At 37.2% G+C, this 144,179-nt stretch overlaps 1 protein-coding gene, 5 long non-coding RNA genes and 2 pseudogenes across 8 annotated transcripts; 1 reads left to right on the plus strand and 7 right to left on the minus strand.

Moving 5' to 3' along the window:
- Window positions 1-22,732: 22,732 nt before the first annotated feature.
- On the minus strand, window positions 22,733-24,432 carry LOC147493884 (uncharacterized). The gene is made up of 3 exons (XR_015198924.1): window positions 24,310-24,432; window positions 23,412-23,446; window positions 22,733-23,203 (listed from the first exon to the last, which is right to left on the minus strand). It is a non-coding gene; the product is annotated as an uncharacterized LOC147493884 (long non-coding RNA).
- A 119-nt stretch (window positions 24,433-24,551) lies between these two features.
- Window positions 24,552-25,045, minus strand: LOC147493885 (uncharacterized). The gene is made up of 3 exons (XR_015198926.1): window positions 24,962-25,045; window positions 24,729-24,865; window positions 24,552-24,632 (listed from the first exon to the last, which is right to left on the minus strand). It is a non-coding gene; the product is annotated as an uncharacterized LOC147493885 (long non-coding RNA).
- Window positions 25,046-28,521: 3,476 nt separating this feature from the next.
- LOC147493886 (uncharacterized) lies at window positions 28,522-29,463 on the minus strand. The gene is made up of 4 exons (XR_015199649.1): window positions 29,382-29,463; window positions 29,135-29,300; window positions 28,622-28,676; window positions 28,522-28,536 (listed from the first exon to the last, which is right to left on the minus strand). It is a non-coding gene; the product is annotated as an uncharacterized LOC147493886 (long non-coding RNA).
- Window positions 29,464-29,604: 141 nt separating this feature from the next.
- LOC147493887 (uncharacterized) lies at window positions 29,605-30,072 on the minus strand. The gene is made up of 3 exons (XR_015198143.1): window positions 29,937-30,072; window positions 29,780-29,845; window positions 29,605-29,681 (listed from the first exon to the last, which is right to left on the minus strand). It is a non-coding gene; the product is annotated as an uncharacterized LOC147493887 (long non-coding RNA).
- Window positions 30,073-30,109: 37 nt separating this feature from the next.
- LOC147493888 (uncharacterized) lies at window positions 30,110-31,920 on the minus strand. Of its 2 annotated transcripts, none has more exons than XR_015198564.1 (3): window positions 31,697-31,920; window positions 30,977-31,317; window positions 30,110-30,138 (listed from the first exon to the last, which is right to left on the minus strand). It is a non-coding gene; the product is annotated as an uncharacterized LOC147493888 (long non-coding RNA). The 2 variants fall into 2 exon arrangements; XR_015198565.1 differs by having other exon boundaries at window positions 30,110-30,148.
- A 7,042-nt stretch (window positions 31,921-38,962) lies between these two features.
- On the plus strand, window positions 38,963-90,899 carry LOC147493889 (DNA-directed RNA polymerase III subunit 1-like). Its single transcript, XM_086565636.1, is given in 26 exon segments — window positions 38,963-39,260; window positions 39,352-39,505; window positions 41,594-41,718; window positions 41,853-41,965; window positions 42,440-42,539; window positions 48,012-48,227; window positions 48,313-48,394; window positions 48,397-48,460; window positions 48,551-48,692; window positions 48,771-48,911; window positions 52,478-52,666; window positions 58,258-58,453; window positions 62,309-62,402; window positions 65,343-65,577; window positions 66,202-66,393; window positions 68,718-68,816; window positions 70,944-71,147; window positions 71,238-71,507; window positions 74,680-74,827; window positions 77,026-77,177; window positions 85,239-85,391; window positions 85,480-85,596; window positions 85,758-85,825; window positions 87,169-87,373; window positions 87,486-87,688; window positions 90,477-90,899. Coding segments are annotated over 26 exon segments (3,975 nt in total). The 5' UTR covers window positions 38,963-38,999; the 3' UTR covers window positions 90,529-90,899.
- On the minus strand, window positions 53,573-56,134 carry LOC147493890 (uncharacterized; annotated as a pseudogene). The gene has a single exon (XR_015198450.1). The product of XR_015198450.1 is annotated as an uncharacterized LOC147493890 (transcript).
- Window positions 90,900-132,975: 42,076 nt separating the features above from the next.
- On the minus strand, window positions 132,976-133,070 carry LOC147493891 (small nucleolar RNA R71; annotated as a pseudogene).
- Between the last annotated feature and the right edge of the window lie 11,109 nt (window positions 133,071-144,179).

Genomic DNA, 144,179 nt, shown 5'->3' on the forward strand with positions numbered 1-144,179 from the left:
ATGAAACTTTGGAATAATATCCTTAAGTAGGTCCTCACAAATATGTCAAGACAAAAATACTTTGATTTTTCCACTCAAGTTTCGCTCACTCCAGTGTGCAGTGGGCACATTTTTCCTCACAATATCAATGACATATAAGGGAGCCAAGGTCGATCAAACACATCTGCCACTTACTATCACACCAACCTATTCCTAATTGAGCTAGAGGTATTTATTAGGTGTTGCGGGGATTAGGTGATGGTTTAAGAAGGAAGGAAATATATATTCAAAAGGACAAGTCTGAAAAAATAGGGTCTTCATATTATGTAACTAGAGAAAACCTTGTTCTTACTTTGCTTTTACACTTTGTTTCCATCCTTAGCCATTTTTTTCTTTTTCTTTTGGCTTTTGACTCCTTTGATTATGTTTTTGGAGTTCTAATTTTTTATTTTATTTATTTATTTATTTATTTTCTTTGGATGGAAACTTTCTTTTCTTTTCTTATTTGAAGCAACTAACAAATTTTTGGTTTTCCACAGGTCTTTCTCTTTTCTTTATTCCATTTCATCCTACTTCTCAGACTCATTCAAAAATAGGTAGGCTGATTTTATTTTTATTTTGTTTATATAAAAGAGTAAAGGATTTGTGGTTTGTGAAAGGGCTAAAGAAAGGCTCAGAGGGGCGACTAGCAGAAAATACTTTTATATAGGTTTGAATTTTTGGCTATATCAATCCAAAAAGGGCCTAAATTCTCGCTTAGGATATGGTACAATGATCAAGCAAGTGGACATGTGATTTCTCTATTTGGAATTTACTTTTCCTTGTGTCATTACTCAGATATTTCACTCATATAAGGCTTCTTGGCTATATTCTCACAGGATTTGTAGAATGAGTATTCTAGCCTAGATTTCATAAACTTATTGCCAATATAAACATAGATGCTCATACAATATATTTATGAAAAGATACAATGACTAACCTACATATTAACCTAAGTTTCTAAAAACTATTCTAATTTAAGAGCTAACGTGAAACTTCTAGACTACTATCATCATAGAAAAAAAAACAATACCAATATTCCTAAGTGCATAGTATAAATATTTTTTATTTTTATTTATATATATTTTTTATTTTTTTACTAGAAAACAAAGTGCATATTATACATATATATATCCTAATCCCTTAAATTACTCGTGTTTCTATGCCACCCCCAAACAAAAACATGCTTTGTCCTCAAAGTATAGAAATAAGAAGGATATAAAATACCATAGAACATACTAATATGAGTTCCACCTGTTATGGGAATAAACAAATTTTAGAACACCTGCAAAACAAATTTAGAACATACTAATATAGGTAAAGAAAAATAGACACAACTCCTATATGAGTTCTACCCGTTATGGGAATAACAAGAATTAAATTTCTTGGGACATAAGCAGACACTAACTGAAAGAAGAACTTACCTTATATCTAGCACTACGTGTTGTTCTCTCATTCAATAAATAAGTGAGGTTCCTTTGCATCCTGCCAAGCCATGATAATCTGCCAAGCCTCACGCAATTTATCGTCTACCTTTTATATCCTGTTAAGCGCCACTTGGTCGGATGGGGTGTAAGGGGCAACCCAATTAGGTTGTAACCACCACCCCGGTCAAATCATAATACGAAAAGAGCATACAATGCAATTGGTGGGTTGCATAATGTCAACCCCAACCCAATCCGTGAAACAGCTACAGAACTTAATTAGGAAAGAAACATAGCATTATGTGGCAAACCAAGACAAGCATAAGAAGGTACTTATGCTTCATACTATGGGCTCGTGCTAAACTAGACACTAACGTCTGGAGAAGGTCATATAACATATGTCCCTCAGTTAAGGAAGATGTCACAAGTGGCGTTATTCACAGATGAAAAACGCCATTCCCCTAAAATATTCAGCATAATAAATAACATAATAGTATTAAGATTCAGTACTTACAGCCACACACTCTAAAGAGAGGGTCCGGCTACCTTAATGGTGCACTCCCATAATATAAGATTGGAATGGAGTACACCGTAGAATAAAATGAGTCTTTTATAGTTAGATACTCGAGACTTTATCTAAAACATGTATTAACATGTATTTTACCATATATCAACAATCTAAAGAGTTGCGGGTCTGTCCATAAATAATTAACACAGACTGCAAACCTAAACAGAAATAGGCACCAAGATTTCCTATAACATGGCGTAGCGGAATGAGAGTGAATATTGACGGATCTAGAACCTAACCTAACATGCAATTTCTTCTTTTTTCTCCAACGAAAGGGTAGCCAAGTGAATGATCATGAAAAAATGGATGGTTGTGGAAGATATGTGGGATATGGATAAGTTTTAGAAGGAAAGAATGGAAAAAATGAGAATGTGGGTTTAGCACAAAACTCATTAGTGGCGTGGGTTGGTATAATCACACATCTGAAAATGAAAGGGTCGGGTGGCTTGCCCTTGGGTATTATTTTCTTACTAGGAGGGTTTAGAAAATCATGAAGTATAAGAGAAGCAAGAGGGTCAAGTGCAAACTCAAGGTTTCTTTGGAAAGGTGGAGGGCGGGGAACATTCATGATGGAAGGTGAATGAGTGACATGAGGATGTGAGGTGGGTGAATGGTGCACAGCTTGTGTCCTTATTTCTAAATTATTAAAGACCTTGAGATATGCAAGACATTCCTTAATAGGTGGGTCAAAAGAATCACTGGGATAGAGGGTGAAAAATTCATCTTCTGTCATAGTGTCAAGGGATGAATGGATATTGATTAGGGGGGACTTGCGAGGTGGCAAAGAAGATTTGCGAAAGAGTTGAAGGAAATCTTCCTCGATTTTATCTATATCCAGGGAGTCATCGTCGAAGTCAGAACTTCTAAAGGAAAGGAATTGGTGCATCTGATTCCCAGGAAATGTGTTGTTGAAATAATCTTGAGCTAAGCTCTCGATCATGCTAACTTCTCCTCGATAGTCGTATCTGGTAACTATTTCATCATTTTGAAAACATTCACCTCAACAGAAAGGTGTCCAAAGGACATGGACATCAAACCATCACGGTAGTTTATGAGTGCGTTGGCGGTTGGCAAGAAGGGACACCCTAAGATGATAGAAACAAAGTTGTTAACGACTTCTGTGTCGAGGATAATAAAGTCGGCTGGGTAGTAAAAATCTTGAACTTTAACAAGCACGTTTTCAACAACACTCTTAGGATACTAAATAGAATGGTCAGCCAATTGCAAAGTCATTTTAGTTTGTTGTATCTCTTGTAGACCTATTTGTTTATTTAGATAATAAGGGAGTAAATTAACACTCACCCCCAGGTCTAATAGAGCAATTGTCATGTGGGTATCCCTTAAGGTGGATTGTACAATAGGATGACCAGGGTCCTTTTACTTAACGATTCCATTATGTTCAGATAGAGTGGAAAACTGTTCAGTTAAAAAGACGTCTTTTGGAATGTTAATTTTCCGTCTAGTAGTGCACAATTCTTTTAGAAACTTAGCATGTTGTGGTAATTTTTTAATAGCTTCAAGAAAAGGTAGGTTTATCGTTTGATTTTTGAAAACTTCCCTAATCTCATCAAAATTTGTATCCTTATTTAACATGGCTAGTCTCTAAGGAAACGGTGGCTTCTCTCTATATTTAGCATATGGGTCAATAGGAATTTTAACCTTGGCCACATTTTTCTTGAGTTATGGTTTAACTGGTACCTCTACAGGGGTAGGATCTTCAGTTTCTATATCGGTATCTAGTAAATTTTCATTTTCAATGACCACTGGTGGTGTATCAATGGGCATAGTGACGGCGTTATCAACCACTTTGCCAGAACGGAGAGTGGTGATGACATTTAACTCACCTACGTTTAAATTTTCGTTACTAGTATTACCGGTTACTTCAAAGGCTGTGTTTGGTGTTTTAGGATTAGGTATAACTTGACCAGGAAATACATGTTTTGGTTGGGCCTTCTCTTGGGTAAACTGTTGTATGGATTGTTGAATGGATTGTAGAATCTGTTGTTGAGCTTGCATGTAGGCATCAAAATGATCCGGTTGTGAAGGTGTAGTGGCTACAGGTGGTGTGACAGAAACTATCTCACGTTGATTATTAATGGGTGGGTTGTGATAGTTGTTATTAACCGGGACGATACCTCTATTATTATTATTGTAATTATTATAATTACCCGGTCCTTGTCCTTGTTGTGGTAGAGCTGGGTTATAGTTGTTTGTTGGCCTAACATTTTGATTATCAAACCCCGGAGGTGTAACTGGTTGATTATTGCGCCAACTAAAGTTGGGGTTTTATCTCCAAGGTGCGTTAGGAATAGGAATGCTATTTAACGAGCAAACATTGTCTGACTGTGCGGGTGGTTGTTCATAGAAGAGAGGACAATAGGAGTCGGTATGCTCAATACTAAACCAGAGATTACATGGAAGAGAGTTGATGTTCATGACAGGACTGGGCTTATGTTGAATAGAAATGACTTCTACCTTTTTTGTGAGGGATTCGATTAGAGTTCTAAGCTTGGGATCATATTTAACCTCAAACATACTGACAGCCTTGGCTGTGGAAGAAGAAGAAGTAGCAGAGCGGGGGATGTTGTTACCCCCAGTTATTATTACGTTTGGATTGATCTTCTAAAAACCTATAAACCTATGAGGCTCCTTTACTAAGGAAACTACCCTCATTCATTATATCAAGAACCTCCTTATGATGATGTGAAATCCCCTTGAAAAAGGCACGAACAAGTGTGTCTTTCGCAAGGTTATAATGTGGACACTCTACAAGAAGATCAATGTACCGGTTCCAAGCCTCTGAAAAAGATTCATGAGGGTTTTGGAAGAAGAAATGAATCTTTTGAATTATTTCATCTATCTTCAGTAGTGGGTAAAACTGTTCCATGAACAATTGAACAAGTTTGGCCCATGAGTCCACGGAATTAGGCGTTTGGGCAGTTAACCAAGATACCGCCTTATCGGCTAGGGTGAAAGAAAATTAAAAACCCTCAGTTTAATTTGTCTAGAACCTACGTTAGGATGATGGAATGTAGTGAGAACTTGTTCTATCCTACGAATATGCTGATAAAGCTTTTCGTGGTCTAAACCAAGAAAAACAAGTAACAAATTAAAAACATTCGGGGGAATTTGAAAATCCCCCACTGGGTCTGCAAGAATGATGCATGACTTAGGGCCATCATTTAGGGCTTTGTAAAAATCAGAGAGAGGAGTCTCGGCTTCGTCAACCATTGATGCAGGTGTAGTGTGTGATATTCTAGATAGGTGTTTGCATTGACGTTTACAATAGATAACGTTAGATGGTTTTCTCTTACCAGACCTTAATCTCATGCAAGGCTAAGTCCAATATGAAAGAATACTAACAATAGTCAAACAACAACCTGATATACTAGAATTTAAACTCCTCTGACAGAAGAGATGAGGAGTGAAAGAAGGAGAACCTAAGTGCCTCCTTGTTACGCTTATGAATAATGTCTTTAATACGAACCTCAGTGTCCTGTGGAAGCTTGGAACACTAAATCAACAATTATTTCAAACGAAAAGATGTTCTAGAACTGACCTGTGTATATCGGGCTTTCTTCGGAGGGGCGCGAGCGCGCTCAATTATAAGGTAACAAGGGTGCGAGCGCCCTCTGTGAGTTTTTTTAGAAATAGAACTTCGCACGGTTCCTTAATGTGCAGGGCCTTAAAATTGGAAAGAAAACACAAAATTAGCTTACTGGAAGGAAGGGCATGTGGCCTTCGAGATATATAAATAAATAGGACGCGAATTAAGCTCGAAAGTACAATTTCAAAAAAGTTCTAGTAGACTTCCAGGAGCAAAAATCTTGTTTTTTCAAGAAACAGAACACACAGTTAGAAACAAACACTTTTGAACAATAGGGTGGGTGGGTGAATTGGGCTATTGTAGAATTGAAAATACTAAGGGAATTAAATTCTAAAGACAACTAAGATGGCAGTGACGCCATGTGATAATTGAAAAATAAACTTTTACTCTTACTTAACTAATTATGCTAGGAAGAAGTAAACGATAATTTATACTCTTTTATATAAAATTTCTACGCTCAATTATCATGCAATAAAACTATAGTAAGAATTCGTTCCACTCTTAGTTGCTTAGAAAATAATTAATTTACTTAATGATTAACAATTACACAATACGAGAGTAATGATTTTAAATATACCTAATATGGTGAAAACTACGATTTAGTGTATTCTAAATTGAACTTTGACAATTAAATAATAAGATGTGAATATAAAGAAGAAATTAGGGAGATTTGAAATCCACCTTGATTAATCCCTAACATGCTAGTATAGAGTTTGTTGCAATCCTAATATTTATGTTTTCACACAAGGTTCAACATAAATATTAGGTCTTTTTATCTCTAATTATTCATGGCATCTCTAACTAACTAATAATTAGCATGAGAGGAAGTTGAAACCCATTCTCATGGTGAATGAACTATTCTCTAGATTTGAAGCTCTTAAATGCAACTATTTTATACTAACACATCAAGTCTTCATCAAAGCTTCAATCAAACCCCTCTAATAGAGGTTTAGCTATGGATAATTAGGCTATCATTGAATAAATAATAATAATAAGAAGACATAATTGAAATACTACTTGATTAAAAATAACTTGAACTGTATTAATGGTGGCTAGGCTAATAAAACATAAACTATGTTTAGACTAAAGAGAAAAAGTAAAAGCTAAGAGATAGGAGTGTTCTAAATTATTCTAATTAATGGGAGATAGATCTTTAGAGTTTTGCCTTAGTCCTCTTTATATAGGAGAGGGCTAGATTTACAATTTCGTGCATCGTCTTTGGAGCTATGTTTTGGGCCACTAAGTCAAGCCCAAAACCAAATTACTTAAGTTTAAAAAGGGTTTCTATGCTAAAAATTATTGCAATAATATTTTTGTCCACTTTTACTCCTCTGATTAGATTATGGTAAAGATCATTAGAAAGCTCTTTTCGAGCTGGTCGTTTTGACATATAATAGCCCCAATTCCAAGGTCTGAGTCCAAAGATACGGCCTACGGAAGTTCTGTTGACTTTTATGCTCTATTTCTGCCCGCATTGACTTTGACTTTTCAGCTTTGACTGGGATTTAAAAAGGTTTTTTCTCCTTGAATCTTGGGCTTTAACCATAGAACTTCTTAGCAACCAACCTTTGCTCCTTTCTCTTGCAAAAGTGACATATTTCTTCACATAATTGACCCTAAGACCTGAAATACACAAAAGTATAGTACGTAAACAGTACTAACTCTTATTTATTATAAACATAATTGGTCTATATATAATATTATTAAGGGGTTAAAACTACAGTTTTTGGCTCTTATCAACCATGTTGTGGCTGGTTGGTGATAGGGCAGATCCAAAGTTATGGCAATCGTTGGCTCAGAGAAAATATGTTGTGTGTCCCCAACTGTGATTATGAACTCGTCTAGGAAGAAACCGTGTTCATGGGTGAATGCTCGGGTGTCTTCCATATTGGCATAAAAGTATGCAGCCAAACTTGGAGAATAAGTTTGGTTTGGGGAAAAAAGTAGGGAAGTCCACCCAATGTTGGTGATGTAGTCACAGAAGTGAGGGCCATAAGCTGGGGAGTCCATCATAGCCTGGAAGGATTGCTCAGTAATAATTTTTGGAGGTTCCATGCTTGATGAAGATGATCCTTGATGGAGTAGAGAGATATGTGATTTACAGCAGGGAATCCTGACAAACTATCAATCAGTGTGGTGATAAGTCCAAAAGTAAATAGTCACCTTGCGTGAAACAACGATAGGGGTCCACCGTAAGGGAATCGAATATGTTCTCCACACCTGCTGATAAAGTCGAATAAAATCTGTCGCGATGGATGGAAAAGTATGGAAGAATATAAGGCCCTTCTGCAAACAAATTTAAAACAATAGTTTAAAATTTGTCTTGAAATGATGGCTTATTGATAACAACATTTATTATTACAACCTAATGGTACCCTATCCTTAACCACTGTTGAACACTAAAAGATAAAAGAGGTGGACTAAGAGATAAACATAACCTAAAAATCTAATTTTTAAAGGCGGAACCAAATCCAGGGCTTTGTTGACAACGAGAATGGTTGAGTGGAAGTAGATCATTTACAAGACTATAGAGTTCATTAACTTTCTGGATGAGCTGATATTGAAGTTCAACCTTGTGTGTGGAAAAATCGCTTTGGTTCTGCATTATGAGAGTGTGATTTTCCATAAATTGTGAGTGGTTTTGCAAGAATTCTTCCTGTGCCACTTCGTGTATTGCCTGAACTTCCTGTAATTCCAACAGACTTGTAAATATGACTTCTTGACGGGCGAGTAGGGCTCGCAGGCCTTGGTGAAGAAAATGAATGCCTTCCATAGGATTAAAGATATTATGCATGACATTTTCATCAAAAAAATGTTCAGAGTATGGATTTTGGTCTTCTTGTTCCTCTGTCAGGTTCATTGGAGGATCTAGAGTCCAAAAACCAACGGTGCACTCTGCGTGAATTACAATAAGGCCAGCTATTTGAAGAGGTATTTCTGGATAAACAACTTGATAACCCCAATGCAACATAATTTTTGTGACTAGAGTAGGCAAAGGTGCTAACCGTTTTTTAGGCCTGGTGATTGAGTTCCAGAGATATTGGATTATGCAAAAGTCATCCCTTTGAGTTTGCATAACCCAGAGTAGGTGGAGAAGAGGTTTGGTCACTTCAGATGTTTGTGTTGTTCCCTCCACATTGTGTCCTAACCAATAGAGCACGGTTCATTGATTCTATTTTAAAGAGCACTGAAGAATAACGTGGTTCTGGTTTTTGAGCTTGCCATGAGATATAGTGGCCTTCAGTAAATGTTTGATGATATCAAATGGTGACTCTTGAAAATGCATCTTTGGGTTCATCATTGGAATTTGAAGGATGTCGGAGATGATTTCTATAGTCAATTCAAAACGTTAGCCATAGGCATGGAAATAGAATTTTCCATGGTCAAGTCCATTAAATTGGTAGAACATGAAAACCAATTCTCTGGAATAAACAGCTGCCGAATGATATAGAAGATGCATCCATCCTCGACGTACAATTTATGTATAAAAAATATGGAGTGAATAGGCCTTCATGAAAAAATTTCAAATAATTTTTCTTGGGCACTATTTTTATGGGTCGATCCATTTGAAAGTATATGTGAGGGAAGAATGAGTGAAATGAAGATGGCTGAAAGGAAGAGATTTATAGCCAAAATATGAACATTTACGGATCAGGATGACAAGTGCAGTTAGATCCAGAATTAATATGTGGAAAAACACAGATAAAACATGTGCGCCTGTCACATTACATTTATGTGGTAGTATGTTCAAATGAGAAATTCTTTGGTGGGCCTTTTAACGTCTGATTCCTGAGACGATTAAGAGGTGTTCAGAAATATTAGATAATACGGTGGAAGGTTTCACAGGGCAGTTGGACCAACATGTATTTTCTATCTTGAGTTGTCAAATAGGGCATTGAAAGTCATGTCCCTAAGACTGTTATCGAGGTATGCAAGGAGATAGAACATACGGAGGAAGGGACCACATGGTAGTTAGACCTACACGTAAAATCTGAATTTATGTAGCAAACCTTAATAATGGAAGCTGGTTAGAGCTTATAGGACATATTGAGTTGAGATTGTTTTGTTTTTGTGATTTTTTGTGATTTTTTTTTTTTTTTTTGAGGAAGTAAAAATACAAATTATACATACAAACATAACATAGGCAATTTCTCCATTTAATATGTAAACCGTACAAATGTGTGAGAATTATTTAACACACCACGTTAATGTAAGTACAAAAACATTAAAGAAAAGGAAAGATGTACGTTACATAGATCTAGATATTTTGAAGGATGTTATACATAATCAAAAGTATGACAACGATAAACACCCCTATCATGAAAACCTTGAATGCATAGTCACGTTGCTGCTTTTCAAATTTTTTGATTTGATTCATCATGCGATAAAAGAGTAGAGTGTGGAAGAATTAATTTTTGGAGAGGTAGAGAATGGGATGAGTGAAGTAATGGGAGGGGGGTCAATATTTATAGGGAGAGATAGGACCGTTGGTGAAAGCGTGCGGAATAGTAGAGATCGCATGGGCTAAAAAGCTCAAGGATTGGGTCGAAATTTTTGGTCCAATCTCGAAAAACGTGCTGAATAGTAGCGATCGCGTGGGCGAAAAACTCAAGTATGGGACTTGGATCTCGTTTTATTTTTCTTAGGAACTATATACAAAATGTACAAGGGGAGATTAACGTGTTAGCAACACTGGATGGCTAGAAGACACTCCACATAAAATCCTAGGCAACTGTCATGTCGGCTCTGGAGCGAACCCAATCCAGCCGACTTGTGGCTTAACATTTATGTTTTGGGGGCCTAGGGTGCATGACAGTACCATCCTTGGCCGTGCGAGGGTCGCAACGGTATAATAACATTACCCTTATTACATATGGTATAGCCTCAAACTGCTCTGAAAGGAAATCAAATGGCAAACAGCTAGGGGTTGGTCAGGTGAAATCCTTTGCCCATGTTTCGAGTAGGCAACATCCGATGTTGAACACGAATCTCTTTGTGCACAGTGCTAGTGCAAATGTGAATTGTAAAAGATACGAGTATATACATATTGAGTCTTTTAACGTCAGATCCTCAAGACGATTCACAACCCGTGAGAGAAACGGTGCTGTGACAAAGTTTATCGTGCTCAGCTAGTGTTAGACAAAAGTATACCTTATACCGGCTAGTATTGGATAGGAAGTCAAGACCTGGACAAAAAGGTATTTGACAATGTATACACCACCACATCTTTCGTGCACGTCGTTTACGAGCAAAAGTACTACGACCATTACCTATTCGTGATGAGTGAGACTTACACCAAATGATTAGCTGAAGTTTGAGAGATAGAGAGTAGAAAAGGGAAGAGAAGGAAGGAGGGGAAATTTTTGGTACCCATCGTTTACCAGACAACACGTTTGCTCGATTATCAGAAGACATTTATACTCAGTTCTAAAATAGAGTTGTTATGGACTACGGTTCTGGCGCTTGCAACCACACACTCCAAGTTATATGAGAGAAGAAAAGAAAAGAGGGCTTGGCTACCAACATGGTGTACTCCCTTTTAAAACACAAAAAATGAAGTACACCAAGCAAATCAATCAGTCGCCATAGACTAGATCTTGAAGAAGAGTCTTGTCGACATCAGGAGACCATAACTCGTGGTAATGTGTAAGATGTTAACCATTTACTTGAAATTTGTTGTTATCATTTAGATTTTTCAAAGAGATTGTCCCATAAGGGGTTACAACAGAGACAATGAAAGTACCAGACCATCGTGTTTTTAATTTTCTTGAAAAAATGTGTAATCTTGAGTTGTAAAGCAAAACTTTTTGACCAATTTTGAAATCTTTCCGCAAAATGTGTTTGTCGTGCACTCTTTTCATGTTGGCTTTATAGGATTTCGAGAGATCATAGGCATCACTCTGAATTTCCTCAAGCTTATTGATTTGCAATTTCCACTTTTCACCTACCGCATTGATATTATAATTGAGGCTTTTGATGGCCCATAGAGCACGATGCTCAAGTTCAACCGGCATATGATAATGTTTTCCAAAAATGAGATGGTAAGGAGACATCCCTATAGGTGTCTTAAAGGCCGTTCTATATGCCCATAAGGCATTGGATAATCAGAGAGACCAGTCTTTTCTAGATGGATTAACTATTTTCTCCATAATGGACTTTATCTCTCTACTAGATACTTCCACTTGGCCACTGGTCTAAGGATGATACAGAGTTGCCACCTTGTGGGTAACTCCATATTTCTTTACTAATGACTCAAAAATTTTATTACAAAAATGTTTTCCCCCATCACTGATAATAGCTCTAGGGATACCAAAATGAGAGAAAATATATTCTTTGACAAAAAATATGATAGTCTTATGGTCATTAGCATGACATGCTATTGCCTCAATCCATTTAGAAACGTAGTCAACAACTACCAGGATGTAGAGAAAACCATGAGAATTTGGGAAAGGACCCATGAAATTGATGTCCAAGATATCAAAAATTTCCACAATTAGAATTGGATTTAAGGGCATCATATTGCATTGAGTAATGCGGCTTAGCTGCTGGCAGCGAACGCATGCTTTGCAATGCTCATGTGTATTTCTAAAAAGTGTGGGCTAGTAAAACCCACATTGTAGAACCTTTGCCGTAGTTTTCTTACCACTAAAATGACCACCATAAGATTGTTCATGGCAGAAGGATAACACATCATTGTGTTCCCAGTCGGAAATGTAACGGTGTATGAGTTGGTCTGAATAATACTTGAAGTGGTAAGGGTCATCCCAAAAATAATATTTTATAGTGGAAATGAACTTTTTTCAGTCAGCACGAGACCAAGAGGAAGGGACTTCCTTGGTAACAATGTAGTTCACTATATCAGCATACCAAGGAGATGAAAAGATTGAGTACAAGTACTCATCAGGAAAGGAGTCGCAGATGGGGTCTGAATCGTTGTCAAAATCACTGACTACCCTTGATAAATGGTCGGCAACAACATTTTCGCAACCTTTTTTATCTCTAATTTCCAAAGTAAACTCTTGCAAGAGAAGGATCCATCAGATTAATTTCTGTTTCGCATCTTTTTTTGCGAGTAGGTAACGAAGTGCCGCATGGTCAGTGTAGACAATTGTCGAAGATCCAACTAGGTATGGACGAAACTTATCCAATGTATATACCTCAGCTAGGAACTCCTTCTCAGTGGTGGTATAGTTACGTTGAGCTTCATTAAGAGTTTTACTAGCGTAGTAAATGAGAATGTGTTTGTCGTCTCGGTGTTGACCTAGGACAACTCTAATAGCATAGTCGCTAGCATCACACATGAGTTCAAACGGTTTTGACCAATTAGGTGGTTGGATGATAGGAGCAGTAGTCAAGGTAATTTTTAGAGTCTCAAAAGCTTGTTTGCAATTGAAATTGAAATTGAATTTGGCATCCTTAATTAGGAGATTGGTTAAAGGTCGACCAACCTTTGAGAAATCTTGAATGAATCTCCTGTAGAATCCAGCGTGGCCTAAGAAGGCACGGATGTCACAAACTGTTCGTGGAATAGGAAGAGATGAAATTTTATCAATTTTTACTTTATCAACCTCTATTCCGTCTTTTGAAACAATATGTCCTAGAACAATTCCTTTGGTAATCATAAAATGGCATTTTCCCCAGTTAAGGACTAGATTTTTCTCTTCACAACGTGCAAAAACCTGGGAAAGATTTGATAGGCATTGATCGAATGAGTTACCATATATGGGGAAATCGTCCATGAAAACTTCCATAAAACGTTCAACCATATCACTGAAAATGTGAAGCATACAACGTTGGAACGTACCAGGGGCATTACAAAGGCCGAAAGGCATTTGTTTATATGTAAAGCTGCCAAAGGGACAAGTGAATGTTGTTTTTTCTTGATCAGCCAGATCGATGACAATTTGAAAATAGCCTGAATATCCATAAAGAAAATAGTAATATGCATGACCTGCTAAACGTTCAAGCATCTGGTCGATGAAGGGAAGAGGGAAGTGATCTTTACGTGTGACCGTATTAAGTTTGCGATAGTCAATGCAAATTCTCTATTTCACTGGGATACGAGTGGAGATCCATTCATCCTTTTCATTTCGCACAACTATATTGCCAGACTTTTTGGGGACAATGTGGATTGGACTCTTCCAAACACTATCAGAGATAGGATATATAATACCAGCATCAAGTAATCTTAAAATTTCCTCTCGCATCATATCCTTCATGGCGGGGTTCAGACGATGTTGTGGTTCACGCGATGTCTTTGCTCCTTCTTCAAGATGTATGCGATGGGTACACACACTAGGGTTAATGCTCATGATGTCATCTAAAGACCATCCAAGGGCAGAACGTTGTTCTTGAATGACATCAATTAAACGACCTTCCTGATCGGCAGTCAACTTGGATGAAATGATAATTGGGTAACTGCCATCTAGATCCAGATGTACGTACTTCAAATCCGAAGGAAGATGTTTTAAATCAAGAGTAGGAGGAGTGGGAATCAAAAATTCTTGTGGAAAGTTTTCTTCAATAGAGAAAACGGATTGAGGTTCTTCGAAATTGTTAGACAATGCTATAGTCGGGTCAAATAGTGGTATTGACTCTAATAATGTGGTGAAGTCCTTGGTGTATGAGTCAACATCAAATTCTAAAACACCAAAAGAAAGAAATTGGTGCACTTCATCGTTAGGAAAAAAGTTTGTTAAATAGCCTTACGCGAGACTATCAACCATGCTAATCTTACCATCAATGTTAGCATCTGGAATTTGTTTCATTAACTTGAAAACATTTACCTCGACAGAAAGATTTCCGAAGGACATGGTCATGGAACCATCTCGACAGTTTATGAGGGCATTTGCAGTTGCAAGGAAAGGACGTCCTGAGATGATAGGAATGGAGTCACATGCAACTTATGTATCTAGAATGACAAAATCGATGGGATAGTAAAAGTATTGGACTTTTACGAGGATGTTTTCCACAATGCCTTTGGGATACTTGATGGAGCAATTAGCTAACTGCAGAGTCATGGTGGTAGGTTTCAGCTCATGTAGATCGACCTACTTGTTTCAACAGGTAATATGGAAGTAAGTTTACACTTGCGCCTAGGTCTAGTAATGCAGTAGCAGTATATTTGTCTCCTAATGTGCATGGAATGGTGGGTCTACCTGGGTATTTGCATTTTACAATACCATTCGTTTCCATGATGGAAGGGAACTGTTCAGTAAGGAACGCTTGTTGGGGAACATTGGTTCTCCTTTTGGTGGTGCACATATCTTTCAAAAACTTTGCATGTTTTGGCAATTGTTTGAGGGCCTCAAGAAATGGTAAGTTGATGGTCAAATTCTTGAACATTTCTCGAATCTCATCAAAATTTTCATCAGGTTTGTTCTTTACCAAATGTGCAGAAAACGGTGCCTTTGGTTGGAATTTGGCATACATATCAGCTTGATTGTTACCCAGTGTTGTGGATGGTGACTTGGTTGGAAGTGCTGTGTCCCGTGTATGTTCAACATCAGCAACAGGTACATTATGAGATTCAGCAGTGTTTGGGTGATCCTCTGGCATACGTATTTGATTATCTACTATTTTGCTAGAATGAAGAGTAGTGCTGCATTCACCTCACCTTGGTTTGGATTACTTGTACCTGGGGCATTGTTAAGTTCAAAGGTAGTGTTTGCTGGCTTAGGGTTTGGAATTGCTTGTCCAGGAAACATGCCCTTTTGACTCTTATCTTGAGCTAAAAGTTGAAGAGGTTGCTGGATAGATGTAAAGATTTGAGATTGTTAATTCATGTATGCCAGGAAGGTCTCTGTCGTCATATTAGTAGAAGGTTGAACAGGTGGAGCAGCAGAACTAGTTCCACGATTATTGTTAGTGGTCGAGGATGATATCCATAATTTTGATTCAAGGGAACAAGTCTGCGGTTGTTTTGTTAGGTAGGATTTGAATTGCTCGGAACTTGATTTTGACCTTGTTGGTACTGTGGATTATTCCATTGGCGGTATGGAATATAGTTGGTGGATGGTCGAACAGGCGGATTGGTGAAACCTGGAGGAGCCATCTGCTGTGTATTTGGTCGCCAAGCGAGATTCAGATGTTGTCTCCATGGTGCATTAGGGATGTTAAATGCACAAACTTCTTCAGATGTTTAGGCAGTGGAGTCATATAACAAGGGACAATATGCATCCGGATGGTCAGGACTTAGGCAAAGAAAACATGGGGAAGTGTTAACGTTCATGACCTGTTTGGGTTTATGATCGTATACTTGAACTGCAAGAGCATCTACCGTCTTGGTTAGGGACTCAATCAGAGTTTTTAATTCTAGATTAGGTTTGACCTCAAACATAGATTTAACTTTAGAATTAGTATCTTGGGATGATCTTGAATGATCAGTTTACCCCAATGGGCACCTCTCGTTGCTTGTTTTTTCAAGAAAATTGTATGCCTCAGTAGCCCCTTTGTCCATGAAACTACCGCCGTTCATGATATCAAGAGTTTCTTTTTTGATGATCGGAAAGACCATTAAAGAATGAATGGACGAGGACAGCGGTGTCAAGTTGATGATGAGGACATTCCAAAAGAAGATCAGTAAATCGGTTCCATGCTTCGGTAAATGATTCCTAAGGATGTTGGCGAAAGAATTTGATTTTCTGAAGCATTTCAGTAGTTTTCTTCCGAGTGTAGAATTTGACCATGAAAGATTGCACAAGTTTGTTCCATGTGTTGAGGGATTGTGGCGGTTGACCTGCTAGCCAAACTGAAGCTTTATCAGCTAAGGTGAAAGGAAACAACCGTAGCAAGACTTGTTCGTTGGAGACGGATGGATGTTGGAAAGTGGTGGTGACTTGCTGAATCTGACGAAGGTGATTGTACGGTTTCTCATGGTCTAACCCATGATAAACAGGTAACAATCCAAAAACGTTGGGTGGGATTTGAAAACCACCCGCAATCTCCTCGAGTTTGATGCAGGAAGAAGGTCCTTCCTTCTTGTAAAGCAGTATATATAGAAGTCCGAAAGGGGCTTCTCCGCTGGAGGATTTGTTTCATTGGCCATAACGAATGGAGTTAATGGCGACATAGGATTTTGAAGATTACTATTAACAAATGAAGAACTTTGTTGATGTGAGAACTTACATAAATGCTTATCGTATTTTAAATCTCACGATAAGTATATTTAAATTCTTTATTATTACCATACCTTAATCTCATGCAAGCATAAAATTAAATCTGAGGCACAAAAAGAATTTATTTTTACATGAATTTTATCATTTACGTAAGCATTAGAAGTGAACAACGTAAGCCTACGCTGTTGCTAATGTAATAGTGAAGCGAGGAATACTTGTGCATAAACCAACAGCCGGGTCACATGAGAGATATGAAGGAGGTTTTCCGTGCAAGCACGTTTCTTAATTAGATAACATCAATCTTTCAAGTTTGCTAGACACCGTTGGAATATGATTATGATTTATGATTTATGATTTTATTTTATTTTTTATTTTTTATTTTTATTTTTTTTATGCATAAGATAAAAGCACAAAATATTAATTAGTATGATTATTATTATTAATATTAGTTTTTAATTTTTTTTTAGTGTAAGTTACTAAATATGCATATAAAATCTAATCATGCAAATATGGTTAATTCATACGTAGCTATACACAGTAGTATGGGAAGTGATTCTACTCATACGTATATATATACTAATAGGCAAGGATGTATTATCGATATATATTTCTATATTAACAGGCAAATATACATCAGTAATACGTATATGGATGCTAATAGGCAAATATATATTACGTATATGTATATCTACGCTAACAAGCAAATCGAAACTACTCATATATATATATATATATATATATACGGTTTGTCTAGAGTGCCATTCTTATAGTGACACTCTTATCTCACTCTTCTACTCAGCCGTCCGATCTCGCCCTCAAGATCTGAAGATCTAATTCACTATAAAAAACGAAATTTCGGAATTGAACCCATAAAATACGAAATTTCAGTTCTCACAAAATACGAAATTTTGAAATTTCCCACCATCAGACAAAAAAACTCACGATCACGAGGGTTTTGAATTCTCTAAATTCATACAAACTCAACAAAGGTGGGCTTCCTGTTCATTTTGTGATTCTGCTTGGGTTTGTTGTTTTCATTTACTTGCCCTAGATAATCTTCAAATGTTGTTTGTACTTCTATCTTAATTCAATGAATTTTTTTTTTTTAAAATTTGTTAGCTTCCTTGACTACCTACAAATTAGTTTCTTTGTGGTGAATGGTGCAAAGTTTGTCGATGAATTACATTAAGTAACATCTTGCCCTAGAATTTTTTCTATGGCCAACTCATATTCATCTTGCAACTAATGTATCTCAGTTTTTTATTATCGTATTAGTAAGAGACTTTGGCTGGTTAGGAAACATGTTGTGTTTGGGAAGTTGTTTATAATATGGATGTTGTTATGGCAATTAAAAGGTTGGTTCTCCATCCGGTAGATATGCTAAGCTTTGTTGGTTTTCTTGATTGTGGCCGACTTTCTTAAAGTGGTTTTTCAAGTAGCAAAAAGAAAAAAAAAAAGGTTTCATGAGATATATGTTCATTGAGTTGGAATGAATTTGGTTGATCCGGTTTTAGTGATCTAGGTTATTGTTGTGTCTCCTGTGGTTTTAGTCCTTAACTTTGTGGATTTGGTGGTGTTGTCTTGGTTTTGGTGTGATAAACATGAGATTCTACTACTAAATAAGGTAGGGAAATAGTTTGCAATTGCCTTTATAATTATCTGAATCTTTGTTTTAGTGAACTGAATGCTTCTGAGAAACTGAATATTGTTGATATTTTGGTCCTTTTGCAAATACAGAGAAGTTCATATCCTCGAGATTTTAGGAGGTAAAAGAAACTCAAAACAGAAAAAAAGTAGAATTGGGAAAAAGCGTGAACTTGGAACTCATACTGAACACCCGCTCTTGGTCCTCTATGATTAATCGAGTGTTAGATAGAATTTATTTTGCATTTAACTTGTCCTAAAATGATGCTTGCTTTGAACATTGAATTATTTATTTCTTGTAGAAGTTCAATCTGCAGCAGATACATTCTAAGTATGGTGGCTTGCCGAGGAGAGATTGAGGCGATAAGAGTATATAGTGAACTTTGTTAAAGGGAATTCCCGACAACTTTGAAGATTTGAAGATACATTCTGACGACTTTGTTAAAGTGTTTCGACAATTTCTAGAAGCAAATACATTTCTCGACGACTTTGAAGATTTTTGTTTGGCAATCAGCCAGTTCGCTGCTAGCTCAAAGAAAGTTTGAGACAAAATCCCGCAGAGAGAAGATCGGCACCAAGAGGCAACCCTGTTTTATGGTCGAGGGAGCCACCCTTGAAACTATTAAAGGTGGTTCTTGAAGCATCCCCTATGATGTGGTCAATGACCTTAAAGGTGGTTTCTTGAAGCATCTTTGTTTGGTAGCGTGAAAACATTTTGGACAAGTTCGATTGTCGCACACGCCGCCTAACGAAGTACTATTTTTCACGCTTTTTCAGCTGTAAAGATCTTGTTTTCATTAGTTTTGTGATAGTTTATGTGTAGTTGCTACATTGCATTGTGAAGCCGGTGAACTTGATTTTACATTAGAGAGAAATAGGATAGTGAAATTTGGTTTATATTTCAGTAGTTCGGACTTGTCGAAATGAGACTAGCTTTTCTCGACTATTTATAAACTTAAAGTTGATTGGGTTGTAGACTTGTCGAAATTAGTTCTTCTTAGGTTGATTGGGTTGTGGACAATAATGAAATATCCGGATACAAATATATAGTTGTTGTTTTAGTAGTTATTGAGTTTACTCGGCGGATAGCGATTCTGAAATTTTAGCCCTTGTTAATGATTGAAGGTCTAGTCATTTACAAAGTGAAAAATGAAGTTTGGTAGTTCTGATTACTTCTTCGTCATATTACAAGTAGGCATTAACAGCAAAACCAAATGTCTATATATCTAACAGTTGTTAGTTTGGGATGGATTGGACTTGCTTATTCAAATTCAGGCATGATAAGATGAGCTAATTTTAATAAGAGGAAAATGCTCAAGAGCTACGACTAAGGTACAAGATATATCACAATTTCAGTTCGGAATCTCTACATCTTGGTTTTAACATATTCAAAATCGAGGACTACCAAAAATGCTAAAAGTGTCATTACATGCAAAATCTATTACGCCTTACGCTTTTACTAGTTTTACAAGCAATAACATTTTGATAATCGCTGCAAGTTCAGATTCAGCTCCCTTGTGTAGACTGCTCTAGACTCCCCTTTATTACATTCTCGGTGCACAAAGACTTCCCTTACATTCTCGGTGCAACAACACTTCTCGGTGACAAACTCCGGTTTGATCAATGTTTCTTGAAAATTCCCAATGAACTACAAAAGATAGGCCAAGTGAGATCAAAATCTCATAATCCACAAGCTATTTATTTGTACTATTACAATTATCACATTAAAACACTTTTCTTGCAATGTGAAGTCATAGCAAGTATAGTTTATATTACAACAATACTTCCAAGTTAGGTGAAAGAAGACAGATATCAAGATAGATTGCAATAATTATGTGTATGAGCATATTTAATATCCCAAGGAGGTGTATCGAGAAAAGTCTCCTAGCTCATGAGAAATGATTGTAGCACCATGGTTTAGTCCCAAATCAGTTAAGAAACTATTATATGTTCATTAATTGAATTATCATTAAAATCCATAAATCAAATTATCATTAAAATCCTCACCAATTCCGCACCGGACTCGGACGATCGCACATCTGGAAAAAAACATAACTCAATCAATCAATATATAAAAATAAAACTTAAATATGTTAAAACTTGACCGACCTTTTTACGCCGGGGAAAGCCGGTGATCAAGTTTAGCTTTAGCATTCTCAGTAAAAGCGTAACCACCACCTGAATTCTTGATTTCGCGTAAATGAAGTAAATAATTATACCGATCATCTGGAAATCCAAGTTCTAAGATGAACTCAGAATGACTGCCATACAATGAAGGCAAGCCAGTGCAACAACATTCAAACCAGAAGCTACATCCAAAGCAACTGAAGTCGAGCACTCTTCCACAATTTGCATAATGTCCCATCATTCTGGTAAAGTTCCATCGTTCTTTGCTCTGCAAAGAAGGAAGCAACAGTTCGAATACTACCCACGGCATCGTTTGCAACTTGACAGGAAGAGCACAAGCCAGTAGACCACTTCGAGCGTCCAAACACTTTCATGTTGAACTGCAGCTTGTAACAGACTACTACTACAACTACAATCTCGACAAGTTGTCAATGAGAACAACACCATCTGCCTATGGAATCTGTTGAATAGGGAAAACGAAATTGTTGCGAATACCTGTCTTGAGATTGCATGACATTTCCAAGAAGCCAAGCGGTTGCGATGGTTCCAAATCTATTTTGGTGCATTGAAAAATACCAAGCAGGAGGGGTCGTGTATCCCAGCCTTGGAAAGATGTGTTCACCACCCAAAACTATCCCCATAACTCCAACTTAAAACACAAGTACGGTCTTGCTAAGTATGCGTTTCGGAAGGGCAGGTGGATAGTTTGCAAGAATAACATCAGCCCCTGGAAAAGCAGTTTCCAACCCCTTCTTTATAGTTTCCGCAGTTCCCCTGCCAAACAAAAAAAAACCGCCAATCAATTTTCCAATTCCAAAATGAAATTTCAAGAAAAAGGTTCTTGCGCCTGAATCTCTGTGGTGGCTCACGGTTCCTCATGTTCGTCCTGGAACGAACCCTCACGACATGTGAGTGAATTGCACAAGAAACACGGTACTGCATCCTAGCATACAGCTTAGGTAGAGTATACCCTTCATTCAAAATTACCCATCATAAAAAATGATACTTAAAAAAAAACCAAAAACATTGAAAATGATAGAGGCTACCTTCATTGACACAAGCTTCTTGAACATCTCTAACAACGGCTTGTTCAACTATGTTCCTCACCAAAAACCTCTTAATAGCCATGTCCTATTATTATTATTATTATCCAATTAATAAATAAACACGGATCTCTAATATTACAATAAATAGAAATTGAGGGGATCTAAAACCTTAGGGCAGTATTTTCCTCAGTTGGAACAATGGATTAACTTGACGTGACCACGACCGTGCTTGTTACGGCCACCATTCCTACGCTTGAACGTCTGCAAATATAAAAAAAACGTAATATTAGCAATTGAATTAGTAAATAGTGTTTCATTTGGAAAGTAGGGTGAATAGAAAGGAGAATGGCAAATCTAGCTATTCGGAGGTGTTTCGGTTTTGATTGCTTCGCCCATGAACTTCGAATTATTTGGGTTTTGAATTTTGGGTTTTTGGGTTTGATTTTGTTGTTGATGATTTCGTGGATTGATTTAAGTAAAAAGAAGAATTTGAAACCCCAAACCCGACGTATTTTGTGAGAACTGAAATTTCGTATTTTATGGGTTCAATTCCGAAATTTCGTTTTTTATAGTGAATTAGATCTTCAGATCTTGAAGGCGAGATCGGACGGCTGAGAAGAAGAGTGAGATAAGAGTGTCACTATAAGAGTGGCACTCTAGACAAACCGTATATATATATATATATATATATATATATATATATATATATATATATATATATATATATATATATATATATATATATATATATATATATATCATTACAAATAGTGTAATATATGTATATGTGATTCCAAATAATATATTAGTGTGTGTATCATTACAAATAGTGTGTGTGTGTGTCATTCCAAATGATATATTAGTACTAATATCATTACAACTAGTGTAATATATGTATATGTCATTCCAAATGATATATAAATTAGACTTGGTGCTGGAGAAAAGCCTACGTATGTTACTTTAGAAACTTTAAGAAATAGAGTGCCAATATGACATTGAGAATGACATACTACATTATGGATATTTTCATTGTAAACAATTTAGAGTCATATGAGACCAAACTTGATGTGGCATTGAAACAAGCCGTACTATGTCATTCCAATTGTCATAAGAAAGATATGTTTTTCCAACCGTTATAATAACTGCCTAATATGTTATTGTTTTTATCATACTTAACAATATGACAGTAAATATGTCACATATCATTGATGTTAAAAAAAAACAAAAATTGTCATAATATACGCATATATACAATTATCTGCCACAAACCATTTTAAAGACTCTGGTACATCAATCATTTACTCTTTGCACAATCAATCATTTACTCCTGCATAATGCAACCTTATACCCTTAGATTTGAGTAGACAAACTATTAGGGGGTTCAAAACAACTGAAGATGAACAAAATGTTCCAATTCCAAGTGGAACAGTTAAACATATTCCTGCCCTAGTCAAGAAGAAGTGGGGAAGGTGTCTAGCACTGGTACTAAAAAAAAACTCTCTTCTTTTCTCTTTTCTTGTTGTAGTTTAAGAACATAAAGATGCATCATATTGATTGTTCCGTTAAGAAGGATGCACATCAAATAGCGGTACTTTTCTATGATTCTTCAAGGCACGAACACCAAGTGCAAGTCTGGATATTAAATTCCTTCACTGACATGAGAAAGAACATTAAAAAAAAAGTTAGTGAAGAAAACTATACTGAACTTGGAAAACAAAAACAAAAAGGTTGCAAATTTGACATAATATGACCTCGATAGGATCTTTCGTATGTTCAACAATAGAAAGAAGCTTATTTTCCATAGAATCTACATAAAAATAGTATTCAACAACTCATAATAGGATAAGAAGAAATGCAAACCTTGTATTGAATTTGAATCAATCCTTCACAATTTCCTACAAACCATAAGAGGATATAAATAAAAAAATTAGTGGCCTAACTTTGAAAAATAAATTCATAAATCACTAGTGTATTCAAGAAGCAAAACTAGTGTAACAAGTGTACGTGGACAATTAGATTCACTCGCAATATATGAAGACTTGCAAGCTAAGGAATCTCACATCAAAGCAAAAGTTAGAAAAGCCATCATGGAAGCACATTCTCAATCCGAGGGTCTATGTATAACACAACACGGGAACTCTGGAGAACAAACTCGGAAGAGCTCCAAGAGAAGGAAGTCGGTGGAAGTAAGAAAAAATAAGCTCCTCTTATGATTGTTGAAGGACGAGACGATCCGACAACTCCACAAGACATGATTCAAAAACACAAGCTGATGAACAACGAGGACGAAGAACCCGAGGCATCACATTGTAATAGATGGGTCGATTTAGCGGTACTCAAGACAGAAGTTGCAAGGTAGAAACAAGCCAGATTTAAGCATAGTTCATTCTCTCCCCACAAATCAAATTGTATTCCTACATATAGACCTATATTCAGCAACAAAGTAATACGACAACCAGCTATTGAATATGAGAGATACCGCCAATTACTTAGTTTCCACAAGTTCACAATACTGCTCTATACATGAAAACTTCATGAATTCCATTATAGGGTCGATGTCTAGAATATCGGTTCGCTAAAAAAGCAATTTCACGATACTACTATGGCTATTAAACAATTTGTTGCAAAAAAAGAAAAAAAATATATATCATCTTAAAAAAGACAAACACAAAGAACCAATATCTTTAACAAATCATGTGTAAGAGCAGAAAAACTTAGTAGCCGTGGAAATATAAGGTAACAGATTAAGTCAAAATACCTTATATGTGATACCGCAGGTAAATTGTCTTTCAACACAGCTTTCAAAGCACATAGTTCACAAACCATATGCCCGAGGGGCAGAGATGCCACTAATGCTACTTCCAGTCTTTTGAATTCTTGGCTGTTAAAAAAAGTACAAAAAGATGAGTTCAAATTCATGGTTTTGATTGTCTAACAAGAACTGACACCATACACTCTTTAAGATTAATTTTTGAATTAGACATAAGGAAAAGAAACATACCGCCGACCAGAAGATTCTCCACACTCCCATTTTGCATCGGTTCGTTATGGGGTTTTACAAAACCCTCCATAAAACTTCTTCTAAAAAAAACAAAGTGAAAAACAAACAGGGAATCTCAAATTTTGGCAATTTATTTTGGGACGCTACGTTTGGGATATATGAATATATCGATATACCTTGTCCCTTAGCCCATATGGCTAATCCATTGGCATGCTATAAAACATAGAGTAGAGCACATTACACAGACTATTTGGAAGAGACATCCACCAGCATAAGTGTAATTGTCCAGACACATCACCATTATCTTGCCCATCTGTTCACAAAACAATTAGTGATAAGTGTCTCTTTAACTCTATAGTACGTCTATTTATCTTAATAAAATCTGAAGTTTATATAGACAATCTTTTACCATCCAAGTGATACTAGAAGCTAACATAGATCAAAGTTGTAGATAGAAGATCCTCGAGTGCTCCTTCTTCCCTATCTATCAATATACTGTCAAGGCAGAACAAGCAAATTGGACCTTTTTGAGACCTGCAGAAGGTGAAACAGAAACTTCAGAGACCACATGGGGAGATGTTGAGCATTTATTTGAAGGATATGTGACCAGCAGAAAGCTGCTATCCAAAGAGAGAGGGCTAGGAGGATAGAAGAACAGAACACACTTCTTAATTTCTCGTTAATCATTAAAAATTTGCACGTCGGGTATTTTCAAAGTGCAGTGTCGAGGGAACCAGTATAAATGCAAAATAAAACAGTGTGACTCGTAACAAAATGGCGGGACTTACTCATCCTTCAATTTCTGGATCTTCTCTGGATCCGTCTCTTAAATTGCTGCCTCACCATATCCACTACAAGCTCCGTCTTTGTGTTGCTACATATTTTGAAAACAACGTCATCACTCAATTTGCTGAATAGTTTACATAAGTTAATAGAAAATTGAATGAGTAACTGATAATATTTGTGACTACGTACATAAAATGGAAAGCTAGATGATAGTTTGATCTTTGATCAAAACATATCAACTCAAGGAATTTATAAGTTCATGCAAGCCAGGGAACTCCAACTTTGTATAAAGCCAACTAATATGGAAAGTAAGAAAATGAAACCACAAAATTGTTGGAATAGAAAGATGAGAATGGAGAACAACACAATACATTTATTAATCAAAGATCTTCAAAATGCATGCATAGTCTGACATAACAGAGAAACTTAGTTCTCTACAACCAGAATGAACTTCTATTAACTGAACAAGCATAATGGGCACTCCCACTATCTTAATTAGTACATGAACCCATACACCGAGACACACTAACTACTCTAACCACGCAGCAATAGGTCTTTTCACAATGAGATCTACAACTGAGTCAACACATTAAACTAAAGAGGGACATATGGCTGTACGACCCAGCCTAAATACTAGACAATAACATAGCATATGTATTTGTATCATATCTCATCCCTCCCTCATGATGCAAAATTGCAAATATAAGAAACACCAAGACAGGATCTGAACTTCACAAACTTGCGAAAAATGAAAGAACCTTAGTAAACCTATCTGCAACTTGGTCATTGAAATCGCTGACTTGCTGTCACACAGTAGATTACGGTAGCATCTCTGAAGTCTGGTGCACATCTTCTAAAACCTTCAAGATCCTATTAGCCCGACAGCTGCGATAAAAGCTGTAACATATTGAGCATCGAGGACGACATTTCAACAGTGTCTTGGTTCTTAGAACACCATGAGATTGGTCCCGAACCAAGGCTAAAAACTAATCCATACTTTTTCCGTCGTCTACAAAACCAGCCCTAATCGCTATCAAGTATAACCAAGCAGACTAAAATCAGAAACTGGTTTATACCAAATTTCATAATGACCAGTCCCTTGGATGTGGCAAAATTTCGCTTTGCAGCTCCAAGATGATGAATAGAAGAATTGTGCATGATGAACAGAACACACTTCTTAATTCTGCTAAGGTATTATGATTTAACTATCCAGAGAAAAGAAACGGAAAACCATTTATTATTCTAGTCAAAAGGTAGTGCTTGCTATATAAGATTAGTTTTTTATATAAGAACATAACAAGCTAATGATAATCTTATTCTAATACCCTGAACAAGATTTTTACCCGATTAGCTAGTGCCTTATCAAAATAAAGAAAAGGAAAAAAAAAGGTGAAAGTTAGCTTGTGCATGACTGCCAGAGGGTAGCAGAACTTAAAGGCTAAAGTGATGTAAGGGCCAACTCTCTTTTCTATTCATCTTCCTGGCATAAATAATTGCGAGTTTGATTGCTCAAAAAATGATTTCCAGAAATAAATTGAACAAATGGGAATGCAATCTATATTTTATTATCCCACCTAAAAAAAGAAAAGAAAAATCTGAACCAGAATTTTCCCATCAACTATAAAAAGTTAAAAACCATAAAGGTTATTGTTGGGAAAATGGTGCAGAGGTGTCTTGACAAATTTTCTCTTTTTCTTAATGTATTTTATTTGTCCATGAGGAGTTAAACTGAGCTAGATGGAAAAGGAAAACACATCGACGTTAGCCCTGACCTTTTCATTCGAAAAGTAGAATGCATTATAAGCTGAGAATCAGTGCAGACTTTTCAACTCGGAATCTCCACATGTGGCAAACAAGCACAACTTGGCAAGTCCTGCTGCCACGATGCAAGTAATCCACAAATAAAATGGAGAAACTACTATTAGTATGTGATGAAGTACAACTTTTATCATAAACAATTGGAATTTAATCCTAAACTCATTCGACCTTGAATGCCGCAGTTAACATGCTATCTATGGCATAAAAATAAGAAATCTAAGTTCAACAAAGAATCATATGAGTGTCCTCCCACTAAGTTTTCTTATGAGATAGAGGAAAATGATTTACAAATTATATGAAGAAGGCCCTGCTAGTCCACTAGTGAATCCCACATGAGAAAACAACAAGGAAAAACAAAAAACCATGGAAGAAAAAAGAAAAACCATGGGTATGTGGACAAAGCCAGGAATTTGGACTTTCCTAGAGAAAGTAATTTTCAATAAAAGGTAATTGTTGTTTAGTATCAGTTTCTATTGGACACTAAGTTTCTTTTTGTTTCCTATTACTTTACCTTAGGCTAGCAAGCTTTATGAGCTCCATCTTTATACAATGGGGAACAAGCTGTATGCCACAGAGATGGCAGAAGTGCTTGACCCCTCTGGGGTGTGGTTTGCTAGGCGAGTTATTTCAAAGGGAGATGATGGGGACCCTTTTGATGGCGACGAAAAGATACCAAAGAGTAAGGACTTGGAAGGGGTTCTGGGTATGGAATCATCAGTAGTGATCGTAGATGATTCTGTAAAAGTATGGCCACACAACAAACTGAATTTGATACTTGTAGAAAGGTAACAGGCTCAACATCTCCTTGTAGATTTTCCATTTTTTTTTAGTGTATAACACCTTTGGTGTATTTCAACTAGAGTATGAGATGCACAAATACAAGTAGGCAAAAGATAGAAGATCTATTTCAAATGTAGACAGACCTGTCCATTAAGTTTTTCCTTCCCATGATCTCGCCACCGGTTTGGGTTGTAAATGAGGTCTCTCCAAGAGCTCTCCACAGACTATCTTTCACCCCATTCACTGAAAAAAACAAATAGAACTTCTGCTCGGTGTAAGTCACTAAGTCATTCGAGAAGAGTATAAGCTGAATTAAAATGATAAACAACACAGGTTAATTTGTCCCGAAAGCTATAACTCTACCACTTTTCGACTCTTCTGCACTTTGTCCCACTCATCCAGCCATAACTTTCCCCCCTGTAATGAAGCAAATACCACAGTTTTTGAGTTAGAGGAGGAGAGGGAGAGATATTAGGGGAATAATGCAGCCTCTTGTACCAAAGTAACCAATAACCCATAACTTCTTCTTCCTCCCTTAGCTTCCGCCGTCAGGCAACAACAGCATCCAAGTATCCCCAATACTTTGTTGTAATCCACCACCTCGATGCCAACCAAACTTTACTTAGTGAACTTGAAATTTTAAAAAGAGTGAGATGTAAATATTTCAAAGTAGAATAGCGCATACCTATGTTTCAACATTCCTTCAAGTTGCCACCCTTTTCCCTCCTCCTTTATTCAGGCTTGGGACCGACAATGCAAATAAATTGGCAGAGTTAAAAAGGGGTTAGTACAATTGAGTAGAGTCCACCACCTAAATATCAAACACATATACATACATACATATGCAAGTTCCACAATGAAAAAATAAAAATAAATAGATGAATAAGATAAACTATTCCATCTAACAAAATTATCCATAGAAAGACAAAGTCTGCACAAAATGAAGCTTACAAGTCTAATAAAGTACCTTAAGCTAATTACATGGAACTCAAAATGAACCTTACATGTCTAATAAAGTACTTAAACTTACATGGAACTCAAAATGAAGCTTACATGTCTAATACAAGTTAAAACTAGTTCAAGTTTGCTTCCTAACAACGAGGAGGGAGAAAATTGAGAAACGCTTTAGGCCATATAACATTTCCCTGCCCAATTTGTCCAAGGGTTCGAAAGTGGTTATATGGTTTAGGTATCTTACATGAGCTTTCGATAGTAGCTTCAATGCAGACCAGGAAATTGCCCTCCCCTACGGTTCTTCTACCAATTTTATGTCCCGGATCAACATTTATCACCCTCCCAGATGCAACTTTTCTCAAAGGCCAATGAGCTAGAACATCCACTTCAACTTCAATGTAATTGCTTTCCTGAAAAACAGTGCAAGAAACATTACTAGCCGAGTATGGTTGTTTCATTAAGAACATAAAAAAGATTAAATAGATTCATACATTGGAAACTGCGTTATGTGAAGAGAATCCAGAAGAAGAAGATGGTCCATTAGGGGTACTAGGTGTGATTGGTATCATACGGAGAGAATGCACTTGACTTTGTTTGAGTCGGTGATCTACTTGTCCTTGAAATTTGTTAGTCACCGATCAAGTTTCTTTTCAAACAAAGGCAGCTAAGTCCGAAGTCGCCTTCACTTGTTTCTGATTCCTCTTGACATAAGGAGACGAGTTCTTCAATTTTGATTTGGAGCAACCCCGATCCCATCAACCGCATCGTCCTCTACCATCCTTGCCAAGAACCTATTTAATTGGAAAATTTTAATTTATGCTTATAACTAATATTCTAGACTAATTTACCTTTTGAAATTTAAAAAAAAAAAAAACAAAAAAATTCAAACCTCTGCCACAGCATCACAAGTCGGGTATGATTGAGGATTGGAGGCAGAATGTGCACCAATCTTATCCTATTGAAAGATAAACATACCAACTCCGGGTATCAATACCATATATGTATACAAATCGAAAAATCACAAAAGGTACCATATAAAGACTTACTGCCAAATCTTGTCTTTGCGGAATTTTGTTTTTTCCCATGGCTATGCATGCCTAGGTACAAGTCACCACGGAAAACTTCTACATCTGGCACAACTCTTTCCTTTGCAATCTCATGGCAAACAAGTTGTGCCGGTGTCCTTCCCCGAAAGCAATTGGGTTCTCATTTTGCTTCACGATTAATTTTATTTTTCACACTTTTTGCCTACACGTCACTGATAAAATATTATCAGACAACATATTATCAAATAGGTAATGTAAAATGATTGGGTATTTCTAATTGAATTTCTAAGTTTGCCCCTACATATGAATTTCTAATTGAATTATTTAGCAACCAAGGAAGCAATAAGCTCAAGTGCAAGACAAGTATATGTGGATATATACCATGTCAAGCCATGATACATTGTAAATAATAAACAAACGCATCTCCGACTAATTGAAACTCTAGGCTTCATGGAGCAAAAGACAACGATGACTTAGAAGTTGTTATAGAAACTCAAGTGCACTTGGCTTGGCTCGAGCTGAATTAGAAAGCAAAGAATTCACCATTTTGACTAGACACGTGGCAATCTTTCAACCTTTAAACTTTCAAGATCTTGTGGTTGTCTGGATAAGTGATTTTGTATGTCAAACATATATGTCCCTAGAACCCGTTAAAGTGTAAAAAATCCTCGGTAAATAGATATAACTTTGAGTTATCAATTAATCAAAAGTTTTGTATGCATGTAATATTTTCTAACAAGCAAACACACCTAACATGCAGAGTTTGGTAAAAAATAAATGAAAAAAATATAAATAAAAATGAAAAATGAAAGGGCAAAAGAACTGCAAATGATGCAACTTTCATCTGAACCATGCATATGGTAATAACTAAACTAGTGCACAGGGAAGCTCATGAACAAGAAATGAGAATCTCTAGTAGCATTGCCGAATCAGATAACAATTTAACAATTCTTTTCAGACTTCCCAAAACATATCAATTGTCTTCCATGACAATAACTTAGGCAGCAAAATGTTGAATGTAAAACAGACATTGGTTAAACCTTTTGGAAAGCTTTGCGGCTTCTTCACATTTAAGTAACTCTGCATACAAGCCATTGATGGCTAACAGTTCCTCACGGGTACCCATTTCAACAAGCTATCCTTCCTCCATCACGGCTATATAGTCAGCATTTCTTATTAGGCTAAGACGTCGAGCTATGATAATAGTTGATTGCCCCAACCTGAGAATATCTAAAGCCTCCTGAACAGCCCCTTCTACTTCAAAGTCAAAGCCACCAGTCACCTCATCAAGAAGAAGAATAGATGTATTTGAAAGCACTACTCTGGCAACAGAAAGTTTAATCTTTTGTTCTTCCGTTAATGCCAACCTAGCTCTGCCCACCTAAAATGCATAAAAATAGAGGAATATTAACAAAAGAATAATTCTTCCATTAATAACTTAATACCAAGCATTAAGATACATGACTTTGCTATGATAATAGTCATTGTTTAAGAGCTCCCCACTCAGAGGTTCTGGGGGTGTTCTTTGCTAGAGTTTTCGAGTTTTTTTGGATTGCACTCTTAAGGAGACAGGAATATCTATAATTCTAGGACTTCACAAGTTGATACTTTGTATATTGTCAAGATGAAAAATGAGTCGTGGGTTGCATCTTTACTTTTCAAATATAGTTATACAAGAATTCAATGAATGCCTTTACTTGCATAATTTTCACCAAGGTTGAAAAAAATTTGAACAGAAGAAAATATCACATATATTCTACCTGTGTTTCATAGCCCTTCTCAAGGGAGCTGATAAATGTAGGTGCATGCATTGTTTTAGCAACTTCCTCGATTTGATCGGGTGTGGCAGATCGTCCGTACGCAATGTTATCTCTAATGCTCAAACTAAGTAAAGCAGGCTCCTGTGTGACCAGTCTTATTTGGCTTCTTAACCATTCAAGTTTAAGACTCTTAATATTCTCACCATCCAGCGGGACTTCTCCGAAAGCGAGGCCAAAATGCATTCAATATCAAGTCTGACAGATGATATAGATGAAACATAACTAAAAATTCATAATAATAAAAATTAAATAAATAAAATATTAAATCAATAAAAGAAAACATGCCAACAGTGTATGAGAAAATGTTCATCCAAATATCCCTAACATAGGATCATAAAACCTCTCCATGAGAGGAATTATACTGCTTTTTCATGAACCATTGTGACCAACAAGTGCTACAAGTTTTTAGCAGGCACAGTCAAGTAAAACCCATTTAAGATGGGAATTTCAGGACGAGAGAGGTATAAAAACTCAAGTGTAGATGAGAACATTAAAAGCAACAGGCCAGCGAGACTTCCAACTCACTCGACATATCTTTTAATATTATTTACACAAGACATCTTCTGACCACTCATTCTCAACTAGATCTTGCACACATTTATAAACAAAAAAAAAGGACACCTAAAATGGAAAATAAAAGGTCAGATCATATGAAATGTTTATAAGAAAATAAAGAAAATTTCACAGCTACTCCATCAAGATATAATAACAATGTACTAAAGAGTCACTCATACAGATGAATCATTTTCTTTTACTCATAAGAATTTCTAAATGCTTGAGGAGAGACTTTATATTATATTTTTCTTGTTATTTTTAACTTTGTCATTATTTTTTTTCGAGTTTTAATTTTCTTGATAACACAAAGACAAACATGCAACCAACTTGAAGTATATGAATGACTAATTCTAGTAAATATGGTCTTGACATTCAAAAGGTAGAAGTTAAGGTTGAGAAAGAATCGTTGCTATGCTTCTGTGTTACCCTTTTCCCCCTATGTGGGAAACTTATTCACCCGTTCTTGTTATTAAACATGAGTGGCTGAGAATCCTATGCACCGATACACCCTGCGCACCATAGCTTTTCTATTGGTATATAATATAAGACTTTGTTTTGAATGAAAATACTCTACTAGTATTGAAGCTATTTTATGAGACGAAGTTTTAAAGTAATACATTGCTAACATTTGTCTATAAAATGCAGAGAGCTCAGAACTAAAGTTGGAGTGTGGAACAAAGTGTGGAACCACCATATTCATCACAAATATGCTTTTACTACCCAAAAGTATAAAAATCATACATAACATACAAATCTTGCTGCTAAAAGCATAAGTGTCACTGTGTCAAAATAGCATTGAGCTGAGATGTCCTTGTTGCCAGCAAGATATGGAGCCTCTTATGGGAATGTAAATTTGCTAATAAAATATGGGATGGCTATTGAAAGAGTTCAAGAATTTGGCAATGCTTCACCAATTTCAACGAGGCATCCTGAACTAAACAAATGAGTCTATTCACTTAACAACTATGAAAAGCAGTTGTCTTCCATTCAATGGTGGTGCTCTGGAAACATAAGAATTCAATTATTTTTTCAGTAAGAAATTAAATGTTCAATTAAGTTTTGCCAGATAATGATTTAATTTCTGCTAATGAGTAGAGTTTTCCTAGTTAAGGGGCATTCCTACAACTTGCTTATATACCGAGTTATAAGTCAAAGCTTCAGTGATATTAGGACAACTAGTAGAGCATCTTGCTCACAAATACTATCGGTGACCTCCAATCCAATGATAAGTTAAGTTTAAACTTTGATGGCGTATTGAGAAAAATTATTGAATTATTGGTTAAGGTATATATTAATTTAAGATTATAATGTAATTTTATATTGGTTATCCAAACAAAAATTAAAAAAATAGTAAACTCGTTCAAGCATCTTAAACATCCAAAGAGAATGATCCTTGTAATATAACCTATTACAAATCCATACTTAAAACAACAGAAACCACCAACAGGCATTTCGAATGTTGTTTCTCTACATTAGTGCAAAGCACATTAAATAAGCTTGATCAATAATAATTACAAATCAACTCACTCAACATATCCTCTATTCTACTATATTCATTTTTTTCGGTGTGAATACACTCATTTGTTAAAGCTTTTCCAAATATTCATTATTTTTATTTAATTATGCATCAAATAGTCGCATTCTAAATAGTCAAAGTTTCGAATAATTAATCAAATTAATACTGAGTAGCCACACCAATTCAGAAAAAAAAAATGAAATCAATTAACCTGAAGAAACACTAAATCACTAAATACTCCATAGTTCTTCCAACCATCCAATAGTTCTACTATCTAAAGAAGAAGAGAAAGAAGAAATTTCTGCATTACTTTACCACACGCGAATCGAAGAGAAAATTCCCACTATAACTTTGTTATTCTCCTTGTATGATTGTCTAAGAAAAGCGGTAAAAAAGATATATCACTCCGGATTATTATTAGCGAAAATAAAAGGAATTAGATATGATATACTCCCACGTCCCACTTCCAAAACTTTGCCCCAAAAAACATGTGTAGCAATACATCTCGCGCACTGAAGAAGCCCCAAAAATGCTAAATCTAATAGGCTATTTTTTTTTTATTGAAAGTGATATACCCTATTTACCCTTTTTTGTAAACTTATTCTACTGGTTGCCATTTTGCAGAATGAGTGGACAAGAATATCATAAAACTGGGGTAAAAACCCTGATTCCAGTCTTTATTAGCTTAAAACCCATTGACTTTTTGAATTACGGCTAAAGCCCACCCCTTTTTTTTAGTTGTGAATTAAAAGTTTTCGCACGTTAAAATTATGGAATAAGGTCATTGATCCAATTAGATCACCTCCTTTAATTTCTTCTAATACCAAATTTACCATTTTCTTCTCTATTTAGTTCTTATTGTAGCTTGTTTTCGAAAAATCGCTCTTTTATTGAGTTTGAGATCGTGATATGTGATTTCGTCAATTGAAAATGTTTGGATAACATAAATTTGTTATCCATGTTTGGGTAATGGAGAAAGGAATCACTAGTGGCTTAGCAAGAAAAAGGTTAGATTTTTATGATGTTGGGTTTTTGATTTAATGTGTAAATGAGAATTGGTGTTCTTCATTTTTGAGTTTTAAGCTTGGTTTTGTTAAGGTATAGTGTACATTTGGCTTTGTTAAGCTTCAAATACTTAAAGAAATGAAAATTTTCTTGTTTGTTTTGATGTGAAACAGATCTAGATAGAAATGTCAAAGATGCAAAAGCTCTTATTGCAACACAAGATCAATTAGAGATGGTTACTGATTACCTAATCTTATTGATGCAAAGACTTGCACTTTAAGCTATATATGAAATAGCATTGGAACTCAATTCTAGAACACTTCTTTCAATTTAAGGAAGTGGCTAATATGCTCCATGAAATCGTTATTAGCTTTAAAATGGTGTATGATGAAGAATTTACTTCTTTAGACAATAGTAGTTAACAAGAGATTTCGAGAGAAAGAGTGAAGCTTCTTTCTTAAAATTCTTCGTCAACCAATTCATCTGATAGACAGTCTCCACTCAAATGCTTTTTTGTTTTTGATATGAAGAAAAAGTTATGGTTGGGCTTTGTAAACAATATGATAAATAAGGTCAATGTGGGAAAATTATTCATCTCAATTTCTTTAGTAATTGTGATTTATGTGGATTGATTTGGAGGATTATTGGAATAAATGGTATCTCACTATCCCTATGCAATGCATGTATTTGGTATTGGGTGAAGCTTGTTGCTATCTTGGATTAATAGAAGACACAATGGTTCTCCTACAAATAGTAAGCCGCTACAGTTCGAAGAGAAATCATATGATGTTATGAGGATATCTTTACCTTGTCTAATGCCACTTTGTGCAATGACATGAATAACACCATGCTGCCTCCCTCCGAGGCTGCATCAAGTTTCAAAGGGGTATTATACCGAGACATTGTTTGTATTTGTGATTCTTCTGAGCATTGGATTGTGAGTTGTTGTTGTCTTTTTTTTTTCCGACAAACCGTAGTTTTACAAAGGATCCATAAGCTAAAAATGGAAGAGCACTCATTAAATGAGAGAGTGATGGTTCGAGTCCATCTGGATCCAATTCTAACACCTTTGCATACATGCTTTGATATTTCTTTCACTCGCGATGTTATTCATTCAATTGATTTGATGAATAGAACATGTACTTGTAACTATTGGCGTATTGATAATTTCCTTTGCATACATGCTATCGCCTGTATTGGTAGTAAGGGTGATTCCTTTTATGGCTACATTGATGAAGGATATACGGTGATCGCGTTCAGGCAATGCTACTCACATTCTATCAAGCCAGTTCCGAATGGTTCTATGCTAAGACGCATGCCTTATTCTCCTGCGGTTTATCCGTGTAGTCCAAAGATTGGTCCTGGTAGACCCAATAAGAAAAGAATTGAAAGCACCGGTGTGATTCGTTAGTCTATGATTAGTTTTGATGTTCTCGACAAACCATATGTTTTTAGTTGTCTTAATTGGGATTTTTAAGTTTAGTCTTTTGACATTTATTAATGAGAAATTGATATTCATTGTATACTTTTATGGAATGTTGATACTCATTTGAGATTATTCGCTAGTCGGTTTGTTTTATTTTTCATTTGTTATAATGAAATTTATAGTCTGTAAAATTATTCATGTTGCAGGCGTAATTGTGATGCAACATTCATGTTGCGATCGTTGCGATCAGATTGAGAGTGCAACATTCATGTCTAGCTTGTAATTGATAGTGCAACATTCATGTTACTGATCGTAATTGAGAGTGAAACATTCATGTTGCAGTTGTAATTGAGAGTGCAACATTTATGTTTCAGTCTGTTGTAATCGTAATTAAGAGTGCAACATTCATATTGCAGTTGTAATTGAGAGTGAAACATTCATATTGCATGCAGTCGTAATGCGTGAGACTTACTGAACCTATCTCTTTTAAATGAGACTTCTCCATTTTACAGGTGTCATGCTATGTACTACAACTACATAGTTTGATGTTTCCTTTTAAACTTGGTGTTTTTGTCTTTGGAATCATGTACTCATAATGTAGACAAAGCTAAACCCATTTATTAGAAACTTGGAATTTAGGAAGCAATTGGCTAATGAGGTATTCAACGTCTACTAATACAAATTGTAGGGATTATAGGTCATCCTATATAGGGTCTGAACTTTACTACATATTCATAACAACAATCACAATTCACAAGAATGAACCTAAACACAAAATGGGATTTATGAAGTACCAAATTCTCAAGAAATGACGAAACAGAAGCCTCAGTACCACAACCTTTCATCTCTAAGAACTGAATGAACCCTAAACATTGGCCCAAACTGAATTCCATAAAATTTAGGCATAAAAAAGTAACCAAACTTTACAATTATGCTAACATTTTCTTAACTGACATCATTCCAATTCAAGATCCACAACCATCATCATTTATAACTATCTCAGATTTGAACTAGGTAAAACGAACGAAGAAATCAACCAAAATAGAGAACACCATAAACCCTAATTTCATTCACAAAAGATCTAACTCTGATTCATAGGTTCCAAATCAACTATATATTACATCGACACCACTAACATTGAAACATTCTAATACTAAATACTAAAGAAACATTGAAACATTGAAACATTGAAACAAACAAACCACTAAACAAATATCTTCAAGAACTAGTAAATTTGGTAACCGCCTTGGTGCCTTTAGAAACAACATGCTTAGCCAATTCACCAAGAAGAACAAGACGAACAGCAGTCTGAATCTCTCGAGAATTTTTCATAAAATGTGTAGACAGAGGACACTTCGGCCACCCGAATAACTACGATGCTAGCTAGCTAACAACAAGACCAAAATAACTACGAGTTAACAGTGCAACATTCATGTTGTATTAATGTTTCGGCACCCAACAATATCTTTTCTTTGCCTTTCGTTTTTGGGTTTTTGCTCGTTAAGGCGGTAGTTGCATCTTTAGTTTGTTTCGGAAGGTTCAGTTTAGATTTAGCGGCCTTCCCTTGTTGCGTAACCTGAAAGAAAACTAATGAATTAGTAGCTTGTTTCAACCAATTACGACTGCAACATTCATCATTCAATGTTGCAGTGTGCTTTTTTTACTGCAACATAGATGTTTTAGTGGAAAACATGCCTCAAAATTCAAACAAACATCACCAATTTAAACCTCAAACAACACTCATGTTGCATTCGACCCAAAATACTCATATTAAAGTGGGATTCGACAATGCAATATCCATGTTGCATTGGGATTTGATGATTCGCAACATCCATATTGCAGTGGTCAGTGACAGTGCAAATGAAAATCCAAGTATATTCGATGCAACACTCATGTTGTAGGGAATACATTCAACACACTTTAACCAATTGTTCATAAAATGAAAATCCTAATATATCAAAATTGTGAAACTATCAATGAAATTTGGTATCTAACATTTTTGCCCTCTTGTTTTTTTTTTTTTTGTAGTAGATCTTGTGTTTGCTTGCTTGGCATTATCGTTTGAATCTTTTTTTTTTTTCTTCATTAGGGTTATTCATTTTGAAATTTGGGTTTAATTTGGGGAACTAGGGTTTTGAAATTTGGGTTTAATTTGGGGAACTAGGGTTTTGAAATTTGGGTTTAATTTGGGGAACTAGGGTTAGGGTTTCGAAATTTGGGTTTAATTTGGAGAACTAGAGTTTCAAAATTTACTTATGTTGTTGATTGCAACATGAATGTTGCATAATTGTCTAGTTTTGATTTTTGTTTAAAGGATAATTGTGTAATATTGCCAACAAATGGACCGGATGGGCTTTTGATATAATTAGAAAAAGTTGTGTCTTTTTTACGTAATTAAATTGGAACACTAGGCTTTAAGCCCATTCTCTACAAGAATATTGCGTATCCGATGCATCTCGCGCACGCATAGATTTAGCGTAAACCCTTAAATCTTTTCCCCTAAACCCATTATTTATTTATTTACACAATTATTTTTCCACACCAAATAATGGCGTTGGTTGTTCAAGACAGATTGCAGTTCACAAAAGAACCTTATATCGAAGACGTTGGTCCACAGTTAAAATGTAAAAAGTAAAATTTAACTTTATAATTTTTGTATTGTATTGTGTTTTTATTATTATTATTTAATTGTTGTTGTTTTATGTATATGTGTATTGGGCAGTAAGAGTGTGAATTTCTCAATGTTCTCTGGAGATGAAATGAGGAAAGCAGCTGAATGCCAAGTTTTTTCAAGTGCTTTATATGATGAGTTTCGAAAACCAAAAAATAACGGTTTACTTGATTCTAGAATGGGTCCTGCTAATAAGGCTGGTACATGTTCAACATGCCATGGGAATTTTACATCATGTCCTGGCCACTTTGGATATTTGAGCCTTTCACTCCCTGTATACAATGTTGGATACTTTGCTTCTATTATAAACATTTTGAAGTGCATTTGTAAGGTATGGTTTTTCTGTTCTTTTGCCCCATGTGTTTTTTTTTTTTTTTTTTTATTCATTTGATGCTTACTGTTTTTTTTATAACAACATGCAGTCTTGTGCGCGAATACTTCTTACAGAGAACGAACGTAGAGATTATTTGAAAAAAATGCGGAATCCAAGAATGGAGGCTTTGCAGAAGAATGGATTAGCAAAGCAAGTCTTGAAAAAGTGTAAACCGGCTTGCTCCCGTTGTGGATATGTGAATGGTATGCTTTCGATATCTGTGTTGCATTTTGCTCTTATAAAGTTGCATTGTGCGCAGTGGCTTCTCATTCATTGTGTTAAAAATATGTGCTGTTGTTTTTTGTAATTACTATTCTTTACTTGCTGGATCACTAAGAATGAAATAGCAGCTTCTATTTTAGAAAAATTTACTATATGCTAGTGGCTATGCTAAGGCTGCGATTTGTTGTGCTCTTTACTTTTCACATGAGGTTTTAATACAACTTAAGAAGATGTGCTTGGTTTGTGTAATTTTGAATTTATTGGGTTTTTGTTTTTGTGTGTGAAAGGATCTTTCCTTCTACATCTTTCTATGGTGTCTCTTCTGCACAAAACGGAGCAAAGCCAAAAGAATTGTATAAGGAAACATTGCAATCCAGAATTTTTTGTTTATTATCTTCCTCCATCTGTCCCTCTTTCTAATGGTTGGAAACAATGAATTCAGAGATCTTTGCACACGTTCATCCCCTTTCTCTGGTTCCCATTTGTCTCTCCTCTCTGCCTATGCATATATTCCAAAACCCGTTTTCAATATTTAAATTGGTGACACTGATTTCATGTTCATGGTGATACTATACTTCATCGACGAAATCAATTGAGTGGTTGAAGAATGAAGAAGAAGTTGATGGGGTTTCTGAGAAGGTTGTGGCAGTTAGGTTTCTGGATCAAACTGGAGTGGTTTTTGTTTGGTCGTGAAAAAAGCAAAAGTGGCATTTCAATTATATTGATCAACAAATGAGTTTTACATCTGTTGGTCATAATTTTAAATTCCACTCCTTAGTATGTTTTGAAACCAGGCTTATCCTCTATGATATATTACATAGTTTTTTGAGTGTAAATTTGTAGAGGGTTGAGTCGAAAAGAGGTAAGAAGAAGCTGCATTTAGGTGGTTCTTTAGGCAATGCCAATCAGTCTGCAGCTCTGTTGCGTTGCATTCTTCAAGCTTCTGCTAAAATCTAGAAATATAATCTTTCCAGTTGATTTCTCAAGTCACTTATGTAATTTTTTGTTTGGGTTGGTCCAGGGTATTGTCTCGTTGCTGTTACTAATCAGAATTGCCTTGCCCTGAGAGAATCTTATGCTATCTCACCCTGTTGGGTCCTTTTCCGTAGCATAGCTCTAGTTTGATTGTGTTGCTTGTAGTTCTCAGCACTGAGTTGCTAGTCCAGTTGTCCCCTAGGCTGTATCTGTATACGAACATTGGGCATCACCTTCAGTTTCTTAAAATCACCTTCAGTTTCTTTAAATCCCATAACCTGCTCAGTATCTTCTTGCTCCCATCACTGTTAATCTTCACTTCGTCCTGTTCGGGTGGTTGCATGCACACTTTATGAGCTGCTCCTGTTGAAGATGTATGTTGTGTCCTACGCTTTCTGTGATGCTTCTTGTTTTGTGAGTGTCTTTAAGAGTGTCAATTTTGCATTGTAGATTTCATTTTTATATGTTTCTTCAGCCATATCAGTAGTTGGCCGTCATCCTTTGAACCGTTTTTAGATCGCCTGTTGTTGTTCCTTTTGGTTCATAGCCAATACAATGTATTTTTAGTAGAATATTCTTTGATTGATTGATTCTACATCTATTGATTATGCACTCCAGTCATGGTCAGTTGGTAGCACAGTTCTCTGAATTTTTATCCATTGTATCATTCTGTTCTGTACCTTCTAAGTGTATTAATGTTCAAAGGATAGGTGGATTGTATTTTCTACTGTCACATGAGAACACCTTGAGTTTTGCATGGTCATTATTGTACCAGCTTATCAAGTGTTACTAGGGCCCCCACACACTTTACCCTCAAGGAATTTCACTCATTATTATGTAATAAATAGTTGTGGAAATAAAAGGTTACACTCAGTTTATAGGTTTGATGTCCCACCCTATATTGATGCTTTTCCAGTTTTTCTTGTCATAGGCTTGATATTTTGATGCTTAGAAAAGCAGCTTAACCAGCCTAAAAATTTGGGCTGCCATGCTCTTTTATTTGTAAAGTCACATGGGACTTAGTACTTACACTTCCTGTTTAGATATAATTTTCTTTTAGTTTGTGATTTACTAACATTGCCATTGTAATGTAGGGATGGTGAAAAAAAAAGAAAACTCTGTGTTGCGTATCATTCATTATTGGAAAGCTGCAAATACTGCCGAAGAATTTCTCGACCCTGTCAGAGTTCTTGCTCTTTTTAAAAAGATGTTGGATGAGGTAGATTCTTTGAAACCCTGGAATTAATTGTTTTTCTCAAAAGTGAAGAATAAATATGTAATACGTTGGGCAAACATTCTCTTTGTTGTACAGTCTATTCTTAAATAACATTCCTTCTTTTTGTTGGGTTACAGGACTGTGAAGTGCTATATCTTTCAGATAGGCCTGAGAAACTCATCATAACAGATATGCCAGTGCCACCTATACCAATCCGTCCTTCCGTCATTATGGATGGTGGACAAAATAGGTTGTTTCAATGTTAATATCTCGTGTTATTATGTCTCCTAAATATGTTATTTGGTCAAAAAATTAGCATCTATTGATTAAAAGGAAGAAGTATACAGGATAAGGTCTATTAATAAAAAGAGAATAAACAGCAAGAAGGAAGAATATACTAGAACAATCTACATGTATCTGTATTTTTTAGTAAAAGAGAGAAGTCTTCTGGAAGACTCTCTCTCTCCTAGTGGCACAAAGTTTATAAATGTGGAAGTGCCACACAAGCTCACTATAATTATTCCCAGCTAGTGAAGACCAAAGTCGCAAATGTCAAGCCATCGATCTCCGTAGTTTGTTGATACTGGAATATAGTTCTTTTCATTTTCCAATTTTCTGCTGGATGTTACTAGATCTCCCATTCTCACTTTTTCTAAACATAGTTGTTAGCAGTATAGTTCTAAATATATAATTCATAAAAGTGTATGTGGTTCTGTTCTTGCAGTAATGAGAATGACGTGACATCTAAATTAAGAACGATTATTCAAGCTAATGCGAGCCTTAGGAATGATTTACAGTGTACGGGCTCCACATCCAAATGTTTGGTATATCCGAGGAACTCTTTTCCTTTTCCCTTTTTTAAATGTTGATTAATTTTAGTGTTTAATATATTAATTAATTGAACGTTTATGACATTTCTTAAAGAATGTTCAGATATTAAATTTAAAGGAAAATATATCGAACAATTAACACAAAAGTGAAATATATTTCATCTTCTTTTTAACTATGGCGGTATTTGTTTGAATTGCAAATTTGGAAACTTATCCATGGAGAAATATAAGCAGAACGGGCTGGCATGGTTAGAGTCAATGTGATATTATCTAGGATTCTACACCCTCAGTTTCAGTTCCAATTGGTTTAGTTGGTATTTTGGGATTATTTTTAGGGTTTAGTTAGTTTCGGGTTTAGAGAGTTCTAATCGAATTAGAAGTTGTGTCAAGTAGTTTTCCTATTTAAGGAGTTGTAGGCCTTTGTTATTTTTTTGGATTAAATTGAATATTGGGTTTTAGTTTTCTTGAGAATGTGTTGCATTCGTTCTTTGCAACTGCGAGTGCATCAATTTGGTATCAAGAGCTAGGGTTCAAGGCTTCAACGCCATTGAAGTTCTGGTATTGAGAGAAAAAGAATTGCTTCCGCAAGTCCAACTCATTTCACCAATCCATCATGGTTTTACCATTTTAGACTTTCAACCATTGCAACTTCCACCAGAAAATTAGAAAATTAGGAGAGAAGAAGAAGAAAGGAACTTAAGTCGCAAAAAACAAAAGAAAAAAAAAAAATGAAAAATCAGAAAAGACAATGTCACCACTACCATCTTTTTAACCCCACAGTGAGTGATAGTTCTTTCGTTTATTTATTTATTTTTCTCCCTTCTAGTCTCCGTATTCTACACCACACTTACTGTTCCCTCATAATCTCTCCAATTAGTTTCTCATTGTCATTGGTGTTTATCTCATAAATATACAACCAGTTAACACGTTTAAATCCACCAAGCCAAGTCCAGCCCAGTAATTAGTTCAGTCAGTACTTTAGCATCCCACGTTCTAGAATTCCAGTATTAAATTTCAGTTATCCCATTAGTTATAATTTTAGCATCCCATTAGAATTCCACGTAGGCCCAGTTTATATAATTAGTTATAAGCCAATACCAGTCCTCCAGACGAGTCCATAGATACCTAGTTCAGTCCATTAGTTTTTATTCTAAACAGATCACCCAATCCAAACAATTCATTAAACATTCTCAGCCCGTAAATCAGATTACAATCATAGGCTCATGTTTTTCAGTATTATTTAGTACAAGATCAGTCCATTCTTTTTTCCAGTCCAATTGAAAGAAAAAGTTCTTATCGCTACTACAATCATGGAACCTAACTTGTAGTTTGAAGCATTAGAGTGTGCATGATATAACGAAAAAGATATCTGGTTATGATGAGAAGTTTATTGCTTTGGATGATTATTATTTTTTTGCTCGGTATAGTTGAAATCTCATTAAAAGTGAAAAGAAAGTAAGCCGAGAAAGCCTACCATTACAAAGAAACAAATTCAAACGAAAAACATAGCCACAGGAGGCTAACCCGATGAAAGTAGATTGGCGATTTCTCTTGATACACGTTTTACCGAATAGCAAAATTTGTTGGTAAGTAGGAACGACTGTCATAGATAATTCACTTCCTTCAATTTCATTGCATCGTCCTCCACTGAATGAGTGTGAATTCAAGCCTAAAATTGATATTCCAGAGCTTACAAGGTATACTGGAACTTGAGGTGTGTTTTGGATGGATTGCCACAATTGAGAATGTGTTTGCATATCAATATATGTCGGATGATCGGGAAGTTGTTCAGGTTACTGCTAGACTTTGAGGTTTTTATTTGATTTGGTGGACAATTTCTTTAACAACGACAACATCAGAATTTGGGTCAAGTCATTATATGGGCACACATGAAAGAAGCTTTGGTTACTAAATTTGTGCCTATTAATTATGTTCTGCAATTGTATGAGAAGTTGCAAGATTTGAAACAGGAGTTCAAGTCTGTGCAAGAGTATATCGAGTTGTTTTACTATCTACAATCACGATGCACCTTCCAAAGGGTGGGGAAGTCCGCATCTGACATCATTTACATGGTCTTTTAGTAGAGACATTCGCTATGATTTCGTCCATGTTCGGGATAATACATTGGAGGAAACTTATAGATCTGCATGTCGGTCTGAGAAGAAAATGAGCTATCTTTCCTCCATGCCATGTTTGAGAGGCCAGTCCCACAATTTTTAAGAAAATTATTAAATACTATACTTGTGGCCTATAGGGTCATGTTCAGGTGAACTATCCTAAGAAGCCAGTTTTGACTATTGTTACATAGACACCTCAAGAGGAACCACTAGAAGACAAATATGAGGGAATTATTATTCCTGCATACAAAGGATTCCCTATGCTTATGACATATGTGTCGTCTATTACGCAATCAACACGTGGTAATGCATTTCGACAAAGTGCTAAATTATATAATCCACTGGTTTCTATGACATGTCCAGCTCATGTGGTTTGGTTAATGGTAGTAACATTTCTCTAATTTCACGTTGCATGACTGTCACACTTGGCGTGACTACTATGGTATACCACCGACCGTATAAGGTGCATTCTCTATGAGTTAGGTGAGTTTTAGGAGTTGATAGAGATTGTTTGAATCGGTGTTCGTATTGGAGCTTTCAGTGATTTTGTTCTTTGACATGTGAATAGTCTTGATTCAAGTGACTTGGTTTTGGGTAGCACTTGGCAGCATAGTGTCTGAGCTGTTTGTCGTGCATGGAGCAGACTTATTGCTTGGTGGTCAACATGTCTTGACATTGGGTAGTTAGCCTCTGCATAAGATGCCATCTCATAAGATTGTGCCTGCTATGGTTGGAGCGAAACAAGAGACACTTTGAGGGAGTTGAGGCATCTTTGGAAGAGGTCTTTATGGTCATTAACGACTTTCTATTTTTTTGTTCTAAGGCGCATGAGGAGACCCAAGACATTCCTTTTGAGTACTTTGTGTGTAGATGGGAGTCATTCATGTTCTTATTCCGATGCTTTTTCTTTCTTTGTAGTAGGTTTCGAGGTGTGGAACCTAGGGAATGATCTTTTTCGTTTTTTAAGTTTTTCTTTTTTGTTACTTGTAGTTTTGATATCTCATGCTTTTTGTAATTGTTTTTCCTTTATCAATATATATATCGTAATTCTACCGATAAAAGAAATAAGATTGTGCTTGCTAAGTATGAAAGAATGCTTACCTCCCCCCTCATCGTCATGCTGATTGGAGATCCATTTTTTAACTCATTGGGGGTTGATGATCTAGGATTTTACACCCTTAGTTTAAGTTCCAATTGGTTTTTATATGGTTATCAAAAGGTTTAGCATATGGTTATTTTAGGGTTTTCATCAATTTCGAATTTAGATACTTCTAATCGTTTTATACGTTGTGTCAATTAGTTATCCTGTATAGTTTCAATTTGTTTCTACATGGTTAGGGCTTAGGGATTATTAGAATAAGGTTTAGTTGATATTTTGGGATTATTTAGCATAGGGTTATTCTAGGATTTTCTTTGATTTTGAATTTGAAAGCTTCTCAGTTCTAATCGAATTAGAAATTGTGTCGAGAGTTTTCCTATTTGAGTTGTAGGACTGTGGCCAAGTTAGTTTTCAGATTAAGTTGAATATTGCTTTTGCATCACAAGGAATTAGTTGGTCTTTCCACTACAAAAATTCCTATAAAAAGGATGGAAATAAGACATATATTAGAGGGGTTAACTAGGAGTTCACATGGAGCTTAGAAATCCCTTAGGCGAGGTTGGCACCCCTTAGGCCACTCACTGCTTTCCATCCCACCGCTTACGCAGAAGAGCCTCCTTAGAAGGCACTAAGAAACCATACTGCACCAACAAGTATTGATTGGAATAGAGTCCAACTGAGATGAAGTCTTGGAATCTTGAATCTTGATGCGAGATATACTCTTAAGGTCATTGTGTTTGCATATGATTTTTCTTATTGTAAATGTACAATGCATATATTGCTCATATAGAAGCAAATGCAGGGAGATCTTTATGTGGCTATTCATATTCACTTTGTCTAATATCTAATAATGTGTTTCCAGCCCTCAAGTTGCTACTGTTGTAATCCTGTTATAATTGTTCAATTGATAATTAGAGTGTATGTTCTTACCTCTTAAAGAACACCAGATTCTTTTCTTCTCTCTTTTATTATCAATACCTTGTTCTAGGAGGATTATTTATGATTATTGAAATTATATAGGCTTTCTTCATCTGTTTATTTCTAAGTTTCATTGACACGGATGTGTGTCCGTATCCGACAAGGATACGAAGTGTTTGACACGGTGAAATATCAAAAATTGAGGTGTATGACATACAAAATGTGTCTGTTGTGTCCGACACGGACTCATGGATACATATCTGGCATGGGTTTATCTAAAATATGGCGTGTCCCTGTAACATATGTCTATTTCCATTCAATTCATGCATGCTGTTGAAAATTCCCAAATTCTGTTTTTCTACCCGCCGTCCTTTTTCTTTCCCTCTGCAAATGCATTTATCCCAGTCAGACCACGTTATGTGCAATGTGGATTTTGAAAATCGTCTTGGCTTAGTTGAGGTGGTACTCTGTTTTAGAAGCCTCTTGGCTGAAATACACCTTTTTTTGCGGGGAAGGTGGTTTGGTGATACTGTCTGTTAAAGTTCTAAGACAACATCTCCCAAGGGGATTTAAGGATTGGGCTGCAGGATGCTACTTTCGTTGTGTGCGGATGGTCCACTGGGGGTTTGGGGGCAGTGTCCCCGACCTGAATATTTTAGGAAGTTTCTATTATTGTAAACTCTTATTTTTCATATATATTTTGAAGTGATACAAGGCCAAAACTAATAAGGCCGTATCCTCATTCTCTTTCCTCTCCAAACTTCCTCTCCACTAACAACAATACAATTTTACTCTATCAATACTCATTTAAGCTACTGTTGTTTCATGTAGTCATTAACAGTTTAGTAAGTGTCATGTTGGTGATTTGTCTTATTTCCCCATCTTTTTTAGGAGCTCTGCACTCTGGTATCATATTCTTCCCCAATAGATAGTGCCTTGACTGCTAGTAGTGTAGCAGCTTATATGTGGGTATTGTTTTGCTGCTCACAGGGGTGAAGTTTAAGTTCACCAGCAAAAAATAAAACAGCAAGTATTTTTTGACTGCACGACTGATTGGGCTTCCTTATTATCACGACTGCTACATATGTATCACCTCCCTGGTCTCTTCTTGAAGCACTTACCTTGGGTTATGGCCGCTTAATGTTTAAATTGAGTTCTTGCATTGGAGGATAGCTTATAGAATTTATTAACTATCTTTGGACTTTTACTCTACAATATAGGATGCATCTCAACTTGGTGCTTTGATGTCTTTTACTCTTTCCACATTTTATGGGTTCTACGCAATTGTAGAATGCTTATGCATATGTTGTTTTAAATTCTGTTCAAACTCAGGCGGACTGGGAGCTGCTTCAGATTGAGGTTGCACAATATATAAATAGTGATGTACGGGGTGTGCCTGCAAGTATGCAGCCATCTAGGCCTTTGCAAGGGTTTGTTCAGCGTCTCAAAGGGAAGCAGGGACGTTTTCGTGGAAATTTATCTGGCAAGCGTGTTGAATATACTGGCAGGACCGTTATCTCCCCTGATCCTAATCTCAAAATTACAGAGGTCAACAACTGTTGGGGTAGCTTCAATCATTACTAATTTCTCTTCCCTTTCAATTTTTAACTTAAAACCTTTTCTGGCATGTCAGGTGGCAATCCCCATCTTAATGGCTCAGATCTTAACATATCCTGAACGAGTTTCCCATCACAATTTAGAAAAGTTGAGGCAATGTAAAGTAATGGACCTCAAAAATATCCTGGAGCAAATTTTATCAGATATCCTGATGGTACTTTGATGTGAGTTACTATTGCCATTTCAGTTATCTTTCCTCTTATTGTCAATCTGTTTACTTTTGTAACAGTGAAATTTCTGTACTATCTTTGCAGGCATTTAAAATATTCTGCTAGGAAACGTGCTGCTGATGAATTAAAATATGGTCATATTGTAGAACGCCACCTGGAAGATGGTGATATTGTTCTTTTTAATCGACAGCCAAGCTTGCATCGGATGTCGATCATGTCCCATAGAGTAATTGCATCAATTCATTGTGTCCAACTTCTTTGATGTCCATTAAGGTTGCCTTATGTTTTTAGTATTTACTTGTAGGCAAGGGTAATGCCTTGGAGAACATTGAGATTCAATGAATCTGTGTGTAATCCTTACAATGCTGACTTTGATGGAGATGAGATGAACATGCATGTTCCTCAGACAGAAGAAGCTCGAACCGAGGCTCTCACACTGATGGGGGTAAGTACAGGAGATTTTTACTTGCTATGTTGTACTGTTTACGTATTAGGTTTTTCTGTTTGGCAAACTCCTTTTGCTGTATATCAAGCAAACGGAAAATATTTCAATTTAATTTGTCATAATCTAGCTAATAATGTAATATTTTTAAGAGCTTTTTATCTAGTTGACTCCTACACAATAACTTATCAAAGCAAGTTCTTTTACTTGTAGCCTAATTAGTTAAATCAAAATTACTGAAAACAATCTTGATTCAAATTGGACTAATTGAATAAGGACTTGAGAAGTTTTTATTTGTTTTAATATAGTTGCTCCTCGTGTCAATAGACTATTGGTTTGCTTTGTTGTCAATATGTAAGGACTTGTAATAGATTAGAGGTTGGTTGTTTTTGGATTAATAAAAAGTATTAAAGCGGAGGCTTATAGGGATTATTCCCCTTTCCTTAGTTGTAATTTAGAGTTCTATCTATTAAATTGATGTTGGATTTTCTAATCAAAGCGTCCGGGTATTAGATCACATCAAAGTTGGTATCACATCAGTTCTTTCTTGGGTTAGAAAGAAAGAAGATGAAGAGTTTGGGTTTCTTGAATGCTTCGTCTGTCAGGCGTCAACTGGTTCGAGAAGGGTTTTGTCAGATTGTAGGGTATTGTGTCAAAACAATCTGTTTCGTAGAAGCTAGCACAAATTTCAAGCATCTACACAAAGGTAGCAGATCAATCGGTTTGTTGTATGTCAAAAGAAACAAAATAAAATTGCATCACTGTTCATCACCCACTACTCACCGTGTTAACGTTTAACAGAAAAAATGCCTCCAAGAAACACCAAGCATAGGGTTGATTTTCGCAAACTTAGTGAACATTTTTGGAAAATTAGTGAAGGTTTGTTGAATGGTAGAGACATAATGTCCCAAAACTCGATTTTGATTGAAGAAATTTTGTGTTTCCTTGAGGATGGCACAAAATTAATCCCATCTACAATTCAAAACATCCATGACGAGGTAAACTTTCCTAGTGCTGCTAAACATTGTTTGGATTGATGAATTATTTGATTGTACTGAGGACGATATTTTTGTTGATTGCAATTGTCATTTCGTTTTTTATGAGTTTCTTGTGGATGATACTATGGTTTTTGGTTCAAGTTCTCCAAGTTATGATGAGTATATGGAGGAAGATAATGTTTTTTTTCTCCAAATTCTGCGCCTATTTTTGGTATGCGTGTTGATGCATTTAGCTAACTAAACCCTTGATTTTAGTCCGATATTGGTCTATGTATTATTAGGGACTTTTAGAAGCATGTTTGATTGCTTTGGTGTCGGATTACATAGAACGAGGGGAATAAATAGTTGAGTGGAATGTGACTTTAAGAAGAGATTGAAATGATTGGGAACTTGAATCCTATGCATCATTTTTGGCTAGCATTTATAAAGAGGGGGAGTAGTTTGGTGAGGTGGATAACAAAGAGGAGTTCTTGGTGCGGTCGTTCTATCATGTGTTGGCTAAAGAGTATGCTTTGCACTACCTAGTCCCATATAGCCTAAAGAACCAAAGTCTCTTTGCAAAGAACTTTATAAAGTCGTTAGCTTGGCTAGGAATACTTACTGCATGCCCTTTGGGCCTACAAATTAGTGTGAGAGCAGACCTTTTATTAATTGTGCAAGTGGTCAGTTTAAAATATGCATTGGCTTATAGTTGGACATCTATAAACTTGAAACTTTTTAGACTTGATGGTTTGCAACCGAACCATTTTTAATGGTTTGTTAGTATCAAGTTCTCTCCAAGCTACTGTTCTGTTTTGGTTTGAAAATTTGGAAACCGACCCAAACAGTTCGTTCCATGAATCAAGTAGAAATTTACCGAAACCGAATCATGGACACCCCTAGAGGAGACACCTGGTGAATATGAAGGTGAAGAAATTGTTGAAAATGCAGTATTAGGTGCCTTGCCACAAGAACAGTAACCCATTTGGGATGTATATTCTTAGTGTTGCTCCACAAGGTCATATGAAAAAATTGATTTTTTTTTGTTGCCTAAGATCGATTAGGTTGATGGTAGCAGTCAGTGTGGTCAGCACCAATTGTGGTTCATCCTGCCGTCCCCCCAATTACATAGGTATCCGATTCTGAATAGAGATGTGCTGCCCCCCTCTGGATGTGACTAGAAAACCAGATGCTGAAAAGAATCTCTTGGTTCGAAGTAGTATTTTTTTATGTAAATATTTTCTAGATTGCCTGCGACTTCCTATTCTTACAGTCCCAATTTAATATAGTAATGTTTTACAGTTTTGTTTAAAGAATGTACTTGCTTTTATATAGGGGAGGGATAATGCCACTTCCTTAGAGTCGCTCCATTTGAAAAGCTGACATACACCATTTGAAAGTGGAGATCATCCTCTCAAACAATTGTCTCAATGGAATACGTCTAACTGTGTGAAAAGAGACAAATAGTGTAGCAAAATAGAAAAATCTTGTATCGTTTAGGTATATCCGGAAATATATGGACTACTTTTAGTATGATTAGACGAATTAGCTGAATATTGTGAGAATTTATAGAGATATGTATGGTAAGGACATTATGACACAGTAAACTACGTGTTTGTTGGCCGCACATGGAGAAGAGTTAGGAGCTGACTTTTTGTGAGGATATCCTCATGATGATGAAGATCATCTGATGCATGAGCATGGAAGTGTATTTAATTAGTAGTTTAATTAAATTAGTAAGAGGTTATTAGAGTCTCCTATTTGTTTTAGAACTAGGTAACTTAGTACTTTCTATTTTGGTTTCCAATTAGAATTAGGAACAAGGTTTATATTATATAAAGGCATCTAGGCCTTCATTGTTAGTTGGCTGTTATTGAATATTATTTCTTTCTTCTTGTTGAAGGTTTAAACCCTAGTTTTAGGTGTTTGTTCTATTAATCATAATTGATGTTTATCGTCTTCCGCCAACAAGATACATCATCATCCTTGGAAATCAGCCCATTTGAAAATGTTTAGCCTTGTCAAGAGAATTTTGCAAAGTGAATAATTGTGAACCATTGGTTAAAACGTAAACATAAATACAACTTTGGCAAGCTATACACGTCTAAATGGGCTAATTTTTTGTGAGGATGTTCTTCATGATGTGCGGAACATATCCATATCCATAGAAAATCAGACCTTAGCTTATCACTATGTGCGCCTGTCTTTTGAGTTGTCGCGTATCCTTCCCTATATAAGGGGCAGGATACCTAGCCTACCAAATATCCATCCCGACCCAAAAGTGGACTAATGCAAGCAATGAAGGGATCATTTTTTGTGTATATGGTCTCCCCACTGGAGATTATTCATACAAAGAATCAACTCATTTGAATATTTCCATCCTTGTAAAAAAATGTTGCAAAGATGAAACATTATACACTGTTAGCGAAATCATAAAATTTGACCACTTCTTTTGCCGCGATTAGAAATATTTGAATGAGCTGATTTTGCGCATCGGAATTTTGCTTGTAGCTATTAGGTGTGTATGTGTGACTGTGTGCACGAGCTTTTTCAATCTGCCTACACTATTAAGTTCTTGTTATTGTTCCACAGGTGCAAAACAACCTGTGCACACCAAAAAATGGAGAAATCCTGGTTGCTTCCACTCAAGACTTTATAACATCATCGTTTCTTATCACAAGGAAGGATACATTCTATGATCGTGCTGCCTTTTCTCTTATGTGTTCTTATATGGGGGATGCAATGGATCCTGTTGACTTACCAACACCAGCTTTAATTAAGGTAAAATTTACGACCTTGATGATTTTGGTACTTTCTGATCTGCATAATATACATTTCTCATATTCCTACCTTGTATATTTTTCCTTCTTCATAATACGTTTCTTTTTTTATTTGGGAAAGGAAATATAGTGATACAATTAGAAATCTTATCAACACTTAGAATTGCAGCAAGAAGCTGCATGTAAGACCAAAGATGATACAGTATCATGGTCTGATTATTATTTGTTCAGTATATTTTTACTGTTTAGTAATATTTGATTAGTATTTTTATTATTTAGTTGGTTATGAAAAAAGAAATCCTATGTTGAAATTTTTGCCACTTTGCAAGACCAAATTTTTGCTACCGAGGTCATGAAATAAAAATCCTATGTTGGTTATGCGAATTCCCCACGTTTCCTTCCTATTCGACTCGGTAAACATATATTGCCACTTTGTTTGAGAAATTCCTCTACCATATTCCAATGGATGTCAGCCACAGTATCATGATTACAACTGTAGCTGTCCACCACTGCGCAAGACAAAGCCACTCCCAGAACAATGTGTCCATCATAATAGTCGCCTATTGCTGCAGCTTGCTCATGTTTATCCAATTGGTAGCACTCCACCCACTTCTTCTTGCTCAATTCCAGTTGATAGGTCTGAAGCTACACAAACAAAAGAAATGTGGGGAAGGCGTAGATAAACAAGGGGAGCAGCCTGCATCAAAGCCACTATCTTTGGGTGATATTAAATCATTCAAGTCTTCCACATCCAAGATCTCAAAGATTGCCACAAATGCCTACAAGCTATGAGGCACGGACACCAAGGCGCTGACACGGGCATATCCTAAAAAAGTAGAACGTGGACACGGCAAGGACGCAGATGTTATATTATATTTTGAATTTTTTTTATATTGATGTAACATTAGATTTGAAGTAATATCATTATTTATCAAAATTTATAACGACGTGAACAATAAAAAGAGTCATGAAGACATCTCACATAAGTATATAAGTCATGGTCATAACATTACAAAGGCCACAAGAGGCATAAAGAAAATAACAAAAGAACTCCAAGGACAAAAGAACGAAAGAACTCCATAAGAACAAATTATCCGTTTTCAATTATCTTCATCATCATCAACCCCAAGGACATCTCTGCAGTTCCTTCATTTGTGAGTAGCATGGTCTCCATTTCCGGTTTACCAAGTGAAAGAGTCGCAACCTCAAGTATACCAACACCCTTCAAGGTATCAAATGCATTTCCCCCACATCCGACATAGTAGACACTCCTTGAGTTCCCCTTGATAAGAAGTGAAGATTAGAATTGACATATACCAAGTCTTCACCTCTTTGTGGTGTTATCTTGTTCCTCTTCAAAGAGTTGATGGAAGTTACGTACTCCAATTGCGCCCACAACATGAAGAGGAGCAAGGTTATCCAAGTAAATTCAATGCTAAGCTTTGGAGTAAGGGAGTGGAAGCGCCATGATTACCCACCATAAATCTGGATCCATATATCGTCTATCATTGATGGAATCACTACTACCAAACTCTCTAGAGGCCGTGGAGAACTTGGCAAACTCTACGTTGACTTTTCTCCTCTCCAACACACCCGGAAAGTATCTTTCGAAACATTTGTCTCTCATTTGAAATTTCCTCATTGGCTATCAACAAGTCTAACCAATTAAAAGTTTCAAAATCTTAAGTTGATGGTACTTGAAATTGAAGAATAAGTAGATCAATGGGGAGCAAGGGGTTTGGTTAGAAAGGAAGAAATACAGGAGGAAATTGGGGTTGCATCTGATTTTTTTGTTAAAGGTAATGCTGGACACAAAGATGAAACTGATGCCCCTAGTGTTCTTCGTTGTCCAGTGCCAAGGATGCAGCCTGACTTCGTACACTCAACAGTGCTGAACTCAATTGACTGCGTGTGACATATTATATAGAATAAAGGAGCCAAATATGTGGGATTCTATTTTGACTTGTTTAGTTATGTCTTAGAATTATATCTCTTGGGATTGGTACTCTATACATATGATGTGATCTAATCGGCAGAAGCTTTGATTAAATCATCCAACACCAATTTAATAGATTGAACCCCAAATTACGATTAGGGGAAACAAGAATAAATCCTAAAAGCCTCAACTTTATCACTTTTCATTAATAGCAAATGAACCCACTTCTAATGTATTACAAGCCGTTATTATAACTTAGGGTTTGCTTGTCAACAAAGCAAAACTAATGAACCAATAGTATAATGACATGTGTGCTTAAATTGAAAAATAAAGACTTGGGGCTTGACCTTGGACTTGTCCACCAACAGGATTCCCATCATTCTCCCCGACTTTGAGAATCTCATCCTCGAGATTAGAGATCAAATTATCAAAATATTCTTCACAAGAAACTCACGAACTAAATGGATGGCCCAAGACATTAGGAGAAATGCAATTATCCCTGACTTTTAAGATGACTACGTAGCCTGCCTCGATATCTTCTCTTGTAGCAACTTATTGAAGATGGACATCCAATTTAAAACCAATTGGTGATAAGTGGCTTAACATATCTTGTGTGGGGAGCTAACATCTCAACGCGCCCCCTCACATGTAATATTACTTGAGCCTAACACATAGACAAACATATTTGTAGACATTGAGTAAATAACAGGCCCTTTGGACCAATAACAATAGCCCGCTCTAATACCATAGAATTTCGGTATCCAACTTAAAACAAGTTGGTGATAAGTGGAGAGGTCCCAAGACTTATATATTTTTATTCGTGGCTTATCATAACCCTTGTGGGACATAACATATCAACTGTGTTGCATGGGTACGCCTAAAATTCCTCCGTGTCCTATGTCATGTCATGTTGGCGCCGACACCGACTTTGGTACGATACAGATTCATGATTGGTGTAAGAAAAAAAAAAGAGATTAGAAAATTTCGAGTGAAAATAAGGTGAAAGAAGAAGAAATGAGGAGAAATTTAATTCTTTGAAGAAGGAACTGAGGGATTTCCTTGTAGATATGTGTTTTCCTCTCACTGGAATTGAAGAAGGAAACTTTTCTCCAGCTGATTTAGAGAAGGAGGCGGCTGATTTAGGGTTTATTTGTTAATTAAGAGGCTTATTAGTATGGGCTTAGCTAATTGGCCTATCTAAGGTCAAACTTCACTAAAGAATATGGGCCACTTCTAAAACCAACTAATTGGTTATAGGTTCATACCACTGGCAAACTCACTGGAATTACTATTATTATAAGCATGCCCGTTTACTGATTCCAAGCCCCATGTTCTTTGTAAGATAATTTCTTTTCAGGATTCAATGTTTTAGAATTAAATAATTTCTTTTTAAAAAAAAATTAGAAAATGAAATTATAATATTAGTTGTTCCTGTGTCTGATTTTTCAGACCACACCGTGTCAAATCTTCGTACCCCGTGTCCAAACCCAACACTTGTACCCATACCCATGCAACATAACATATCAACAAAAAAAAAAACTTCTTGGTAGGGAGACTCGAACTCTTGACCTAATTGAGGTGGAACAGAAAGAAATAGCCACTCCATCATCCCTTCTTCCTTGAGTAGCTTCAAACGACTGCCCAGACTACTTTGACTTAGATTTTTAGCTATAGCTATAACTTAGTGGAAAGCTTGTCAAATGTAGTTTCTAAAACGCACAATACGTTTCAAGAACTAAGAAAATGTATGACTTTTTTCCAACAGGTTCAGATTAAGATGGGAAAAAACTTCAATTACGAAAAAGAAGGCATACAAAGTGAAAGTTCCTTTGCCAAAATACCTTTTCCTTGTCACAGTCCGCTAGAGGAAGAGACCAATTTAGATGAGGAAAAAGAAAATTCTTTGCGGAAGTCCACCTTCTGCCGGTCACCGGAATTCGTTGACTGAACGTGAAATCTATGTCTAAACCCTAACTCTCTCTACCAAGTAGAAATCTAAAATTAAAATTATATTGATCATAACAAAACTTAATATTTACATGGGACCCACTCTCCTTAAATAAAAATTAAAGATGTACTAACACTCCTACATACTCTATATACTCTCTGTGGGATTAAAAATCCAAACTGAAGAATACTAATTCCTAGGAAGCACGGATACCGACACGCGACACGACATTTTTAAAAAATATAGGATATGGATACATCATGGACACGTTTGAATAATATATATATATATATATATATATATATATATATATATATATATATATATATATATATATTGTCATCCTGAATGAGAACGCGAACCCGGTGGAAACCTATATTGTAAACTGACTATTTTCCTATATAAGAAAAGCGTGAGGAGGGGCTGAAACCTAACTAAGCCATCCTCTTTTCTCTCTAAAAAATTTCTTGTATGCGTGAGATTACTATTCTAGCGTGTCCCCGGCGTGTCGGAAATTAAAAAAAATAATTATAAAATCGGATAAATCGCGTATCCGACACGTATCGAATGCGTATCGGGGCGTATCTGTGTCGGACACGTATCGGACACTGATACTTCACCCTTAGAGACGTATCAGTGCTTCATAGACTAATTTTTATATATCTCTACACAACTTTCAGAAAGTAAGTCGAGCAACCCAAATCGGCGAACACTGAAATTAGCAAGGCACAAAAGCTGCAATTGCAACATATAACCTTGTGGAGCAACAATTAGAAAATAAGCATGCCAAACCGGATCCACATAAATTTGCGTTTCTTGTGACACAATATCTAATACTGCATTTCCAACAATTTCTCACCTTCAGACTCAACTGGTAAAATCTCCTTATTGTGTTCATCGAAAAATGGGAGGGGACTCAAATCAATAACTTAAGTTTGATCCTCCACATGTATCAAAAATAACTTTAGCTTCATAAATGTTGTATTAAGGGCAGGTGCCAACTAGCAAAGTTGGTAAAACCTTTGGGTGATGATACCAGAGGTATGGGCTCGAACCCCGCCAGCACCAAAGAGTTACTGATCTTATTTAAAATAGGCTTGCCAACAAAAAAAGAAAAAAGTCTTTTGCAGGTGCCGACTAGTAAAGTCGGTAAAACCTTTGGGTGATGATACCAGTGGTCTGGGGCTCGAATCCCGCCAACATCAAAGAGTTACTGATCTTATTTAAAACAGGCTTGCCAACAAAAAAAAAAAAATGTTGTATTAAGGGGCCAATCATTAAAACATTTCTCTTCAAGGTCTTCGATTACCCGTTGGATGCCTAAACTTATTTTCTTCAGGGGTTTGGTTCCTCCTCCCTATCTTCAAAGGTTGTTTACTTTTGGGACTTGAAATCCCTGTTTTGTTTTTTTCCTTGATTGGAGTGAAGTAGTTATTATATCTTTAATTGGTTGTTTTGAACTTCTTGGTGTGTATCTTATCCGTTAATTTTGTGGTGTCATCTTATCTCTCAGTTTACTACTCTTTTCTGCCTACTTTTTCATTATTTGCAGTTTTCCTAAGTGCAGTCAACTCTGGCCAATCAATATTTTACGTGATACTGTTCAAGATCCTTCACTTCATTCTAGCTTCTTTTCTTCCTAGGAAGTCTGACATTCTTACATTATGGTAATGGTTTTCACTGTAATGTTTTGCTATTGGAATCACAGCCAATCGAGCTATGGACTGGGAAACAACTGTTTAGTGTCCTAGCACGTCCTCATGCTCAGATGAAGGTCTTTTTGAACCTTACTGTTTTGGAGAAAAATTACAGCAAGTCTGGAGAAACAATGTGTCCTAATGATGGTTTTGTCTATTTTCGGAATAGTGAACTTATATGTGGGCAACTTGGGAAGGCTACTGTAGGTTGGTTCTCTCTTTCTTCACTTTATTTCTTCTGCCTTTTTTTTTGTCTTATTATGATAATTTGTATATTTCTTGTGACCGTCTGTAGTGAACTTATGTGCAATATGAAACATATAGCAAGTGTTGCTTCTATCCAGAAAAGGCTATAGGTAAATGGATATGTAGGAAGAAAAAGAATGGTCTTAAAGGCGAAGATGAAGATATGAGATTTGTTGGAGACAGGGAGATATTGGTGGACATGTAAGGTGCTCACAATTTCTCCCTAAGTAGGTTTTTATTGTATGAAAGGTAATTGAGTTTTGAGGGGCAACTGTCCGCCCTCCATCTCAGTACTTGGTCCACCCCCCATATCAATAATTGGTTATAAGAATTAACACTGGAAAATAAGAAACATTATTACACTCCACTTGTTTGGACATTGATCAATCTGCTATACTTAAATTTGATATCAGCTTACTCCTTTTGTAAGAACTATACCTTGTAGTCAATGTTCATCAGAAAGTGAACATTTGTTTCTCTTCCTGTTTTTTTTATCCCATCTTATAATGAGTGTGTATTTACTTCAATGTGTTTTGTGCGCTCATTCTGTTTTAGACTATAAGGTATGGTAGTCTATTGTGAAATTGCTGAAGTAGTACTGAACTGTAAACTAGATTCAATTTCCAGAAGATGGTTGTACTTTTAGTTTTTAAATCGAGTAGCGTGGTTAACTTGCTTTGCAACAAATTCCAAGGATTGCTTGATATGGTCGAAGAATGAGGTAAACATGCTGGTGGAAAATTCAATGACGCTACAAAGTTCTTTATATCAACTTTAAAATTGACTGCATTTGAGAGGCCAAGCCTTAAACAACAAGATAATTTGATGAGCAGGAATCCTAATTAAACTAGGAAATCCAAAAATTAAAACTGTTAGATAAAGCTTGTGTGTCCTCATATTCATTCCACTTGGCTGGGAATTTCGTCTTTGTCTTTAGAGCGTACTGAACCTAGAGGCTAAGTTAAGAGGCCTTGTTTCACACTATGAGGTACAAGGTGAGTAGAAACTAAGATTTAAATTTAGGGAAGCACGGTGATCAATTCAATGCCAGCTTGTCATAGATAGGATTGTGAAAACCTAAGTTACATGGCGATTAAGCAGTGTTCTAAAAAACGCTAGGCGGTAGTCGGGTGGTGGGAGATCGCCTAGTGCCTAGGCCTTTTAGGCAGTGCTTAGACGGTTTGGGCGCTAGACGGTTTTTTTCCCTAATATATATAGTAATACACACCTATACTACAAGAAATGAAGAAAATCATTTACCATAACTCAAAAAATAAACACAAACAAAGATACTTATTATGTAATAGTTGAAAAATATTGACTTCATATAAAAACTTACTCTTTCTTATAGTGACATATAATTTACATTAGATTTTAGTCTTTTAAACTCATTCAAATCTTAAGCCTACATGGGTCTTTAATTTTCGACATTTAATTATTAAATAATAAAAAAAAAACTTGAATGGACCGCCTAGAGGTCGATTAGTCCGCCTAATCGGTCCACCGATTTTTTAAACGACTTGGGCTTAGGCGAGTCGGTTGGGCACCGCCTAGAGACTTCCTAGGCAGCCGCCTAGACCGATTTTTAGAACACTGCGATTAACACACATATCGGTGTCCGACATGGCAAGATTTTTAGAGAAAAGACACAGGGTCACTACTAGGAATAGATAATTAACTTATTTTAATATATTTTAAGTAGAAGTTCTTTAGAAAAGGAAAGGTGAGACGAAGAGAGAGACGGAGGGGATGGATAGCTTGGTTAGGGAAAGAGTTCAATGTTGGAACTTGGAAATAAAAAGGTAAGCAATGCTTTCTTTTTAAGTTTCAACTTTCGTTTTTTTTTTAAAAATCAAGTGAAAATTTTATTGATAACTAGTTTTACAAATAATTGAGACAAGTGTGCAACAAGCTGTGTCGCAAGTCCTTTCTGAAGGGCAAATCCCATCTTCTTAAAAACAAATTCGTTAGAACTAGTTGTCATTATGTTACTATCCATAACCTTCTGCAATCTCTTAAGGAGCTCAACAGACTGTAGTGCCTAGAAACCGAAAGTGTCTAAACTGAACGGAATAAAACAATGCTGGTTAGCCCTACAACCTTTCTGGTGCTTCTCCATGTTTCCTGCCGCTGCTCTATTAGCTGTTTTTCCTACCTCAAAGTCCCCATTCCTAAGGCCTACCAATAGAGAGACTCTAGTCACATGCATGCTTTCCCTCAGACCAACTGTAAATCAAGACATCCGCAGGTCGAAGTGTCGACATACTCTCATTTGGATCAATGATAAAATTGACGGGAGCCTCATTCACTTGTGTCCCCGCCTTCCAAAATGCATCACATAAAATGTCTCTCATATGATCATGTCGGTATCCGAAACCTATAAAATGTTTACAATGTGTTGTATGGTCCCCGAAAGGATCTAGTCTACTTTTTTTGCATACAAGGCAAACACCACAATCAGAGTACAAAGGGATCATGAGATGGTACTGGAGAATAGTGCGATACTCGATCGGTGGCACACGTTGTCCAAGTTCCTACATCGGAATAGCAAGTAGAAAATCTTTTGCATTGTTCCGACTACAAGTATCCAATGACTGTTTCTGTCGAGTAGATAATTCAAACTATCTCACAAGACCAACAACAATTTTACCGTAAAAAGCTTCCTCCAAAACTTTTTGTGGTTTTGAGGGGACAGTAGTATTCACAACCATAGAATTGAGATAAAAATCGGGTAGATAGAGACGCAATGCACTTGTAGCATCATCAAGAATCTCACCCATAGGCACTAGACCACAACTCCTAAGAATGTGGTTCTGAAACTCAATAGTCTGAAAATGAGAGGCCACAAAAGCAAATGCATAGACATCAGTGGCACAATAGATACCTAACCCACCAAGACGTTAAGGAAGCGTCGCTAAACGCTACTGTAAAGCACCGAAACCAAAAGGACCATCTGAAACTTTAATACCCTGAAGAACCATGCAAAGATGCCAGTTAAAAGTCTTAGCTGCCTCCTTAAAAAAGGATGGTGGATAAGTACGAATCGCAAAGACCAGTTTAGGGAGCCCAACACAAACTTGTAAGAGCGCTAGACATCAGTACAACTTAACGGTCCATCAAAGTCATAGCTGTGCCCCGTGCCCCGCGCCCCCCCTTCCCCCCACCTTTTTTTCTTCCCATGGAAAATTCCCAAGGATTTGATTTGGATATTATTTCCGATAATGTGACAAAAACCTTTCATTTCCTATTTTTTGGGGATTTTTTTATCACCAATTGTGCACATGATCTCCGTGAGGATCAATCCTACATAACAAGAAAGGCTCACTAAATGTTCAAATGCAATTGAAAATTGACATATGTTTGAGTTGGTGCAAATGCACAATTGTAATGTAGATATTTTACTTTATTTAAACTGCTTAGGTTGGATCGAACCATCAAGTGACCCACCTTTCTCTGTACGTCACTAAATGTTAAAATCCCAATTTATGAGGACTGACATAGATCGTAGGGTTTTTTCAAGGGCAAACATTGATTTTTACGTGGCAATTGGAACACAATATTTTGCTTTATCTAGATATATATGCTATTAGATGGTGGTATGAATTTTTATTGTATATTTTGATACATAAGAAGTCACTGTCTATATTGATATCAAAATGGTTGTCCAGCCCATGACTGTTTAGGAATTTTCCACTTTTTTCATCAGGTCTGACCTGGATGTTGTGCAGTATGGGGATGTGTTTTCTGTTGTGAGTTTAGATTTGAACATTTTTGAAGGTTTTGATTTTTTTTTTATTTTTTTTATTTTTTATATAGGAAATGGTAACAAGGATGGCCTGTTCTCTGTTCTCCTTAGAGACTACAATGTACATGCTGCTGCTTCTTGTATGAACCGTCTTGCGAAATTGAGGTATTCTCTTTTTGGTGCTTATGCCTTGTGATTACATATCTTCTATCGGGTACATGTGGGTTGGAATCTTATTTTGTACTTCTTGACCTTTATATGCTCTTTGGTTGCATGCTAGTATGGGAATGCCCAAGTCTAAGTTCTTTTGTCAGTGGGAAGGTTGTAGCCTTTGAACTTAGCATCTTGCTAAGTGATGAATGTATTCTTTAGGGAGTAATGAAATATATCTCTAAGTGTTCATGGGAAAAAAAACAGATACAAGAGCCTTGGTTCATTTGAGGGGAGTAGTGAGGTGAAAAAAAAATCAGTGGGTTATGTGGGCATAAACTATGTCTTGAGTAAGGGGAAGGGGGACTACAATGGCTGTAGACTTGTGAAGGTATAGTGAGGACAAGGACCATCTATGGCTTAGGGATATTTAAGTATGGAGAAAGAGATAATAGTAGAAACCAAAATCCCCTTGGGGTCTTTATGGGACCACATTGTGGGAAGGGAATAAGGAATTACAAAGTGGTGAGAAGATTTGGAAAATGTTTTCTTTCATTAGTGGGATGGATCACCTTATTTTGTATTTGCATGACAGTGGGATAAGCAGAAGACTGCTTACAGAAAGTTTTTGGAAATTTATGAAATTGCTTCTGATAACAATGCCAAGATAGTGGACTATGTGGTGACGGTTGAACATGTGTTGGTGACTGGTTAGGATGTGGCTTTCAAAATTTTGGCTGACTTTTTAACCGCCATTTACCAGATACGGGAGAAATCCATTGAGGAAGATGGAAGAATTTGGGAATGGGACGTAAGCAAGATATTTTCACTTAATTTTTTCTATGGGTTTCTGCAAAGAAGGATATCTGGTTCTGGTACTGCATTTGGAGTCATTTTTTTTTAATTTGATGTCCTTCCACCAAAAGCAGTGGGGAGGTTTTTGGCGTGAATATCTTTCAACATGCCCTTTCACCAAAAGCTAGTTGGATCCCAAAACATCTACCCAAGGCCATAGTGTGGGTGCTTTGGAATGAGCGGAATTAGAGAACTTTTGAGCTAAAAAGGCTATGGGGTTGTGATGGGGGTCAAGTAAACATTTTTCGACTGGGCAGGGGGCATAGAACCTCTTAGGGACTTGAGATTCCATGACTTTGTGTGCAATACTACAATCTAGTTATTATAGTATTGGTACTAGTGTATGGTATGAGTTATTATTAGTAGTGTATGGTACAAAATGTCATCATTTTCAACCACTAGACCCAAATTAGTATTAGACATAAAGGGATAGGCTAGCTGTTAGATGAGTAAGCTAGTTGTTGTTTTGCATTACAGTTGTTGTTTATCATATCCTAAAACCTTAGATGGCTTTCTAAGTCTTAGAAAGGAGAAAAAAAACTAAATAAATCTTAAAAACTCGTTTTCGGGTAATTTTTTTAATATTTCATGTGTTTGAAGCGTATCGCTCTATACGGAATGTATCGTATCATATCATACGATACGTTCCCTGTATTGTGCAATACATAAAACTTTCGATACACTAGTGTGATACTATCATATCGTATCATACGATACGCTCCCTGTATCGTGCAATGCATAAAACTTTCGATACACTAGTGTGATACGTACTGATTTGCTTTCGATACGTATCGTGTATCGTACGATATTGATAACTATATTGCCTTGCACTCACATAGTTTACTTGAGATTAATGATATATAATATTTACCAATTAAACAAAAATAAAAATTTGAGCATTGTAGTTGTCATCCCTATATTTTGGGCCTTGGGCTGTCGTAAAAAATCCTGCCTTGCATTTCTCTTAGATGAAGTATGCAGTATCATTTTTGCTGAATATAAACTTTGCAGCACTCCGATGAGTGACAAGTCCCAGCTTTCAAAGCTTGTTGGTGATCCTCTTATTTGTTAAATTGCCAATTTCTCCATAATCTCGAACTTATGTGAATGGTCAATTTTATTAATATATTAGAGGTTCATATATGTCAACACTCCCCCTCAGCGGGACACGCTGGAAATACACAGGTAAAAGGACTGGACATCTTCACCTAGTAAGAGTTGAATCGAGACCTCTCAGAAACTAGTGGCTTTGATACCATGTTAAATTGCCAATTTCTCCATAAGCTCGAACTTAGAGTATCACAGCTAGGTTTGTCCCTTGCAGTATCTGACCCTCATAAGACTGTTGTACGCCATATTGACCAGTTTGTGTGGAATAACTTATATTCCTGATTCCTCTCTGGATCCCACATTCATAGAGCGAGCTGGACAGCTTTCCAGCCAAAGTGCAGAGCCTTTAACCGAGACAATATGCGCCTAGTTGTGCACAATAATTTAACTGATTGGCCAAACATGAAATTTGGAATCAAAAGAAACAAAATCATTTACTGTTGTTTTGACCATTGCACACGTCTGTAATAATTTTACCGCATAGGAACCATTGTATATATCACTATAATGAGTATGTGGTGATTATTCCACCTCAATTGAAGGTGTGTCCCGCCTATGTTATATTACCACAGCCTTCTCTTGAAATTCATAGAATTTTCCCTCTCTACAAGGTCGATATTATGGAGCAATTGGCGAAGTGACATGATATTAGAAATATGGATATAAAAGGTCTTGGGTTCAAACCTTTCCAGGTGCAGTTGCAGAAAAGGTAGAGAACTGCCCACAGGTGTTTCTTTCCAGTGTGTTTTCGCTGAGGGGGAATGCTGACATTATTCCTCCCCAATTCTAGGTGTCTCACAGTTACACGTGTGTTCTCTTTCCGAGCCTCCTTTTGATATTCATAGAATTTTCCCTCCCTACCAGTCAAGCCTTCAGCAAATTGACAGATTAATATAGCAACGTGAAAGAAAGATATCCAAAGTCTTTTAAAGATGAAGAATGTTTTCTTCTCTTCACATGCCTATGGCCTTAGTATTTTTTTGTGTTCAGTGCCAGGTGGATTGGTAATCATGGGTTCTCGATTGGAATAGATGATGTCCAGCCAGGAGAACTTCTCAATCAGCAGAAAAAAGCAAGGATAGATGAAGGTTATGAAAAATGTGATGACTTGATACGGGAACACATCAAAGGGAATATTGAACTTCCGCCAGGTTCTGATTCTGCTCTAACATTGGAAGCTGAGATTAGTAAAGTGTTAAATAACATTCGAGAAACAACTGCAAATGTAAGTGATTATTTTCTGTTGATTGTTGCATTTTTTATGTTTATATTGACCATTACGAGTCTGTCTGAAGAATCAATTTTGTGTGTTTGTGTGTGTGACACCCTTTACTCGAGATAACAAAGTGTTTCATTTAACTGTAAAATGCCCAAGAGGCGTAACCCAGTTTTTCTCATCTTGTCACCTACACGAAGAAAGACTCTTACTCCAAATAGTAACATCACTAGATTGGACTCTCTCCTTTAAATGGCGACACACAGGTATATCTGCACAGATTCCAGTAGCTTATTATTATGTAATCTGTTACAAACTATAGTAAACATATAAAACTATACACTCTCTTGGTAATTGATCCATGGAAATTCACATATTTAGAATTTTTATTCAGCTCGGAAAATTCAGTGTGATAATTGTGTACAGTATAGATTTTGGCTTTTGTTTGACATACGTAAGTTTCCTTTATGGTGCAACAGATTAGGCAATCAAGTTAATCTTTTTTGTCTTTAAGATGCTTTTCTCTAAAGATTAATTGTTGTCCTTGCTGACTTTCATTTTTGTCAGCTTTCGTTTATTTGTTCATGATTTCTCTTTTCTCTTTTCAGTTTGATTTTTATTTTATGTTCTCAGGTTTGTATGAAAGAGCTCCATTGGAGGAACAGCCCTTTGATAATGTCACAGTGTGGATCCAAAGGTTCCCCTATTAATATTAGTCAGATGATTGCATGTGTTGGCCAACAATCAGTTGGTGGTCGGCGTGCCCCCAATGGATTTATTGATCGTAGTCTCCCACACTTTCCTAGGAAATGCAAAACACCATCTGTAAGTGCATATATATTTTTTTATTGCATAAAGAATTAACGAATGCTTTATTGTCTGATTTCACTCTTTGCTAATGCGAGCAAACTCTCCCCCATGCACCAATGCGTATTTTTCTTTCGTGCTTCTTTCTAGGCTTGCCTAGGCGCCTCCAAGTCCTGTGTATAAACAAAAGAAAAAAACTTTGCAAAGGAGACAAAAATGCCATAGGTTTTTTATTCAATGTAGTCTTCATGTGGGTGTTGAGTGTCACTTCCTTTGTATTTAGACTCTTCATCTCATAATGAAAGATGTTTTGAAAATGAGGATGGTTTCCATGTGGATGCAATGAAAGGCTTTAAAAATGAGTCTCATGCTTTATTCATATTTGAGTTATTTAGCTTAAGTTGGTGAAATTCTTAAGAGTTTTTTAGCTTTTGGCCCTAACTTTTTTTCCCCCCATTTTTGGCCCCATTTCCGTTAGTGGACTCACAGTAAGCACAAAACATGTGAAGATTAACTCAACCTTGACCGAGTCAACTGACAGAAGTGGGGCCCAAAATGAATAAATGAAAAAGTTGGGGGGTCTAACACTGAATACACCTAAATCTATATGGTTCGGGTCGGTTTTAAACAAAATTTTAACCAAACCGAACTAGTCGGTTCGTACAGATCAAAACTGAAACCGAACTGAGAAAATTCAAAAATCGGATACAACCAAACCATAAATTTTGGTTCGGATCAGTTTGCCAATCGGTTTTAAGCTTCAAATTTCTTACTGGCTTGGGGTAATGTTGGACCACGTTACTGGCTTGTGGACTGTTAGGCCATGGTTAAGTTGATCAGTTAACCATGTTAAGGCTAATAAACCAAGCTCAAGACCAAGTAAAATGTGGTTGCCCAAGCCCAAATTGATAGAGTTTTTAACAGTATAGTGTCCTTCTACTTGGGTAATATGTGACTAAAAACAAAAACCAAGTTACTGATAAATCTGTGTAAATAATTTAAAGTAACCCTAAATGATAAGTTGATAACCAGCTAGTACTATTATTTGGATCCAACCCACGTTGATTTTAGTGGTTCAGAAGAAGCTCTAGTGTTGTCATTGCTTTAACTTGGGGTGGCTTGAGGATGTTGGATTAAGTTCTCGTGGTAAAGGAAGTGTTAAAACTCTTTACACATACTAAATCACACTCACATTTCATACTTTCAAACCAAAATGACCCAATTAATACTACATGCATACTATTAACACCAACTTAAACTCCAATTTGGATCCAATGTATAATTAATCCCAACCCCATGAAGTAAATAATAACCCCACACTAATGAAAATTCCCTTGGTGTTCACCGTGATTTTATGAGCATTTCAGCATATTAGTAATCATCGATGCAATGCAAAATCTACCTCTTCCACACTTATACAACATCACAACTCATTGCCAAACATGTGAACAAAATAACATTGGCTAGGATTCACCCAAACAAAGTTCTAAAGCTTTATGATGAGAGTATAACATAAGACTTGCTCCATATACAGTTCGGTAAGCGGTTAACCGAGTACTAAAACCGAGAACCAGTTTGAACCTGGCGGTTTTGAAGTTTTAAAACAGTGAACTGAACCGTGTATCAGAAACCGAAAAAACCTGCTGGTTCGGCTCGGTTTTCGGTTTCCAGTGAACACGCCTACCTAAATCAGTAGGCCAAATGCTAAATAACCCCCCATTCTTATTTAATCATGAATTGTGATGCTTTATGTTAGTGTTTCTCGCTATTCTTTAATTAGTTTATTGAAACTATTTTCTCTTCATTGTATGATGGAGTCTCATGCATTGAACAATTCAAACCAATGCTCCTCAAACCTATGCTTTCCAAGGTGTTATGCATTGCGAGGCGAGGCAGGGTGGGCAGTGGACTGTCCCCAAACGCCCAGGTAGTGCCTAAACGATGCTTGGGCAGTACCTAGATGCCATGCTACAGTATTTTTCTGGGATCCTATGTTCTATAAACTCGAAATCACAGAACATTTTACAGTAAATTCATGAAATCAATTGGACATATTAGGTGCTTTTGTTTTACTTAGTTTTGAAGTGGAATCTAGTTTTTAAGGAAAACAAATATAGGATATGATAAGGCAAGGTATGCGAGGCGGTCCCTTGAAAAGGCAAGGCTACTTGCCAAAACAAAAGCGTCTAGGCGGTGCCTATTCGCTTAGGCGTCACCTATGACAACATGGGTATGGAAATTGTCTTAATGCATGCTACTCTATTTTATGCAATCTTAAATATCATAGATTTTGAATTATTTTCTCTTTAAAATCATGTAAAAGTTATGGTACATATTTTCAGGCAAAAGGCTTTGTTGCTAATTCATTCTACTCTGGTTTGACGGCCACTGAGTTTTTCTTTCATACAATGGGTGGGCGTGAAGGTCTCGTTGATACCGCGGTATGAGTTATATCTTTTCCCTTTGCCATTTTATGGTGTACCCATTTATCGTTTTCTGTTTTACACATCTTATTTCATTTCACTCACATTATTCCCTATTGCCCAATGAGGCTTTCTTCCCTATATTTCAATTTTATTGGGAAAACTTATCACAAGTATTCTCTCCGTGTACCTTTCGTTGCACTTGATTTGTTTGTCTAGTAGTACACAGGTTGAAGAGTGATCAACGTTTCTTGCTAAATAAAATTATGATTTGTGTTTTGTTGAAGTAATTTATATTCCTTTTGGCTATATGTAAATCCACAGATGTACTTCTCAGTGATTTTTGACATAGCCTCTTTGACCATCTGGTCATGGAGCTATAATGCACGGATATGGATATGGATATAGGTACTGACACAGCACATGGCAATGGACTACGATACGGGATTTATGAAACTATAGGATAGGGTGCAGGAATACAAGTAATATATTCTTTGAAGAAATTCTAGCATGTCAATATGATTCCAACATAAGATGGTGTTGCACTTGTTGATTACTAATTAGCTACGCGCTCCTCTTCCTTTTTCTTCTGTTCCATCTCTGTTTGTGTGTTTCTCCTGACACAGCGACACAGGTACGGGTTACGATATGTGATTGATGAAATCTAGGATAGGGTGCGGGAATACAAGTAATATATTCTTTTAAGAAAACTAGCATTTCAATATGATTTCGAACATAAGATGGTGTTGCACTTGCTGATTGCTGATTAGCTGCTTGTTCCTCTTCCTCTTTCTGTATATCTTCCGTTCCATCTCTGTTTGTGTGTTTCTCCCCCCACCCCACACCCACCCGTATTCTTGATGGCTATGTGAGGATACATGTTTGAGCAGTACCCATAGTGTATCCTGTACCTGTACCAGAATCTTTCCCAGTTGACACTGGTGCAATGGGTAAACTACAGTATCCGTGCATCATACCCATGGAGCTATAATGGCTTTAGTCATGTTTGGTTGATCAAGATATTACTTATCTTTTATGCTGCGTTCGTTCGCTTGGAACTCGAGTCATTGAATATCATTAAGTTTTTTTCCCATGCAAGGAATATTTGGTTGGACGTGTTTTCTTTTCATATTTTATAATCTTGTCAACCTTTGCTGAACAGATAGAAAATCATTGCCTTTTATTTTATTTGCAATTTGCAATAGCATCATAAATTTCGTGTTTTCCATCTGTACTCTATTTTATACACATCACTGGTCAAGTTGGTGTTTATGGATCTTCAATTCTTCATTATTTCGGCCATGCTTTCTTTGCCTGTCCTGTTGTCTCTGGTACTCCAAATCAACAGTAAATGGCTGATAGAGTGAGAGTTCTTCTTGCATCCCCTTCATAGCGTTATAATACTCACGAAGAGGCCAATCACCTTCTTTTGTCTTAAATATAGACTCAAGCAAATCATAAATGCGAGAAATATTGTTTTCCTGAGAGTACATCTCTTTCACTGATGACCAGATCTGTTTGGCTGTTGGTAGAAAATAAACTAGACATTAGTAAGGACGTTTGGTTCCATACTATTCCATAACCATGTTAGAACTTATTGACACATATGAGTGTCCCCGAGCCTACTCTAATATATTAATAGAATTGACATGGTATCGGAGCCTCTGGTTTTTTAGAGGTCTCAGGTTCAACTCCTGCCAAGGGAAGATGTCCAGTCCTTCTACTTGTGTATTTCCAGTTCAATTCCTGCCAGGTGAAGATGTCCAGTCCTTCTACTTGTGTCTTTCCAGCGTATCCCACTGAGGGGGAGTATTGACATATATGAGTATCCCCGAGCCTACTCTAATATATTAATAGAATTGACCATTCACATAAGTTCGAACTTATGGCGAAATTGGCAATTTAACAGAACTATGGAGTTGGAAGCTTGCCAATCATCATATGTAGGATCACCAAAATTGGGAGGATTATCAGTAAAAAATTTGGAATTTTTCTTCGCATGGATAAAATGTGTCCAACCGCTTAACTCCACGTCAAAAAATTATTACCATTCAATCAAATATTAGTATTGGGCTTACCAAGACCGTCATTCACGTAATTTAAGTGACCATCGAATTGAAATTAACTGTATTGTGGTTACTGCAGGTGAAAACTGCTGACACTGGGTACATGTCACGTAGATTAATTAAAGCCTTGGAAGACCTATCAGTTCAATATGATTATACTGTCCGTAATGCTAGTGGTGGGGTAGTTCAATTTCTTTATGGAGATGATGGCATGGATCCAGCAAAAATGGAAGGGAAGGACGGCGTACCTTTGAATTTGGAAAGACTTTACATGAAAATTAGGGTCAGTTGTTAGCTTCCACTTTTTGTCTGATAGCTAAATCAGCTCCTGGATGTTCACTGTTTTTCTTTGTTGTTGTCATCAAATTTACAGGCTACATGTCCTGCTAATGCGCATGAGAATTTGTCTCCTTCAGAAGCTTTAAAGAAAGTCTATGAGAGACTCGAAAAACCTGATATAAGTCTTGATGGGGCTAATAAATTCAAAAATTCGTTGCGGGATTTTTTTGAAGGAGTAACTGATTCATTAAAGAAGACAAGGAAGTTTCTTGATCTTGATGAAAATAATGTTGAGAAGAATGATCCTAGTTTTCTTGAAAAGATTGCTGCGAATGTATCTGGTATTTCATTGAAGCAGCTAGAGGTAAATTATGTTATACTGTTGAACTGAACTCTTGGATTTAAATACCTAAACAACAATTGAAGTGTTTTTTGATGAACAACCAGCAAAGAGTTTAACCCATAATACAACCTTTCCCTGTTATTATTTATAAGTATAGAAAGGTCAAAGTGATGCTTCTCTTAACTATATCTTCTCCTCCAGTTGGTACTACATAGAACAAAAGTTTAAATGCTTTAAGAATTGTAGTTTTGGGGTTTTATATCCCTTGTTAATGCAGTTGTGCAAATTATTGCATTATCAATCAGATCTAGTATCTTGTTACATAGACTTTCCTAATGGTCCTGCACTGCATTCCGTAGAGCAGTATCACATCTTTTTTTTTGTTTGTCCCCTACTCCCCTTATATATATGCATCACACATGGGTGGTGGTAGATTGTTAGGAAACCAGTCTGTTTAATGTGTTTAGGACTCGTATTTGGACTTATCCTATTTCGGCTAGTAAAAGGGTAAGGAGGGTTGTTTCTATCTGTATCTTAGTATATTACCCGTGTGAAGGCAAGGATTCTAAGTGATTATTAAGCAGTCACTTTGGAAATTAGAAGATTAAGATGGTTGATCCCTGATCAAAGGATCTAGGTAGTTCAAACATTTATTGGTGTGAAAAGCCATTTCTTGCCCTCTGCAGGTGCATGTCTTGTGACAATGACAACTTCCTATCTTACCTTATTTGTATTTGTGCCCATGCTGTAACAGCTGCACATTCTTTGCATTTGTGCACCTGTTATCATTGTATTTTAAATAGGGTTAACGAGTATTACCCCCCAAAATACAACCAAAAAAATGGTCAAATTGGGTTGACCGTGTTTCTTTCTTTTGTGTGTATTTTGGGGAGACCCTAATTTCCCATCTAGTGGGGGGGAATCCTAATTGGCTCACCTAGTGGGGGGGTAATACTCGTTAACCCTTTTAAATACTGATGGATGCAATCACTCAAAATATCAAAATATAAACCACTACATGGTATCAGAAAGGTTAGCCATCCTCGTTACCTTTTACTGCAAGCAGCTCCTCTCCCTGTGTGCTGCCAATGTCGCACCTCCTAGACACCCAAGCAAGAGCTGCCCTTGCCTGCCACTTTCGCAAATCAGTGTGTTCATAAGAGTTGCTCCGCTAGCTCTTTTACCCCTGCCATATGCTTGGAGATGGTAGTTGATGGTGTTTGAAAGCTTTCTAATAAGGGGGGAGTGTTGAAAGTTATTTTGGACGCTGCTTCCCCTCAGTTAATACTCAATTGATTGGACACTTCACTGCTTTGGAACTATGATTATGTGGATTGGATGCAGATCAGTCATTGTTCTTGTTGATCAAGCTCTTCCTTTATTCGTTGCCCTGGTCTTGAGCTATCTCTAAATGAGAGGAATTTGTTTTTGGAGCTACTGAGGCCTATGTGCCTGGGGCCTTGTTGGAGCTACATAGGTCACAAAGACTAAACCTTTGTTATCGTTTGTTGACTTTGTTGTTGCGGGTGCAATCGAGGATGTTGCTTGCGGCTGGAGCTTGGTGTTAAAATTATCCTTATATTTGTGATTTTGCCTAAGGGGGAGATGGTATCTATGTATTTTGTTCAGTTACGCAATGTAATTTGAAACCTGAGTGTATTTTTCGGCTTGTGGAGGAGTGTTGGGTAATATGAGAAGTAGTACACTAGAGTATGGGTATAGTCCGATATTGAGTAGGTAGCAGTCGTAGCATGTATACTCTCCTTATATTAGGAGAGTCAGTGCAGTCCCCATTTAAAAATTGTTGGTTGAATAAAGTTTAAGCCATTTTAGAATTTAACTCTTGATAACCTTTGGCTGAGGTTACTTCTCTGGTTGTGTTCTTGTTGTTAAGGTTCACAATAGTCGATTTACTTATGTGCTACTACGATTTCAGAATTCTCCAAGGCTTGTGGTACTAAGAAGAGGTTGTTATTGCATAATCCATGTTATCATCTTAGAGGTGTAATGGTGAAGCATTTAAGGTTGTGTGTAAGCCTCAAAATATTGTTGTTTCTTGAAGCATTTAATAGAGGTTTGTTTTGGTAAAGAGAGGCTCAATTTGCTTTCATACTTATCTATGATTGTAGGGTTTGGGATTATGCATCATGGTTTCTTAGCTGGATAAGACTTGTACTTAAGTTTAAGGTGGTCAATTGGTGAGTTCCATTGCGCACTTGAGCCTAGCCACATTATAGGACCTATGGAAAATCTTTGGCGTGGGTGTTCTTCATTTGTTTGTGGTACTTGGTTGAGGATATTTGCTCCATAATTGATTTCCTTGCACTTGTAATTAGTTATTTAAGCTTTTTTTGCTAGTAATCTAAAGGTTTGTATGTTTCTTGTTTTTGGTTTAGTGAAACCGGTAGGGGTCTGCCTTAACCCTAAAAGTTACTTAAAATATTTATTGAAATTCTGACGGTCTTTGACAGACATGTACATATGGGTTAGGCTACCCTGACATTTTATTTTGACTTCCACAACTTAAAGATGACATATGTATGGGTCAGGCTATCTTGGCAACTTATTTTGACATCCACAACCTAAAAGTGGACTTGCACATTGAACTAGGGGGTGAGTTTTGGTAGGGAATATCTCCCTACCATGGACAGCATCTCCACCAAAACTCCGCTCCATTGTGGGCTGTTAAACTACTATTGAACTTGAACCCAACTTTTGGCAAGGTTAGGCATGTTCATATGACTTGATTTGTTTTTTCTTTGTTTTTTGGTGATCTCCATGATATGGAGGACATATTCCCAGACAAACAGCTCTTGGTTCAATGTGCAGGTTGTGGATGTCAAAATAAGGTGTTAAAATAAGATGTCAAGTTTGTCTGTATATTGATAAAATGGAACATGGGATAAGAATAATCTTCTACAACTTCTAGAATTTTTGTATTGTTACTCTTGTTAAAGAAATCTTGAATATGGTATATGTTTATTAGTTGCCATATCTATACGTGTGTCGTCCCTTAAAGAGTTAGACTATTACAGCCAATATTTTTCTCTGTCAATTTTTGGTTATCTACTGTTAAGTTGTTTCATATTGGAAATAGTAGCACATAATCCTTTGAAATCTAATACCAAATCATTCTCTACATTCTCTTGTAATATATGAACTGACAAAATGACTCTTTACTTTTACATTATAGGTTTTCTTAGATACTTGCATTGATCGTTACCATCTGAAAAGAATTGAAGCAGGAGCTCCAATTGGAGTTATTGGAGCTCAAAGCATTGGAGAACCTGGGACCCAGATGACATTAAAAACTTTTCACTTTGCTGGAGTTGCTAGCATGAGTATCCTTTATGTTGGTTGGCTTTCGTTGTAACATATGCTCATCTCTTTTTCCTTGAATGGTTTGTCCTAATTGATCCTATCATCGTTTCCTTTTTCACTCAAAAATTGACTTCTGAGTTGTAACATGATTAGTTGTTTTGATATATTTTTCTTTTCTTTGCTAAAATTAACTATATCAATAGCAAAAGGTAGAAGATTTGAAAAAATTGAAATAACTTACAAAGTTGATAGAAGAGAACGATTGCTAAACATGCCATTTCCAAGTGCATCGATAACCCATAGTAAGTGAATCACTGAATCCTTCATGTTCCACCATATGCAAGAAATATGGTTTGTATGATCACCATTCTGAATTACCCTTAGGTAAGCCTGCACCTGTTTGTGCATAGGAGTCGGCAACAGTTCTTGCATATGAGTCAGCACCCATATTTTCTCCAGGAACATGAGAAGTTAATGAATTCAACTTTGTTCTTAACCCTATTCCATTCAGTCTTCCAATACTCCTGGTTCTTTAGGAAACTGCTCACAGCCGCCACAGAATCTGATATAACCCTGATTTAAGTATTTAACATCATATAATTGACCTTAAGCCATGTTTTGGCCACAAGACTAACCTTGTAGAAAGCATCTTTATACTGCACAATCTCTTTGCGAACCCGATCATTATTATTATTATTTTAATTTGTTTTTGTTACTCAATTCAAAATATCGATTTGGATTCTGTATTTGTGTCAGAGTTCTGATCCAGAGTACGTGTCAAGTATGTGGAACCCCAGACATAGGATTAGTGCTCCAATCATTAGATATATACGTTTTTCATATTTTGTTTTGATACAAAAGTGATCAGTTATTTACTTTCCTCTATTTATGAAATATGTTTAGGGACATAGTTGCTAATTGCTGACAGTGCATATCTATGATTCTACGGACAAAATTTATTTTTTGAAGGGCACAAGCTTAATATATGATAAAGCTATTTTACATCTTGCGGTTGAGAAGAGAGAATATTGAAGTAATCTTTTTTACAATATGCGTCTTTTTTTTTTTTTTTTTAACTGTCAAATTCACTTTGTATTCATAGAAAGATAATAAATGTTACAGTGTTTAAGGGTCTAAGTAGCAAGGAGCTACTCGACCACACTCAACCTCCACAAAACCCCAATTTAGCAATTACAAAAGCTCGCTCATCTCACTAGCCCATCCCAATTCCACATGAAATCAACAAATTTTACACCCATAAACAATGGAGTAGCATGTCCCCATTCAAATAGGAGTTCCTTGATTTCCCCTACCAACTTATGCATCTCCCTTTCCTTTTGTTAGAAAATCCTCATACTCCTTTCTTTCCATAGTGTCTATACAATGGCATTTGGTAGATGACCCACTAGCCATTTGGCTCTGTTAGAGAGTGGACCCGTGATAATACTCTTGCGCAATGCCTCCTTAATATTTGATGGTGGCACCCAAGCAATATTGAAAGATGCATTCGTTGGACTGACATCCTCGAGTCAGGTGCTCCACCTTTTGGTTTTGAATTTGTGAACTCTAGCATCCGCCAATTCGAATGTCTTTTGACACATTTTTTCCTACTAATTTTTCTAGTTAAGGATAATCTTTTAATTTGTTAACATATAAAGTAGAAGATCTAAGGGCTATGATTTCCTTATTTCACTAAGAGTTACACCATTGTGTTTGGTTCATATAGCATACTGTCTTTTTGATTTTCTTTATTGAGTGAAATGATAGTGGGAAAGTGTCAAAGAAAACCTATGTGTTGATATATATAAGACGAAGCAACACTGTACTTAGTTCCAAATTTTATTCTAGTAAGTTTATTATTGCCCTAATATGAAACTCTGGAGAGAAAAGAGCATACGGCCTTAGTTGAGTTTGGCCTTCTCTGTCCTCTCACTCATCTATATATATGAAGATAGTTGGGTTTACATTCTTTAGGGGGCAATGTCTGAACTGTCCTTTAGAACTCTAACAAATATAAATTTAGAACTTGATTAACAATCCAAGTATTTAGTGTATGAATGCAAATATTTTGGTAAAGTTAGGATTTTGTTACAAATATTCCTCCATGTTTTTTCTCTCCTGAAATGTAAATTTGATTAAGTCATTAGATTGAAGATTTTTACTGTTGTGTACCTGTGACTGTTATGTTATACCATGCGATATCTTAACTCGTTGTTAGACATCACACTTGGAGTTCCTCGCATCAAAGAAATAATAAATGGAGCTAAGAATATCAGCACACCCATTATTACCGCAGAGTTGGAGTCTAAGGAAAATGTTACTTCTGCACGAATAGTTAAAGGTCGTATTGAGAAAACCGTCCTGGGTGAGGTATGCCTATGCAGATTTTTTTATTGTTTTCTGTTTTTATATTCCCGCAATCACCCCTTTACACGTTTTTGTTTACATGCAATTACTTGTGTTGATGTTCCATAACCTCCAGAGAATGAATTGAGTATTTTATTTTCTCAATATAAGTATGTATGCTAATTCATATGATACGCATATGGGAAAAAAAATATGTACATAGAAAACATGTGATAAGTAAATTGATCTTGTATGATCTCTAACATTCACCACAAAGTCGGCCGTCTGGTTAAATGAGTTTTGAGTGCCGATGCTGAAAACAAAGTGTATGAAGCCCTTTGGTGAAGAAATCAACGGTCTGATCTACAAAAGGTATAAATCGAACCAAGTGAGTTCTGGAAGAAACCTTCCCACCAGCCAAGCGGTAATCCAACATAATATGCTTCGTTAAAAGCATGAAAAGTTGGATTTGAAGCCAGGTATGGTGCTGAAATGATCACAATAGAAGGGAAACTGGTGATCTAGGAGTATGTGAGCAACCCTACTAGTCACAGGCTCAAAGCACATACATGCGCAAGAGAACGGTATTAATAAACGGTATTTTATTAATAATATTTTAATAAAAAAATATTAAAGTTGCTTGATGAGAGAGAGACTAGCAGGATAGAGGAAGCAAAAACAGGGACTTGGTCCAATTTCAATCAGTAGTATGATGACTTTGGAGGAGGATGACGATGAAGAAGGCATGATCGACTTTGAGTGCTCTGGGGAGGAGACGCGAAGTAGGTATGGTGGTCGTGAAAATGAGGTAGGTGGAGGTACTAGGGCTGGACTGCTGGACAGAGAATGATTCCACCATGGTGGTGGTTCCTAGTTTTTGCATTTTATTCTGTTTCTGCTTACAGGACTTATTTGGCTACTGTACTTTTTCTTTCTCTTCTTTCTTTCGTTTCTGCCCTTTTTCATAATATGGGGTGATCGGGTGTACTTGGGTATTTTGGTTTTGGTCCTTGAAATCTTGCTGTTGATATAATTGTTGTATGAACTCCACCACGAAAAGTTGACTTACAAGATGAATTGAGAGCTGATTTTTGGTGAAAATTGTCTTCACATAATAGAGAATACCCCACAAAAATTCAGCTCAATCAAATATGTTTAAACTTTTTGTTAAAAGTGTTTTTGACATAAAAAATAATTGGACGGTGGGATAACATCACAACATTCTAAACAAATTTTCACAAGGTTAGACATCTTCAAATGAACTGATTTTTCGTGAGGATAATCTCTACTGTGAGGAGAACTTGTCCTCCAAAAACCAGCCTCTAATTCATTGTTTTTTATGGTATAGTTAATATAAGTGGAGTTCATATAAATCCCCGTTTATGAATTTAACATGTTTTGAGTTTGGTCTAGCCTTTTGGCCCTCTTCTGGTGCTGATGGAGCTGGTAAGCTGGTTATCCAGACACCAGATGGTCCAGAACAGGAGCATAAAATACATTTAGCAGCAGTAAGATGATCAGTTCATTGTGCATTCTTGATTTGAGCAACATGATGCACAACATAGGCTATGTCAGTCCTATTGGGTGTCAGGTTTTGTGAACACCAATATAAATGCCAATACTCTGAAGCAGTAGAAACAAGATTATCATCAGTAGTTGAAAGCTGCGCCTTAACACTTAATGGAGTGCTAAAGGAGTCAAGGGTTTGCAATCTCGCTTTTTGCTGGAACAAAGAATGTTGAAGGTGTACTTTGTCTGTTGTAATTTCCTGAAAGTTATTAAATTGGTCGAGATCCTTAATCTCAAACACTTGGATGATGACAAAGATGGTGTGTTCCCCGTGAGTATAACGCCCGTGAGTATAACGTCATCAACATAGATTGGAAATATCATAAGCTGAGACCCTTGTCTGTATACAACCTTGTTATCATCCGCACAACTCTCTTTGCACTCAGATCCGATAAGGAACTAAAGCTTAGAAACCAGTCTTGGGGAGCCTGCTTGGGGCATTCATAGCTTTATGAAGCCAATAAATTGTTGACATATATGAGTGTCTCCAAGCCTACTCTAATATATTAATATAATTGACCCTTTACATAAGTTTGAGCTTATGGAGAAATTGGCAATTTAACATGGTATTAGAGTCTCTGGTTTCTGAGAGGTCTCGGGTTCAACTCCTGCCAGGTGAAGATGTCTAGTCCTTCTACCTGTGTATTTCTAGCATGTCCTGCTGAGGGGGAGTGTGGACATATATGATTGTCTCCAAGCCTACTCTAATATATTAATATAATTGACCTTTCACATAAGTTTGAGTTTATAGAGAAATTAGCAATTTAACAAAAACATCCTGAGGACACTGAGCATCAATGATGCTAGGTGGCTCGGTAATATGTATTGCTGATACATTCCCATAAAGACAGGTGTTTCACATCAAGCGGTCTTAGTATGACAATACTAAGAACTTACCAATTTTACCGCCAACCTATTTCCATCAGCTCAGGGGTTGGAGCAAATGGAGTGTAGACACTAAGAATGTGAATTGCAGATTTTGTCAGAAGTTATTGGGAAATTCATTATGTTGTAGGAACATGCATTTATGGAGAATTGGCATGTTCCTTTCCAGTGTCCTTGACACTTTCTTTTCTTTGAAAATTTTCCGTCACTCTATAGCTGTGCAGTTTAAGCGGCTATTAATCGGTGATTAATCGGCGAGTAATTGCTATGCGGTACTTCACCGATCCGATTAGCAAAAGATTTATAAATTTAAGCGAAAGCAAATAATCGGGCGAGTTAGACCGATTAATCAGCCGATTTCCAATAAATCGGTTTCGAAAATGCGCCGATTTAGTCCGATTAGCAGCTTTGGGCTAACTTTTTCATCATATATATCTGAAAATGTGAAGCAGCATGAGGGGTGTAAAGAGCAAATCTAAATATGACACGCAAATCTAAAGATCAATTGTCTTATTCCTTTGAACTCGTGGTCAGAATGTTGTGTGCACAAAATCAAATCTGAGAAAGGTTGAAGACAATGGGGATACTTTATCAAAAACAAAAGGTTTGATCCAGTGTCACTCGGGTGTATGTAAGCTACATATACAAGCAAGGCCCATTTGTACTTAACAAACCTTATACAAACAGACCTTAATCTTCTCCAAGACCAATATGTACTCCGCCTGGAATAACCATTAAGAGCATAGTATGAAAGTTAAAGCATGTACTACTTTTAAAGAAGCTTTTCATTTGCTGGAATATCCACTCTTTAATCACCAGGCTATGCATACATCAGAGTCTCCTATTTCAGCCGAACCATCAACTGAAGCTAGATCTTCCAACTCTCTCGTTTATCAAGGCCTGACACATAAATCAGATTGCAGAGATATGACGTTGGCTCTAGCGATGTCATATCATAATGGGGTCTCTCATATCAGCCCGGATAGAGAAGTCAACAATAGAGAAGTTGATCCCAGTGATTTGATTAATCTAGATATACAAGGTGGAGATATTATAGAGATGGAACGAGGCAGTCCATTGCGTGGGGACCTTCTGTGACACCGGATAGTGAACAAGAGACAGTGGAGTGGTTGTTTGATAACATGGAAGAGATTGCAAAAGTGGTTGGCTTATCTTTTTCTGGTAGAAGAGGTGAGGTTATGAAACTTCTAAGATCTGTTATGAGTAGAAAGTATGATGTTGGGGCAGTGGGGAACGATTGTAAGTCCAGTGGGGCGAAGAGTACTAAGGGTGGGGGGAAAAATAAACTTGAAAATGAGTTGAAGAGCCTCACGTCGTCTATTAATTATGGCGACGATGCTGAAGGTAGTATTAGAAGAGGGAAATCTAATGTGTGTTTAAATGAATCACAAGATCCTTTCGTGGAATGTAAGAGGTTTAGGGAGTGTGTTGAAGAGACCGTCGATTAAAGATTGTATCCGTAAAACGAGAGCTAGCATGGTGATCCTTCAGGAAACCAAGCTAGAGGAGTTTCCAAAGTCTGTGGTAGATGACATTTGAGGTATTATTGATGTGGGCTGGCATTTTCTTCCAGCAGTCGACACTAGAGGAGGTGTGTGTATTTTATGGGACAAAGGGAAGGTTGAGGTGTTTGAAACTGCAGTGGGCACCTTTACAGTATCGGTCATTTGCCTCTTTAGGGGCGAGATTACGCGTAAAGTTGTGACTGGTGTGTATGGTCCGTCCAATGGTTTGAATATTCAAGAATTTTGGGCCGAATTGGATGATACTTTTGCCTTTGGGAGTGCTTACCCGTGGTGCATAGGTGGTGATTTTAATGTCCTTCGGCAGTCGAGTGATAGGAGGGGCGGTTGTCATATTGATTCGAGGATGGTGAGTTTTGATGATTTTATTACTCGTTGCGAGCTTCTGGACTTACCTCTTAAAGGAGGTCAATTTACGTGGTCTAGTAGGCTAGATAATCCCTCTCTCTCTAAACTTGATCGTTTTTTGGTGAGTGTTGATTGGGAGGAGGATTGGCCTTGTTTGTCTCAGAATGTTGTTCCTAGTTCGGCATCTGATCATCATCCCATTGTCCTTGATAATGAAAGTGGGTCGCGTAGACCTACCCCTTTTAGATTGGAACTCATGTGGTTTGACGACCCTAATTTTGAGGAGAATATCAAGGATTGGTGGAACTCGTTCTCTTTTGAAGGGAGACCTGGTGTTATCTTTTCAAAAAAGTTGAAGGCGCTTAAAGAAAAGATTAAAGTGTGGAATAGAGAGGTTTTTGGGAGAATGGATAGGTGGAAAGAAGAACTTCTTAAGGATATCAGGGAGTTAGACTTGAAAGTGGAAGTGGATTTTCTATCCGATGAAGAAAGAAATTTGAGGGATAAGCTTAGGGCCGACTTTCAAGTCTCGGCAAGAAGAGATGAAATTTTTTGGAAACAAAAAGCAAAGGTAAAGTTGACAATTGAGGACGAACTATGTACTAAATATTTTCACCAATTGGCCAAAACTAGGAACCGAGTTAATTTTTTGGAGAATTTGAGAATAGAAGGGCGTGAAGTTACAGGAGAGGATAACCTCAGAGAAGGTATTGTGGATTACAATAGAAATTTGTATATTGAACCCGGTTGCTTTAGACCGATGGTGGACGATTTGTGTTTGGATAGCATTTCCGATGAGGAGAAAAGATCTCTGGAGGGTCCTATTGAGGAGGATGAAGTGTGGGCAGCTATTGTTAGTTTGGGGGGAGATAGAGCCCCAGGACCAGATGGGTTTCCGATTGAGTTTTACAAAAGGTGTTGGGAGACTGTTCTTGTGGATTTTATGAGCATGGTGAAAGATTTCTTTGATACGGGTTTCCTTGCTCATCATTTGAATAATATGTTCATTGCTCTTATTCCTAAGGTTAGTGACGCGGATGATATTAGTGACTTGAGACCGATTAGTTTGATCGGGAATGCTTACAAGATTTTATCTAAGGTTTTGTCTTTGAGGATGAAAAAAGTTTTGTTTAAAATTATTTCTCAAGAGCAAGGGGCTTTCATTAGCGATAGACATATTCTCGATGGAATCCTCATAGCTAATGAGACTATTGATGATAAGCAGAGGAGTGGTGAGTCGGGTATTGTTTGTAAAGTTGATTTAACGAAGGCTTATGATCATGTTAGTTGGAGGTTTCTCGACTATGTCTTAGGGAAGATGGGGTTTGGGGCGAAATGGAGAAGATGGGTGTGGAAGTGTATATCGTCGGTATCTTTTTCAGTTCTAGTAAATGGATCTTCAGCAGGTTTCTTTAAGAGTTCGAGAGGTATTAGGCAAGGTGATCCTCTCTCCCCTCTCTTTATTTTGGTGGTAGAAGTTTTCGGTAGAATGATTTCGAGAGCCAACTTGAGGGGTATCTTAGAAGGTTTTAGAGTGGGTAGTGACATGGTCCGCATTTCTCATCTCCAATTTGCTAATGATACTTTGATTTTTCTTGGAGCGGAGGTGGGTCAGGTTAGGTGGTTGAGGGGCATTCTTTGTTGTTTTGAGGCAGTTTTTGGGTTTCATGTGAATCTTGCCAAGAGTAAGATGTATGGTGTGGGGAGTGTTCCCTTTTTGAGCCGTCTTGCGTCGGTGTTAGATTGTCAAGCGGATTTGTTTCCTTGTACGTATTTGGGTCTTCCTCTTGGGGCCAACGTGCGTTCTACATATATTTGGGATCCTGTTATTGAGAGATTCCAACATAAGCTGGCAGGGTGGAGGTGTAGGTATCTCTCGAAAGGGGGTCGTTTGGTCTTGATTAAGAGTACTTTGTCCTCTCTTCCAGTATACTTTGTCTCTTTTTGTTATTCCCAAGAGAGTTGCTAATAGGATTGAGAGCATCATTAGGAATTTTTTATGGGATGACTCCGAGGAGCAACATAGGTATTATTTGGTGAGGTGGGAGATTCTTTGTTTGGCTAAAAACGTTGGTGGTTTGGGTTTGTATAGTATGGTAGCATTCAACCAAGCGCTTTTGGGTAAGTGGTTATGGCGTTTTGGGGAAGAGAGAAATAGTCTTTGGAGGAAGGTGGTTGTGTCTCAATTTGGGAAGAGACATTTTGGGTAGGAGAGTGGTCCGGTTTCCATATCTTATGGGTGTGGAGTGTGGAGGGCAATTCTTAAGGTGCTCCCTTTGTTCTTAAGAGGTATTCGATACAGTTTTGCAATAGGTGATGAGATTCTTTTTTGGGAGGATCATTGGACAGGTGGTGGGGATTTAGCCTCTGCTTTTCCTTTGTTGTTTGGTCTATCCAGGTTCAAAGGGAAACCCATTTTTGATTGTATGGTTAGATCCGAGGGAGGCATATCTTGGAATCTTGGACTGCGCAGGGCTTTGAATGATTGGGAAATTGGAGACCTAGCTTCACTGATGGCAAGGCTTGATGTGACTATCCCAAATGCACAAAATGGTGATAAAAGAGTGTGGTGTCCCAGCAATAAAGGTATCTTCTTGGTTAAGTCTTTTTATTTTTCTATCATTTCTTGGTTGTCTAATGCTAATAGTCCTAGCCCCATTCTTGAATTCCTTGTGACTATAATTTGGAAATCCAAAATTCCCTCCAAGATTGCTTTTTTTGCATGGTATGCTTCCTTGGAACGCATCCTTACCATTGATAATCTTAGGCGTCGAAATATGTGTTTGGTCAATTATTGTCAGTTGTGTAGAAAAGATGGTGAGTCTGTGAATCATGTACTTCTTTGGTGTCCTTTTTCTTGGAAAATATGGTCTGCTTTTCTTTTAGAGTCTGGTATGACTTGGGTATGCCCGAGCCGGGTATTGGATTTGCTTAAAGGTTGGAGTCATGGTCCTTTCTCTTCTTTGGAAATCGCATGGGGAGCTTATTACCTTTTGCGATCATGTGGGGCATTTGGCTAGAGCGAAACCGTCGTCACTTTGATGGCATCTCTATATCGCGAAAGAAGATAATTCTCTCGATAAAAGCTTTGTTATTTCGGTGGTCTAAAGTCTTCAAAGAGTTTAGAGGATGCTTCTTTGAGTATTTTGTTGCTAGAAGGGATCGTCTTATGTTTTTAGACATGGGGTGATGGCGCATGTCAGGGTTTTTTTGTTTTTTTCTTCTTATGTTTTGTTTCATCGCTTGTAAATATTTTTTTCGGTTGTTCTCTTGTAATGTAGGCCTTCTCAGCTTTTTTTTTTTTTTTTTTATTAATGGAATATCACTTTTACCAAGCAAAAAAAAAAAAAAAAAAAAACCTTATACAAACAAAGTCCATTTGACCTATGTATGTAAGCTACATATACAAACAAAGCCTATTTGACCTTATACAAACAAAGCCCAAAATATTTTGTTTTTTTTTTGGTAAAGATGTATCAATATTTTGTTATTACTATTGTATTTTAGGAGTTAAATTTATATTTAGTCCTCATTTAGTTTCCCCGACTAGTTTCCGATTAATCCCCGATTAATTGCAATTACTACGATTGCTGCCTATTAATGCTTAAACTGCACAGCTCTATAGATCTTGCACCAGGTCGAAAAGTCTGATTCGTTATACTACTGAATAATCGAAGACTGTAAATACATTTTACGTGGTTGATAGTAAGCTAGTTTGATTACCCCCTTACCTGTGCAGGTCGCCAAGAGCATAAAAATGGAATTGACATCCAGACAAGCATCAATAGTGGTCAGCCTCGATGCGGAAAGAATTCAAGCTTTACATCTAAGTATTTCTGCTGACAGTGTAAAAAGATCTATCTTGCAAAATTTAAAGAAGTTAAAGGATCAGGTCAGGGATTCCACCTATGGTGTCGAACTGTCTATATGGTGTTTAATTTATTAATTATTAAAGCCTCATTCATGTATGTATCTCGCAGCATATTCGCACGATTGATGGTAGAAAGATAAGAATTTTTCCTCCTGAAACTGATAGGAATAAGCTCCATTTTGATTTGCACTCCCTCAAAGCCATGCTTCCAAAGGTTATTGTGAATGTGAGGCACTAACTTTACTTAAATGCTCATCTTATCATTGCTTTAATTTTAAATTTCATGTTTCTAGAGAGTAGCATTTGCGCAGATTAGTTGACAAGAATGCTTTAATTCATACTGCTGGAGAGGATTCTAATCCAAGTTCTTGTTCGTTTCATATACAGGGCATATCTACGGCTGAACGGGTAGTAATTAGCGAACAAAAGAAGAAATATAAATTGCTTGTTGAAGGGTCGGTTACTACATTCTTAATGCTACCTTACTCTTAAGAACTTTATGCACTTCATGTGGTTAAAGTTATTGACTCTCTTTGGTGTTTGGTCCTCTATGACATTTCCTTGGTGACATTGTGGACAATGTTTTTAGTTTATAACACAGAACAAAACACCCAAAATATTCTGATGTCTCCAGAATGTACGAGGATAAAAATTTCAAGTATAATGGGTCCATATATATCCTGTTGACTTTTAATCGGCACATTCATTTTTACTTTCAAAAAATTCCATCTCCTGACACAGCATCAGAAATATCTCCAATACCTTCCTATATTTCAATGGTCTAAATCTCGCCTCTCCCTGGTACTTTGTTATTTGGTTTATTCCATCATTTTTGCTGGATGCTTCTTAGCCGGTGTGCCTTCTTTGCATTTGGGATTTATGTATGTGAGGTCTATATTTGTCTCAGATTATGGTTGTCCTTCAGGAGGCCTCACTACAAGGTGGTTCGATGAGCATTTCTGTAGTATTATACTATTATTTATTACAACTCAACATGATAGGGTTCATACTTAATCAGTAAACTATTAAAGAAGCTTAAGTTGATCTTCTGAATTGGGTATCTTACCACGTTTATCTTTTGATTAGAGATCAAACAAACTAAAACTTCTTATTATTGATTGACTGAAAGTCTGAGACATAAAGCAGAAGTATTGTGCTTAGATAGATAGAATAGTGGACTTGACTTTCTACTAATTTATCTAACCTGGTACAATTATCAGAATGGAATATATTTATACTTTTTAATACTAATTGATGAATGAGCATATATGCTGATATCAGCATGACATCTGCACTTGTTGAAAATCAGTTTTTATTTGGCTTGAACAAGAAAGTATTCTATTGTTTAATTTAGATTTTAGTTGTTATTCTATTTTATTACTAGTTTCTAAGTTAGGATCATATTTAGTTAGGATTACAAATAGACTAAAAGGTTATTTGGTAGTTTACAGGAGTTTGGTGGTTTCCTGTTGGAAATTCCAAATAGAATTAGGAGTTGTTTTCCTGCATTTAAAATAGGTTGTTATTGATTATTTTATTTGAAGAATTATTTTCTTTTAGTCGAAGATCAAACCCTTGTTTTAGGTATTTACATTTTATTTATTTATTTATTTGTGTTCTTCATTGTTTAAACTTCCACCAACAGTATTATATCACTGCTCCTATGCTAATTATGGTTTCCGGATGGATGAGTGTTTATGACACTGATATTAGCTGTAACAAAGAAAATTGTATTCGATCTGTAAAGATACTAGTCAAGATATTCGATCTGTTGTTTAAAATTTCTTTGCTCTTTCAGTAAAAACCTCCGAGCAGTCATGGGCACTCCAGGAGTTGTTGGATGTGAAACAGTGAGTAATCATATAACCGAGGTCGAGGAAACACTTGGAATTGAAGCTGCAAGGGATCGTATTATTTATGAGATTCAGGAGACCATGAAAGGTCATGGAATGAGCATAGACATGCGACATATGATGCTTTTAGCAGATCTAATGACATATAGGGTGAGTTGTTCTGCCCATTTAATATTTTTCATTACTGATGCCTAAAACTCCAATATGGTTTAGATGCAGCCATGCAGGTGATGACATGCACTTGTTTCTGTTGTTCTAACAGGGTGAGGTGCTAGGAATCACACGATTTGGCATCCAAAAGATGAAAGAAAGTGTGTTGATGCTGGCATCATTTGAGAAAACAGCAGATCATCTTTTCAATGCTTCATTTAATGGTAGGCATGATAACATTGAGGGAGTAGGTGAATGCATCATCATGGGCATACCTATGCAAATAGGAACTGGAATACTTAAAGTTAGGCAAAGGTACAAACCCAACTCTTGATATCATATACTTGGTCATTTGAATTCTTGAGTGAATTGTACTGTTTATCCAACACTTTTCTATTACACATGGCAATTAATATGCATGCTTGCACAACATTTCTAATATGTGCTTTTCATTTGAATTCTTGAGTGGGATTTATTGTTTCTATTACACCCTTGACTTGTACCTACTTACACAACATGCTGGAAATCATTTCCATCACTCCATAACCTAGATTTCAAAACTTATCCCAGTACTGGGGCATACTACATGATTCCTATTCCAGTGTCACATTATTTTAAAATTTTATGGAAAATAACTCTTGTTTTACTAGGGGTCTGAGTTTCTCTCTATGAAGTACCCTTGACAACCTACCTAGCTACTTTACCCCTCTTCACACTTCTTGCCAGGGTCACATAAAATTTGGGAAAGACTGCTTTAATTTTTTTTGTGGGTTGCTTCTAAAGAGTGAAGGAAACAGTACCATGCTTTTTTAAGATAGATGAAATTATATCCTCAAGTTTGATTGCTTTCAAACAGATCTGAAGGGGAAGATGCTACTTTTAAAGGTTCTTATGAAAATAATTTTACCACCCGCATACTTAGTAATTGTGCTTAGAAGGTTTACCAAATAGGTCGCTCAAAGCCTCTACTTAAAGGTCATTATAGATATAGATATACACCTACCCTTTTCATACATCTGTTTGCCATATGAATATATGATCAAAAGTGTTACTCATCACCTCCTTCACACGCTTAGCATGAGCTATCCTACACAACTCAGGTACATTAGCTTCAGTCGGTGTTGGAATCGACATAGATTCCCAATACAACACTTTGGTCTTTCCTTCAATTATTGTTTCTTTCACCATTCATGATCTCTCATATCAACATATGGTGTCACTATATTAGATTCCCTTGGCATGACAGGAGTCAATAAAGCATGGGTTCCACCTTTAGGGTTTGTGACTTTGTGATGCAACCAAATGTTCACCACTGCTGCATAGTTGTATCAGTACTAACGATATTTCTGACATCCCATTTGATGTACAGTAAGCATCGTCAGACAATCAGATTATTGAAATTATTACTATGAAAAGAAAAAGATTATTATATGCATAAAACAATTACTTAATGCATGGATCAATATACATTTGACATATTATTGATTCACGAAAGAAAATTATGTTACGACATAATTATTCATCTAGCACTTGATCTGGCACATGCACACACGGAAGAGAAGATGATGTAAATTATGTGGTGGACGTGTCCAAGTTCAAGTTCAAGACCAAGGCTTTATTTTATTTATTTTAGTTTAGTTGGTCCACATGTCATTAGAATATTGGTTTGCTTTGCTGTCAAGTAAACCCTAGGTTAAAGCTGAGGTTTGTATCATTAGAAGGTTGGTTTCGGGCTTTTAGGCTTTAGTTTAGGGCTTGTAACATGTTGAGATGTTTAGTCCCACATGGTTTATGTTAAGCACCGCATGAAAGTATATAAGCCTTGGGGCCTTTCCACTTAATACCATTTGGTTTTAAGTTTGATGCTAATCTTTAATATGGTATCGGAGCGGGCTATTGTGTTTGGACCGCCTTGTTGTTTGGTCCACGTAACCCAAGTTGAATTCAACAATTGATTTACGAATGAACAATTTTCGTATATTTCATATTGTAAGAGAAATATGAAATTCTTATTGATAAATTTCATATTTCATATTGTGTTTGGACCGCCTTGTTGTTTGGTCCACGTAAACAACCAACTATTTCATATTGTAAGAGAAATCATCCTCTGACTAATTCAACAATTGATTTACGAATTAACAATTTTCGTATATTTTGTCAAGAATTCTTATTTGAGTTTAATAAGCATTTGATACTTCTCTTTTTAAATAGTTTTAACTGTATTTTTGCATTTTATAATGTGGAAATGGAGTGATGGACTTAGAAAGGGAGTTCGATCACCTTAGAAAAGCATCTATAGCTTTTCCAGTGTTGTGATTTTTTGAATATGCCTGAATATTATACTAATAGGATTTTTCTGAGGTAGCTAAAGCTTACGTTGTAAGCATGTAGCCAGTTCTGAAGATATGGTAATTGAGCAGTGAATATATCTGTAAATACGTTGTAATTACTAATTAGACTATGATCATTACTGTTTAGAAATATATGTTACTCAGTTCCAGTTCTGGTTCTTGCGGAGTTGTGGGTATCCATTGAATAGTAAAGTTCCCTTCTAGGTTCTCTTTCAATTGGTTTTAAAATCAGTTCCAGAACTGTAAATTCTTTGTGTGTTCCAATTTTTGTTAAACAAGTACCAATAATTGACAGCCGACCACTGACTGAAGTTCCTTTTGGATTTCAAGTTCCCCAAAAAGTGTGACTCCCGCCCAAAATTGTCAGAAGCTTACGTGAAAGGTTTTCGCTTCATGTTTGCAAAGGTTTATTGAGTTGGGACGCTAAAATTGACTTTTATTTATGCATCTTGACACATAGCACCAGGATGATCTGACGGAATATTAATGTTGTGCAAATTTTTAGGCTCCGTGTATTCCTGTTGACGGATTTTCCATTTATTTTGGCCTTCATTCAGTAGAGGGCTCTGTTAATCCCTGTTTAGTGGTTATCGTATTCCTTTCGTCCATACAATACAATAAAGAACAGTAACATCTCTTTCATCTTCTGCTGCTCTTTATCTGTGTATTTGCGTGTGTGTTGGTCTAAATGAAAATATTCGCAACTTCGTTGCCGAAGCGTGTTGTAACTCTTTTTGGTTTCATCTCTGCAGAGTTCAGCACGTTCCAAGTTTGACCTATGCGATGGATCCAATTTTATCTTGAAGATAAGATATGAAGCTAGCATTTTCCAACATGTTTAAGCTGATAGTGGAAGTAAGCTCGCATGTTGATTTGTTACCCCAAGCGTGAGTGTTACGTGATCCAATCTTACTTTCGCTGTTTTTGTTCTTTTAAATTGTTTTAATAGCGGTCCACCAAGTCCAAATGTGGAGATTGCTTTTGTGGTCTGTCACTATTTTTGGGTATTTACATGGTCCAAGATCGGTTGATGTGCAGAGTTACTGAAAATAGTGTACATCCTCAAAAATGTTGTACAGGGTTATTGAAATTAGAGTATAAGACTAATACTGTGATATTTTGGAGTTTTGTAATTATATATAAAAGTAAAAAACATGAAATGGTTGTGTTCTAAATTTCTATTAGCGCAAGTTGCACAGGATACCCCGACTCCCTAATCGGCTAAAGTTGATATGCATTGAAATACACACGGTCGCGTATTTTACATGAATCATGAGTGGTCAGTTTCGGTGTTGGTTTTTGGGAGTCCGCATATGATTACTGAACATGAGGATATGTACTCCGTATATGATAGCCTTTCTGTAATGATGGCCATGGACTAGATGGTCATGGACTAAAGTTTACAGTTACTGATTGGAGTGTGCTATAGTGGTTTTACTTGGAATAAGCACGAGCTCCTAAACACTTCTAAATGGAGAAGTAATATTGCAATAACCAGATCTCAAATGTGTGAGTGAAAATTAATTTTTGAGTTTTGTTTGGCCAGAAGTAAAAGATGCTAATTTAATTGCTGTGCTCGCTATGATCGGTCTGCAGCACCATGTGCCAGATCAGTTGTTGTAGCTTGCATTGTACCTTCTTATTGTTTTCTTTCACCCTTTCCATCATAAAACAAAGGAGGCAGAAATAAGGATCTCGATCTTTCAGTCGACCATACGTACATAGAAAAGTGAACAAGGTTTGGAATCTTGCATGGATTTCTTGCCTTGTTAGAGTGTTTTCCTCCTCATAATTGAGACTAGCGAGTGCCCGGCCTCGGTGATTGCGGGCCATGCAACACTTCACTTGTAAGAAAAAAGATGACTGAAGGAGTGCCTATGGTTCACGGTAAAGCAACCTCATGTGCAAACAGGAGAGTCCACCTGGTCATGGAGGGCGTTGGTGTGTAGTGTGTACCCACTACCCACATAAGATCTCGAGATCTCATGCTGTCTAGGGGGATTCTGGTTCCAACCACCCAAAAACACAACTCCTCGGCGGTCAACCCCTGTTAACCAGGGGAACCCTTGGCAGGAGACGATGACCCTGATGTCTCCGTCCTTGCCTAGTGGCGTTAACTATTTATATGGTAAACTGGTGAAGTAGTATGCTGAAGAATCCTCCGGGGTTGCCCCTAAGTTATATTAGAAGCAGAGAACTACAACACATATAAAAGTGTAGAAATGCCCCGAAAATAGGTATATTGGTTAGGGTGATTATTCCTAAATTATGTGTTTTTATCCTCTTGTCAATTTAGTCAAATTATATATTAAACAATATAGAAAATTTATATTCTATTGCTTTTTCAGAATACAAGCCTCTTAACCAAATATCTGAAAAGATGTGTTTTAGAGCCAAAAAGGAAGACAAAAGGGACCTCATAGAACAACTGGGAAAAAATGTCAAAAAGTCAACGGTCAAAGTCAAAGTAAACTCAAAGTTCCAAAAACTCAAAGACTCAGGAAACACTTCGTAGGCTTTATGGACCAAGGACTCAACTCTTTGCAAGACAATAGCTACGCACAAAAGCCTCATAAGACTAAAGGCTCAAATTCCCAAAGACATACATGGGCTTCGGCCTAACAAGGCTTGATCTTATCCACTAAAAGAAGGCACAAGAAGATTCTAGATTAGGTTACTTGTTGGATAAGATATGAGAGGGGCAATTATATACATCTCTACACATAAAAGTGTAGAGATGCCCCGAAAATAAGTATGTTGGTTAGGGTGATCAATCCTCAAATATGCGTTTTTATCCCCTTGTAATACTTCAATTTAGTCAAATTATAAAATCAATAATGTAGAAAACTAATATTTTTATTGCTTTTTCAGGAAACAAACTTATTCTTAACCAAATATCTAAAAAGACGTGTTCTAGGACCAAAAATGAGACAAAAGGGCCCTCATGGAACAATTGGGAAAAAATGTCAAAAAGTCAACGGTCATCGATCAAAGTCAAAGTCAACTCAAAGTTCCAAAAACTCAAAGGCTCAAGAAACACTCGTAGGCTTGAAGGGCCAAAGACTCAACCCTTTCTAAGACAATGTCTAAGCACAGAAGCCTCAAAAGACCAAAGGGCTCAAATTCCCAAAGACATGCATGGGCTTGGGCCCAACAAAGCTTGATCTTATCAACTAAAATAAGGCACAAGAAGGTTCTAGATTATGTTACTTGTTGGATAAGATATGAGAGGGGCAATTATGTACATCTCTACACATATAAAAGTGTAAAGATGCCCCGAAGATAGGTATGTTGGTTAGGGTGATAAGTCCTCAATTATGCGTTTTTATTTTTTATTTTTTATTGGAAAGCGAGGTTGTTATAGGGGTCCCCTACCCCTTTTCATAAAATAAAAATAATCTTAGTTTGTTACAATCTTATATAAAGTTTTCCTATTGCATCATCATATATTATTTTCTTTACATCCTCCGAAAATGAACTAGGTACTAACTTTATGTAGCTAACTGTGGGTATAGTACTTGCCAAAGCATCTGCAAGTTTGTTAGCTTCTCGGTATGTATGAGTAATAGAGAAAACTTCTAGCTGTTCTCTCATTCGATTGATATGCCACATCATCTTCTCTGCTTGGCATGGGTGCTGTCCTGTATTCTTGAAAAACGAAATAACATTTGTTGAGTCTGTTTGAACACTGATGCTCCTTATTCCTTGCGAAAGAGCCATCTTTAGTCCTTGCTCAACACCTTGCAGTTCTATTAAAGCACTGGATCGCTTGCTTGACTTGCCTTTACTTGCGCTAATTACCTGCCCATTCCCATTTCGATAACCGTAGCCCATCCACCTAGTATCCCCTGCAAGCTGCCATATGTATTCAAATTTAGAATACCTTCTTCTGCTCGTTCCCACTTGCATAACTTTTGCCTTCTCTCTTTCGTATTCACTTCCAAATTCCACATCTCTTGGAATCGCTGCTTCTCTGGTCCAGCTTCCATGTGAATATCCATTACTAATAGCTTGGTTCTGACATCTCTTAAAATCAAATACACCACTTGATGAGTGTATGTCTGCTTGTTTTCGAAGATTCTCTCATTTCGTGTTCGCCATATCCAGTAAATGTACCCATTCCATCCTAATCTTATAACATTTGATCTCATCTTGCCTTGTTTTGAACCCATTCGATCTCATCTTGCCAATTGCTCGCCTGTACTCGATTATAGCCCATTTTAGCTAATATCAGTTGCCACACTGCCTTTGAGTAATTACACTCATGGAAGAGATGCTATGTTGTCTCCACCTCTTTCCAACAGAGTATGCACAGATCAGTGGTTACTTTCTTCCATTCCTTCATCTTCTCGAGTGTTTTAAGTCCCCCATTTACCGCCATCCAGCTGATGAATGAGTGGCGAGGTATCCAATTCGAAAACTAAATCAGTTTATGCCATGGCACTGACTGCCTTATCCCTCTCAGCCTATCATACGTATCCCTCAAGCTATAGTCTCACTTCAGAGTAGCAGTCCACACCAGCTTATCATCTCCCCCCATTATTTCTTTTTCTTCATAAATCTGCTCCACTATCTCTCTTATGTGTACTTTAGTATGTTTTGGAAATTGCCACTTCCCTTGTATAATGAATTCAGAGACCTTTACATTCATATGGAAGTTAGAACTATAAAGAAAAACTTGCGGAAACTTATCTTTCAAGATTCCACTCGGATGCCATGGATCACCTATTTGGTGTGTTACTATCTGAGCAGCTTCTTTTCTTTCCTTGAGAAGGTTTCACCAGCTCCAGGAGCAGTCATTTGGTACCTTGAGATGCCAAAAATTCCTATCTTTGATTAGGTTCCTGTACACCCAATCCACCCATAAGTTATCTGCCTTCGTTACTATTTTCCAGATGTGCTTCATAGTCGCTGCTTGATTCACTTTAGCCAAATTCCTCAACCCCAGTCCTCCCTCTTCATATGGATAGCACAAGTCCTCCCATCCAATCAAAGCATGTGATTGATTATAGTCAGGCCCTGTCCATAAGAAGTTTCTACACAATCTATTTATGTCATTGGGTGTGCATATTTTAGCAAATAGATATGTAACACGTGGTAGCATCTTCTTAAGGCACGGATATAGTCTCGGTGTGGGTAGAAAGTATCAGAACACACTTCAAGACCAAATCCTCTCACTTCCTAGGTTTGGAAGTGAGACAAGAAGAGGAGGTTTGTAATCTTTGGAACTAGTTGGAGTAGTAGGTTTGTATAACCATCGCCTATCTATGAACTCCAAATCTGGAACTCAACTCCTAGGTTTGGAGTAGGTTCGTAGGCTTCGGAACTAGTTGGAGTAGTAGGTTCGTATAACCAACTCCTAAGTATGAACTCCAAATCTGGAACTCAACTACTAGGTTCTGAGCAGGTTTGTAGGCTTTGGAACTAGTTGGAGTAGTAGGTTCGTATAACCAACTCCTAACTATGAACTCCAAATCCAGAATTGAACTATTAGGTTTGGATCAGGTTCGTAGGCTTTGGAACTAGTTGGAGTAGTAGGTTCGTATAACCAACTCCTAACTATTAACTCCCAATCCGAAACTCAACTACTAGGTTTGGAGCAGGTTCGTAGGCTTTGGAACTAGTTGGAGTAGTAGGTTCGCGTATAACCAACTCCTAACTATGAACTCCAAATCCGTAGCTCAACTACCAGGCTCGGAGCTCTAACTACTACTCCGAACCTAAACATGTTTTTCTGTTGTTTAAGTCAATAAGGAGACCTATTTGACTTGGGAAACATGGGGCTTCTAGAAGAGTCAAGATGAGACTTAACAAGAGACGGTCTCCTAGTTAAACACTAATTGGGAAACCTCATCTATTCTTATAAATAGAATAGTTGAACTACGCTTTGAGTTTGATTCCTATACACAGGATACGTAGGCAGCCATTAAAGAACGTGGTTCGACTGATCATCTTCTAAATCTCTTCTTCTTCTTGATCCAATATGTCTCATTGTTCTTTGATCATCAACAAAATACTTGTGTTTCTAGATTAGGAAAAATCATTACACAATTGGCGCCATCTGTGGGGAAAACCATACAGAATTGATTTGATTTTTTGGTCGAATTTTTTTGGTTCTAGGTTCTCCTACCCACAAATTTTTCTTGGGTTTGTTGTTCTTAAAAAAAAAAAATCTTTTCTTCACTTTGATTCAAAATCATGGTTACTACAAGAACCAACGCGAATCAAGGTAATGAGGGGAATAACGAGATCAATAACCCACATGTTACTTCTCAAAGACAATCTGAACGTAGAGGAGATCGTCGTTTTGGATAGGGGCGTGAAGAAGATGAGCCTAACAACGATACTCCCCAATCTGCCATAACCAACCAAGTCATCATGGATGCTGTGATGGCCGAACGTGGTCGACAGGAGGCTCGTTTGCATTTTTTCCAAGACTACTACCGCACGAAGGATGGTCGTTCCAAGAGTGCCTACTGATGGAAACTCGAGGGGGCAGTAACAGCCACCAAGTCTAGACCATGGTGAAGGTTACGTCCTTGTGCCATATATCCCTTACTTTGTAGGGTACCATAGCGACCAGCCAGATTCGGATTATAATCCAGAATTTGATCCAACCCGACACTCGAGTTCACATGGAACTGATTTCTCTTGGTATTTAAGTTCTCGAGATACTAGGGATGGACGTTCGAATGTGTTTGCTCAGAATCCACAACTATTTAGGTCACCCTCGGTATGACGAAGAGTTTCAATTCCAAGGGAACCTTCATTGCCTCGGAATCCCTTAGTTTCCCGATCCAGTTTTGCAAACTCCTCCACTCGATCTTGGGAACCTGAACCACGTCATCATCGAGATGAGAACTATGAGAGTCCAGGTCCATGGTATATCAATGGAAAAACTCCAATTCATGAACCTACTACTCTTGCGCAGCTCAAGGCGCAAATACTGGAAGAACTACGAGGTTCGAATCCAACTAAGATGAACGAGTCAGTCGTTTAGTCAGCCATCGAGGGAGACATTGGAACTTCTTTTTCACAACATGTTATGAGCAGATACATCCCCCATGATTATAAACCACCGAAGTTCTCTAAATTAATGGCAAAGGAGATCCGGTCTCTCATGTATTCGGTTATCGTCAAGCAATGGTGGGTTTCTAAGGAAGATCATTATTTGTGCCGGTATTTTGCTTCAAGTTTGACAGACTCGGCACTCATCTGGTACACGAAGCTGCCCAGGCACGACATTCACGAGTTTAAGGAGCTATCCATCAATTTCATTGCGAAATTCAGTTGTAACCGGCCCTACATTAAGACCGTTGATGCGCTGTTTGACATGAAGATCCGGAAGGACAAGCGTATTAGGGATTTCACCAAAATATTTAACGAGGTTCAATTGCATGTTGACAACGTCGATGAGACCCTCGCCATTGTGGCCTTTAGAAAGGGATTAGATCCTACTTCTGGTCTATACATGTCCTTGAAGGAAAAGAAGCCTACGAACATGACATAGTTGTAGGCTCATATCGATAAATATGCCGAACTAAAAGAGGATACCAATTGGATAGGGAATCTTCTCACAAAAGAGTGATAACCAATGTCACCTCCGCTCCAACCGGTATGAGCTCTACTAATCATTATAATGACAAGAAGTCTGAGGGACCACAGTCGGAGCAAAAGTCATACGATAAGAATTCTTATAATGATAAGTCCAAGAGACATAAGATTAGTGACATGTTCGGAAGTAGTAAATTACCCCCACCAGACAGGGACGTTACCACTTTAACTCATCCTTATGAGGACATCTTTGAAATTAACCAAGAACAAGATGTTGTTGAAAGATCATCCAGTGGTGAATCTCGATGCTAACATGTACTATTTCCAAGTAATGTTACACTACTATTAGCTTCTAAGAGACAAAATTTTCACAGATTTGGATCTCCTTTTACTATACTGGGGGGCATGATCTATGCCAATCAATTTTATAAAAGTTATATTTCTCTTTTCAGAGCATTGTTTATTTTATAATTTTCTGCTGAGATACTTTTTGGATGTTAGGTGAGAGATCCCATATGTTGGCCAAAGTTGTATCAGAACCTTTAGAAAGCTTTCTCGGGATGATGAGTGAAAGATCTCATGTGTTGTTCCCCGTGTGATGGAGAAAGTTTAACTTAGCTTGGATTTTATCCTCCTAAAAGCAATTCTAATGTCTTATGCTTATAAGTGTCGGTTTATGCATTAGATACCAGATCATCTAAGGACTTTACAGGAAATAATACAGGGATACACCCTACGTTCCTACAAAGCCTTGTTTCTTAACAAAACTAAAGGTATTTACAGGAATTGACATAAGGGCAAACAATATTTTCCTACAAAATCTTGTTTTTCTAACCTGCAATACGAATTTATTTGTATAAAATATAATTAGACACTTTTGTCATTTTCCCTCAACGGTCGAATGTGCGACCGTCGTCAGAGAGAAAAGTGGGGCATCTGTGTATATATATTTATGCAAATAAGGAAAAAATAACACCACTTCCTAGCCAGTCTGGAACTTCACATTCGGAACTTGTCCAAGTTCCGAACTCCACTTCCTAGCTAGTTCGGAACTCCACATTCGGAACTCCACTTCCTATCTAGTCTGGAACTACACGTTCAAAACTTGTCCAAGTTCGGAATTTCACTTCCTAGCAAGTTAGGAACTCCACGTTCAGAACTTGTCCAAGTTCGGAACACCACTTCCTAGCTTGCCTGGAACTCCACATTCGGAACTTGTCGAAGTTCGGAACTCCACTTCCTAGCTAGTTAAGAACTCCACATTTGGAACTTGTCCAAGTTTGGAACTCCACGTTCGGAACTTGTCCAAGTTCGGAACACCACTTTCTAACTTGTTTGGAACTCCACGTCCTAAGTTAGGAACTCCACGTTCGTAACTTGTCCAAGTTTGGAACTCCACTTCCTAGCTAGTCTGGAACTCCATGTTCGGAATTTCAACTTCCTAGCTAATAAGGAATGTACAGGAAGTCCAAGTTCGATACTGCTCTCTCGAGTAACAAACCCGAAACTATTTTGTGAATGGAAGAATCCGAAACTACATTGTCAACTATAGTACCCTGCCTATCCGAATTGCATTGTAACTTGACATATTCGAAACTACCTCGACAATTGAAAAAGTCAAAACGGATTGGCGAGGTCATCGAAATTGGTAGTGTTCAGTTAATTGCCAAAACCAGAACTGACCATTCAAGTTCTTAAAGAGGATGTCGTGGCTATTGTCCCTCAATGCTTCAATTTCCTCTCGTACAAACTTGAAGAAGGACTATCTAATGCAAGGAGAAAAGCGTTGATTAGTAAACATGCAAGATGTGTTGAGTGACGACCAAATGCTTCAACAACCCATTAATGGTGGTTTCCAAGAGAAAGAGAAATTGAATCTTTAAACAAATTAAATAAGTTGTTGGAGCCAAAGTTCAAGTTCAATGTTTTCTCTTCGACAGAATCAATCGGCAGTGCGGACACAAATTACTTTCAAAAACCACAAGCAAGCACCTTGCAGTTTAAGTGGGCGGCAGCAAGAATTTTTGTGAATGATTATATTCGGGATTAAGTTTATTGAGTTTGCTTTTAAAGAAATTGTCAATGGGGAAACTATGGATCTGAGGTGGTAATGGACGCTCACAAGAAATCTATATAGTGTTTTATAATTAAACAATGCTATACAAATAGAAAGAGAAACGGATTTCGGAAAGTAAGGAAGCGAAGGGACTTCTTGAGCAAGTCTATTCCGGATTGGCTAGTTGCACCTTCGGCTCCCACCTCCTGACCAAGTAAAGAAAGAACAGAAACGAGTTACAGTTTCGGTTATGGGCTTATGGGATGTGACTATGTGAGCCCAAGTTCTGAGTCCATGTCCGGACCTAAAGACAAACAAAAAAAAGAGAGTTACAGCTCTGGGTTACATGTCCGGACCTAAAGAAAGACTAAAAAAAAGAGTTACAGTTCTGGGTTATATAATAAACGTGCCCAAACCTGAAAAAGATTCATGTTCAACAATTCAAGTTTCGCAAGCCTCAGTTCCGAGTCACACTTGCAAGAGTTCAAGTCCTAGTCAAGGTGACTTAGTGAAATCTACCCAAGTCCAGGCCATATGACCATGTTCGGTCCCTTACATGAGCTAGTATTCCAAGTTTGGGTAAACAAGAGGCATGATAGGTCCGGCTTTCATGAAGTTTAGTTTTGGAATGTAATCCCAAGTCCGAATCTTTGTGAAACATGGGTTGTTGACTTACCCAAGTCTGGCTCAGAGTGGAGTTGGTAAGGCTCGATTGATCTGACCAGGTCCGGGTTATCACAAGGCATTGCATATCCAGATTTCACCAAGTTCCTAATGTCCAAGTCCGGATCAACATAAGGCATGGCAGAACCGGGTTTCACCAAGTTCGACCTAATATACAAGGTTTGGGGCATGGTCATGGCAAGTTCGAATTTACAATTCCTTGCACTGAAGTAATGTAAAATTTTGACAATACATTCCACAGAGAAAATCGAGGCATAAGATGTCGCGTACATTTTTACCCAGCCTTTTTCCTAAAGGGTTTGATTCACAACCAAAGAATAAAAAAAGGGGGCATCTGTGTGTGCATATTTTAGCAAATAGATATGTAACACGTAGCAGCATCTTCTTAAGGCATGGATATGGTCTTGGTGTGGGTAGAAAATACCAGAACACACTTCAAGTCCAAATCCTCTCACTTCCTAGGTTCAGAAGTGAGACAAAAATAGGAGGTTCGTAGGCTTTGGAACTAGTTGGAGTAGTAGGTTCGTATAACCAACGCCTAACTATGAACTCCAAATCCGGAACTCAACTACTAGGTTCAGAGCAGGTTCGTAGGCTTCAGAACTAGTTGGAGTAGTAGGTTCGTATAACCAACTCCTAACTATGAACTCCAAATCCGGAACTCAACTACAAGGTTCAGAGCAGGTTCATAGGCTTAGGAACTAGTTGGAGTAGTAGGTTTGTATAACCAACTCCTAACTATGAACTCCAAATCCGAAACTCAACTACTAGGTTCAGAGCAAGTTCGTAGGCTTTGGAACTAGTTGGAGTAGTAGGTTCGTATAACCAACTCCTAACTATTAACTCCAAATCTGGAACTCAACTATTAGGTTCGGAGCAGGCTCGTAGGCTTTGGAACTAGCTAGAGTAGTAGGTTTGTATAACCAACTCCTAACTATGAACTCCAAATCCGGAGCTCAACTACCAGGCTCGGAACTCTAACTACTACTCCGAACCTAAACATGTTTTTCTATTGTTTAAGTCAATGAGGAGACCTATTTGCCTTGGGAAACATGGGGCTTCTAGAAGAGTCAAGATGAGACTTAACAAGAGACCATCTCCTAGCTAAATACGAATTGGGAAACCTTATCTATTCTTATAAATAGAATAGTTAAACTACGCTTTGAGTTTGATTCCTATACACAGGATACATAGGCAGCCATTAAAGAACGTGGTTCAACTCACCATCTTTTAAATCTCTTTTTCTTCTTGATCCAATACTTCTCATTGTTCTTTGATCATCAACAAAATACTTGAGTTTCTAGATTAGGAAAAATTGTCACACAATCATCAATATGCATTTTTATCCCCTTTTAATACTTCAATTTAGTCAAATTATTTAATAAATAATATAGAAAACTTATATTCTTATTGCTTTTTCAGGACACAAGCCAATACTGAACCAAATATCTTAAAAGACGTGTTCTAAAGCCAAAAAGGAGACAAAGGGGACCTCATAGAACTAGGGGTGTGCATGGGTCGGTTCGGGCCGGGTTTAGGACTAAACCGACTACTGACCCGACCCTATCAGTTTATGTTTTTCTGGAACCAAATCGAACTGGCTGGTTTAAACTAACTGAACCGAACCGAAATAAATTCTAGCTGAACCGATATCCAAACCGAACCGAATTGGTTACGGTTTAACCGACCCGAACAAACCAATTTTCATATATTTTAAATAAAATCAATTAAATATGTATGTCTTAGTATATATTATATATGGCAGGTCGGTTTCGTGTCAGATTAAACCGATGACCTAACCATATCGATTTTCATATATACTGACCTGAACCAAACCAAGTAATAAAAATAACCAACTCGAAACCGACCGGTTCGGTTTGGTTTGGCTGGTTTTCTCGTTTTGGACGGTTTTATGCACACCCCTACATGGAACAATTGGGAAAAAGTGGCAAAAAGTCAACAGTCACTCAACGGTCAATCAAAGGTCCAAAAACTCAAAAGCTCAGGAAACACTCGAAGGCTTCAAGGACTAAGGATGAACCTTTTGCAAGAGAATGACTAAACACAAAAGCCTCAAAAGACCAAAGGGATCAAATTCTCAAACATATGGGCATGGGCCCAACGATGCTTGATCTTATCCAGTAAAAGAAGACACAAGAAGGTTCTAGATTACGTTACTAGTTGGTTAAGATATGAGAGGGACAATTATGTACATCTCAACACATATATAAGTGTAGAGATGCCCACAAAATAGGTATGTTCGTAAGGGTGATCAGTTATCAAATATGCATTTTTATTTCCTATTAATGCTTCAATTTAGTCAAATTATATGATCACTAATGTAGAAAACTCATATTCTTATTGTTTTTTCAAGATACAAGCTTATTCTGAACCAAATATATTAAAAGGCGTGTTCTAGAGCCAAAAAGGAGACATAAGGGACCTCCTGGAACTAAGAGTGTGCACGAGTCAATTCGGGTTGGGTTTGAGACTAAACCGACCACCGAACCGACCCTATCGGTTTGTATGTTTCAGGAATTGAACCAAAAAAGCTGGGTTATATTAACTGAACCGAAATAAATTCCAGCTGAACCGATATCCAAACCGAACCAACTGGGTTACGGTTTAATCAAAATTAACCAGCCCAATCCGACCAGTTTTCATATATTTTAAATTAAATCAATTAAATATGTATATATTATATATGATGGGTTGGTTCAGGTCGTATTTGGGACTAAACCGACGACCGAACCGACCCTATCAGTTTTTATATACACTAACCCAATCCGAACTGACTAATAAACATAACTGACTCGAAACCAAAGGGCTCAAATTCCCAAAGACATGCATGGGCTTGGCCCCAACAAGGCTTGACCGTATCCACTAAAATAAAGGCACAAGAAGGTTCTAGATTAGGTTACTTGTTAGATAAGATAAGAGAGGGCCAATTATGTACATCTCTACACATATAAAAGTGTTGAGATACCCCGAAAATAGGTATGTTGGTTAGGGTGATCAGTCTTAAAGTATGTATTTTTATCCCCTTGTAATACTTCAATTTAGTCAAATTATATATTAAATAATATACAAAACTTATATTCTTATTGCTTTTTCAGGATACAAGCCTATTATGAACCAAATATCTTAAAAGACGTAATCTAGAAACAAAAAGGAGAGAAAAGGGACCTCATGGAACTAGAGGTGTGCACGGGTCGGTTCAGGTCGGGTTTGGGACAAAACTGATCACCGAACCAACCCTACCTGTTTGTGTGTTTTAGGAACCGAATTGAACCGTTTGGGTTATACTAACTGACCCGAAATAAATTCTAGCTGAACCAATATCCAAAGCGAACCAACTGGGTTACGATTTAACCGATATTAACCGACCCGAAGACACCGGTTTTCATATATTTTAAATTAAATCAATTAAATATGTATATTTTAGTATATAATAATTATGGCGGGTCGGATTTTGGACTAAACGGACGACCGAATCGACGCTATCGATTTTCATATATATTGACCCGATTCAAACCGACTAATAAACATAACCGACCCGAAACCAACCGGTTCGGTTTGGTTTGGTTGGTTTTTTCGGTTTGGCTGATTTTATGCACACCCTTACATGGAACAACTGGGAAAAAGTGCTAAAAAGTCAACGGTCTAAGTCAACTTAAAGGTCCAAAAACTCAAAAGCTCAGGAAACACTCAAAAGCTTCAAGGACTAAGGACTCAACTTTTTGCAAGACAATGACTAGGCACAAAGGCCTAACAAGGATTGATCTTATGTACTAAAAGAAGGCACAAGAAGGTTCTAGATTAGGTTACTTGTTGGATAAGATATGAGGGGCAATTATGTACATATCTACATATATATAAGTGTAGCGATGCCCACAGAATAGGTATGTTGGTTAGGGTGATTAATCCTCAAATATGCGTTTTGATCCCCTTGTAATGCTTCAATTTAGTCAAATTATAGAATCAATAATGTAGAAAACTCATATTTTTATTGCTTTTGCAGGATACAAATCTATTATGAACCAAATATCTAAAAAGACGTGTTCTAAAACAAAAAATGAGATAAAAGGGACCTCATGGAACAACTGGGAAAATGTGTCAAAAAGTCAACGGTCAACGACCAAAGTCAAAGTCATGTCAAAGTTCCAAAAACTCAAAGGCTCAAGAAACACTCGAAGACTTCAAGGACCAAGGAGTCAACCCTTTGCAAGACAATGTCTAAGCCCAAAAGCCTCAGAAGACCAAAGGGCTCAAATTCCCAACGACATGCATGGGCTTGGGCCCAACAAGGCTTGATCTTATCCAATAAGAGAAGGTACAAGAAGGTTCTAGATTATGTTACTTGTTAGATATGATATGAGAGGGGCAATTATGTACATCTCTACACATATAAAAGTGTAGAGATGCCCCGAAAATAGGTATGTTGGTTTGGGTGATTAGTCATCAAATATGCGTGTTTATCCCCTTGTAATGCATTAATTTAGTAAAATTATTTAATAAATAATATAGAAAACATATATTCTAATGCCAAAAAGGAGACAAAATGGACCTTATGCAACTAGGGGTGTGCACGGGTCGGGTTTGGGACTAAACCGACTACCGAACCGACCCAATCGGTTTATGTTTTTCTAGAACCGAACCAAACTGGCTGGGTTATACTAATTGAACCGAACCGAAATAAATTCCAGTTGAACTGATATCCAAACCGAACAGACTAGGTTACGGTTTAACCGATATTAACTAACCCGAATCGACCTATTTTCATATATTTTAAATTCAATCAATTAAATATGTATATTTTAGTATATATTATATATGGTGGGTCGGTTTTGTTTTGGATTTGGGGCTAAACCGACGACCGAACTGACCCTATCGGTTTTCATATATATACTGACCCGAATCGAACCGATTAATAAAAATAACCGACTAGTTTGGTTCGGATTGGTAGGTTTGGCCTGTTTTATGCACACCCTACATGGAACAATTGGGAAAAAGTGCCAAAAAGTCAACAGTTAATAGTCAACGGTTAAATTCAAATTCAACAGTCAAAGTCAACTCAAAGGTCTAAAAGCTCCAAAGCTTAGGAAACACTTTAAGGCTTCAAGAACCAAGGATGAACCCTTTGCAAGACTATGGCTAAACACAAATGCCTCAAAAGACCAAATGGTTCAAATTCCCAAAGACATGGGCATGGGCCCAACAGGGATTGATCTTATCCATTTAAAGAAAGCACAAGAAGGTTCTCGATTAAGTTACTAGTTGGTAAAGATATGAGAGGGGAAATTATGTATATCTCTACACATATATATATGTAGATCGAGATGCCCACAAAACAGGTATGTTGGTAAGGGTGATCAGTCCTCAAATATGTGTTTTTTCCCCTTGTAACGCGTCAATTTAGTCAAATTATATAATCATTAATATAGAAAACTCATATTCTTATTGCTTTTTCAGGATACAAGCCTATTCTGAATTAAATATCTTAAAAGACGTGTTCTAGAGTGAAAAAGGAGACAAAAGGGACCTCATGGAACTAGGGGTGTGCATGGCTCGGTTCGGGTCGGGTTTGTGACTAAACCAACCACCGAACCTACCCTATCGGTTAGTGTGTTTCAGAAAACGAATCGAACCGGCTGGGTTATACTAATTGAACTGAAATAAATTCAAGCTGAATCAATATTCGAACCGAACAGACTGGGTTACGATTTAATCGATATTAACCGATTCGAACCGACCGGTTTTAATATATTTTAAATTAAATCAATTAAATATGTATATTTTAGTATATATTATATATGGCGGGTCAGTTCGGGCTTTTGAGTTTTTGAACTTTTGAGTTGACTTTGACTTTGACCGTTGACTTAGACAGTTTACTTTTTGCCAGTTTTTCCCAATTGTTCCATGTAGAAGTGTGCATAATAACGGCCAAACCGACCAAACCGAACTGAATCGGTCGATTTTGGGTTGGTTATTTTTATTAATCGGTTCGGTTTGGGGCAGTATATTGAAAACCGATAACGTCAGTTCGGTCGTCGGTTTATCTCCAAATACGACACGAAACCGACCCGCCATATAAAATATATATTAAAATATACATATTTAATTGGTTTAATTTCAAATATATGAAAATCTGTTGGTTCGGGTCTTTTAATATCGGTTTAACCGTAACCCATTCGGTTCGGTTCGCATATGGTTCAGTCGAAATTTATTTCGATTCGGTTCTGTTCGGTTATGTTAGTATAACCCAGCCGATTCGGTTCGGTTCCAAAAAAAATAAATCGATAGGGTCAGTTCGGTAGTCGATTTAGTCCCAAACCCAAACCGAACCGACCCGTGCACAACCCTAGTTCCATGAGGTCCCTTTTGTCTCCTTTTTGGCTCTAGAACACATCTTTTAAGATATTTGGTTCAGAATAAAGTTGTATCTTGAGAAAACAATAAGAATATAAGTTTTCTATATAATTTATTAAATAATTTGACTAAATTAAAGTATTACAAGGGGATAAAAATGTATATTTGAGGGCTGATCACCCTAACCAACATACCTATTCTCAGGGCATCTCTACACTTTTATATATGCAGAGATGTACATAATTTCCCCTCTCATATCTTATCTAACAAGCAACATAATCTAGAACCTTCTTGTGCATTCTTTTAGTTGATAAGATCAAGCCTTGTTGCACCCAAGCCTAAGTCTTTGGGAATTTCCCTTTGGTATTTTTAGGCTTTTGTGCCTAGTCATTGTCTTGCAAAAATTTGAGTCCTTTTTCGTTGAAGTCTTGGAGTGTTTCCTGAGCTTTTGAGTTTTTTGACCTTTGAGTTGACTTTGAGTTAGACCGTTGACTTTTTGCCAGTTTTTCCCAGTTGTTCCATGTAGTGGTGTGAATAAAATCGGCCAAAACGACAAAACCAACCAAACCAAATCGAACCGGTTGGTTTTGGGTTGGTTATGTTTATTAGTTGGTTCAGATCGGGTCAATATGTATGAAAACTGATAGGGTTGGTTCGGTCGTCGGTTTAGTTCCAAATTCGACCCGAACCGACCCGCCATAAATAATATATAGAAAAATATACATATTTAATTGATTTAATTAAAATTATATGAAATCCTGTCGGTTTGGGTCGGTTAATATCGGTTAAACCGAAACCCAGTCACTTTGGTTCGGATATCGGTTCAGCTGGAATTTATTTCGGTTCAGTTAGTATCACCCAGCCAGTTCGGTTTGGTTCATGAAACACACAAACTGATAGGGTCGGTTCAGTAATTGGTTTAGTCCCAAACATGACCCGAACCGACCCGTGCACACCCCTCGTTCCATGAGGTCCCTTTTGGCTCTAGAACACATCTTTTAAAATATTTGGTTCAAAATAGGCTTGTATCCTCAAAAAGCAATAAGAATATAAGTTTTCTATATTATTTAATATATATTTTGACTAAATTGAAACATTACAAGAGGATAATAACGTATATTTTAGGATTGATTACCCTAACCAACATACATATTTTGGGGCATCTCTACACTTTTATATGTGTAGAGATGTACATAATTGGCCTTCTCATATCTTATCCAACAAGTAATATAATCTAGAACCTTCTTGTGTATTCTTTTAGTGGAAAAGATCAAGCTTTGTTGGGCCCAAGCCCATGCATGTCCCCTTTGGTCTTTTGAGGCTTTTGTGCTTAGTCATTGTGTTGCAAAAAGTTGAATCCTTGGTCCTTGAAGCCTTGGGGTGTTTCCTGGGCTTTTGAGTTTTTTGATTTTTGAGTTGACTTTGACTTTGCCTTTGACCGTTGACTTTTTTGCCTTTTTTCCCATTTGTTCCATGTAGGGGTGTGCATAAAACCGGCCAAACCGACAAAACGGAACCGAACCGATCAATTTTGTGTCGGTTATGTTAATTAGTCGGTTCAGATCAGGTAAGTATATATGAAAACCGATAGGGTCGGTTTAGTCGTCGGTTTAGTCCCAAATCTGACCCGAACCGACCTGCCATATATAATATATACTAAAATATACATAATTATTTGATTTAATTTAAAATATATTAAAACTGGTCGGTTCAGGTCTGTTAATATCGGTTAAACTGTAACCCAGTTGGTTCGGTTCGGATATCGGTTCAGCTTGAATTTATTTTGATTCAGTTAGTATAACCCAGCCGGTTCAGTTCGGTTCCTGAAACAAACAAACCGATCGGATTGGTTCGGTGGTCGGTTTTGTAACAAACCCGACCCAAACCGACCTGTGCACACCCCTAGTTCCACGAAGTCCCTTTTGTCTCCTTTTTCGCTCTAGAACACATCTTTTAAGATATTTGGTTCAGAATAGGCTTGTATCCTGAAAAAGCAATAAGAATATGAGTTTTCTACATTTGTGATCATATAATTTGACTAAATTGAAACATTAATAGGAGATAAAACACATATTTGATGACTGGTCACTCTTACCAACACACCTATTTTGTGGGCATCTCTACACTTATATATGTGTAGAGATGTACATAATTGCCTCTCTTATATCTTAACCAACTAGTAACCTAATCTAGAACCTTATTGTATTTTCTTTTAGTGGATAAGATCAAGCCTTGTTGGGACTAGGCCCATGACTTTGGGAATTTGAGCCTTTTGGTCTTTTGAGGTATTTGTGTTTAGCCATTGTCTTGCAAAATGTTCATTCTTGGTCCTTGAAGCCTTCGAGTGTTTCCTAAGCTTTTGAGTTTTTGAACCTTTAAGTTGACTTAGACCGTTGACTTAATTTTTAACACTTTTTCCCAATTGTTCCTTGTAGGGTGTGCATAAAACCGACCAAACTGACGGTTCGGGACCTCATGGAACTAGGGGTGTGCACGGGTCGGTTTGGGTCGGGTTTGGGACTAAATCGACTACCGAACAGATCCTATCAGTTTATGTTTTTCTGGAAACGAACCGAATCAGCTGGGTTAAACTAACTGAGCCAAACCGAAATAAATTCTCAGCTGAACCGATATTCGAACCGAACCGACTGGGTTACGATTTAACCGATATTAACCGACCCGAACTGACCAATTTTCCTATATTTTAAATTAAATTAATGAAATATGTATATTTTAGTATATATTATATATGGCGGGTCGGTTTCATGTCGGATTTGGGGCTAAACCGACGACTGACTAACCCTATCGGTTTTCATATATACTAACGCGAACCGAACCGATTAATAAAAATAACCGACTCGAAACCGACTGGTTCGGTTCGGTTTGGCCGGTATTGTGCACACCCCTACATGGAACAATTGGAAAAAAGTGCCAAAAAGTCAACAGTCTAAATCAACGGTCAAAGTCAAAGTCAATGATCAAAGTCAACTCAAATGTCCAAAAACTCAAAAGGTCAAGAAACACTCGATGGCTTCAAGGACCAAGGATGAACCCTTTGCAAGACAATGGCTAAACACAGAAGCTTCAAAAGACTAAAGGGATAAAATTCCCAAACACATGGGCTTGGGACTAACAATGCTTGATCTTATCTAGTAAAAGAAGACACAAGAAGGTTCTATATTAGGTTACTCGTTGGTTAAGAAATGAGAGGGGCAATTATGTACATCTCTACACATATATAAGTGTAGAGATGCCCACAAAATAGGTATGTTGGTAAGGGTGATCAGTCATAAAATATGAGTCTTTATTTCCTATTAATGCTTCAATATAGTCAAATTATATAATCACTAATGTTAAAAAAACTCATATTCTTATTGCTTTTTCAAGATACAAGCCTATTCAGAACAAAATAACCTAAAAGACGTGTTCTAGAGCCAAAAAGGAGACAAAAGGGACCTCATGGAACTAGGGGTGTGCACGGGTCGGTTCTTGTCGGGTTTGGGACTAAACTGACTACCAAACTGACATTATCGGTTTGTGCGTTTCAGGAACTAAACTGAACCGGTTGGGTTATATTAACTGAAGCAAAATAAATTCCAGCAAAACTGATATCCGAACCGAACCAATTGGGTTACGGCTTAACCGATATTAACCGATCCGAACCGATCGGTTTTCATATATTTTAAATTAAATCAATTAAATAAGTATATTTTAGTATATATTATATATGGCGCATCGGTTCAGGTAGGATTTCGGACAAAATCGGCGACTGAACCGACCCTATCAAATTTCATATATACTGACCTGAACTGAACCAATTAATAAAAACTCCCGACCCGAAACCGACAGGTTCGGTTCAGTTTGGTCGGTTTGGCTGTTATTATGCACACCTCTAACATGGAACAATTGGAAAAAAGTGCCAAAATGTCAACAGTCGAAGTCAACTAAAAGGTTGAAAAACTCAAATGCTCAGGAAACACTCGAAGGCTTCAAAGACCAAGGATGAACCCTTTGCAAGACAATGGCTAAACACAGAAGCCTAAAAAGACCGAAGGGCTCAAATTCTCAAAGACATGGACATGGGTCCATCAAGGCTTGATCTTATCCACTAAAAGAAAACACAAGAAAGTTCTAGATTAGGTTACTAGTTGGTTAAGATATGAGAGAGGCAATTATGTACATCTCTACACATATATAAGTGTAGAGATTCCCACAAAATAGGTGTATTGGTAAGGGTAATCAGTCATCAAATATTCGTTTTTATCTCCTATTAATGCTTCAATTTAGTCAAATTATATGATCACTAATGTAGAAAACTCATATTCTTATTACTTTTTCAAGATACAAGCCTATTTTGAACCAAATATCTTAAAAGACGTGTTCTAGAGCCAAAAAGGAGACAAAAGGGACCTCATGGAACTAGGGTGTGCACGGATCGGTTCGGGTCGGTTTAAGGACTAAACTGATTACCGAACCGACCCTATCGGTTTGTGTGTTTCATGAACCGAACCGAACTTGCTGGGTGATACTAACTAATCCGAAATAAATTCTAGCTGAACCGATATCCAAACTGAACCGATTGGGTTTCTGTTTAACGGACTTTAACCGACCGGAACTGACCGATTTTCATATATATTAAATTAAATCAATTAAATATGTATATTTTATATATATATATTATATATGGCGGGTCCATTCGGGTTGGATTTGGGACTAAACCAAGGACCGAACCGATCCCATCGGGTTTCATATATACTGACTCGATCTGAACCGACTAATAAACATAACTGACCCGAAACCAACTGGTTCGGTTCAGCTTGGTTGGTTTTGTCGGCTTGGCCGGTTTTATGCACACCCCTACGTGGAATAACTGGGAAAAAGTGCCAAAAAGTCAATGGTCTAAGTAAAAGTCAACGGTCAAAGTCAACTCAAAGGTCTAAAAACTCAAAAGCTCAAGAAACACTCCAAGGCTTCAAGGACTAAGGACTCAAATTTTTGCAAGACAATGACTAGGCACAAAAGACTAAAATGACTAAAAGGCTTAATTTCCCAAAGACATGGCTTGGGGTCCAACAAAGCTTGATCTTATCTACTAAAAGAAGGCAGAAGAAGGTTCTAGATTAGGTTACTTGTTGGATAAGATATGAGAGGGGCGATTATGTATATATCTACAATTAGATGCCTACAAAATAGGTATGTTGGTTAGGGTGATCAATTCTCAAATATGCATTTTTATCCCCATGTAATGCTTCAATTTAGTCAAATTATAGAATAAAAAATGTTGAAAACTCATATTCTTATTGCTTTTTTAGGATACAAATCTATTCTGAATCAAATATCTTAAAAGACGTGTTCTAGAGCCAAAAATGAGAGAAAAGGGACCTCATGGAACAACTAGGAAAAAGTTTCAAAAAATCAACGGTTAACTCAAAGTTTCAAAAACTGAAAAGCTCAGGAAACACTCGAAAGCTTCAACAACCAAGGACTCAACCATTTGCAAGACAATGGCTAAGCAGAAAAGTCTTAAAAGATGAAAGGGCTCAAATTCCCAAAGACATGCATGGGTTTGGGCCCAACAAGGCTTGATATTATCCTCTAAAAGAAGGCACAAGAAGGTTCTAGATTAGGTTACTTGTTAGATAAGATATGAGAGGGCAATTATTTACATTTCTACACATATAAAAGTGTAGAGGTGCCCCAAAAATAGATATGTTGGTTAGGGTGATTAATCCTCAAATATACGTTTTTATCCCCTTGTAATGCTTCAATTTAGTCAAATTATTGAATAAATAATATAGAAAACTTATATTCTTATTGCCTTTTCAGGATACAAGCCTATTTTGAACGAAATATTTTAAAAGACGTGTTCTAGAGCCAAAAAGGGGACAAAAGGGACCTCGTGGAACTACGGGTGTGCACGGATTAGTTCGGGTCAGGTTTGGGACTAAACCGACTACCGAACCGACCCTATCGGTTTATGTTTTTCTGGAACCGAACCGAATCAGCTGGGTTATACTAACTTAGCCAAACCAAACTGAACTGAAAAAAAATCAAGCTGGACCGATATTCGAACCGAACCGACTGGGTTAGGGTTTAACTGATATTAACCATCCAAAACCGACCGATTTTTATATATTTTAAATTAAATCAATTAAATATGTATATTTTAGCATATATTATATATAGTGGGTCGATTTCATGTCGGATTTGGGGCTAAACCGACGTCCGAACTAACCCTATCTGTTTTCATATATACTAACCAGAATCGAACTGATTAATAAAAATACCCGATCCGAAACCGACAGGTTTGGTTTAGCTTGGTCTGTATTATGCACACCTCTACATAGAACAATTGGGAAAAAGTGCCAAAAAGTCAATAGTCTAAGTCAACAGTCTAAGTCTACAAAAAGTCAACAAAATAGGTATATTGGTTAGGGTGATCAATCCTCAAATATGCATTTTTATTCCCTTGTAATGCTTCAATTTAGTTAAATTATAGAATAAAAAATGTAGAAAACTCATATTCTTATTGCTTTTTCAGGATACAAATCTATTCTGAACCAAATATCTTAAAAGACGTGTTCTAGAGCCAAAAATGAGAGAAAAAGGACCTCATGGAACAATTTGGAAAAATGTCAAAAAGTCAATGGTCAACTCAAAGTTCCGAAAAGTCAAAGGCTCAGGAAACACTCGAAGGCTTCAACAACCAAGGACTCAACCCTTTGCAAGACAATGGCTAAGTACAAAAGTTTCAAAAGATGAAAGTGCTCAAATTCCCAAAGACATGCATGGGTTTTGGCCCAACAAGGCTTGATCTTATCCTCTAAAAGAAGGCACAAGACGGTTCTAGATTAGGTTACTTGTTAGATAAGATATGAGAGGGGCAATTATATATGTGTAGAGATGCCCAGAAAATAGGTATGTTGGTTAGGGTGATCAGTTGATATTTACACTTTGCGGTATAAAGATTTGGTTTCTCGACTCCGTTCGGTGTAAACATAATATCCTTACTCATGTTTCTTTGTGCATTTAGTTCGAGCAGGGATTCGTTCCACCTAAAGTCTAAGACAACATACAACTTTCTTATGCTTTAAGTCAGGAAACTAAGTTTCATATTGATTTGCTAGCTAAGTTTTGCTTTGTTTAAATCCTAACGGACACTTAAAATGCGAAACACAAAAACGGAAAAACTAAGATTTTTCACAAGATATTCAAAGAGAGAGAATGGGTGGAGGATTATGCTACTCATGCAAGGTCTTATTATATTTTCTTAGAATCGGATTACTACCATCTCTAAGCCGTTTTGGGTTCATTATCAAAACCAAAATGGATTGAGCATCGATCCATAGCGAGATGAACTCATCTCTAAGCCCATATCCCTAGCATAAGGAGTTGAACTAGTATTTTAGATATGGAATACCATCTCAACTCTTGGACTCATACAACATATTCCTATCAAATGTGGAAATAAGAAGTTAAATAAGACCCGCACGCGTGACTATACAAGGCATAAAAAGGGGGGGCGCACGCGAGTCCTTCTTAACTTCCAGGCCTCAAGTTTGGCCGGACACTACCAGTTTAGGGTAGTGTGCTACATGTGTCCTTAAGTCTAAGCAGTGAATCCTACTTCTAAGAAATTTATTCGAATCCTCACATGAGCATCATTAACCCTCCACCTTGGAGGGTTTTAGCTCATGATCCTTGGATTGTTGAAAGCTACAAGATATATTTGTCAAAGAGAGAGAGAGAGAAAGAAGAAAAGAAGATTTTTACACCTGATTTACCTAGAATAAAGTTTATTCAAAACTAAACATGTTCCCCATTAACACTATTACAAGCTTCTTCAAAAAAACCAAAACTAAAACTAAAACAAGACAAGGAATGGAAAAAGGAATCTAAAAAGAGAGGAGCTAATGCTCCAAAATCAGCCCCCCTTATACATAAGAGAGCTTTTTCTCTTCTCCCATGTGAAACACCCCCCTCAGTCACTTTCTTCTTATCCAAACACTAAACAGCCTTTTGACACCTTGCATTTTTTATATAATCATCACCTAAATCCAACTAACTTCATTAATTGCATGCAAGGTGTCAACTTTGTGCCAATTATTTGCACCTTTGTCTTGACTTGCATGATGACTCATCAAATCTTGTGGGCCTGCATAGTGGGTCCATGTGCAGTGTCCAGTGGCGGTCCGGTCTTTTGGCATTTTTACAACTTCCCGCCTATGCATAGAGTTTATCGCACTGATCGTCTGAGCAACTCAGTTGTCGCATTCGGAGTCCTAGTTCTGTGCACGTAATCCCGTTTCTGACTTGATTATATACTATTTGAGTCTTTGGGCTTTAGTCTGGATTTGTTGGGCTTTACATGGGCTTAATCGGAAAGCTTATGTATACTCCCTATTCCGTGCTTAAATGTTGGCTTTATCATTATTTTTACGTTAGTTGCTCCAACCTGTAAATGCACGAAAATGCGATTATTTCCTGATTATTAAACACATAATTAACCAAATTGCTATGTCTCTATGGTCTAATATTACAGTTTTGGGTGCTTAGCATCAGTCATCAAATATGTATTTTTATCCTCTTGTAATATTTCAATTTAGTCAAATTATTTAATAAATACTATAGAAAACTTATATTCTTATTGCTTTTTCAGGATACAAACCTATTCTAAACCAAATATCTTAAAAGACGTGTTCTAGAGCCAAAAAGGAGACAAAAGGGACCTCATGGAACTAGAGGTGTGCACGGGTCGGTTCGGGTCGAGTTTGGGACTAAACCGACTACCAAACCGACCCTATCGGTTTATATTTTTTTGGAACCGAATCGAATCGGCTGGGTTATACTAACTTAACTGAACCAAACCGAACCAAAATAAATTCAAGCTGAATCAATATTCGAACCGAACTAACTGGGTTAGGGTTTAACCGATATTAACCGTCCCGGACCGACCGATTTTCATATATTTTAAATTAAATCAATTAAATATGTATATTTTAGTATATATTATATATGGCGGGTAGGTTTCGTGTTGGATTTGGGGCTAAACCGACGACCGAACTAACCCTATCAGTTTTCACATATATTGACCCGAATCGAATCGATTAATAAAAATACCCGACCCAAAACCGACAGGTTCATTTCGGTTTGGTCGGTTTGGTCGATATTTTGCACACCTCTACATGGAATAATTGGGAAAAAGTGCCAAAAAGTCAACTATCTAGGTCAACTAAAAGGTCCAAAAACTCAAAAGCTCAGGAAGCACTCGAAGGCTTCAAGGACTAAGGATGAACCCTTTGAAAGACAATGACTAAACTCAAAAGACCAAAGGGCTCAAATTTCCAAAGACATGGGCATGGGCCCAACAAGGCTTGATCTTATCCACTAAAAGAAGACACAGGAAGTTTCTAGATTAGGTTACTAGTTGGTTAAGATATGAGAGAGGCAATTATCTACATCTCCACACATATATAAGTGTATAGATGCCCACAAAATAGGTGTGTTGGTAAGGGTGATCAATCATCAAATATGCGTTTTTATCTCCTATTAATGCTTCAATTTAGTCAAATTATATGATCACTGGTAATTAGTAAAAATAATTGTTTATTTCTACTTAACAAATTAAACTTAAGCAGAAGTAAAAGCTATTTTTACGTCTTAGATCAAAGTTTCTACTATCAATTATCTTATAATAAAACAGGAGTCAGAATTCGTTCCACTCCTAGTTGTTTAGACGTAATAGTTTCACTAGTTTTAACAATTCTACTTAATCAATGAGAGCAATGGTTTAAATTATACTAATATGTTGAAAATAACTAATTACGAAGATTTAATGGTCTAGTTTATACGAAGGCAATTTACTACGAAGATTTGAATGGGATGAAGGGATTAGGGGGATTTGATATTCACCTAGATAAATTCCTAATATGCTAGTGTATTATTGCAATCCTAACCAATAAAGATTAAATATTTGATCCCTAACTATTCATGGCATCTCTAACCAAATAATAATTAGCATGAGAGGAAGTTTAACCCATTCTCATGGTGAGTAAACTAACTTCTAGATTGAAACTCTTGAATATGCAATAATTCTAACTAACACATCAAGGCTTCATCAAAGCTTCATCAAACCCCTCTAGCTAATGGAGGTTTATCTAAGATTCATTAGACTATCATTAATAGAAGAATACGAAGAAGACATCATAATAACAATAACTTGACTTTTATTGATGATGGTTAGGCAAATAAAACAATAAATAGGTTTTAACTAAAGAGAAGAAAACTAATCAATTAACTAATAGGTAAAATCTAGGTGAGTGTAAGAGTTTGGCCTTAGTCCTCTTTATATAGGAGAGGGCTAGGTTTATAATTTCATGCATGGGCTTTTAAGCTATGTTTTGGGCCATTAAATCAAGCCCAAAACCTAATTACTTAAGTCCAAAAAGGGTTTATTTGCTGGAAATTACTGCAATAGACTTTTAGTCCACTTTTACTCCTCTGATCGGATCAAGGCTTGAACCATTAGAAAGCGGATTCTGATTCAGTCGTTTTGATATATGGTAGGCCCAATTATGAGGTCTGAGTCTTAAGATACGGCCTACGTAAGTTCTGTTGACTTTTATGCGTTATTTCTGCTCGCGTTGACTTTTACTTTTAAGCTCTGACTGGGCATTAACAAGGCTTTTTCTCTTTGATACTTGGGCTTTAACCATAGAACTTCTTAGCAACCAACCTTTGCTCCTTTCCCTTGCAAAATTGACATATTTCTTCACATATTTGACTCCAATGCCTGAAATACACAAAAACACGTAAACAATACTAACTCTTATTTATTAATCACATAATTGGTCTAAATGTAATATTATTAAGGGGTTAAAACTACAGTTTTGTGCTCTTATCAAACCACCCCCAAACAGCATTTTGCTTGTGCTCAAACAAATATGAGAATTTAAAATAAGTGACCAAAAATGGAGTTCTAACTAATCTCGTTTCGCCGAGTACGATTGCATTGACTATATGCAATAAGGCCTTAAACCACTAGAAATTCCCTAGTGGACGAGTTATAGCCTCGTGAGAGTTTTCCAGATAAGATACTCACAAACTTCATCTATACTACAATGACTAAGAAATAAAATTACTGTTTCCTTATTTATTCTCAGATATCTATGCATCTCACTAGCAATGAATACAGAATAATCAATTGGAAACCTAAGCTAATACGTGCATAATAATCAATTATCTATGGATAAACATATATATAATGAACTATGCTATGAAATGCAATAACATGTCTGTTTCTGAAACTTTGGAATAGCGTCCTTAAGTAGGTCCTCACAAATATGTCAAGACAAAAACACTATGATTTTTCCACTCAAGTTTTGCTCACTCCAGTGCGCAGTGGGCACACTTTACCTTACAATCTCAATGACGTACAAGAAAGCTAAAGTCGTTCAAACACATCTGCCACTTACTATCACACTAACCTATTCCTAATTGAGCTAGAGGTCTTTATTATGTGTTACGGGGATTAGGTGATGGTTTAAGAAGGAAGGAAATGGATATTCAAAAGGACAAGTCTGAGATAATAGAGTCTTCATATTATGTAACTAGAGAAAACCTTGTTCTTACTTTGGTTCTACACTTTGTTTCCATCCTTAGCCATTTTTTTCTTTTTCTTTGGCTTTTGACTTCTTTGATTCTGTTTTTGGAGTTCTAACTTTTTATTTTATTTATTTATTTTTTTCTTTTCTATGGATGGAAACTTTCTTTTCTTTTCTTATTTGAAGCAACTAAGAAATTCTTGGTTTTCCACAGGTATTTCTCTTTTCTTTTCTTCATTTCATCTTTATTCTCAGACTCATTCAAAAATGGGTAGGCTGATTTTTATTTTGTTTTGTTTTTGTAAAATGGTAAAGGATTTATGGTTTATGAAAAGGCTAAAGAAAGACTCAGAGGGGCGACTAGGGGAAAATAATTTCATATAGGTTTGAATTTATGGCTATATCGATCTAAAAAGGGCCTAAATTCTCATTTAGGATATGGTATAGTGATCAAGCAAGTGGACGTGTGATTTCTCTATTTGGAATTTACTTCTTCCTTGTGTCATTACTTAGATATTGCACTCATAAGACTTTTAAGTTATATTCTCACAGGATTTGTAGAATAAGTACTTTAGCCTAGATTTCAGAAACTTACTGCCAATACAAACATAGATGCTCATGCAATATATTTATGGAAAGATGCAATGTCTATTACCTACATATTAACCTAAGTTTCTAAAAACTATTCTAATTTAAGATCTAACGTGAAACTTCTAGACTACTATCATCACAGAAAAAGAAACAATACCAGTATTCCTAAGTGTATAGCATAAACTTTTTATTTATATTTTTGAATTTTTGAATTTTTCTACTAGAAAACAAGTACATATTATACATATATATATATATCCTAATAGGTGCCTTAAATTACGCGTGTTTCTATGTCACCCCACACAAAAACATGCTTTGTCCTCAAAGTACAGAAATAAAAAGAATAGGAAATACCATGGAAACGTGTGAAAATTTTAGAACACCTGCAAAAAAAATTTAGAACATACTAATATAGGTAAAGAAAAACAGACGCAACTCTATATGAGTTCCACCCATTATGGGAATAACAAAAATTAAATTGCTTGGGACATAAGCAGACACTAATAGAAAGTAAAACTTACCTCATATCCAGCATTTAAGCGTTGTCCTCCTATTTTATAAAGAAGTGAGGTTCCTTTGCATCCTGCAAAGACATGATAATTTGCTAGGCCTCACGCCATTTATCATCTACCTTTGCTAACCTGTTAAGCTCCACTTAGTTGGATGGGGTGTAAGGGGCAACCCAATTAGGTTGCAGCCTCCACCCCAGCCAAGTCATTGCACGAAATGAGCGTTATAATACAATTGGTGGGTCTCATAATGTCAACCCCAACCCAATTCGTGAAACGGGTACAGAACTCATGAAAGAAACATAGCATTTTGCGGGAAACCAAGACAGGCATAAGAAGGTATTTATGCTTCATACTATGGGCTCATGCTAAACTGGACACTAAGGTCTGGGGAGCATACGTCCCTCAGCTAGAGCAAGGAAGATGTCACAAGTGACATTATTCACAGAAGAAAAACGCCATTCCCCTAAGATATTCAGCATGATAAAGAACATAACAGTGCCTACGTTAAGGGACAAGCTACCAAGGGTTACGTTATATTGTCCTTGGTCCTCTACAAGAAAAATCCCTACCCCATAGGTCTCATGCAAAAACTCATAGTTGTAGATATACATATTATCAACCAAATAGCCCCATGAATTTTGGATTTCAGCAGGCATAGAAAGTCCAATAGCAAAGGCCAACAAGAACTTGGTTAAGTCCATTGTTTCATCATCAATGGTGATAGAGAACACTTGTTCCCCATCCGGTCGATAGAAGAACTTACATTGATCATAGAAATAAGCTGTAAGTGCAGGAGAATATAGTTCATGAGGGCTTACCGTTAGAGGCTGCCATCCTGCCTGTATAATCAAGTCGTAGAACCAAGACCCATAGGTCTCACTTTCGAACAAATCTTCAAAGGACTGCTCCGGTATGATTTGAGGAGATTTCATATCAAACAAACACACTACTAAACTCCTTGAAGTGACTGCGAAAACCACAAAAAGTAGAACTGGTGTTGTGTTGAGGTGAAGGCACGGGCGCGCTCAACTAAGACTCTGAGTTCCAGGTCCTTGGGCGCGGGAGCGCTTTGTGTATAGGCCAAAAAGAGGGCGTGCGCGCTCCGTGTGCTAGCTGTGGTGTGAAATGAGATTTGAAAGAGAGAGGTGTGATGTGAAGTTTTAGAGTGAACCTCTGTATTTATAGAGAACTAGTTTCTCAAACAAAGGCTCTCAAGGTTCCCAAATTGATAAGGAAAGAGATGGAATAAGAAAAGGCTTCTAAAAACCAAAATAGAAATAGCTTGAGAGCACATGCTCAGTAGCAATTCTAGATGGTTTTAACAACCTATCAAAATAGCAATCTTAATTCCTTTATCCTTTTTAGGTTGCACCAAACAACAATAGCTAATTCTAGCGACACCAATTTAGCAACATGCTCCTACAAATCATATTCTCAAAACCTTGCAATATTAAATTCCAAATACAGGTGGATAGGGTAAAATATATTGCTAAACAAATAATGCCACCCCCAAACAAGTCGGAAAGGTGGGATTCATGAAAAATAGATAGCATGCTCGGAACAAAAAATTAATTAAGTGAAAATTCAAATAACAACCAAATACATAATCTAATATTAACTACTTAACTAAACAACTTGGAATCAAATTCTACTAAAAATAGGGAAATTTCCTAAAACAACAATAATACAACAAAGAACTAGCCTCGAGATGAGGATGGGCCAGAGCCATCCGTCCTATGTCTACGACGCTTCATGTCTTCCAGAGTCATCAGAAGTGAGGTGGCAGGCGTCGTAGAACTTCTACTTGAAACGTGCGTTGTTGTTCCATAAAGACATCCATGGCTTCCCAACGCGCATTATTACTCTGGACGAGAGTCTCCATGTTAGCCTGGAAGTTTGCTTGGCTACGGAGAATAGTACCTTGCCTAGTCTAAATAGCCTCACAGAGGTCACGCAGAGAACCTTGGTTTGTACGAATCGTCTCATACTCGTTATGGAGAGTTCGCAGGCCACAATGAAGTAATGAGACTTGCTCTATATATGTAGTAGCCCTTTCCAAGGCATCGGTATCAAAACATGTGGTGTCTTCCTCATCCGATACCTGCTCAATACCCCTAACCTACGACAAATGCCAACCCCTTTGATTACATTCTCGATAAATACATGCATTTTCATGCAACTTCAACTTTTCCCTACCAGTCTTCAGAACACATCCCTAGTACATCATAATCTTTGTAATCAAAGTAACGAAGGTTACGGTATATATACTAACCAATCTAATCTCACTTGTCAAAAAGTCGAGGATGCAAAACTCATACCTCTTGTTCTGAAGGATCCAAAGAATGTGTAGACAATTCGAATTGATATCACTTATTTTCATGGTGGCAATAATATTCCTACCAACCCACTGAACTACAGCCAGCTGGTTCTATCTCAGAGACATTTGACGAACACAATGCGATTTTGGATTGTATTTTCCTTCCAATACATTCTCCGTCATCAAAGGAATGATTCCACCAAACTGAGATTCCTGCATTGTGAGCATGAGTGACCTTTGTCCAATGCCAGTAATCTCAGACAACACTGCTGTAGTCAATTCCCTCCGACTACCATTCACCTTTACAAAAATCCTATGACCCTCAATCTCCCTCTTCTTATAAAAATGATTCACCAAATCAGTGTGATAAAAGTCCTCCGTAGTATACCACAACCTTTCACACCTCCTAATAGCCATTTCAGTATAAAAAAGGGTGAAAATTGTTGAAAAGTAAAAACTTGTTCTGGAAGAATCTTTGGGAGTTGAGGAGCCATTTAGTTTTGGATTTCAAATTTGGGGTGAATGCAAGGTGGGGGATAGTAAATGAGTCCCTCAATCGAGATTTGAAGGGGGTTTGTGTGGAGGTTAGGGCACGGGCGCGCTTTAGTTTAGTCTAGAAACGAGGGAGCGCGCGCTCAAGCTTTTCTGGGTTCTGGAGTTTTGGAGGCAAAAAAGAAAAGAAACAAAACACTCACGTGGTTTTAAAAGGGGGTCACGTGCGGGGCACGTGACCGCATAGGGTTTAACTCGTTGGGCCTAAGCCCAAAACAAATTTGTAATACCTATCTTGTCATATGCCTCGTAAAACTTAAAACTAAAATACCCGATTCGTTAACTGTCCGATTTTTGCGAATGATCTATGAAAACGATAAGCAAAGAGAGTACAATCCAATGATCTATAAAAAAACTCAAATCTAACTGTGGTTGACATATAAGAAGATGGAAAATGCCTCAAAGTGCGTGAATGACATAAGTTATATGATCAAAATAAATCTAAATTCATAGATAGTGTCAACCTGAATCAAAATACGACTAAATGGCATAAACAACAAGAATAAGAAGTTGAGAGATTAAGAATGGAAAGACCAAACACCCCACCCCCAAACAAATTTTTGAAAACAGGGTTTAGAAAATTTGTTTAACACGTGGGTCTTTTAAAGTCAGATTCCCGAGACTTGTTAGATTACTATTTATATGGTTTTAATATTTTTTTTATGAATAAGGTGTAATATAAAGGAAAACAATAAAACAATAAAGACGTAAATCACTCCATAGAGAAACATGACTCAAAAACTGAGAAAACATGCAATAGTGGAAAGCGTGAATTACGTTAAACGTGGACTTAGGATCCGGTACTTATAGCCACACACTCCAAAGGGAGGGCCTGGTTACCTTAATGGTGCACTTACCAATATATGGAAATGAGAGGAAGTACACCAAACATCAAAGGTCAGTCCTCATAGACAGGGTTATGTAAAAGGACATCCTCCACGTGTGAGGACATTAACTAGTGAAAATGTTTTAACCGTTGGCCTTTAACTTGAAAGGTACTGTTGTCCTTGGGATTTACCAAGGTGATTGCCTAGTAAGGGGTGACTTTAGTAACAAAAAAAGGACCAGACCAATGGGTTTTTAATTTCCCTGAGAAAATACGCAAACGGGAGTTGTAAAGCAAGACCTTTTGACCAACTACAAACTCTTTACGCAAAATCTGTTTATCATGAACACGTTTCATGTTAGCTTTATAATCCTTCGCGAGATCATAAGAATCGCTACCGATTTCTTCAACCTCATTTAATTGCAATTTGCGCTTGACACCTGCCTCATCAAAATTGAAGTTCAGGCTTTTTATAGCCCACATAGCACGGTGCTCCAATTCAAGGGGCAAGTGACAAGGTTTTCCAAACACAAGTCTAAAGGGAGACATACCTATAAGAGTTTTAAAAGCTGTCCGATACGCCCATAAGGTATCAGTTAGACTCTTAGACCAATCTTTCTGATAAGGATTTACTATCGTTTCTAATAATTTTTTAATTTCCCTATTAGAGACTTCTACTTGACCACTAGTTTGTGGATGGTAAGGAGTTGACACCTGTACTTTTTAACTAAATATGCAACAACTTTGTTGCAAAAATACGTTCTGCCATCACTGATGATGGCTTTAGGAATGCCAAAATGACAGAAAATGTATTCCTTAACAAAAAACACAACTGTCTTATGGTCATTGCAACGGCAAGTCATGGCCTCTATCCATTTGGAAACGTAGTCCATGACAACAAGAATATAAATAAAACCGTTGGAAATAGGAAAAGGACCCATGAAATCAATGCCCCATACATCAAAAATTCTACTATCATAATTGAATTTAAAGGCATCATATTACGTTTAGTGATACGCCCAAGTTGTTGGCAACGAACACACATCTTGCAGTGAACTTGGGCATCTTTAAAAAAGGTAGGCCAATAAAAACCACATTGAAGAACTTTAGCTGCCATTTTCATACCACTAAAATGGCCATCACACTCTTTGTCATGGCAAAATGATGAAACCTCATTATATTCCCACTGGGGAATACAACGACGAATAATCTGATCCGCACAATACTTAAAATGGTAGGGCTCATCCCAGTAGTATAGCTTAACTCTGGCCAAAAATTTCTTACGTTCATTTCTTGACCAAACATCGGGAATAATATCAGAAGCTAAATAATTCACAATGTCGACATACCAAGGTGCAGAAAAAATAGAATAAATATGCTCATCAGGAAAAGAGCCAGGTATGGACTCAGAATCACTATCACTGTCATTGTTTAGTCTAGATAAGTGGTCGGCAACTACATTTTCAACCCCCTCGTTTATCCTTAATTTCTCAGGTAAACTCTTGCTGGAGAAGAATCCATCGGATCAATCTCTGTTTAGCATCCTTCTTGGCTAGAAGGTACCTTAGAGCTGCATGGTTTGTGTAGACTAGGGTCTTTGTACCAACCAAATAAAGACAGAACTTATCTAAAGCATAAACCACAACTAAAAATTTCTTTTTCGTAGTAGTATAATTTCTTTGAGCATCATTTAAAGTCTTACTAGCATAATAAATAACATTAGACTTATCATCTAGTTTCTGGCCTAACACAACACCAACAACATAATCACTAGCATCATACATAAGTTCGAAAGGTTTCGATCAATCAGGAGGCTGTATAATCGGTGCAGATGTTAAAACGGCTTTAAAGGTTTCAAAAGCCTGTTTGCAGTCATAATTGAAATCAAAGATGGCATCTTTTAAAAGCAGATTAGTTAAAGGCCTAGCTAACTATGAAAAATCCTTGATAAAATGCCTATAGAAACCTGTATGACCTAAAAAGGCTCTAATGTGACGGATAGTCCGTGGTATAGGTAGAGTCGCTATTTTATCTAATTTGGCCTTATATACTTCGATTCCGTCACTAAATACAATATGACCTAGCATTATTCCTCTTTTTACCATAAAATGACATTTTTCCCAATTTAAAACCAGATTCTTCTCCTCACACCGTGTCAACACCTTAGATAGGTTAGACAGGCAGTCACTGAAAGAGTCTCTACAGATAAAAAAATCATCCATGAAAACTTCCATGAAGCGCTCCACCATGTCACTAAAGATATGAAACATACACCGCTGGAAGGTACCAAGAGCATTATAAAGGCCAAAAGGCATTCGTTTATAGGCATATGTTCCAAAAAGACATGTGAAGGTAGTCTTGTCTTGGTCATCAGGATCAATAATGATCTGAAAATAGCCAGAGTAGCCATCTAAAAAACAATAATAAGCATGACCAGCTAGACGTTCGAGCATCTGATCTATAAAAGGTAAAAGAAAGTGATCATTTCGTGTCATGGCGTTTAAGCATCTATAGTCAATATAGATCCTCCATTTCATAGGAACTTGTGTGGAAACATATTCACCCGCAGCATTACGAACAATGGTAACCCACGATTTTTTAGGAACTACGTGGATGGGGCATACCCATTCGCTATCGGAGATGGGATATATGATACCCGCAACGAGTAACTGTAAGACTTCTTCCCTGACCACCTCTTTCATGGCAGGGTTCAAGCGACGCTGAGGTTCACGTGAAGTCTTCGTATTATCCTCCAAATGTATGCAATGTGTGCATATACTAGGATCAATTCCTTTAATGTCATCTAGGGACCAACCAATCGTAGAACGATGTTCCCTAATCACCCTAATCAAACATGCCTCTTCATTAGCAGACAACTGAGAAGATATAATCATCGGATGACTACCATCCGGATCAAGTTGAATATACTTCAACTCAAAAGGAAGATGTTTAAGCACAGGGGTGGGAGGAATGTTTAGAAAGGCTTCTGGAGGGTCCTCGTCTTGAGTAGTGAAGACTTGTTTAGGTAGAAGGTCTTCAAACCCGGAAGATGGAGCTACAGAAGGAGCTAAGATAGGAGTAGACTTGAAAAGGGCGTTGACTTCCTCTACGTAGGAGTCATCACCGAAGTCAGAACTTCTAAAAGAAAGAAATTGGTCCATCTGATTCTTTGGAAACGTGTTGTTGAAATAATCTTAAGCTAAACTCTCGATCATACTAACTTCTCCATTGATAGTTGTATCAGGTAACTATTGCATCATTTTAAAAATATTTACTTCAACAGAAAGATGGCCAAAGGACATGTACATCAAACCATTCGCGGCGGTTTATGAGTGCGTTGGTAGTTGCCAAGAATGGACGCCCTAACGGTTTATGAGCATGTTAGTGACTTCTGTGTCGAGGATGACGAAGTCTGCTGGGTAATAAAAATCTTGAACTTTAACCAGCACGTTTTCAACCACACACCCTTAGGATACTTAATAGAACGATCAGCTAATTGCAATGCCATTTTAGTTGGTTGCATATCTTGTAGACCTATTTGTTTATATAGATAATAAGGGAGTAAGTTAACGCTCGCCCCCAGCTCTAATAGAGCAGTTGTTGTGTGGGTATCCGCTAAAGTGCATTATACAGTAGGATAGCCAGAGTCTTTGTACTTAACTATTCCATTATATTCAGATAGAGTGGGAAATTGTTCAATTAAAAAGGTGTCTTTTGGAATATTTGTTTTCCGCCTAGTAGTGCACAACTCTTTTAGAAACTTAGCATGTTGTGGTAACTTTTTAATATCGTCAAGAAAAGGTAGGTTTATCGTTAGATTTTTAAAACTTCCCTAATCTCGTCAAAATTTGTATCCTTGTTTAATGATAAACGTAAAATAAATAGTTTTACTAATGAATAAAGCGATGAAACTCTAAACGAAAGTAAAACTACAACTGCTTGTTACTAGATTTATCAAAGATATTTTTCTACTCTCAATCCTATTGAGATATAGTAGAGTAGATGATTCGTTCCACTCCTAGTTCCTTCACATGTAATATTTTCTAAGTCTAATCAATCTGAACTAAAGTCTAATGAGAGATTTATGAATTATAACTACGATGCAACTACCCACAAGATACGACTAATTAACTACAGAATACTGCATTGATTCTATGATAAGAAATTAGGGGGGGATTGATTCCACCTTAACTCAACTTATCTTACTAACGAATTTAATCGTCAGAATCGAATTGAACTCATTAGAGAACAATTGATTCTTCCTAATCCCTATTACACATGGCACTTCTACCAATTCATAACTAGCATGTGAACGATTAAACCCATTCTCATGGTGAATTAATCGTTTTTAGAGTGGAATAAAAATTACGACGACTCTACGATAATTGGAATCAAGCTTTCATCAAGGCTTCTCAACCCCTTCTAATGGAGGTTTAGCCGAGAATCATTCATAATCATTTCCATATGAATCTAAACTAAACATAATATCAAGATTCCAACTTTACTAATTTAACAAACAATACTTGAAATCTAATTAATAATTAAGAAATGATATCAACAAGAATTTAAACTAGATCTATAAATGTAATGACAAAAAAAATGAATTGAATAATAATAAACTATTTTATTAATCTAATCAAATGAATAACAATATTTTAAAGGTTTAATCTAAAACAAGGAATGAAATGAAACTAAACTTAATTAAAAACCATTAAAACTAGATCTAGAAGCTATTCTAATGGCTACTTTCTATCCTAAGCTCCTAGATATCTTAAGAGTTAAGTCTTCTTTGTTGATAAGGAGGAAATCAGATCCAAAAATCGTGCATGGGCTTGGAGCCATGTTTTTGGGCGAAAATCGGGCCCAAAACCCAATTTCTTCAGTCCAAAAAGGGCTCTTCAGTTGGATTCGGCTTCAATAGACTTTTAGTCTACTTCTACTCCTCTGATTGGGCCAAAGCTTAGACCATTGGAAAGCTCTTCCCGAGCCGGTCGTTTTGACATAAAGTAGGCCCAATTCCAAGGTCTGAGTCCAAAGATACGGTTTTCGGAAGTTCTAACTGACTTTGTGCACTGTTTCTGCTCGCGTGGACTTTGACTTTTCAAGGTCTGAGTAGGCTTTACAAAGGCTTTGTCTTCTTGAATCTTGGCCTTTAATCACATAACTCCTTAGCAACCAACCATTGCTCCTTTATCTCATCAAAGTGGCACATTTCTGCACATAATTGACTTTGAAGCCTGAAATGCATAAAAACACGTAATCAGTATTAACTCTTAATTATTACTCACATAATTGGTCTAAAAGTATGATTGTTAAGGGGTTAAAACTATAGTTTTGGGCTCTTATCATTTAACATAGCTAGTCTCTGGGGAAACGGTGGTTTCTCTCTATATTTAGCATATGGATCACTAGGATGTTTAACCTTAGTCATTTGTTGCTTCTTAGGTTGTGGTTTAACTGGTACCTCTATAGGGGTAGGATCTTCAGTTTCTATTTCAGTATCTAGTAGATTTTCATTTGTAATGACTACTGGTGATATAACAATGGGCATAATTATGGCGTTATCAACCACTCTGCCAGAACGGAGAGTGGTGATGGCATTTAGCTCACTTATGTTTAAATTTTTATTACTAGTATTACCGGTTACTTCGAAGGCTGTGTTTGGCGTTTTAGGATTAGGTTTAGCTTGACTTGGAAATACACCTTTTGGTTGTACTTTCCCTTGCGTTAACTGCTGTAAAGATTGTTGTATGGATTGTAAAATCTATTGTTGAGTTTGCATGAAGGCATCGAAATGATCCGGTTGTGGATGTGTAGTGGTCACAAGTGGTGTGACAGGAACTAACTCACGTTGATTATTAACAGGTGGGTTATGATAGTTATTATTAACCGGAACGATACCTTTATTATTATTATTATAATTACTTTGTCATTGTACTTGTCTTGGTGGAGCTTGGTTGTAATTGTTTGCTGGGTTGTAGTTGTTTGCTGGCCTAACATTTTGATTATTAAACCCTGGAGGTGTAACTTGTTGATTATTACGCCAACTGAAGTTGGGATTTTGTCTCCAAGGTGCATTAAGAATAGGAAGGCTATTAACAGAGCAAACATTATCCAGCTGTGGGTACAATGTGGTATCAGGCCCACGAGGGTGAGGACACGAAGGGATAATGGGCAGTCCAATGAAGTTGAAGGGGTAAGTAGGGTGTGGATACGAAGGCAGCATGGGAAAACAAATGGTCCAAGAGCAAACAGAGAAGAGAGCTCCCTCAATGGTACAAGAAACAGCCAAGAGGGAAATGGAGAAGAAACTGTACAAGGGAATCAAAGGGATAGTATAGGGCCACTTGCAGTTGTTATTGCTAACCAAGAAGTGGAGCCTATAAGTGTTGAAGTCAGAGAGACAAGTTTTCGTAACTTGGAAGGTAATGGGCCTCAAGCCCAACAGAGTCACAGTGCTATTTCCACTGTCAGTAACATAAGTTTAGTCTCTCCTGGATGAGTAGAGAGCTTCTTTGGAGCTTATTCTTCTGAGGCATAGTCGCTAGGAGCTTTTGAATATAGTGATGAGGCTATGAACATAATGGGGACTGCAAATGAGGAGGCTGATACTCTAGTTGTGAGTTGTGGAAGATATAAGATGCTACAGTTCGATGAGGAAGACCACACACACAGAGGGGACATGGTAGTTGATAAGAGCCCAAAACTGTAGTTTTAACCCCTTAACAATCGTACTTTTAGACCAATTATGTGAATAATAAGTAAGAGTTAATATTGATTACGTGTTTTTATGCATTTCAGGCTTCAAAGTCCATTATGTGCAGAAATGTGCCACTTTAGCGAGATAAAGGAGCAAAGATCGGTTGCTAAAGAGTTCTGTGATTAAAGGCCAATTTTCAAGAAGACAAAGCCTTTGTAAAGCCCGGTTAAAAGCTGAAAAGTCAAAGTCCACGCGGCGTAAACTTGAGCACAAAGTCGTGAGAACTTCGAAGACCATATCTTTAGACTCAGACCTCGGAATTGGGCCTACCTTATGTCAAAACGACCAGCTCGAAAAGAGCTTTCCAATGGTCCAAACCTTGGCCCAATCAGAGGAGCAAAAGTGGATGAAACATCTGTCGAAGCCAACTACAGCTGAAGAGCCCATTTTGGACTAAAGAAATTGGGTTTTGGGCCCAATTTTCAGGCCCAAAATATGGCTCCAAGCCCATGCACGATTTTTGGATCTGAAAGTATAAAAACAAAAGCTTGACTCTTTGTTAATGCCAGTTAGGTTAGGAAGCTAATATTAATGGAGTTTAGGGTTAGAAAAAGATAGATCTAGATTAGTTTTTAGATCTAGATCTAGTTTTTACATTCATTCAATTAGTTAGTTTAGAATCATATTTAGTTTTTAGAATAAAGTATTAGTTCTTCATTTCAATTTAGATTATTGCTTAAATTCTTATTTAGATTTAGTTGTCTTAAATTCATAATTAGTTATTCACAATCTTAGTTCTAAATTAGTTTTAATTTCAGTTTAATTTAATTATGTCTTATTGTTATTATTGTTCTTGTGTTGGGAATGGTAGTATAGAAATTTCACATCAAATCATTACTCTCACTATTGTTCCTTTTGGGTTTTGATAAGAGCCCAAAACTGTAGTTTTAACCCTGTAACAGTCATACTATTACACCAATTATGTGAGTAATAATTAAGAGTTAACACTGATTACGTGTTTTTATGCATTTCAGGTTTCAAAGTCCATTATGTGCAGAAATGTGCCACTTTAGTGAGATAAAGGAGAAAATGTCGGTTACTAAGGAGTTCCGTGATTAAAGGCCAAAATTGAAGAAGACAAAGCCTTTCTAAAGCCCGGTCAAAAGCTGAAAAGTCGACGCGGGCAGAAACAGCACACAAAGTCAGCAGAACTTTTGAAAGCCATATCTTTGGACTCAGACCTTGGAATGGGGCCTACCTTATGTCAAAACGACCGTCTCGGAAAAAGCTTTCCAATGGTCTAAGCCTTGATCCAATCAGAGGAGCAGAAGCAGACGAAAAGTCTGTTGAAGCCAACTGCAGCTGAAGAGGCCTTTTTGGACTGAAAGAATTGGGTTTTGGGCCTGATTCTCTGGCCCAAAACATGGCTCCAAGCCCATGCACGTTTTTTGGATCTGAAAGTATAAAAACAAAAGCTTAGCTCTTTGTTAATGGTAGATAGGAGGTTAGAAAATAAAAGTAGCTTAGAATAGAAAGTAGCTATTAGAATAGCTTCTAGATCTAGATTTAATTGTTTTTAATTAAATTTAGTTTCAAATCCAATTCTTGTTTTAGATTAAACTCTTAGAATCATTACTCTTAATTAGTTTGATTAATAAAATAGCTAGTTTGTTAATTTCGATTCTTGTCATTTACATTTGTGTTAGATCTGATTTCATTTATTACTTGTTATTCAATTCTTAGTTATTAATTAGATTTTAATTATTGTTTAATTTAGATTAGTAAATTCAATTATTTATATTATGTTTAGTTTTAATTTAATCGGAAATGATTGCGTAATGATTCTCGGCCTCCATTAGAGGGGGTTGAGAAGCCTTGATGAAAGCTTGATTCCGATTATCGTAGAGTCGTCGTAATTTCCCTTCCACTCTAGAAACGATTAGTTCACCATGAGAATGGGTTTAATCGTTCACATGCTAGTTATGAATTGGTAGGAATGCCATGTGTAATTAGGGATTAGGAAGAACCAATTGTTCTGCGAAGCAGTTCAAGTCGGATTTCGACGATTCGTCGTTAATAAGATTAAGTTGAGTTAAGGTGGAATCAATCCCCTTCTAACTCGTTATCATCGAATCAACGTAGCATTCCCATAGTTATTTTGATAATCGACTAGTTGCATCTTGTGAGTAGTTGCATCGTAGTCTAGTTGCCACTTCGTAAATCTCTCATTAGACTTTAGAGTTAAGAGTACTTATACGTAGAGAACATTAACATGCGGAAGGACTAGGAGTGGAACGAATCACTCTACTCCACTATATCTCATAGGATTGAGAGTAGAATCTTTGATAAAATATAGGCACATAGATTAGTTTTAGTTTACTTACGTTTTGAGTTTTATCGTTCATTTCGTAGGTAAACTATTTCATTTTATGTTTTATCAAATGGCGCCGCTGCCATCTTAGTTTCACTTTCGCATTGTTTTCGTAGAGTAAATACTTTTCTTAAAGTCCCATTTCACCCACGCACCCTTGTTTGATTCATACTGTGGTTTTCCGATTCAGCGTTGAAAAGTTCCGGACAAAAATACACTGAGCGCGACCACGCCTATAAAGAGCGCACCTGCGCTCTATACTGGGAACTTAAAAGCGACCTGCCCCGTGTGGTGGAGCGACCGACCCTAAAAACACTGTAATTTGAAAATTACGGGGAGCGACAGCGCTATGAGAGCGACCCGCCTTTGCTAATTTTTCGAATTCTACGTTTTGACTCGAACTTTGATTTTTCAAGTTTTTCAGTGTTCTAACTTGTTATATACATCGAACACGCCAGTAAACAAGATGCTTATTCATAAGCGAAGCAAGGGACTTAATCAGGTATTCCTTTCTTCCGCACCTCGCATCTCCTGTTAGAGGTTTACACTAGTATATCAGAATTGTTTGGAGTGTTGATGTGTTTAGCTAAATTTGGTTTTAGCCTTGTATGAGATTAAAGTCTGGCCGAACAAAAACACCGAACATAATTACACAACAACGTCAACAAACAAGTCTATCTAGTATACCACCGACTACACCTCTAGCTACTAATTCACACAAATCACTTGACACAATGCCCGACGAAGAAGAGACTCCTCTCTCTGACTTCTACAAAGCCTTGAGCGATAGCCCCAAATCTTGCATCGTTCTAGCAGACCCTGTGGGGGATTTCCGAATCCCCCCAAATATTTTTAATTTGTTACCCGTTTTTCATGGATTAGACCATGAAAAACCTTATCAATTACGCGTAGGGATTGAACAAGTCCTAACAACATTCCACCATCCCTACGGTTGGTGCGGAACAAATTAAACTTAGGGTATTCCCTTTCACCTTAGCCGATAAAGGCGTCTTGGTTAGCGCCCAAACGCCTAATTCTATGGACTCGTGGGCTAAACTTGTTCAATTTGTTTATGGAACATTTTACCCCCCCTAAAGACGGATGAGATGCTTTCCAAGATTCATTTCTTTTCGACAAAATCCTCATGAAACATTTTCAGAGGCTTGGAATCGTTTCACCGATCTCCTTATAGAGTGTCCACATCATAACTTAGCGAAAGACATGTTAGTTCGTGCCTTTTTCAAAGGACTTCTACACTACCATAAAGAAGTCCTAGACATAATGAATGGGGGTAGTTTCTTAAGCAAAGGAGCCTCGGAGGCTTATAAATTTTTAGAGGATCAAACTAAGCGAAATAACAACTGGGGGTAGTGATGATATCCACCGCTCCGCTAGTTCATCAAATACAGTTAAGGCCGTCGGTATGTTTGAAATTAAACACGATCCCGAGCTTAAAACTCTAATCGAATCACTCACTAAAAAGGTAGAGGCCATTTATGTTCAACAAAAGCCTATCCCTGTTATGAACGTAAATTCAAATCCATGTAGTTTCTGTTGGAGCCCTGAGCATCCCGACTCCCACTATCCTATAGCCTATGAACAGGCTTGTTCCATTAATAGTGAACCTAACGCCGCTTGGAGACAAAATCCCAACTTCGGTTGGAGAAATAACCAACACGTCACACCTCCAGGGTACAATAATCAATATGTTAGGCCAACACAAAGTTTTAACCAAGCTCCACCACGACAAGGACAGGGTCAGGGTAATTTTAATAATTTTAACAACCAAGTGCAACCTCGACAAGGTTAAGCACAAAGTCAAGGTAGTTATAATAATTATAATGCTAATAGAGGTATCGTTCCGGTAAATAATAACTATCAAAATCCACAAATAAATAATTCACGTGAAATAGTTCCAGTCACACCACCCGTGACTACTACACCCACACAACCGGATCGTCTTGACACCTTCATACAAGTAAGCCAAAAACTTTTCCAAACCATGGCTTAATCTAACCAATAGCTTCTACAATCCGTTAATAATTTAACCCAACAGTTGGCTCAAGATAAAGCCCAACCCAAAGGTGTGTTTCCAAGTCACAAAATACCTAATCCTAAACCAACAAATATAGCCTTTGAGGTAACCAATAATACTAGTAATGAATATGAAAATGTAGGTGAGCTAAAGGCCATCACCACTCTCCGTTCTGGCAGAGTGGTTGATAACAAAGTAACTATGCCTATAGTTACCCCCCACCAAGAGTCCCCTACACTGCTATTTTACTAGATACCGAAATAGAAACTGAAGAGCCTACCACTGTAGAGGTACCAGTTACAACACAACCTAAGAAACAGAAAGCCACGGTTAAACATCCAGGTGATACTATTGCTAAATATAGAGAGAAATCACCGTTTCCACAAAAATTAGCCGTGTTAACTAGGGATACAAATTATGAGGTGATTAGGGATGTTTTCAAGAATCTAACTATAAACCTTCCCTTCCTCTAAGCTATTAAAAAGCTACCACACCATGCTAAGTTTCTTAAGGAATTGTGTACTACTAGGCGTAAGACAAATATACCAAAAGACGCCTTTTTAACAGAACAATTCCCAACTCTATCTGAACATAATGGAATTGTTAAGTACAAGGACCCTGATCGTCCTACTGTACAATGCACCTTAGGAGATTCTTATACGACTAATCGCATTATTAGACTTGGGGGCTAGTGTTAACTTACTCCCCGCTTTTATTTGTATAGACAAATATGTCTAGACGAGATGCAACCCAGTAAAATGACGTTGCAATTAGCTGATCGGTCTATTAAGTATCCTAAGGGTGTGGTCGAAAATGTTATGGTAAAAGTTCAAGATTTTTACTATTCGGCTGATTTTGTCATCCTCGATCTGAAGTCATTAACCACTCGCCCCGATCATCTTAGGGCGCCCTTTCCGGCAACCGCCAATGCGCTCATTAATTGTCGCGATGGTTCAATGTCCATGTCTTTTGGCCATCTTGTTGTTGAAGTCAATATTTTTAAAATAAAGACACAGTTACCCGATTCGTCTATGGATGGAGAGGTTAGCATGATCGAAAGCTTTGCTCGAGATTATTTCAACAACACGTTCCCTGATAATCATATGCCCAAATTTCTTTCCTTTGGAAGTTCAGACTCCAACATTTCCATCCTAACTCTAGTCAATACACATATTACGGATGAGGATGAGATAGATGACTTTCTCAAAGATGTAGAGGACTATCATAGTAACGAGGATATGACCAATCTAGATGAGCAATTCGATGAGTTTCTTAGAGTAGGTGATAATTCATCCTATCAAGAACTACTTTCCAAAACATCCACCTCGACTTCCCTCCTTCCACCCTTTCAAAGGAATCTCGAGTTTGCACTCGATCCTTTTGTTTCTTCTGTGCTTCATAATTTTTTAAATCCACCTAGTAAACAAATACTTCAGAAGACAAAAGCGTTTGACACCTTCATTTTCAGACTTGAGACAGTCCCTACACACACCATGAATGAGTTTTGTGCTAAACCCACATCCTCATTTTTTACATTCTATCCTTCTACAACTTATCCATATCCACCATATTCTCCACAACCATTCACTTTTCCACACTTATTTACTAGAATACCCACTCGTTCAAAAATGAAAAAGAAGGTGCATGCTAGGTTACGTAATAGGGTGATCCGACTTCGCTTTCATTTCACTAGGTTGCGTCATAGGAAATCTTGGTGCTTGATTGTGTTTGGATATGTTTTCTGTGATATTTATTAATGGAATGATCCACAACTATTTCGGTTGTTGATATATGATAAACTGCATGTTCATACATATGTTTAAATAAAGTCTCGAGTATCTGACTATAAACGACTCAACTTTTGTGTTTGGTGCATTTCCTTTCATTTCCATATATTGGTGAGTGCACCATTAAGGTAACCGGGCCCTCCCTATGGAGTGTGTGGCTGTAAGTACCGGATCCTAAGTCCACGTTTAACATAATTCACGTTTTCCACTCTTGCATGTTTTTCTCGGATTTTTGAGTCATGTTTCTCTATGGGGTGAATTATGTCTTTCTTGTTTATTGTTTTTTCTTTTTTAAAATATATATATATATATATATATATATATATATATAAGAATATAAACATAAGAATAAACATAGTAATCTAGGAAGTCTCGGGAATCTGACTTTAAAAGACCCACTGCTAAAAACAAATTTTCTAAGCTTCGTTGTAAAAAAAATTTGTTTGGGGGTGGGGTGTTTGTGTTTCCGTCATACTAGAATATTTATGTCCCATTACAGTTTCTTAGGCCGTTTAATTGTATTACGATCCGGGTTGACATAATCTTGAATTTAGAGTTCAGTCGTTTGCATAACGTACATCATGCACGCACTTCGAGGTGTTTTCCACTATCTTATATGTCATCCACAGTCGGAATAGAGTGTTTTATGGATCATTGGATTGGAAATTCTCTCCTGATCATTTCCATATCTCATTCGCAAAAATCGGACCGGTAACGAAGCGGCAATTTTGATTTGAAGTTTCGCGAAAAAATCGAAAAATTCACAAATTTCGATTTGGGCTTGGGCCCAACCCGCGCCCTTACCTTTGGCCAACAGTCGCGGTCATCTTCTCAGAACCGCCATTAACGCCCACCAAAGCTTCCAAAACCTAAAAAAAAAAATAAAAATAAAAACAAAACCAAATTACCACGCCCACAATCCAAGACCCAACCCAAATCGACTCCAACCGTGACACCCACAACCTCCACCAATTTCCATCAACAAAAACCACCGGAAAATCAAAAAATAATAAAAAAAAAAAATTTGGTGTTGCCGCGCCACCACACCACCACCACCATCGTTCTTTTTAGTGAGGTATTCCTTATTGCTTCCCCCTACCTTCTACAAACCTCAAACCGTATTCAAACTTCCAATGGCTCAACAACGCCGAATTTTACCAGAACAAGCTTTTACTGGCGACCACTTCGAAATGATCAGTAGAGACTGGAATAGCTTGTGGTACTCGACTGAAGCCTATTATCACGAAGACTTAGTCAGACGGTTCTATAATACGAGGGAGTTGGAGGGGACTAGGATTTTTGTTACGGTGGTGAAGAGGAGGAAGGAAGTGACTACTGGGTTGTTGGCTGAGATTCTAGGCATTCCGCCTAGAATCCATCTAACTGTCACGTTGTAGGAGTCCCAATATAATGGGGTAGAGCCATTGATGAACGTGACAGTTACCGAAAGGAACTACAATGCGAGATCGCATTGTGTTCGTCAGGCATCCCTTAGAACCAACCAGCTGGCTGCAGCTCAATGGATTGGTCGGAACATCCTGGGGAAGGAGAAGGTCAGCGACATCGGCCTGAACTGCCTCCATATTTTATGGATACTCCAGGAGAAGAAGTACGAGTTCTGTATCTTGGAGTTTTTGCTTAGCATGATTAGGGGAGTAGGGAAGTCTGTTGCACCTCTCCCTGTGTTGATAACCAAGATCATGCTGAAGTTGAGAGCAGCTCAGGCGTCTGATAGGTCTTACATCACCCTACACTGAAACCCTTGCATCTATAATGAGTGTGTCCAACGAGTTTGGAGGCTGCCTGAGGATAGAGAAGAAGACGAGGAGGATGGTGGAAACGAGAATGCTAAGGAGGATGGGGGAAATCAGAATGCCTCGGAGGATGAGGAGGACTTGACTTGTTTTGATGCGGATCCCCTAGAGAGGTGTTGGTCAGATGCAGAACACATGGCTTTGATTCATCGTGGCATGCGTTCGCTCAACACTATCTGTGAAGACCTCCGGACTCGACGGGCAACTATCCATCATAACCGAGATCCGTTACCCGAGAGAGGATGAGAGGTGGGAACAGATGAGGGCGAGCTAGAAGCTCGGCGCCGATTTCGGACCGACATGCTTGCACGATTCCCACCTCACGGGGATTCTCGCCGAGGACACACCATCGAGGCACGAAAGGCGTCGTCCGCCGGCGATCTAATGGTGCCGGCCCATCGGAGCTCGGAGCCATCTCTCGGCGTGTGCCTCCCATTACCAATGCAGACAGGAGTGATTAGGGATAGTACCGTTTGATGTTCTATTTTTATTTGTAGTTTCATTATTGTCATTTATTTTAATGTAAGTTTTATTTCCGTAATTTGAATTTTGTAGTGAAATGTACTTCGAATGAAAATTTTAATATAATGCGGTTATTTTCATTATGCGTGGTTGTTTAATATTGATCCCACCTTCCCAAATTGTTTGGGGGTGGTTTTATCTATTCCAGATGATTTTTATATGACCTTCGTCTTAGAATTTATTGCAGAGTCAAGGTGAAAATATGGCCGTTTAGGCATATCTATGAATAAGTATCATTGTAGGATGAAATCTCGATTAAATAGGTAGATTCTATCATAAATTCAACCTAAAAGATACTAGGTTTGTTTTAGAATCAAGAAAATGAGTTGTTTCCGTTTGGTTTGGAAATCTTGGTATTTCCTAAACCGCCGTAAAAACTTTTGGCAACTTTTCGATCCGTTTTAGCAACTAAAACCTATATAAACTTCATACATTCTACACTCACAACTCACACTACACCTAACCTCCATCACTTACCTTTCCACTCCCACGATTCCCCGCGTTTCGCCTCATTTTCCGAAGTTTCAAGAACTCCGAAGCGCTTTTCTGCGTTTCTAGGAGAGACTTTCTCTCCGCAATTTTTTTCAGATTTTTTTTTGTCGAGGCCTTTTCGCCAAGGTGAGCACGACCCGGCTCAAACACTGGAATTTCAAATCTTCAGAGCGACTTCAGGCTTCTAAAAGAGTCTTTTCACCGACTTCCTCCGTGGGACCAGAAAAATTCCGGTTTTCTGCGGGTAGTTTCTAGTTCATTAGCAGCTATTCAGGCGTAATTTTGAGATGACATCTCCAACATTGATACTGGAACAGTCTTTCGAGGATTTGTTCCAAAGCACTACTTATGGTGCTTGGTTTCGCGAGACGATCACATACGTTGGCTGGGAGCCGCTTATGGTAAGACCTGATGCACTTTATTCTCCAACACTAGCATCTTATTTTTACGATAACTGCATTTTCTTTGAAAGACCAGATGGAGAACAAGTGTTCTCCATCAACATTGATAATGAACCAATGGAAATTACCAGGTTCTTGCTAGCATTTGTTCTTGGACTTGCTATGCCCGTTGAAATACAAGACCCATGGTGCTATTGGGTAGATAATATATATGTCTACACTTATGAGTTTTTGCATGAGTCCTATGGGGCAGGCATTTTCCGTATCGAGGACCAAGGGGACTATAATGTCGCCTTTGGTAGCCTGTCCATGAACATAGGAACTGTTATGTTTTGGATCATGCTAAACATTTTAGGGGAATGACGTTTTTCTTCTGTGAATGATGCCACTTGCAGCGTCTTCCTTGCTTTAGCCACGGGACGTATGTGTCATGACCTTCCCCGAACCTTGATGTCTAGTTTAGCTCGATCCCATAGTGATAACTGTAAAATGAGTAGTTTACCTACGAAATGAACGATGGATTCAAAACGTAAGTAAACTAAAACTGGACTTTTACGAGTCTCAATTATCAAAGCTTCTACTCTCTATGCGAATTGCACTAAGTGGAGTAGGAAGTTCGTTCCACTCCTAGTTCCCTAGCATGGATTGTCTTCTAAGTCTAAGAAATCAGTCTTAAGTCAATGAGAGCTTTACGAAATGTTATGCTAACAAGACGCGTTATTTTAAATTACGAGATATAATAAATAACAAGATAAAATATAAACTAAAGTTAATCTACGAAAGCTACGGAAATACGATTGTTGAACCTAGATAAATAAATTAGAGGGGAATTGAATCCACCTCGAATCCAACTTAACGACCTAGCGTAGAATGTTGTATCTCAATTCTCACGTTCTTACGGCGAGAATTCCGAGTTCTAATCCCTAGGGTTCATGGCATTCCTACCGGATACTAACTAGCATGTGAGGTCGCCCACCCATTCTCATGGCTTAAACACGACCTTCTAGAGTGGAATAGATTCAACAACCAATTCTATACTAACCACTAAGTTTTCATCAAGGCTTCATCAACCCCTCTAATGGAGGTTTTAGCCTTGAGTCATCAAAACATCATTTCCCATATTATTAGAACTAAACATAATATCAAGATTCGAAATTTACTTAATCTAACAATAATGAATCTAATTTAATGGCTGGAATGAAATAAGAACAAGAATTGAAATCAGATCTAGAATGGAAATAACCAAATTCGAAATTGACAAACTAACTATTTTATTTATCTAATCAATCAAGAACAATGATTCAAGAATTTAATCTAAAACAGAATTGAAATGGAACTAACACTTAATTAATTAATAAAACTAGATCTAGAATTCTATATATTAATTTAGGTCTAACTAGCTACCATTAACAAAGAGTGAAGCTTTTGTTTTTATACATCCAGATCCAAAAATCGTGCATGGGCTTGGAGCCATGTTTTGGGCCAGAGTTTCGGTGAAAACCCAATTCTTTTCAATCCAAAAGGCCTCTTCAGCTGCAGTTCGCTTCAACAGACTTTTCGTCCACTTCTGCTCCTCTGATTGGGTCAAGGGTTGGACCATTGGAAAGCTCTTTCCGAGTCGGTTGTTTTGACATAAGGTAGGCCCAATTCCGAGGTCTGAGTCTAAAGATATGGTATTCGGAAATTCTGTTGACTTTGTGCACTGTTTCTGCCTGCGTGGACTTTGACTTTTCATCTTTTGACCAGGCTTTACAAAGGCTTTGTCTTCTTGAATCTTGGCCTTTAATCACCGAACTCCTTAGTAACCAACCATTGCTCCTTTATCTCATCAAAGTGGCACATTCCGCACATAATTGACTTTGAAGCCCGAAATACATAAAAACACGTAGTGGGGTCTTAACTCTTACTTATTACTCACATAATTGGTCTAAAAGTATGATGCTAAGGGGTTAAAACTACAGTTTTGGGCTCTTATCAACCACCCCAAACAGCATTTTGCTTGTCCTCAAGCAAATATGAGAAATTAGCATAAGTGACCAAAATGGAGTTTTATCTACTCGTCGCCTCATTTTGAGTCGCGATTGCATTAACCATATGCAACAAGGCCTTAAACCACTAGGAATTCCCTAGTGGACGAGTTATAGCCTCGTGAGAGTTTTCCAGTGAAGGTACTCACAAACTTTATCTATACTACAACGACTAAGAAATAAAACTATTGTTTTCTCATTCATGTCTCAACTATCTATACATCTCACTAGCAAATACATAAGAATAACCCAGTCAGAACCCTAAGCTAATATATGCATAATAATCAATCATCTAAAATAAACATATAACAATGAGTAATACTATGAAATGTAATAGCAGGTCCGTTTCTGAAAACTCGGAATAGCGTCCTTAAGTAGGTCTTCACATAAATGTCAAGACAAAAACCACTTTGATTTTTCCACTCAAGTTTATTTGCTCCGATTGTGCGATTGGGCACACTTTACCTTACAATCTCAATGACAACAAGGAAGCGGAGTCGATCAAACACATCTGCCACTTACTATCACACTAACCTATTCCTAATTGAGCTAGAGGTCTTTATTAGGTATTGCGGGGATTAGGAGATGGTTTAAGAAGGAAGGAAATGGATATTCAAAAGGACAAGTATGAGATAATAGAGTCTTCATATTATGTAACTTAGAGAAAACCTTGTTATTTCCTTTTGCTTCTATACTTTGTTTCCATCCTTAGCCATATTTTTCTTTTTCTTTTCTTTGGCTTTTGACTCCCTTTATTCTATTTTTTTTGGAGTTTTTATTTATTTCTATATATTTTTTTTTTCCTTTTTCCTTGGATGGAAACTTCTTTTCTTTTTCTGAAGCAACTAACTAATTTTTGTTTACACAGGTTTTTCTCTTCTTCTTTCTTCACTCATTCTATTCTCAGACTTATTCTAAATTGGGTAGGTTGATTTATTCTCTTTTTTTTTTTTTATTTTATTTTGTTTTTGTTTTTGTAACAGGGTAAAGGAATTGTGGTTTATGGAAGGCTAAAGAAAGGCTCAGAGGGGCTTAATTAGCGGAAAATAATTCATAGGTTTGAATTTCGGCTATATCGATCCAAAGAGGGCCTAAATTCTCGCTTAGGATATGGCTTAGTGATCAAGCAAGTGGACGTGTGATTTCTCTATCCGGATTTTACTTCTCCTTTGTGTCATTTCTCAAATGTTTCGCTCATATAAGGCTTTAGGCTATATTCTCACAGGATTTGTAGAATAGGTACTCTAGCCTAGATTTCAGAAACTTACTGCTAACAATCATAGATACTCATGTAATAAATTTATAGATAGATGCAAAGATTATTACCTACATATTAACCTAAGTTTCTAACATTTATTCTGATGCAAAAGCTATGTGAGACTTCTAAATTGTTAAGAGCATAGAGAAAGAAAACAATACCAATATTCCTAAGTGTATAGCATACTTTTTATTTATATTTTTGAATTTTTGAAATTTTAACTAGAAAACAAGTGCATATTATACATATCTATATCCTAACAGATGTCTTAATTACACGTGTTTCTATGCCCCCCCCCCAAACAAGAAGCATGCTTTGTCCTCAAAGCATTTAAATAAAGATGGTAGGAAAAATACCATTGAAGCCGCGGAAATTCGAGGGAACATCCGCAAAACAAGGTTAAAACATACAAATATAGTAATATAAAAAAAACTGACGCAACTCTATAAGAGTTCCACCCATTATGGGGTTAACGGAATGAAATTGCTTGGGACATAAGCAAACACTAACTTAACTAAAACTTACCGCACCCGGCATTTACTCGTCATCCTCCTCTTCTATATGAGGTTCTTTCGCGATCCCTGCCATGCCATAACAACTTGAGTGGGTGTATCATCAACTAGTGCTAACCTCTCTAGTGTTACTTGGTCCGATGGGGTGTAAAGGGGCAACCAAATGTGGTTGCACCTGCCATCCCGACCAAGTCATGGCTTCGGAATGATCTTACCCGCGATTGGTGGGTCTCATGGTTTCGACCCTTTCCCAATCGGTATCTTCTGTACAGAATATGGGTAGGCAAGCTGCGATATCACGACAAACCAAAGACAGGCATAAGAAGGTACTTACTTGCCTCAAGGTATGGCCTCGCTTCGAGTAGCAACTAAAACTTCGGGGAATGTCATACCGGCGGCGTCCCCTCGGCTAAAGCAAAGGAAAACGTCACCGGTATTATTGGCGAATAAACCCGTTCCCCTAGAATGTTCATCATGATGAACAACATGGTTAATGCCTACATTCAGCGATAGGCTACTCGAGGCGATGTTATATTGGTCTTGGTCCATGATACGAAACACCCCTCCCCATAATACTCATGGAAATAGGCATATTCATATAGGTATGAGTTATCGTCATATATCCCCCGTGTGCATAGGGTGGTCGTAATGGCAACCCCGAAACCAAAGCTATCAATTGCTTTGCATGAATTCCATAGTCGTGCCATCAATAGCAAGGGAAAATTTTTGTTCTCCTTCTTGGGTACAAAAAAAGTAATATTATTATAGAAGAATTCAGTTAGTTTAGGTGAAAAGAATGCGTCATCACTCACCGGAAGATGCGCCATCCTAAGCGCACGAAATTTCGCGGAACGATGCTCCATAGGTATCGGTTCCCATCAAGTCTTCAAATGACTGTTCGGGGAATCACTATAGGAGGTGTCATCTCAAAACTACTCGTAGAACAGCTGCGAAAACCTGGAAGAAACCTCGAGAAAATCGAATTTCATTGCTTACGGAGGGAGGCGGGGGTGGCCTTCATTATAGGCGCGAAGTCGGCTCGTAGGTTTTGGAATTACGGTGTTTGGCGGTCGGCGCTCTGCTTGGCGAAGTCGGCTCGTGAGATTTTTCGATTTACAGTGTTGTAGAGGTGGCTCGCTCTTTTGGCCTCGACAAAAAAATTATGGCAGTGTATAGAGGCGGTAGCGCATCATTGGCGATGGCCTTCGTAGAATCTTGAAAACAAGTGTTTACAAGAAAAACAAGCAGAAAAAGCTTGGAGTGAAAGGTGAGAGATGATTGTGGGGTGTAGTATGGGTTGTGAGTGTAGATTGATGGAAGTTTAAATAGGTTACGGGTTTCCAAAGCGAATCGACAAGTTGCCAAATTGTTTTTAAGGCAATTTCAGGAAATAGAAAACGCCAAACCCAAAAGCGAAACTAACCATAATTTTGATTTCCTAACAACCCACGGTATCTTTTAAACTTGGTTTA

This window comes from Coptis chinensis, chromosome 6 (genome assembly GCF_015680905.1).
Source record: "Coptis chinensis isolate HL-2020 chromosome 6, ASM1568090v1, whole genome shotgun sequence".
Taxonomy (NCBI): domain Eukaryota; kingdom Viridiplantae; phylum Streptophyta; class Magnoliopsida; order Ranunculales; family Ranunculaceae; genus Coptis; species Coptis chinensis.